The sequence below is a fragment of the Panthera pardus genome, unplaced genomic scaffold (genome assembly GCF_024362965.1).
Source record: "Panthera pardus isolate Hobbes unplaced genomic scaffold, ASM2436296v1 HiC_scaffold_14, whole genome shotgun sequence".
Taxonomy (NCBI): Eukaryota; Metazoa; Chordata; class Mammalia; order Carnivora; family Felidae; genus Panthera; species Panthera pardus.
In genome coordinates this window covers 544,835-682,698 of record NW_026526699.1, presented here as the reverse complement: position 1 = coordinate 682,698, position 137,864 = coordinate 544,835, and the positions used below count along the sequence as shown (strand labels likewise).

Below are 137,864 nucleotides of genomic sequence, written 5' to 3'. Positions count from 1 at the left end.
CCGCACAGGACAGCGCGAGGGACGCAGAAGACCCGCCGGGAGGTGGCCGCCTCGGCCCCGCGGTCACAGGCTGCAAGGACTCCGACCACCCAGCTGGTGTGGGTGTCCAGGTGCCACGGTGTCCGGCCCCCTCCTTCCTTCCGGTTCCTCCCCGGGACGTCATGGGAACAGAAACACGCAGGGTAGGCCTGTGGATTAAGTTTCCTCCAATATGCTCAGAATTTCGAACCCCCGTCTGCATCCCGTAGGACACGGAGACTGAACCCAATAGATACGTGTGCGGGCGCCTTGGGTGGCTCGGTTGGTTGAGCGTCCTACTCTTGATTTAGGCTCAGGTCGTGTCCCAGGGTCGTGGGTTCGAGCCCTGCATCAGGCTCTGTGCTGACAGCAGAGATTTTCTCTCTCTCTCTCTCCTTCTCCCTCTCTCTTTCTTTCTCTCAAGATAAAAAATGAATGCATGTGGAACACCCGATGTCAGCTGAGCCCCAGAAGTTGGTTTCTGCTGGGCTGACTGGATTCAGCCTCTGTCTCCCTGTTCATTCAACAGACATTTACTGAGCGTCTGCTGACCCTGGTCGGGTGCAGCCGCGGGGGGACTGGGCACGCACGGAGAACCGCCTGCCATCCCGGCACAGGGCAGGGAGGCAGAAGGCAGTGCGGGTGCCAACGGATGCCATGGGGACCGATACGCAGGGGAAGGAAGGCGGTGATGGCCCGGAGGGGGAGAGGGAGCCAGCTACTCGCACATCTCGAGGGAAAAGCATCCCAGGCAGAGGGAACAGCCAGTGCCAAGGCCCTGAGACAGAAGCACTTGGAAGGTCGAAAAACCAGAAGGCATGGCGTGGCTGGAGGAGAAGGGGCACCGGGGGGCAAGCAAGCCAGACACGGCGGCAGGAAGGACTTTGCTGGGGTGTGAACGGGCACTGGGCTGTGTGAGAAGTGAGTAGTTGTGTCTGGAAGCTGTCCATTGCTGTGTAGCAAGCGACCCCAGACCAGCAGCTCCCGTGCCTGTATCTGCTGGGACTACCGGGTCCTCTGGCTCAGGGTCCCTCACGGGCCGCAGCTGGCGTCGGCGGGGCCGAGGCCCGTCTGAAGACTCCACCGGGGAGGGACCCCCATGCGAGCTTACGCACAAGCCTCGAAGCAGGATTCAGCCGGACACCATCCTCGGTCCCCTGTCTGAGGGCCTCTCCCGGGGGCCTCTGTCAAGGCGGCGGCTGCTGGCTCCATCAGACGGAGGAAGCAGAGCAGGAGGGACAGACAGACAGGAGCCAGAGTCTTTATACCCTAACGTGACTCCCATGGCGTTTGCCTTCTGGTCATCGGAGGCGAGTCCCAGCCCCACTCAGGGACCAGCACCAGCCAGGCCCAGGCAGCAGGAGCATGGGGGCCGGTGGGTGTCCTGGGAAGAGGCTGGATTTGCACACTTTTTTTTTTTTTTTAATATGTATTCATTTTTTGAGAGAGAGAGAGACAGAGTGTGAGCGGGGGAGCAGCAGAGAGAGGGAGACACAGAATCCGAAGCAGCTCTAGGCTCCGAGGTGTGGGCACAGAGCCAAACGCGGGGCTGGGACTCACGGACTGTGAGATCACGACCTGAGCTGAAGTCAGACGCTCAACCGACTAAGCCACGCAGGCGCCCCTGCCCCCTTTTTTTCTTTTTAATGTTTATTTATTTTTGACAGAGACGGAGAGAGAATCCCAAGCAGACTGTGCTGACAGTGCAGGGCCTGGTGCGGGGCTCAAACCCACGCACGAACTGAGAGATCATGACCTGAGCCCAAACCAAGAGTGTGGATGCTTAACCGACTGAACCACCCAGGTGCCCCTGGATTTGCACCCTTTTTGAAAATGCTGGAAAAAACAGGATCTTCGGGCCAAGGGACCAAGAGAGACGCCTTGGTTTTCGGCCTAGTGATGGGGCCGTGCCGACCTCAGATGGGGCTGACCAGCCCCACCCACATGGGCCCCTCAGCAGAAGAGGGAGGTGAGGAGGGAGGGGGGTAAAAACCCAAGACCCAGAGCCCCCAGCGCAGACACCTCAGGGCAGACGCCCACCCAACGCCTGTTAACTGCAAGCCGTCCCTGACCTGTCCCTGACCTCCAGGCCACAGTCCCCGCAACTAAACTAGCCAATCGCTGCATGATTGCAGCCGCTTTGCCTCGGAGGCGCCCGGGTCCCTGAACCCGCCAACCCTCCCATTTAATCCTCTTTAAGACTGGAGGCAGTGGCAGGGCCAGTAATCAGGTTAGGGACAATATCCCACTGCTCAGGGCAATGGTGGGGGTGGGGTGCCAGAGACTAGGTCCCTGCCCTCTGTTCACCCGGACACGGCGGCTATCCTGCTCTGCCCGTGACCGTGACCGTGACCGAGAGGGGATCTGGGGCCGACAACTGGCTTCCTTCCGTACCTTCCTTGCAAAATAGTCCCGGACTGAGCGCCAAGTAGAGTCACAAACACCTCGAAGACGAGATTGCAGGGAAACTGAGGCACCACAGCACCCTCTCTGTTCTCCGGAGGCCCAGAAAAGCAGAAGCAGCCCTCGGCCGGAGCAGCAGTCCCTGAGGGCCGTCACCCAGGAGGAAAGCCTTTTGTCCTTGGCGCCTGTGGGCCCGCTGGCTCCTCCCCACCTCCCTGTTCTGCACGCCTGCTCTCCCTCACTGGTCACCTCCTTCCTGGACCGCCCGCCCAAAGCCTCCCGGTCACGTCTCAGGGCACTTGCCCCCCAGACTGACTTGTAATGAGCCTCCCCCTCCCCAGAGTGAAAGTCCCGGGGGGAGACTGGCCTGTGTGCCAGTCACGTCCTGACTCCCAGGATGGGAGTGAATGGGGGCATGTGGGGTCATGACAGGAGGAGGTTGAGGAGGTCGAGCGTGGCAGGAAACTCCCGCTGGGCAAGGTTGGAAACGCATCCTGAAGCCATTAGCACCTGTTCATGGACGCATGCCCAGCCGCCCACCCGGCCCGGCCCCTCCGTCTGTCCTGTTGGCAAGCGGCTGCTGACCTCTGCACCCTGCGTGAAGAGTCGGCCCATCCACCGCCCGTCAGGAAGGGAAAGGTGGCCCGGAGAGGCGGGGGGCCCCCGAGCTGTGGCAGCTCTTCCTCTGTGGGGCTTCTTCCCTGTTTGGGGGTCTGGGTGCCTACAGAGGCTCCCGAATTCTTCCCTACAGCTCCTGGGTGACAGTGCCCAGCACAGGGGGAAACGGAAAGTGAAGGAGCCTGGGGGGTCCTGAGACCCCCAGAGCAGGGTTTGTCCCATCCACACCCTGGGCCTGGAGAAGCCACAGGCGTGCTATGGACCGGGGACCCAGAAACCCCCTGTGCTGGGGCGGCGACCACCAGGTGGCAGTGTGGGACCGTCCTGCCCACCCCCGCCTCTGAGCCCTGGCTCTGGGCTGGATGCCAAGGGTTTGGAGGGTCCTCCGCGCTCCGTGTGGGCGCTTGGTTAGAGACCTCCCACACCAGACTTCGGGCAGCAGGGGCCCGAGGCAAGCCAGGCTGACGTCCACGTACTCCTGGGCCTGGCACCCAGCACACCTGCTCACACCTGGGCACACCTGGAACGACGGCCAGTGTCCACCTGCTTTTCTCTCTGCGCCACAGACGCTTGTGCTGGGAACCGCGTCTCCACGGGGAGAGGCCAGCGCTCTGACAGCCAGCTGCCCCCGAGAGAGGAGCTTGACCCCAGCACGCAGCAGCTCCCCGCCCCCCGCCGGCCCGGCCCAAGTTCCTGACACAAGTCAGCGTGCTCGAGGTACTGCGCCACCCCCTCGGTGGTTGGTGGTGCAGCCGGGGGTAACGGGAGAGTGTCTGCCCCGAGGGGCCTTGGGCAAGTCGCTGCTCCTGTGCGCACATCTTCCACGTCTGCGCCCGTCCCACGGAGCGCCGCGCGGGTAAGTATGGATGTGTGTCCTGAGTCGGGTCGGACGGTGTCTCCCCAACGTGCGTGTCCCCTGGGGTCCCAGACCGTGACATTATCTGGGAGATTTTGCAGACGCGATTGGTTAAGATGAGGTCATCCGGATGAGGGTGGGCCCTGAATGCGATGAGCGAGCGAGCGAGCGGCGTCTTACCGGAGGAGGAAACAGAAGCACAGAGGAGTCACCGCACGAAGCCAGAGGCAGAGGTGGAGGGAGGCGTCTACACACGGGGGACAGCAAGGCCACCGCAGCACCGGGAGCCGGGAGGGACGGGAACAAATGTCCCGGAGCCTCCAGAGAGAGCGAGCCCTTGATTTGGGGCTCTGGCTCCATAGCGGCGGCCGGGATGCGCCCACCAGTAAGAGGGGCCTCGTGAGCCTGCTCTGCCACTCGTCCCGTGCCCACGAGGACCCTGCCACTCGACTCCGGCAAGACGAAAACGTGGACTTTGAAGCAGCAACGATAGACAGTCCCACCTGCTGCTGTGAAAGCACCTTCGTCCTCGGGTGGGGGGGGGGTGGATGGAGCTGTTCTCGTGCCGGTGGGCACAGCGCCTGGGTCCTGCCACCAGTGGGGGAGCCACGCCCCGGACCAGCGCGTGGGGCGCAGGCTGCCCGGTTTCCCGATGCCCTACACGAGCCCGTATCCCAGCGGGGAGGCTCGGCCCCTCGGGCAGGCGGCCCCTGGGGCCTCCGCTTCCCGGGCGCACGGAGGGCCCTCGGCCGCCACCTGCGTCTCCAGAGCCAGCAGCTCAGAGGCCACCCCCCACCCGCCGGGAGACGTTGCCAAGTGGGGCCCAGGGGGCTGGGCTGCAGCTGTTTGGGGGCTTTTCTTCCAGAGCAAGGCCTCAGAGCCTCAGAGCCTCACTTCCTCCCTGCTGTTGGGCGCCTCGCCAAAGGCATTTAAGAGGAGGCCCCGCCTCGCGACCTGCCCCCACCTCCACCGAACAGAGTACGGTTGTTCAGTCTGGGCCCAGACAGAGCCCCGCGGCAGCCGGGGGCCGGGCCCCGCGTGTGTGCAGCCGTGCGCTCGGGCACATTACCCACACATGGGCACGCTCGTATGCACAAGAGGAAGGCCTGCCTGGGGCGGGTCTTCCGAGGTCCAGGGTCGGGGCAGGTCCCGTCCTGCGGGCTCCCAGAGTCCAGGGCAGAGGCTTCTCCCGGGGTGGGGGAGGGGTGGCTGATCTGTGCTGCCCCCGGGGCCTGCCAGAACCCACAAGTCCCCCTGCACAGGTCTCCCCCGGCTTCCCTGGCCTCCCCGCCTCCAGAGGCATCTGCCTCTCTGGGGAAGCTCTGGCTGGAGGAGAGAAGGAGAGGAAATAGAGAACCCTCCGGAGCACGTGCGGGTTACAGCATCTTCCAGAGGGCTCCCTTGTCCTGTCCGCAGCCTCCAGATCCCTGCGTCCTGCCCCAGCCCCCGGATGGCGGTGACAGCAGCCCTGTTCACCAGCAAACACTCCCCACTATGTGCTGCCCTTCGGAGTAACTTGATAACCTGCACCGTCACTGCCGGGATGGGTTAACCATTGTGAACAATAGTGATTTGCCACATTTTTCGTGTTACACTGCGGAGCTGCGGTCCTGGCTTGAGGAGGGGCTGGCAGAGCCGGGGGAACCCTGAGGGCTGAGTCATTAACGGAGTGATTAACAGTCCTCAGCCTGGTGGCACGAGACCCCAGCCGGGAGGGGGGGGGTGGCTTCCTGAGGTCTGAGGGTGGGGGCCCAGCTCCAAGCTGGCAAGGCATCGGGCGGGGGACTCCCGGAAGCTGACCTGAGGTCATGGGGCACCTCTGTGTGCCCTCCTCCCAAGCAGTGAGCCCAACTCCCCCAAAGGCAGATAGGATCCAGTGCTGTGCTTGGGGTATTCGGAGAGCACTTTCTGAGGGTATCTTCCCCAGACGTGTTCCAGGTTTTGCCCCCAAAGCTGCAGGCTGTGGAGAGATGCTGGGATGGGTCCTTCCTGGATGGGCTGGCGTGTGGCTGGTCAACATGGGACCCACCCTACTGCCCAAGCCCTTCTCCACCTTAGGCCACCTTGCTGTTCGGGAAACGCTTTACGGCCGCATCTCCCGGCCCCCCTGCCCACCGGCTCCTGTGCTGACCGCCCAGTCTTGGTGGGCGTCCCCTCCCGGGTCCCCAGCCCACAGGGGGCTGGAGGAAAGAGTGCTCCCTGCCTGTCGCTTCAGGAGAGGTGAGGCTCCCGGCTCTTGCCTGTCTCTGGGGGTCCCTCAGCCTTGCCCGCACGTCTGCAAATTTTCGTGTATGACATTCCTTTATGTGAAGCCTGTTTCCTGCTGGTAGCCTGGGAGATACAGCGGCAGGAAGCGAGAGGGACCTCGCCACGGCCCCCGAAGACAGCCGTGAGCCCAGACGCACACGGGCCAGAGGCGAGAGGTGCTCCCGAGTCCTTTCCCTGAAAACCTCTCAGACGCCGGCTCTGCTCAGCACCGCCCACGCCGTGCCGTTGGCAACAGCACCCAGCGCCCACACGGAAGCCGCACCATCACCACGGCAACGCCCACCGGGCACCGAACGCAGTGCCGTGGACCGGCCGTGTAATCTGTGGGGCCCGGTGCAAAACTCAAAACGTGGAAACGGTGCCGTTACAGGCACCAAATGAGAGGGGTTTTTTTCTTCCACAGCCTTCCTCCCTCCGTCCCTTTCTGCTCACAGAGGGTTTTCCACTCGGTATTTGATGCCGTTCTCACTAAATAAAAAATCGAAATTATAAGCACGAACTGTGCTGTTCCGTTACCCCCTGTGACGCCAGTTTCAAACGCACGCGACAGAGCCTGTGATTCACAGCCAGCGTCGCCGAAACCGCGTGCTTCGCGTCGTGCGGCTGGTCCCCGAGGGTGCCTCGACCTGCCACAGGGAAAGCACACACCCGTCCAGGGAAAGTCACAGGAGGAACGGGTCCCCCAAAGGTTGGAGCCTATTGTCAGGCTGCTCTCTGGGGGCTGTTGCCAAACAGCGAGATTTGATAGGAAATGTGAGGTTGGGCCGGGCCGGCAGGTCAGGGCCCGGCTGCCTCTGAGGAGAGGGTGTTCCTCGGGGGCCCAGAGGTGGGGCAGCCAGGCCACGGGGGGCATTCGGGGCCAGGAGGCCAGGGTGGAGGAGGCTGGGCCGGAGGCTGTCCTGGGCCGGGTGGTTTGCACGCCAAGGGAGCCCCTCGGGCAGGCCGTCTGCTGCCCCTGGGAATCGGCTAGTCCAGGAGGACGGTCCCTCCACCCTGAGGACAGCGAGGCCCAGGAGTCACGTCATCAGACACAGAAAACCAGCAGGCGAGGTTCACACACAGGCCTGGCTTTTCCCTCCGCAGCAGCGGAATCAGGGACGGTCACTCCACCCTCAGGACAGCGAGGCCCCCGGTGCCCAGCTGACGAGAGGGAGAGCCCCAGGCCTGGGGGTTTCTGTGGGACCCGCGTGGCCCCTCCCGGGCGCCCAGAGCCCAGCCCCTTCAACGTGGGCCAGCCCTGGGACCGGACAATCGCCAGGTGCCCCGAGAGTCTGATGGCTGGGGCAGGAATAGGGGGAGTCGGATTAGGCATCTCCCCACAGACCCACACCACCACCCAGAACGGGTGGGCGACCCTTAAGGAATTAAATCTCCGCACCGGGCCACGTGTGGTTCCCGGATCCGGCACTAAGACAACCTCCTGCTGACACCCTGCCCTGCAGGGGGAGCCCCCAGTCCTGACCCTGACCCTCGCCCTGACCCCTCCGCCCTCGCCCAGGCCCCCGTTGGGGCGGCCAGCCAGGGTCTGGCAGGGGAGATGGTGGTGGAGAGCCTGTGCCGGGGAGGCTGGGCCCACACTCCCTTGTCCCATCGACCTCGTCACAAAACAAACCCCGGGACAACATCACTGCAATGGTCACGACTTCGGCCAGGGAGCATTCAAGTACGGCGAGGTCCCCTTCCGGACAGGCTGGTGCCGGTGCAGGGCTCTCGGGCCGTGGCTTCGGAGACGGGGTTTGGATCAAGGATGGAGCCAAGGAACAGCAGTGCAAAGACCCTGTGGTTGCAGGGGAGTGAGCGAGGGGAGGCTGTGCCCTGAGAGGCCGCGGCAGGAGACCACAGGTGCACCTCGACCTGGAAATGCGCGGCAGCTGGAGGGGGTGTGGGTAGGCCAGGGCCTCCCGGAGCTGCTGCCAGCCCATCCCCCCAAAGGGCTGGGGTTCACGGGCACAAGTCACAAGGCCGTTGGCTGCAGGGCTGGGAAAGCCCTCTTTCAGCAGCTTCTGCTCTTGTGAAACAGGAAGCGAGGTCTCAAGTCGGCGGGGGCGGGGAGGGGGGGGTGTTCAGGGGAGAGGAGAGCCGGCCTCCAACACAGCCCGCAGCCCAGAGAGCTGCCTGGAGCTCTGTGGCCGTGAGCCTAAAGCGAGACCAGTTGGCACATCGCTCCTGTTTCCCTGCAGTGACTCAGCCGAAAGAGGCCAAGAACAGAAAGAGACCTGGATTTAACCAGAGTCGCCGATTTTCAGCAAAGCAGACGCAGGGTGTCAGGACACAGGAGCGGCAGCAAGCCAGAGTAGGAGCCCCGAGGCCAGGCCGATGGGGTGCAGCCTGGGGACAGGAGGCGAGGGTCATTCGTGGTAGCGGGACCCGTGATCCAGGCGGGTGCTTGAAACAGGTGTCGAGGGACCCAGAGGATGCCGGAGGGTCACCACCGTCGACCCTGAAATAGGGCCAATGGGGGCTGCCCCTGCACACGGGGGAGTGGGGACCCGGGAGCTGTGCCCCGTGGGACGTGCCCAGGCCAGCGCGAGCCCAGCTCGGGGAGGCTGCTCCAGGCCCCGTCTGGCCGCACCTCGTGACACTAATCATTGTTGGGGACACAGGGGCTGCCCTGCTCCTGCCCATTCTACCAGGGAGGTCCCGTCTCCTGGCCCGTAAGGGTCTGCGGGACAGGCTGCTGCTGCCCGCGCTGACGGTGGAGAAACGGTGGGGGTAGGGCGTCCTCAGAGCCCAGACACTCCCCAGGCCCTCCTGGGGTCAGAACAGGGCAAGCGCAGACCCCATACCCGCGACCTCGGTGCCTCCACTGACCTGATCCTGGTGCACATGCGGAGGAGATGGCATAATTCCTTCCCTGTCACCTGCAAAGTTGGGGGGGTCACCAGGACCACTCCATTTCTGACCCGTGTGAAATATGCATTCACTTCGCTGTCTGTCTCGGGTGCGAAATCGGCTGCCTCCGTGGCCGGGGATCCCCCAGGCTCTGTGCTGCTGTCCAGTCTGCAGAGGGCCGTTTGTGGGCTTTGTGGGGGGCATGTGAGGAGCTGGAGAGGTGGAGGGCTCAGCAGGTGACAAGCCCGCACCCCATCACCGGGGGTCTGCAGAAGTCCTGGCTGGCATCCCGGCTCAGTCTTGTCGTCTGGGCACCCCTTGGCCACTGACCCATACCGGGCCGGGCACTGACGTGTGAGCCACGCACGGGACTTCGGGCTGTCCCAGGGGCTGGCCCGTGTCTGGTGGGTCAGGATCTGAGGCCGTAGACAGCTGCTCCTAGGGAGGGAGGCGGGTCGGGAGAAGACAGCAAGATATGGCCCCCCAGCCCATGAGGGCCCCGGTCAAAGCTGCTGCGCTGTTGTCCCCAGCGGACCCCGGAGCCTGCTGGGTGGCTGTCAGGATGGCCCTGCACACTGGGAGGCACAGCAGGGGGTGGTGAGTCCTGTCACTGAACCGTGCCCCCTGAATGCCCACCAACACCCTCAATGCCCCCCCGTGCCCTGCCAGTCCCCCCCTGCGTGCCCACCAACATGCTCAGTGCCCCCCATCCCCTGCCCATCCCCAGACAGGGTGCCCTCTGCCTGTGGTACCAGGTCCCTCTGAACCCCAGAGGCTCCAGACTGACGTGGGATCCCAGCGGTGGCTCCCACACAGGGTCCTCGAACGCTCACCGAGTCCCCAGCCATCACACTCCTGTCTCACAGCCACAGTGCACAGAAGGGCACAGACTGGGTCTCCCTGCAGGTGCCCATGCAGCCGGCCCACCCACCACCCAGAGCCACAGGCCCTAGAAACAGCCAATAAACGCTCCTCTTGTCCTAAACCCCCCAGGACAAGTACGGTCCGCCAGAGCCCCAGAGGGACTGATCTCCTCCTGGAGACGCCTGAACCCGCTGGCCCAGCTGCTCAGGGGCCCCGCTGGACGTGGGGTGCCCCATCTGCCCTGGCGATGTTCCGGCACCCTGGCATCCACCACACGCTGCTGGCCCCAGAGGGCAGGGGTGGCCAGGAAGGCAGACCGGCCTGTGTGGGAGCAGCGGAGCCTGGCGTCAGAGGCCACGAGGCTCCCTCGCGGCGTCCGCTGCTGAGCACGCATCGATCAAACACCGGGCAAGACGCCCAAAGTACACACGACCTGCGTCTACCCAGCTTGGAGCAGCACCAGTACCCCCCAGGAGGGACAACTAGCCACCAGGAAGGCTGGGTTTTCAAAGCAGGCCACCTGAATGGGCTGATGTAAGAGGTTCTGAGCCCCCACCCCACTGCGCGGACACCTCCTGGCAGGGAGGGTACCGAAGGCCTGCAGTGCAGGGGTAATCAGACCACCCCGGGGGGAGGCCCCCAGGAGCTGGGCCAGGCCTCATTGCCCCTGGGAGCCCAGCCCCCAAGGCCTGTGTCCCCCCCACCCCCCAGAGGCCAGTGGGGAGGAGAGTGAGACTGGGAGGGGCAGGGGCGGGGGCATCCTGACCTCGCCCTGGGGCCAGAGGGGAGGAGGGTGAACCTGGGGGGTGGGCAGCCGGGGCAGGGAGGCATCCTGACCTCGCCCTGGGGCCAGCCTGCAGGGCCATGGCCACCCCTCCCCGGGAGGCTCTGGGGCCTGCCCCTACCCCTCCTGGCCCCAGGACCACATCCGCTCCCTGGTCTCCAAGTGTCTGAATAGAGAGCATTTCCCAGTGTGTGGTCTCTGGGGGTTTCTCCAGGATTTCATTGATTTTCTACAGCACGCAGCCTGAACATGCTCTTAAATGGGAGGGACTGAGAAAGCCAGGGGCCAGGGTAGTGGGAGGGGAACGAACGTGGCAGGGGGAGCCTAGGGGCCGCTGCACACACGCCCCTCCCCCACCAGGTGACCCTGTGACATCAGTGAAGGCAGGGAGCAGGGTGGGATCATCCACGGGGCGCTCGGCCACTGAGCACGCTGGCCCCCAGGGACAGGCGGAGGCCGGGCAGGGCCACCTGGGCAGCCCAAGGCACACGGAGGACAGATGGACGGCTTCGGAGGTCAGGCCCGGGGGTCCCCAGACAAGATGTCCACGGCCACCGGTCCCTCCATCCCCTCCCCGAGACCCTCGGGTCCCTGGAAAAGGTTTCCAGGGCTGCAGCCCCCCAGCTACTGAGGCCCTCGGGGAGCAGGTACGGAGCATGGAGGGAGGGACCGAGGCCCGGGCTCGGGGTCCCCAGCGCCGCCTCTGAGGGGTCACCCCCAGCCACTCCCTCCACGAGAGCTACACGGCACACTCTTCCACGGCACGGACACCCGCTTGTTGTCTCCACGGAAGGCGCCCTGACTCACTTAAGTTTTCACCTGTGGGCTCGTTAACCGTCTGGGGACTCCAGAGGGCCCTCTTCTCGCAGCCTCGTTGTGTCCCTCCTCCCCTTACAAAGACCCCGGTGCCTGGATTCAGGGCCCACCCTGATCCCATATGACCTCATCTTAATGGGCATCTGCGAAGACCCACTTCCGGCCCCTGGCCTCGGGCTGCTCCTCAGCCCCCAGTCCTAACACGGCCCCTCCCCCAGGAATCCTTCCCGGGTCACCTCCCCTGCTCACCCCTGAAGCCTCGCAGGCCAGTCCTCCTGGCTCTCCTCAGGCCCCTAAGGAGGCACGAGCCACCACACAGCTTGGCTCCCCCGGGCCACGAGGCCCCGTCTTGCTCATCTCTTGTGGGCCCAGATCCTGGCACGGCGGGGCCAGCCGTGTGCCCCACCGACGTCTCGGGGTCCCGTGTGGAGGGCTGGGGGCTCCAGGGAGGGCTGGCCCCAGCAGCCAGGTTCCCGACCGACCGGCCTCTCACCAGCCAGCAGCAAGAGGTCGGGCAGGGAACTGAGTCCCGGAATCCCCGCGCTGACTCAGGAAGTGCGTTCATCTGCAGTGAGTGGGGCTGAGCCGAGCAGGCCCTGTTACTCCCCCAAAGGGGGATTTGGTGAAGCCAGGGAGACCCGGGGCCGGTTCACCACGGGCCCTGGACGGCCAGGCGTGGGGGCGCCCCACCCGGCCTGGCCCTGCCCCCAGCCTGCAGGCAGCGGCCCCGGTGAGGGCGAGCGGGCGCCCAGCCCCGGTGGTCAGGGGCCCCCATCCTTGGCCTGCGTGGGAAGGGTTAAGGAGACGTCCGGCCCACAGCGTGGGGGCCTGGGGCCCGGGGGCGGGCCTCCAGAGACGTTCCTGAGGACTGCGGCTTTTCTTCTGGAGACGGTGTGTGGTGTGAAGGGGTCCCCAGAGCTGCCTGCTCCTTGGACCCCCCCGCTTGGCCGGGCCCGCAGATCCGCACGGGACCCACGACCCACCTCCGATCTCTGCTTCCTTCCCACTGCCCGGGAGCCCCCTCCTCATCCCTGCCTGCCCCTGAAGGCATTTGCCCTTCTCTGAGGGACAGGGGTGAGGAGCCCGAGGCGGAAGCAGGTCTGGAAAGCCCAGCTTCACAGAGACAGTGGGAGAGGGCTGAGGCTACCCAGGGCTCCTCCCCGCAGATACAGGTGTCCGTGGGGCCAGGAGAGCACTGGCTGCAGATGGGCGGCCAGCGTCCCGGGAGGGTCCCCGGGGAAGCCGGAGACCCTGGCCCCTTCGTGACATCAGAGGCCGGTGGTGGGAGACAGGGGTCTGGGCAGCGCTGCCTCGGGGAGCAGGTGGGGCAGGGGTCTCCAGAGGCCTGGCCTCCAGGGTCCTCCAGGGGCAGGGGTCTCCAGCTCAGACAGGAGAGCTGCTGACTGGTGTAGGGCCCTGCTTTCTCTCTGCTCCAAGGCCACAGGGAAGAGACCAGGGGTGCCCAGGGGCCCCGGCAGAGACCCGGGATGCCCAGGGGTCCCCGGCGGAGACCAGGGGTGTCCAGGGGCCCCCGGCGGAGACCAGGGGTGTCCAGGGGCCCCCGGCGGAGACCAGGGGTGTCCAGGGGCCCCCGGCGGAGACCCGGGATGCCCAGGGGCCCCCGGCGGAGACCAGGGGTGTCCAGGGGCCCCCGGCAGAGACCCGGGATACCCAGGGGCCCCCGGCGGAGACCAGAGGTGTCCAGGGGGCTCCGGCAGAGACCCGGGATGCCCAGGGCCCCCCGGCGGAGACGAGGGGTGTCCAGGGGCCCCCAGCAGAGACCCGGGATGCCCAGGGGCCCCCGGCGGAGACGAGGGGTGTCCAGGGGACCCCTGAGAAGACCAGGGATGCCCAGGGGCCCTATGCAGAGACCAGGGATCCCCAGGGGCCAGGCATGAAGGGGGCACCAGGAGGGTTGCTGAAGACTTGCTGCCCTGAGCATCACACCAGCATGCAGGCAGATGGCCTGGGCAGGAGAGCCCTGTATTTGGAATAAACATGGGTGTTTGAAGTCTTAGGGTTACAGCTTTATAAGGAAAATCCTGGGTCTGTGTGTGAGTGCGTGAGCACGCGTGTGCAGGTGCACACCCAGCAGACGGGGTGGGCTATGAGGTCAGCCAGGAGCACAGCTTCCTGAAGTTCAGAGCAAGGGCCCACACGCATGCCCTGCTGGGTGTGGGGCGAGGCGAGGCCCGCCAGGCCCCGCTGTCCCCTGCGCTCAGGCCCCTCCCGGTGCAACTTTGCCGTCTCCCCGTCAGCTGGGGTCCACGTGCCCCAGCCCAGATCAGGGCCCGCCTTGTGTCCGGCCTTGACCATTAGGACGTGGGGAGGGATGCCACACGAGCTCCTGGCCCAGATCTCAGGGGCCTCAACAACCCTCCTGTCCTTGGGGAGCCCAGAGGCGGCTGCCGCAGAAGCCATCGGGTCAGCGGGCTGGAGAGCAAGAGACGGCGGGGGCAGGAGGGGCCCCTCGACGGCTGTGAGCTGGCAGCCAGGTCAGGCTTACAGCTGTCATGCTGGGAGGCTTCCTTCCAGGTCCGTGCAGAGACACCAGAGACAGGTGAGGTGGCTCTCGGAGGGTGAGGAGGCTGGCCCCAGGCCCCTGCGCGTGCCCCGCCGCGCCACCCAGCGCACAGAGCTCACGGCGTGTCACACGCTCACCTAAGCTCTCGTCGGGGGGCGGACAGCCCCCAAAACAATGTGCCCAAGCCCTCACCCCCAGCACCTGAATGCAACCTTATTTGGAAGAAGTCTCTGCTGACGTGATCAGGTTAAGCCGAGGCCTGGCTGCCACACTGATCCCAGAATTTATGAATATATTAGGTTACACGGCAGGGGGATTAAGGCTGCAGATGGAATTAAAGCCGATAATCAGCTGACCTTAAAATAGGATTATCCCGGATGAGCGGGTGGGCCCACTGTCTTCGCGAGAGGCCTCTCGGGGAGGCAGAGGAGCCCAGAGGGGGAGAAAGACGCCTGACGTGAAAACCAAAGTGTCCCTGGCGGCACGGTCACCCCCGGAGAGACCCCTGCACCGATCTGACATGCCGGCCGGTGTCCACGCCGTCCCCAGGCCCAGGGCCGTGCGGGGCTCTGCTGCAGAGGCGGGGGCCACAGGAAGCCCTTCTCCCCTCCATCCGAGGGCCCTGGGGGACGGGGGGCCCGGGAGAGTGGACCGTCGCAGAAGGGAGACACGGCGCCCCAAGGAAGTCGGACACGAGGCGCCAGGAAGACAACGTCCCTGGAACCCCCCCCCCCCCGGTTCCGCGTGTTGGAGGCGCCTCTGCACGCCTTCGCCCAGTCCAGGACCCCCAGGACGCTGGCGGCCGGTGGCGCTTGCTCCCGCCTCCAGGAAGCGTCGCGTGGTGTCACGGGACCCCTGGGACGGCAGTGACCCCGGGCCTCCCGACCAGAGCGGCCAACGTTTGCGAGCACTGACCTCGTGCTCACACCGTGCTCGGTGCGTCGTGGTGCGTCGCTTTTCTGCCGCCGCTAGACCAGCCACCCCGAAACTCGGCGGCTCAGTCCGCCACACTCATTTCTTTCGCTCCTGAACCCGCACGTCTCTGCCCGGGACTCGGTCACCAGAGGAGCTTGGCCAGGCTGAGGGTGCACGTCCGCGGTGAGTGGCCGGGGGCCGAGGGCTTGGTTCCTCCCCCACCCCCGTGGCCTCTCCCCACGTGGGCTGCCGGGGCTTCCTCTCAGCAGGGTGGCTGGCCCTGAGCAGGTTCCACTGCACGCGGACGGGAGGAGAGCACACGGGTGGGGGAGCTCTGTCGGCGTGTCTGGAGGTGCACCTGCCGTGCCGGTGTCACCCTGCCTCAGCCCTCGCTCCCCTTCCCAGCCAGACTGTTCCTGGTGAGGAATCGGGGACACAGCGCGGTCCGTAACTCATCCGAGGCCACGCGCAGCACGGCGCCACCTGTCCTCAAGGTGGGACACGACGTTGTTGGCACGGCCCTTGGGTCTCTCTCTGGGGGACCCCCCCCCCCACCGCCTTCATGATTGGCACAGGGCGGGGCCACGCCTCCCTCCCGCCGGCCTCAGCGGCTGCTCACCCCAGAACACGTCGAAAGTCTGCCAAACATACTGCTAAAATGCACGTGGTCTTTTTTCTTTTTTTTTAAATGGCTTTATTTACTTTTGAGACAGAGAAAGACAGAGCATGAGCAGGGGAGGGGCAGAGAGAGAGGGAGACACAGAATCGGAAGCAGGCTCCAGGCTCTGAGCTGTCAGCACAGAGCCCGACGCGGGGCTCGAACTCACAAACCACGAGATCATGGCCTGAGCCGAAGTTGGACGCTCAACTGACCGAACCACCCAGGCACCCCTAAAATGCACGTGTTTCAATATCCAGTGAGGCTCTGTGTCACTCAGGTGTGGTGGGCAGAAGAGTCTCAGGGACACCAGGTCCTGCTCTGTGTGCTTATAATGTGAATACGTCAGATTGTCAGGCAAAGGGCCTTTGAAGAGATTGTTAAACTAAGGTTCCTCAGTGGGAGACTGTCCTGGATGACCGGGGAAGGGGCCCAGTCACCCAAAGGGCCCTTACCGTCAGAGGTGGGAGGGTGAGGCCCGGAAGGGGTCGAGGCCGCAGCAGAGGCTGGGGTGACGCAGAGCCGAGGATGAGGGCAGCATCCAGAAAGCACACGGGGCGGGGGGTGCGCTCCCCCCAGAGCCTCCAGAGGGACCAGCCCGGCCCACGCGTGGGCCTCGGACGTCTGACCCCAGACGTGCCGCTCTGAGCCACAAGTCCGTGCAGATTAGGTAGGCAGCAGGGACGGTGACTGCTCCCTCTCTCTGAGCCCTGGAGCATCATTTCAGGTGAGAACGTCGCCTGAGGCCCGTGTCCCAGTGGTCCGTGGGCTCCATGCCCTGTGCCCTCGTGGACACGGGAACCTCCCTTGGTTTTCTCTGTGTCCCCAGCCTTGTCTCCCCAGCCAAGAGCCCTGCTGGCTCTGCTGGGGTGGGGGTGGGGGGCACGTGGACAGCCCGGGCCCAAGGTTCGCCCTCACCGTTCGGGGACATACAAGGCCGTGTCTGTTCAGAGAGCTGGGGAGCCGCCTGGCACCCCCTGGTCAGAGGTAGCGGCTGGGACGAGAAGGAATCGGGGAGGCAAAGGCAGAGCCAGCCCTCAATCCCGGCTCTCCTGGGGCCCAGCGCCCCACACGGCAAACCCGGGGAGCCCCACCACAGGGAACCGCCTCCTCAGCGCCTCCTGCACCTGCCCCCAGCCGCCCCCCAGGACTGACTTTCGGGGACACCAGGCCTCTCTTGTTTGTAGGTCAGGCTTTAAGTTAAATTCTCATCTCGTTTAATTACCTTCATCGTCCGCGTATGTGTGTGCTCGGAAATGAGCGGTGCCGAGGAGCAAGGCGAGCACCGGGTCGCCCCGACATCCACAGCCCTCAGCCTACCCCCCGCACTTCCTAAGACCCACGTCTTGATTTGCAGCGGTGGCCAGCGTGCACCTAAAGCCCGGCATGCACCAGCACCCCCCGGCAGGCTCGGTGTTTAGTGAGTCATTACTCGTGGGTAAGGGCCCCGCCCCCCGGGCCCAGCCCTTGCTGGCCGTTTGGTGGCCCCAAAAGAGGTGTCCATGGGGCGCATGGACTTCATCTGGAAAAAGGGTCTTTGTGATGCAATTATGTTATGAGCCCAGATTAGGGTGGGCCCCAAATCGAGGGACACAGAGGCGGAGGGCACCTGACGTCGAGGCAGAGGTGGGCCACAGCCATGGGACAAGGACGCCAGCGGCTGGGGGGGGGGGGGCAGCGGCCTGTTACACCAGGATCTCAGCTTCCGGCCCCGGAACAAGGAGGGGAAACTCCTGGGCTCTTCGCCCCCGGGGCTGTGGACACTTGTCTGGGCCGCCTGTCCCGGCTGCCCGGAGGGAGGGGGGGTGGGTGGCGGTCACGCCGATCTGCCCCAGACGTTCCTTCAGCTTCTGTGTTTGAAAGCTTTCATGACGAAGTGTTGGGAAAAAATAAAACTCTCCCGCCCCCCCGCCGTTCAGTGGAACCGGAACGGATGTTGAAAGTCTGCAGCGTGAGGGCAGCTAAGTTCTTGCCCGGCCGGCCGGGGCCCCACCAGCGGGCAGAATCCAGGCCACCGGACTGTCCCCTGCAGCCTGTGCTCCCCAGCCCCTCCCGTCTGCCCTCAGCCTCGCCTTCCTCTCTCACTCCCAGCCCCCGGGTGCCCAGGTGAAGGATCTCCTGGGGGCCCGCACCCCAGCCCCGCCTGGCCCCATCGCGTCTCCCACAGAGGCTGCAGTGTCCCTGGCCTTGCGAACCCTCAGCAGGGGGCCCTGTGTCTCCCTCTGATGTGTCCGGTTGGACATTCTTGGAGACAGTCGCTCCAGAGGCCGCCTGTGAAAGCCCCACGCCGGGCAGGGCCCCTCACGTCTTGGCCTCTGCTGGTTACCAGCGCCCAGAACGGGGCCTGACCCACAGCACACGCACCGTCACCCTCGCTCATGAGCGGATGCAGGGATGAGCAGGTGACCTGGCCTCAGGCGGCTGTGGTGCCCAGGCCTCCTCACGGCCGTGTAGACAAGCCCCGTCGCGGGCAGAGCAAGTGCCGCTGCCCTCTCCTCACGCCACAGCTGGTGTGGCTGGAAGCCACAGTCGATGCGACCCAGGGCGGCTGGCCTCCTGCCCCCGCCCTCAGAGCCCGCGGCCTCTGCCAAGTGCCGCTCTGGCTGCTGTTCTGTCTTCGTGCAGAATGGCCTGGAAGGGGGAGCACGGGCCGCTGAACCTCAGCAGCATGACTTCCAGCTGAGTGATCCGGGCTCCGACCATCCACCGGGCACGGTGACGCCTCCTCGGTGGTCTCGCGCCCCAGGGAGGCAACTGGATAAGGCGCCCAGAGTGCACGAGCCGCAGAGGTTGTCATTGTTACTCCAGTGACCACGTGGTGTTAGACATTTCCTCCTGAACAAAGTCCATGTGGGGGCGGAGGTGGCCTTCACCCTCCTATTCAAACCTGAGGACGGCCACACCACAGACACACTCCAGAGCCTGTGATCCCTCGGGAGGTGGGGGTGGGGGGCCACAGGGCTGCATGGAAGAGGAAGCTGAGCTGGGCGCAGGTCAGAGACCCGGGGATACGACAGAAGTTGGACGGGGCAAGAAGGGCCCTCCCCGGGGCTCTCCGGAGGGAGCCCGGCCCTGAGGACACATTGATCTCGGACGTCTGGCCTCCAGAACTGAGACACAACATGTCTCTTGTTTGAAGCCACGCGGCTGGTGGCGCTTTGTTACTGTGGCCCCAGGACACAAACGTAGCACCCCAAACCCGCCTCTCCCCCGGCGCCCCGGCTTGAGAACTGGCCAGTCCTTCCGGGTGGCTTAGGCCAATGGGAAACCCTTAAGGCCTTCCCGCGCGTCTGTCCTCTGGTCCACAGCCAGCTCGGCGGCAAAGGCCAGAGCCTCGCCTGGAGGGGGGTGCCGATGCGCGCAGCAGGTCAAGGACGGGTCTCCGACCACGCCTCTCCTCTGGCCGGGCACCGGCTTCCCCCCGGGCCTCTTGCCTTTGCTTGTTTATAGGAGTTGGTTCCCTCCACGCTGGAGACTCAGCAGCCCCCGGCCGGCCGGCCGTCTGCGCGTGGGAGGCCTGGGCAAGTCTGTGCCGCAGTGCAGGCTGAGTTCTAGGACCGCCGGGGTAACCACGGTCCCGGCGCAGAGCAGCAGACACGAGGCGCCCCAGCTCACCGCCTCACCTGCTCCAGGCGAGGTGCCTCCCAGCGGGCCCTTCCCTGCACGCTGGCCCCCTACCCCTCCCGCCTTATTTCTCTCCGTGGCACCTGACGTGGCACCCAGCAGGCCAGCTGGTGCAGCTGCGTCCCGGGCCCAGAACGCGGGCCTTCGGCAGGGGCTCCAGCCACGTCTGGGCAACCAGTGAGCATGCAGCACAGCCCTGGGGCATCAGGAGGCCCCACACTGTGTGCTCGCCATGTGAGTCCCCGGTCCCCACCCTGGCCCGGAGCACAGACTGATCAGTGAGTGGCCTGGTTGGATGTGAGCGTAGGAGAGAAACTGGGGGGGCCTTCCAGATTCTAGGAAAGCCGTCAGGTCTCAGCAACAGAGAGCAAGGCTGGAGCTGGGCTGAACGCGCTATGCCCGTGCCCAACCCCCTCCCCCCCCCCCGCAGAAAAGCTTTTGTCACGGGTGTGAGCCAGATGTCACGTTCCGTCAGGTCTGTGCAGACATTGGGTCCCCCCCAGGCCGCAGGGACACCCTGCTTCTGCTTCGTCTGGATCCCGAGCACGTGGCAGGGGGCCTCTGAGGGGCTGAGGGCCCCATCACACGTGGGTCTGACCTTGACTCAGATCACACGGGGCGCTGGGCTGTCCACCCATACCTTCCACGTCTGCCATACCCTCCCCCCCACATACCATCCACTCATGCTCTCTACTCGCCTCACCTCGCACGGTCCATTCCCTCAGCTCCCAACACCGTGCCCTGCACTTCAGAGCTCTGCCCCCTACGGTCCAGCCTGATCCCACCATGCGCCCATCCCCCCGCGGCCACCCTGCATGGAGCCGCACGGCACTTGCTCTACAAGCCCCTCCGCGAGCCGACCGATGTCCCTCTCTGGCCACAGCGCCCCCCCCCCCCCAGAGCGCCTGGAAGGACACAGCCTGTGGAGCCCTTAAGCAGCCCAGGCCACCCATGTAAACTGTGAGGGTACACAACCCCCCGGGGCCCCCAGGGCCATTCCAAAACCGCTCTTGCTGGAGCAGCAGGCAGGTGCTCCCTGGATTCACCCTCTGACAGCCTCCGAGGGGCACCTGGGACCGGGAATCGGCGCAGGCCCTTGGGCCCGACTGCCGTAGCCACTGGTGCCAGGAGTCGCCCCAGCACCGCCCACAGCCCCCGGAGGGGCCCAGGGCAGCGGGCCTGCCGTCTGTCGGCCCAAGGCCGTCGTGGATGGAGAGCGATCGGAGTTTTCAGGTGAGTAACATCGGTTCGTAAATTTTATTAACTTTTCGGGGCTGGCTGTTTGCTCACCACTGTTCCCAGGGCGGGGTCGGGGTGGGGGGGGACGGGACAGAGCACACCATCGTTCCCCCCGGGGGTAGGGGTGGGAGACAGAGCACAACGCTGCTGGTGGGGGTGGGGGGGCGGGCAGACAATCTGTCCAAGGCGGTTACAAGGGCGGTAACTGAACACCCCAGGGGCTAGACCCAGACCCACAGAGAACAGCCTCCAAGGACAGGTCCAGCCTCCCTGAGGCCCACAGGCTGCAGAGTCCAGCCTCCCCGAGGGCTCAGGACAGGCGCAGGCCACTCGCCTGTACTTGTCCTGGAACTTCCGTCTGGGCGCCCCAGCCTCCAGCCTCACCGTCCTGCTCGGCCCCAGAGCTGACGAGCTGAGTCGGGGGCCCCTGCCCTGGTGGCAGTGCTGGCAGGACAGAGACAGAAGGTGCTTGTTCCCTGGACCGGCCGCAGCCCCCTCCCCCCGGCCTTCCCTCCCTGCTCCCGTGTCTCTGCTCCAGCGTCCACGGCCCTGTCCCTCGTGTGCCGGCCCCAGGGTGGCGCCACCCTGGGGCCCCCGGCACCCCAAACACACCCATATCCATTTCAAGCGTATCAACAACATCTCTTGGAAAACATTTTTGGTGGTCAGCCTAGAGTTTGCCACGTGCCTTTACAACGAATCCGGGCCCACTGCCGGTAACCTGTAGGGGTCCCACCGGCAGTGCCACACCTTCGACAACCGTCAGGAGTCCCTCCCTGCCCCCGGCCCGTGACCTGGTGTCGCTCACGCACCCACGGCTGCACTCACCCGGGTCGGTGCTCCCGGCTCCGTCCCGAGGAGACCGAGATCTGTTGGATCAATTAGGAGGAAGGGAGGACTCTGGTTTGCTTCTCCCCAACATGCCTCCTCTCTTAGACCCGAGTCCCTGACTTCAGTCGTCTCTGGGAGCCCGCATCTTCCTGCCTGTCCTCAAGGCGCCCAGTGGAGGAGCCCGACGACGTTTCCATCGCCACACCTGGCCGTGTCCCTCACCCTCGGGCGTGGGCGTCATTCTTTGTGTTCTACAGATGAGGAGCCCAACACCCAGACCGCTAGTGCTCGAGGTCATCCACCCGCAAAACGTCAGGCCTGACCTCAGCCGTGCTCGGCCGCCCGGGAGAACCTAGGTGTCCGCGAGGAACAAGCTTCAGCCTGTCCCAGCCCTGCCCGGCCCTCCGTGGAGTCACCGTGGACGCGCCCCCGGCCTGGCGCCCGCTGTCCTCTCCGGGACATGGGGTGTGGCCTCCTCCGAGAGGCTCATAAAGTGACTGCTGAACCCGGTGGTCGGCTGGTGCAGCCGTTGCCGTGGAAAAGCTCGGGGCGCGGGGGCTGTCTGGCAGCCTGACCCCCCCTGCGGCCGGGCCGGGCTGCTGGCCCAGCCCCCAGGGCGTGCGTGCGGCAGGGAACCCGCTCCGGCCAGGAGCCTCCCCTGGGAGGGGCAGACGGGGCTCCGTCCCTGCATTTGTTGGGGGCACGGTAGCCTCTTTGTGGGGGACAGGGGCTCTTTCTGCCTGCTGCCTCCCTCCCGCATTTGCTAAAGGCCCCTCAGCCTGCTTTGAGGAGCACCCCCACCCCCCGTAAGTACAGTCTCAGGGGCCCTACCCTCACCATGGCCAAAGCCAGGTCTGGTAAGTCAGTGGGGGCCTGTGTCTCCCCCATTCATGACCTGGATGGCCCAGGTACGGGCAGGTAACCTTAGTCAAGCCAGCAATGCCCCCGGGTCGGTGCAAACGATCAGGAAGGAACAGCTGAGCACAGAGCCAGGGAGATCCAGACATGTTGGCCCGGGCTGACCTCTGGATTAAGCCATACCTGAAGCCAGCCTCCCTGACATTCCCATTTGCCTGTGCTAACTAACATCGTTCCGTTTTCACTCACATCTGATGGGCTTGGGTTTTTCGCTGAGTCCTTACGAATGCCCTTTGGCTCCAAAAAGATCCGTGCAGGTGAGCTGTATCCTGGATCCACGCCCCCCCCCCCCCCCGCCGCCCTGTGAGACTCTGAATAAGTCCCCCCCCGGGGGCCTTGGTCTCCTCTGCCATGGGGACTGATGCCGCAACGCCCCTACTCTGAGTGTTCTCCACTTCCGGGCTGTCAGGGCCTCGAAAGTCCTTCCTTGTGACGCCAGCCTCTCTCCGCCTTAGAAAAGTGTCAGGACGCACAGATGACCAAGGAGGGCCGAACACCTACCTGTTCAGCAGAAGTCTGAGCCTCCGGCCCCGCCGGGGCGAGAACGGCGCCGTCTCCGTACGTAACCCGCCGGGAAGTTCTTCGTGGTGACCACCCTCACGCTCCATCCTGGCCCAGCTGTCTGCCCCGGAATTCAGTCCTCACCTCGTCCTGACCCTGCCGTGGAGTTTCCCGGGCTGGCTTCTGCCTGGGCCCAGCCTGTGGGAGTCTCAGGTGGGAGGCGGTCTGGGAGCCTGGCTAGGGGCTCTCCCACACCTCAGCACTTCCTCCTCTGGCGCGGGCATCCGGAGGGGGGGGCTCAAGGGACGGGGAAGGGGCTGCTCCGTATCCAGTTTGCCCTGTTGGAGGAAAATTCTACCACCGCCCCCAACTGCCTTATGTGAGCCAAGTCCCCCGGTCTCCACATCACGTGACATCAAGAGAAGTGATACTCTAGAGTAGGTGAGCCTGCAGCCAACATACGGATCCCCCAGCAAGGGCTCGTCCTAGCTTTCCTGTTTCCAACGTGCTCCTCTGACTCTCCCCCCGGGCGGTACAGCACTCTTACCTGACATCTGGGCTGGAGGCCCGTGTGCAGGAGGAATCAAGTTATTCGAACTCATTCGCTCCAGTTTCTTCATTTAGAAAATGAGGATTAAAAAAATTGATGTAATTGGGCTGTTGTGACAAACGTCTAGATAGAAAGATGGTTCCTTTGCACTTGATAAACACTAAAAACTGCTTACCGTCATCATCTCCCTATCAGTGTTTGATCAAGGATGGGCACGTAGCCCAAGTGAGTCCAATCAGAGTGAACCCTGGGATTTTAGCAGGACTGTCTTGCTGGAGTCACTACCCTGAGAGAGTGTGATCCTGGAGCTTCGGGTGAGGGCCGTGTTGCCACCCCAGGTGTGAGCCTGGCTAAGAACAGGGCCGACACGGAGGACAGTAGGACGGATGGAGGCGGGCGGGGTCCTGCTGGCACCATTTGAACCCCTGGGTCAGGCTGGGTTTACGCTCTACGGCCACATGAATCAAGTCTCTCCCTGTTACCTGAGCTGGTTGAGTTGGGTTTATGTCCTTCCCAACAGGAAGGGCCCTATGCAATTGCCACGAGCCCCTGCAGAGGGCAGGTAAGACTGGGAAAGCTGAGCCAGGCAAGGTCTGAAGAGTGAGGTAAACTGGGGGGGCTGGCACCGGGTGGTCACACGGTGGCCAGGCTCCTGAGCGGGGCCAGCACTGCGCCCACGCCGGTGGTGCTCTGCACAGCTCCGGGCATGCCGAGCACTCAGGCTCCAGCCTGTATCCGGAGTGACGATCCTCAGCCTGAATCTCTAAAGGTCATCTCGGAGCAGGCTAAGTCGTGGTTTGGGGAACTCTCTGGAAATACCTGAAACGAGGCCTGGAGAGTAAACTGACCAGGCAGGTAAGGGATCCAGCACCACAGACGCCTGTGCAGACGGACGGGAGACAGGCAGGCCAGGCACACGGGTGGAAGGGAAGAGGGAGGGGTGGGGACCGCGGCAGAGGAGGGTCCCATCTGCCCGCGGGTGTTCAAGCACCTTGGCGAGCGACCCCCTCCTACCAAACAGGCGAGCCTGCAGCAGAAATGAGATCAGGTTCGGAAGCTTTGAAACGGAGACTCCGTGTCGCAGGCAGGGACGGTGTCTGGTGTCTCCCCCGGAGGGCCCAGCGCAGAGGGGGTGCTCCGGGGGAACGCTGACCTGAACCACCCTGAAACTCAGACCTTGCCTGATCTCCGAGGGCCCAGAAAACAGCCTCCGAGTGTGAGTGTGGCAATTTACAAAGACAGGAGCAGCAGCCGGTGTGCCTCGGGGCCGTCCACACACCAGCACCGTTACCCGCTGCTGCAGAGGTAGCCGCTGGCCCCCCAGTGCCCGGCTTCCTCTTGTATCTGGGGGGCTCCGGTGGCTGCTCTGTCACGTGTCGCCTCGGGGACCAGGCATCGCACATCGGGGGGCTCCCTCTGGGCTCCCTTTCACAGCCGGGGCCGTGGCAGACGCTCCACGCGCCCGGACCCCTGAGTCACCGCGTGGAGCAGAGCCCCATCGCCTCCCCCCCCCCGCCCCCGCCAGGCGAGGGGTACACTGTTACCCAGGCAACCAGAGCAGGTGGCCACGGCGCAGCCCGGCCCCTCGCAGCTGCATTAGGTGAGCCGCGAAGCAGGAAACAGCTAGCAAGGAGCACTGACGCCCGGCGGCCCGAGGTGCCCTCACACCCACGTCCCTCACCCACGCCGAGGCTGGGCGTCTGGGAAAAAAAGAGCTGGCGGATACAAATGCTGTCCTGCCGGACCTCAGAAGCCCCACAGAGCTCAGGAAGCATTTGCCGGATAAACAAAGAAACAAAAGCCAGCCTGGTGCCTGACAGCTGCAGGTGCCCACTCCCTGGGGCCACTGCCCGCCAGAGCAGCAGCCCTGCCTGAGGGCAGTCAGGGGCCTGGGGAGGAGCATCACGCCTCAAGGCACAGGAACTAGAAAGCCCGGGCTCCACCCCCCACCGGGCCCTGTGGCTTGCAGGGGCTTCTGACGGGTAACAGGGTCATCTCAGACAGCACTCTGCTGTGCTTGTGGCGGAAAACTCAACCTAAACTGGCCTGAACAAAAAGGGAACGTATTGAATCGTGTGTCTGTAAAGTCCACGGGAAGTTCTGGCCTCAGGCACAGCGGGATCCAGAAGTTAAAAGCGTCTTCAGGACGTAGTTCCCTCCGTCTCCTCGCTCAGCCGTGCTCCGTGTGGGATCCATTCCGGAGTAGGCACTCCTCCCCTTGTGATGGCCACGTGGCAGCCAGAAGCCCCAGCTGACACCCACCTGCCTCCAAACCCTGACGGAAAGAGTGATCGTCCCTTCCGAGGATGGCCACCCGTGCCTGGACCCATCGCTGGGGACAAGGAAATGGGATTTTTCCATTGGCAAAACTGAGTGATGAGCTTACACCTGGAGCCAGAGATGGAATTAACACCCCCCTAATTTCACCAAATGGCTATAGGAGAGAGTGACGCCAGAGGAAAATGAGGGTGCTGTTGCCAAATCAGCATGATGGGGCAGTGCGCCCTGTCCCCAAACAGCCATACACACCCTGCTCCCCTGCTCACATAGCCCCACGTGTTCCCTAAGAGGCAGAAACCCCTTGACCACAGGAAAGATGGCCGTCTTCCTTCGGCCTTATGACGAATCACACTTGGTTTAAGGCAGACATAGTAAAGTCCTCCCCCACCCCGCCCCTTGCCGGATTTTCATTTTCCCAGCCCCCTTTACAACAATTAATGTCCACGAGACTACGTTCTGATCCATGAGAACTCCTGGGACTGGCACCCAGTTTGCTTTCCTCTCTGCGTAGGCCTTTGGAGTACGGACATGATGACTGGTGCTGCAGCAGCCATGCTGTATCCGTAAAGCAGCAAGTAAGAAAAGCAAAGCCAGTGCCGGGAGCAATGTTCTGTTTCTTGCTTGTTGCATGGGTAACATGCAACACTTTTCTGGTAGGAGACTATGAAGAATTGCTATTAAGAATCAGTTAACACCACGACCTACCAACTAAAAGTCTCGTAAAGGTTAAAAGAGTTAACATAAGGAAGTGTTTGGAATCATATCTGGTAATAATAAGTTCCCAGCAACTGATAGCCGTCAGTATCATCAGCGTCATTATCGTCACACGGCCACACGGCCCCACAGTCCCGCCCAGCTACCGTCCAGGTCATGTTCTCCCTCACGGTCACACTCCCTGGAAGAGGGGTTTGTGCTTCCTCGCTCACTTCCACAAAGTCAAAGGTGGCTTTGTCACCTCTGCCCTGCGGAAACTGAAAGATGAAAGGAATCGGTAACTTGGAGTGCAATGAACTGCTAAGTACTTGCCTCGGCCAGTCGCGGGCCCTGGGGGGCCAGGTCTGCCTCTCTTGAGATCGCCACTCCCTCCCCGGCACAACATAGATGTTCTGAAAGTCACCCATGGCTTGCTTGTCCCTATAGCCTAGGCTGGCAGAGCAGAAACGTTTCAGTCCCCGAGAGGTAGGCTCAGCAGTCTATGCCCAAAGGCACCCGGCCACCTTGGAGGAGCTACGCAAGGTCTTTCCCCACATGGCTGCCTGGCCCCTCCATGCCTCACCCCCACCTGCACCTGTCAGCAAGCCCACAAAAGTGCTGAGTAACAAGCACCCCAGGATCCTGGCAGCTTTGGACAACCCATGTCTATGGTTCATATTTCTTTTTTTTTTTTTTTAATTTTTTTAACGTTTATTTATTTTTTTGAGACAGAGAGAGACAGAGGAGCATGAACAGGGGAGGGTCAGAGAGAAGGAGACACAGAATCTGAAACAGGCTCCAGGCTCTGAGCTGTCAGCACAGAGCCCGACGCGGGGCTCAAACTCATGGACCGCGAGATCATGACCTGAGCCGAAGTCGGCCACCCAACCGACTGAGCCACCCAGGCACCCCAATGGTTCATATTTCTGAATGTGGGCTGTGCCCATTCATGTCAACTGGACTCACTCCAGGATGAGGCCTGGGCACCGTGACCACAGCATTAGTCCCTGGTGTCTGGGACCAGCGGGCCAGCCTGGTCACACCCTCCTCAAGGCCGTGGCAGAGGCACAGGACAACAGGCAGAAACACAGGGTCTCTCAAGTCTGGGCTCAGAGTGGGCACACAGCTGCTTCTATCCCTGCCACGGACCAAGGCAAGGCGTGGCCAGGCCCAGGTGGGGGCGCCAGGCAGGTACAGGCCTGTGGTCATCTCCCGTGGCCACAGACTGGCTGGCTTAGAACGAGAGACACCTGCTCTGTCATCGTTCTGGAGACGGAGGTCCTAGATCAAGGTGTCAGCCAGGCCGGGCTCCCTCTGAAGGGTCTGAAAAAACTGTGACCATTGACCTTGAACTTGGCAGGCCGACGCCACGGCAGCCCTCACCTCCCCAGGCAAAGCCAGTCTCTTGAGCCGGTCCTACTTATGGCCCAGGTAGACTCTGAAGCGCCACTGTGGACTCAGCCAGTTCGGGTTTGGGCTTTCTGTCGACTTCCACGGTCAGAGCCCGGAGAGTCCAGGGCGTCTGTCCCTCTCCTGCCTCTCACAGGCCCAGCCTGCTGTCAGCACCACTCAGACCACGCAGGCCGGGACCTCCCTGCCCTGCAAACACCCTGCAGACACTGCTTCCTCGCAGGAACCTCCCTCTCCCGGCCCGGGGCAAGGCCGGCTGGAGAGCACCGTCCGAGGACGGCCAGAGAGCCGCGATGACCGCTCAAAGCACACCTTGCTTACGGCCCCCGCTGTGCGCTGGCACCGAGTCGGGCCCGAGGCTGCTCTTCTGGAACAGACGCGCTCACAGAGGAGAGCAGGAGAGGGCACTCGTGCTGGAGAGGACTCGGGGGCACCGTCTGTGGGACTGGGTTCCTGGCCTGCTATGACAGAGGGACCAGGCGGTGGGGACAGGAGGCTGGGTGTGGGCCTGTCTCCAGGGTGGCCGGCAGCCGCTGTGAAAATACTCCAGACAAACCCAAGCCGCCTCCACCCACATGACAACTACCCCGCGGAGCCCTCGCCTCACGGGGACCAAGAGGTGGCAGGAGGTGGACGGGAGCCCTCTGGCTGCAGGCCTGGAGCTGCCCTGGCCAGCTTGGGGGCAGGGCACCGTGGATCCCAGCTCTGTGTGCGACAGGGGCAAACCTGCGTGCCTTGCCCGCCCTCTGGGGTGAATCGGCCCCGCTTTCACTTCTGCCTGCCAGGACATGCCGGTGGTTTCTCATGCGGGGCTCCCTGCTCAGCAGGAAGCCAGCCACTGGCCTCCGGGAGGGAACGCGGTGTCAGGACCGGTGACGGTGACGGTGACGGAGGGTGTGGATGGGGGGGAGGGGCAGGATGTGGGGAGCCCCCAGGGCAGGAGCAGCCTCAGAAACTGACCACAGAGCAGGTCCTGAGGAGCAGGAATTAGGGGAAGGGGCGCATTTGGGATGGGTGCACCCCAAAGTTCAGTCTCTTGAACACAGGGCTCAAGACAGATTGGGATTCCAGGAACAGGCTGTCACAAATGGGAAAATAGTCCCCAGATGTTTACTTCCTCTGTCACAGAGCCACACCCATTCCCTGCCACGTGACTCTGCACTACCAGCCCCCCCGCCCCCCCCTCAGTGGCAGGCACGGGCTTCCGACCGACCGTGTGGGACGGTCTCGGCCACCTGACTTGCTTGGCATCATATATGAACAGACAAGATGCCAGGCTTAGAGAAGAGGCTTTCAGGGTGTCTGTGTGGTTTGCTTGGCCCTGCGGGTTTGGCAAAGAGAATGCCCCACGTAGCTCATCTCTTGCCACCTGGGTCCCAGAGAGAGAGAGAGAGAGACAGAGAGAGAGAGAGGAGAGAGACCCTTGGGGGTCTGAACCTGACCCACGGCCTGGAGCAGAGCCCCTCAGGTCAACCTACAGCCCTGGGAGCAAGAAAAACATGATGTTTTCAAGTCCTAGGGCTTTCTGAGCAGTGTGTGTTCTAAGCTTTTCTCACAGGAGCTGTCGTATCTGCCCACTCTTGGCTAGGGGACGGCTAGGGGACAGAGGGGAATGGCTAGGGGACGAGGGGCATCTCAATGAGCTAACTCCCCCCCCCCAACCGAGACTGCAGCCACAGAAATGGTCTCAAATACACTGACGTGCCATGACCTGAAGGAGGTGGGACGCATACCGCCGGGAAGGCTCTGCAGGGTGGACCAAACCTCTGGTTCACAGATGAGGCACCAGGGGCCAGCCTGTTAGCCAGAACACGTTTTCCAGCTGTCACCCTGCAAGCAAAAAGCATGTCTGAACCCCAAAGGAGCAGCTGGCTCTGGTGATTTATAGGGCCTGAATCGGATCTGTGAGAGCAAATTGAATTTTGAATACAATTTCATGTCAATTAACTTTGCTCCCAGCCTTACAGAGGAGCAGTGACTCTGAAGCAAAACCCAACCACGAAGATTGATGGGGCTGACGCGGCCGGGCTGTCCTGGAAGGAGCTACTTGTCGGCAATGTCTCCTGGAGCTCTGCTGGGGAGGGCGCAGTGCCACGTGCAGTGACCAGGTGAGGGCTGGGCTTCGGGGCCGCAGTGCTGGGCCGGCGCTCCTAGGGCAGAGGGGGTGGAGGGGTGGAGGGGTGGTGGCGGTGGAGACAGCGTTCCTGCCTGTGGGGAGGGGAGGACCCCTCTGCCCTTATTGCACCGGGAAGGACGGTCCTCAGGGATGCGACGAAGGGACGGCAGGGACCTGGGCTGGCAGTAGGGCAGAAGCCAAGCCCCAGGGGCCTGGGAGGGAGCCAGGGAGATGCCCAGAACTAGGGCAGAAAGATGCAGGCTATCACGGTCATCAAGAGCCCGGCCCTGGTGGGGATGGCCTGGGGGAGGTGGGGGCAGGGGGTGAGTGAGGACGCTGGTGGCTTCACATGAACAAGGGGCGGCACTCATGTGCAAGCCCTACTATGTGCCAGGTGCTGCGGTGGTGCGGAAACCTGTGTTTCCCCAAACCTGCCCACTGCAGATTCTCAAGACCGGATGACCCCGGAACTCCGGGGCCCTGAGATGTATGCTGGTGAGTCTCCCAGGCCCACGTGGCTGACAGCTTCAGAGCTGGGGAGCTCTCTGAACCCGCAGACAACCCGCTGCAGGGAGCAGGGTCATCACCGCCCGCCCTGTTCAGAGCAGGGACTCCAGGCCAGAGGAGTGAGATTATTCACCCAGTCTGCTTCTAGGCCTGCCCTGCCCAGCGCAGCCTCATTCTAGGAGGGTGGGGAAGGGGAGACGGGAGAGGTCCCATAGAAAGCGCCAGGCTGGGTGTGGGTGGGTCTCTGTACCCTCCAGAGCAGGTATGGAGCCCTTGGAACAGGCCATGGACCCAAAGGCCTGTATCCAAATGAAATCCTGAAGCGCTATCCTGGGACACCCTCCCACACCCACATTTTCTGGTCTTCTGTCTTCGGGGGTAACTAAGGAAGAAGAAACAGAGACGTTCGGGTTCCATTTCTGTCTTCCTGATGAGGTTCTGACAAATCACTAGGGATGATGCTGATGGAGTCAGAGTTTTCATAACAAAACCCGGAATGCGAAGAAGGGAAGGGGAGCCCTGCCCCCACCCTAGGAAGGTTAGGAGGGGGGAGGGGAGGGGCCGGGGTGGATTGGAGGCTGGCAGTTCAGGGGCCCGAGAGCCCTGACCCTGCACCCAGAGTATGTGGAGCTGCCTTCCCAACTGCCCCCAGGGACAGCCCGGCCAACAGGGCCCCCAGACCACACACCTCCCTGCCCCTCCCCCCCACGTCGGAATCATACAGACTGAAAGCCCAAGCTCCTGAACGGGAGGACAGAACATCCCTCCAGCCTTGCCCAGGGCAGTGCTTCCTCATCAAGCAAAGGGGCACCTGCCAGAGCTCATCCATTGTGTTTCCTTCACTCTCCACGCACACCAGCAGATGCTTCCCCGCCTCAGTGCCTTTGCAGAGGCTGTGCTCTCTGCAGGGAAACATGGTTCCCCAGTTCCGTGCACGGCCAGTCAGCTCCTTCCCATCTTGCAGGTCTCAGCTCAGATCCTCACTCGGAGGCATTCTGGGACCACCCAACACTCACTTCCTATGACAGATCCCTATTCAGTTTTCTTCACGTTATCATTAGATATTATCTTATTTGGCTCTGTGCTCATGTTCCCTCCCACTTCTGAAAGGGCCATCTGTCTCCTCCGTCACAGCATCACAGACGGTGCTGGTGCCTGGACGGGACGTAGTGCATTTGGTAAATATGTGCTGAATGAATTAATGAGCTTACGATTGAAGAAAACGGACGGCCTCTCCCCACCTGCGTGTCCCTCCTTACCCCAGGCGGTCTCTTGTTGGGGAAAGAGGAAGCTCACGGTTCTATGTAGCTTTCAACTCTTCAGCCGCCCCTTCCCGTCAGTTCCTGCTCCGCTGTAGCACTCAACCCCTGCGGCCCAAACTGCTATCTCTATGCAAACCAGGCAGCCCTGTGGCATCAGTGAGGCAGTCTCTACGGGTACATTCTGGGTTCCTCTGGCCTTGGGAGAGCCGCCTTACTGTAAAGTCTGAGCAGCCTGACCTAGAACCGCAACAGGAAGTCAGGGCTCCACCTGGGCGGGGAGCACTGGAGGCTACCTGGAGCTGAGAGCCTGCAGGAGACCCCCAGGGAGAGGGGCAGGGGGCACACGGAGAGACGGCTTAGACTGGGGGACGGAGTAGTGGAAGGCTGGGAAACGTGCACTGGGCCTTCACACACTCGCTCTCTGGGCCGCGGCGGTCCGTTCCCCTTCCACGCACATCCCTACACACGTGGGCAGGACTTCTAGGGTCTGCGAGAACTCCTCCAGTAACACCCCACCCCCGCCCCCATATCAGCAGTGGCGTTGATGATGCCCTCCCCATCGGGAGCGGGGACTAAGAAGCCCCATGCTTCGCACCCCACCACAGCCCCCAGCCCGGGTGTGACGGTGAGCTTCCCCATCGGCCCACGTGTCTGGTTTGGCTGGAGAGGCCCCACTTTTCCGGCATGAGACCCAGCCTGGAAAGGCGCAGAGACCCCCTGGACCCGGCACCTCCCACGTGAAGACGCGCCAGTCCAGGTGCAGGCATAGGGGTGGGAAGAGGCGGGGCCTCCCAGCTCCCTCCCCGAGAGGCGGAGCCTGAAAGGGCGGGGCGGAGCATGGAGGGGCGGGGCCTCGGGCGAAGGAGGCGGGGCGGGGCCGGCCTGGGCGGGGCGGACGGCGCCTGGGGCGGAGCCTTGGCGCGGTCGGGCCCGCGGCGCGCCGAGGGGGGGCGGGGCCGGGGCGCGGTCGGGGCGGGGCCTGGGCGGGGCCGGCTCTGGGCTCCGCCGGAGCGCCCACTTCCTCTGGCGCTGGCTGCCGGGCGGAAGTACGTCAGTTGTTATCTGCTCCAGGCTCCGCCGCCGCTGCCGCTGCCGCCGCCGCCGCCGCCGCCGCCGCCGCCGCCTCAGCCTCACGAGCCACGGCGCCTCAGCTCGGGACCCGCCCCGCCCGCGCTCCGCCCGCCGCCGTCGCCGCCCGCCGCGCATGAGGCGCGCCCCCGGGGCCGCGGCCGAGGGCCGCTGAGCGCCGGCCGCCCCGCCGATGCGCGCGGCCGCCCGCGCCGGGGCTCCCAGGCCGCGCCGGGCCCGGGGCTGAGGAACCCCGCGCGGCATGCCCGGCCCGGCCCGCCGCCCGCCGCCGCCCAGGGCCCGAGCCCGCGCGGCCCGCACCGAGCCCGGCGGCGCCGCGTAGCGCAGCGGCAGCGGCAGCGGGAGCGCGGGAGCCCGACGGCGCGGCCGCAAGGTCACCGCGCACCATGGAGGCCAAGGTCCGCCAGAGCCGGCGCTCGCGCGCGCAGCGGGACCGCGGCCGGCGCCGGGAGGCGGCCCGCGACGCCCGTGACCAGAGCGCGTCGTCGGGCGACGAGACCGAGCCCGGGCCTGGCAAGGAGAACGCGGGCCTGCCCCGCGCGCCCCCGCCCCGCGCCGCCGCCGTGCGCCCCCCGCGCCGCCGCCGCCGCGAGTCCAGCTCGCAGGAGGAGGAGGTCATCGACGGCTTCGCCATCGCCAGCTTCAGCACGCTGGAGGCCTTGGAGGTAGGTGGGGCGGCGGGCGGGGCGCGCCTGGGGCGGCGGCACACCCACCCCGCGGGGCCGCCCGGGGCCCGCGCGCCTCGCAGGTGGCTCCGGGAGGGCCCGGCCGCCTGCGGTGGATGCAGCGGGTGTTCGTGTCTGGAGCTGCGAGCGAGAAGAGTGTCTAAATTACACTGTCCAAACCGAAGGCCGTCTGGTTGCACACTCGCCTGTTTTCAGCTGTTTCTTTTAACAAAATCTCACTTCATCCGGCCCAGGACGTGCCGGGGAGGGGAGCGCTGCTGGCGGTGGTGAAGGCAGTCGTGGAATGGATACTTTGAGATTCTTCCTGTTCCTTTCGTCCTCCTGGAGGTTTTTGTTTAGACGGAGGGGGAGGGGTAGTATCTAAGACCTCCCTCCCGGTTGTGTCTTCACCGGCTGGTAAATAGGGTGGCAAAAAATAGTGCTTGTATGGCCGAGTTATCCTCCGGCTTATTTGCTCAGCAAATACTGCCCTTCTTGCATGGACCCAGGTGAGTGGAGAAGGACAGGAATGCTGACTGTCAGAGATCTGGCGAGTGGGGCGAGTGGGGAGCCCCTGTCTCCTAGAGCGATGTAGGCGTGCTGGCCAGCCCCACACCCTGCAGGGGCCCCATGCAGCTCTTATTTGGGAAGGCCGGCATCTGCTGCGTTTGGGGTCCCAGAGATGGCTCAGTTCACAGCCCGCTTCCTTTTCCTGGGCCTCGGGGCCAGTGGCCTGGGATCCCCAGTCAGAGGCTGAGCTTTGGGAGAGGGGACAGGCCTACCTTGCAGGCCCCTGCAGCGCACCCTGTCCCTAAGGTCCTCCAGGTCTGTGGACAGTCTGAGTGTCAGACGCTGGCCGCCAAGGAGAGGTGGCCCAGGGACAGGTTTGCTGCTTTCTGTCTGGGCAGGCGGATGCACAGAGGCGGGGCATTTACACCCACCACGCAGCCCCCCCCACCCCCACCCCTGCATCCCTAGGGGGCCTGACATCATTCCCGGATCAAGGGGTCCCCAGCTAAGACGCTTTTTGGGGGGGTGGCACATGCCACAGCTCCGAACTGAGAAGGGGTGGCCAAGTTGTGTCCTGTGGTTTCTGAGAGTGCTCACGCCAGCCACCTTCTGCACGTGTACCTGCCCCGCCAGGTGGGGAACAAGCAAAACCCTAACTGGTCCCCAAGGCTCCGCAACCACCCGGTTGGCCTCTCCCACCCGACGTCCTCTCGAACCAGCTTGTTAGCCCCTGTGAGGTTCTGCTGCCTCGGGGCCCCCGTTCCTGCTGTCCCCTCTGCCGAGGTCTTCAGGAGCCTTCGTGTCTCAGCATAGATGTCACCTAGAGAGACACCCCCCCCCCCCCCACCGACCTTCTGAAGGGGCGTCCCTCCTTCCCCACCTCTGCCCTGTCGATCTCCCACTTTCCTTCCTTCAGTGGCCACTCTCTGTCTGAAGCCATCTGGTGATTTACTCGCTCTCCGTGTTGGCTCTCTCCCCACCAGAACTTGTAGGCTGGAAGGGAGCAGGCAGCGCGTGTGTCTTGTGTGTCGTTCGTGAGTTCCCCTGCCCCGTGCGTGTTGCGGAGTGAAGGAGCGAGAGCAGACCCCGCTGTTCAGGAAGGCTGCGCCAGGGGCCCCGCTGCGCCCCACTGACATAAGCCCGCCAGTTGCACGCGCTGCCCGCGGCGGCCTTGGCTGTAACTGCCCCTCTGGCATCAGGAACACTGGAAGTGCAGCTGTGGGTTTGGGGGCTCGGACCAGTCCCGGTCAGGTCACAGAGGGCCGGGGCCTGCTTTCGGCTTGGCGTTCATACAGCCACGTCAGCAGGCCCCTTTCTCTGCCCTGCTGAGCCCGGGAGGGATCCGCCTGCCTTGGAAAGTACGGGGCTTCTGCACAAGTCACAACTTCTAGCTGGGCTCTGTTGTTCGGGCTCTTTTCTTGCTAAAGCGTAATGGTTTTCCCCAGAATTCAGATAACTCATAAGGGCATCGAGTGACTAGCACACAGCGAACACGTATCTGAGCGGACACCGTGCTGAGTCTGTCCCCGAACTCCGTGGTACAGCTGGGGACACTGAGGCCCTGTGCCGTGAGTGTCAAGCTGCCAACCCCGGGGCACGAACGGCCAAATGTCGGGTAGACCTGCCCAGGACATTTGGAGAGTGCCAATGTCCAGGAGTCCTCCTTTCCTTTGTCCTGAGGGTGCGGCCTACCCTGCCCCCGCAAGCCCCAGGCAAGCCCCTGGCCCCACCCTTCCAGCACCCCCGCCCCGTACGCACCCGTGTTTGCCCCTAAGGGAGTACAAGTCCTTGCCCCGTGTGGCTGAGGATGTAAGCCACTTCTGTGAGATGCCGTGGCCACACGCGTGGGGCAGTAGTGTTGTTGGCTGAGGAGAGGGCTCCCAGGTCCCGTCTGGCTCGTGGTGTTGTCCCCACAGGAGTCCGGGGCTGGATGGCCGGAGCTCGGCGTCCGAGGCCAGGGTGTGCCCTCCTGAGCCCTCGTCTTTCGTCAACTTTCTGATTCTCCGTTTAACAGGGTGGGAGCAGGAAGCAGGTGGTGGTGGAACAGGGGTCTTGTGGTTTGGTAGCGGGACAGAAGCTGTCTTTGCTCTCACCAGCCGGGAACATTGGGGACAGATAGATGTTTCCTGCCATCCTGGTTCCTGTGACATCTCTGTCTCCAGAGGTGATGGGAAGGCCCTTGGAGGACAGACAGGCCAGGGCAGAATTGAAATGCTCTGCCTGGGTCTTCCTCCCTAATGCAAAAGGCAACCCTTGGGCCACAGGTCAGGTGGTACCAGCCCCTAGGTCCCCTGGGAGATTCACTTTGCAGACCTGCCGTGCGCCTGCCAGCACCTTCCTCGGGGTCCCTGTGCGCCGGCCCTTCCCTCCACACCCTGTCGGTGCCCAGCTCTTGAGAAAGCCGTGTACCGCTGGCACCCGGCGGAAACCACCCTTCTGGTTCGGCACCTGTGTAATTCTCTGTTAATTTGATTTCAGACAGCAAGACACTTGCCCCTGGTTCAAAGGTCGGTATCAGCGAAAAGGGGTTGTCCTGAGAAAATTCTCAGCCCCGGCCCAGACGTCCGCAGTAACTTTTCTCACCAGCTCCTGGCCTTTCCAGAGCGTGTTGTGTAGATGTACACACACAGATGTGTACTCTTACGTCTCTCCCTTTTTGCTAGAGAGAGAGGGTTATTCACCACTCCTGCGTGTGTGTCTAAGAGGTACGTACCCGAGAGTAAAGATGAAAAGGAAAACACCCAAAGTTCTAGCTGTGGTTAACAGGTGACTTCCTTTCTCTAATTCTGTTTCCCCCACCGATCACTGCGCCTTGTCTAGGTAACCCAACCAGCCGTACACAGAGCTGTGCTGAGAAACCCTGCCCCGGCCTCCCTGTGGCAAATCAGCACGTGAATGGCTGTGTGGGCAGGTGGTCCTGGCCTGGTTGCCCGGGTCCCAGTGCTGTCCAGGGGTGTGTGTGCATTTCTGCCAGAAATAACCAAGTTCTCCCAGCCTTGGGATGCTGGGGCCACTGGCTTCGAGGCAGGCGGGGGAGGCTGCCTCAGTCCTGATGGGCGGTGGCCCCGTGGGAGGGGTGTGCGGTGTGCCAGAACTCCCCTAGGCCACGTGCAGGGGGCTCCGTGGTAGTGATCTCTCTGCAAGCTGGGTTCAGTGTCCCCCGGGGCGAGGGGCACACAGTCATGCTAGGTCTGGTTGCTAAGGGCCAGGAGTGCGGGGGGTCAGGATGTGGCCCCGCTGTCCATGTGCAAAAGCCCACGCTGTTGGTCCCGCAGGTGGGGGCCTTGATCTAGGGGGCCGTGTGCCGCACCCGGCCCATCCCTCCAATAAGGGGGACAAAGGCGAGTTGGTGCTGAGAGGAGTGTCCATGCCCACCAGCCAGAGCACCTCCTCCAGGCTGCCTCCTACTCTCCAGATGGGGAAACCGAGGCCCAGAGAGAGGGAGCATTTTGCCTGCAGTCATGGGACACAGGCACAGCCCCAAGCCTGGGACCTGCTTGGGCCAGCATTGGGTCGCTCCCCCGTCCTCCTGAGGGCCACTGCTGTTGGGGAGGGGCTGCTCCCGCCAAGGTGGGGACCCCTCCCCCTCCCCCCACCCAGCTGGGTGGAAGTAGAGCCGTGGCGTGGCCTGCTCTGCCCGCGTGGACACCCGCTGCCTTGCCTGGACAGCAGCAGTGTGCTGGGTGTGGGGTGGGAGCGTGGACTGGGCTCTCCTGTCCTGTGGGTCAGCGCCCTGTTGTGGGAAGGTGTGTCACGGGAGCGGTGGTGACGCGGACGGCCGAGGGCGCTGTCCTCACACAGCCCTCCGTAGATGCGGAGACTAAAGCCCAGGGTGGCCGAGCTCTCATCTGGGATCTGCCCAGCATAGCACCAGACCACAGACACCTCCTGAGTCTCGACCGAAACTTGTGTTGCGTCTTCTAGACGTTCTTTGGGATGAATCTGAGCTCGAGCAGAGAGGGCAGTGGTCTGCGTGACTTCTAAAGGGATGGCCTTTCCGGGCTGCAGGAGTGGCAGTAGGTGCCCACGCCGCCCTGGGTCCGCTGCCTGACCTCTGGGGAAGGGCCGCCCCGTCTGAGCTCCGTGGGCATCGACGGTCTGCAGAGCCTTTGACTACGCACAGGCTGGGAGGGGTCCACTCCTCGCCGCACGCCTGTCGTGGGCGGTGAGGCCATAGGGTGAACGCTCACGCACGGTGGCATGGCGCGGTGGAGGTGGCCGTGGTCCTCCTGATACGTGGTGGCCCTGTGTATCTGGTGGCCAGCTTGCTGTCCCTGCCACCCCTGGGCACAGGTGAGGGTCTTGGGCCTCAGTTTGCCTGTCCTGCCCACACCGTGGCCCCGCACGGGACCGACGGCGGCAGAGGCAGCTGCCCTCGAGTGCCCGGAAGAAGCCGCGCTACACCGGGAGGTGGAGCCTCCCCTTCCGGCCAGTGGGCTTGGCCGGGAGGGGCAGCACGGGCCGTGGGGGCACCCCTGCGGCAGGCCACAGCCCACTTTCCCTCTGCCCTCGCTCTGAGCTTCCAGACAGAGTTTCAGGTCCACGGCAGGTGCGTGTGTGTAGCGTGTCCACGTCCGAGGTATATTCGTGTGTGTGCGCGCGCACATGTGGATACACACGTCTATGGTGTGTCCTTGGCCTGGGCACATGTGTAAATCCCTGTGTACGTCTGTGTGCCGCAGACCCCGTCTGGGGCAGCAGCTCTGTGGCGTGGACAGAGCAGAGGACAGGCCTACACGTAGGGAAACCCCGTCCTGGAGCTCCAGGACAGGGCCTCACCCCCTCCCTCTATTGTCCTGGGCCTGCTGCAAGATGGTCACCCCCACCCCCGCCCCAGCGGGCAGCAGATGCTCATGAGCTCACAGAGCTGGCCCCTGTCCCCACTGCCCCCCTGGCCTCTTGGGCCCATCAGCTTCTCTGCTCCAAACTTCTAATTCAGTAACCTTGCCCCTACTGGGGCCCCTCCACACCCCACCCCAGCCAGCCCCTCACTCCTGACACCCCCCCCCCCCCGAGAATCCTCAGACACACACATTGGCACACTTCTGGCCTTTGTTGTCTGCTCTGTCCCCTGCCCAGAAGATTCTTTCCCCAATTGTCAGGGTGACTCACTGTCCGATCACATACCCCCTTCCCTGGCAGGGAGTCTTCAACTCCTGTGTCCAGGCCGCCCCAGCCCCTCCCGGCTTACCGTCTGTTCCCCGCCCCGCCCTGCAGACTCAGGTGTCCCCCACCCAGAACCTCCTGTGTGCTTGTTTCCCGAGAGAAGCTCCTAGACCTGGGGCGGGGCTGTGGCGGTGCTCTGTTCATTTTGATACGTGGGAGGCCGTTGTCCTTGACCGTGGTACGGGTCTCTTCCTGCGGAGGGTCTGTGCATTTGCTGACTTGTCCTGCCTCGGGCCTGGGTTGTTCTGCTTTCTGATTGGCTGCTTCAGTGTTTGTACCCGGGCACTTTGTAGAATTTCCTTCTCGGTTCTGAGAGTTTCCCGGCAGAGTGTCTAGGTTTCCCGTTGGCCACTGAGGCAGCCATCCCTGCTACCTCCCTTCCTGCCCTGTGGCGTCTGTCAGCACCTCCACGGCACCGCGTGGGGGTCCCGTCCTTTCCGGCGGGGCTCCTGCTTCCCCTGGACTCCGTGTGGCTGCTGTGTCCTGCCTGGGAGGGGTCTGCGCTCACACCAGAAGTGATCCGTGTGCTGTACTCACCCTCCTGTGTGATGATTGTCTTCCTTCTCTGGACCCAGTGACAGCAGGCTGTCCCTGAGTGCCTTGCCATGTGGTCTCGTGCCCGCTGCATCTTTCCTTGTGCCCTGGAACAGAGTGGCATGAGAATCATCAACTCCTCCCACACCTGGAAAGAACACTTGGGGTCCCAGCTTTCCAGCCTCATTTGCTGGTGGCTGGTTCAAGACCCGTGTCAGCTCCCTTTGGGATGGGGAAGCAGGTGATGGGTAAGGGCTCTGTGGGACCAGCTTGCCGGAAACAGGGTCAGCAGGGCACTCCACCCCCAACCCCCGGAGCAGGCTGGCATGGGACAGGAGCTCCTGAGAAGGGCTGCCTGTGAGCTGGCAGGTGTGAGACCTCAGGCCCTGTCCCCCTGCATTCTGTTCGGGAGGGCAGTGGCTGCTTTCTGGAGGAAGGACACCAGAGTCCGGAAACTGCTCCCACCGTGGGCTTGGGCATTGGCATGTTCTCTGGGCAGCCCGAGAGGCAGCAGCTGCACAGTGACTGGGCAGGGCGTACACGGGAGCCACCATCATCCCGGCCTTGACCGCTGTGGTTCGCATGCCCTTCACGGAGCTCCCAGAGGCGGGGGCCATGGTCGGCCATTTAGGGAAACTGAGGGGGAAACTGAGGCACCAGGCTTGTGTTTATAGCCCCTGGTGGAAGAGTAGCTGGGTCGGGCACAGACCTGACCAGGGTGCCCTGACGTAGTCACAACCAGTTTGGGATGCCTAGAGAAGGTTGATGGGGTGGCCGGGCTGGGGCCCCAAGGGCACCCGAGGCACTTTCTCCCTTGGGATCCGGAATCTGAAACCCACATGGAATGAGTGCTCCGGGGACTCTGGGCAGGTGTGGCATCTGGTTCCACGTGGAGCCTGTTCTGGTGCCCTGGTTCACCCAAGCAGCTAAAGAAAGGAAACTGACCAGCGAGTTCCCGGCCTTGTTCAGCCCCCCAGGACTGTGTACCAGGACCCTGCTGTCCAGCCCAGCACATGAGTGGTGTGTGCGTGGGGAGAAGGACCCCCCTGCAGAAAGGCCGGGGGGGCACATCCACGTCCCTCCCCACACCCTCCCGGCAGCCCAGCGTAGACTCCAGCCGAGTGAGGCCCTGCAGGGGCCCCGGCTCTGCTGTTTTCTCGGAGCAGCTGTTCGGGGCGGGCCGCTCCCTGGACTCCACGCGGCTGGCCGGAGCCGCATACACTCTGACCGAGCTGCAGGTGCCCGTGGGCCCTGGACGAAGGCGGGCACTCTGGTGAGAGCAGGGTGTCAGCAGGTGGTCGTAGAGGCAGGGCAGCCATTGTGTGGGCACGGGGGTGGCCCTGCCGGAAGGCTGCCGCCTGTACCCCGTTGCCAGGGAGGAGCAGGAGGCCAGAGCCCAGCCCGAGGTGCAGCCGTGCTGAAAGTCACGAGGGTCAGGAGGACGGTGACCAGGGCCGAGGTCAGGGCAGAGTGCCGTGTCTCCTCTGCACCAGATGAGGCGTTCGCTCATTTCACCTCCCTGCAGCTCCTCCAGCGGGAGCCGTGCTGTCGCCGCTGTATAGACAAAGACGCTGAGGCAAGGGGAGTCAGTCTGCAGCCGGCATGGGATTGAAACCAGGCATGGGGCACGAGTGTGTGCACCTCAGGGGGGCTGGGGTTGGAGGCCACGGGTTGCATGGCCACGCCGGGTGCCATGCTGCCTTGAGTGGCCAGCACCTGCCGTGCGCCCCCCACCCCCCGCAAACACTCTCCAGCCTTGGGGAAGGCTGTTCATGTGGCCCTAGGGCTCCCACCCCTCAGACCTAGAGCCCCCACAGGGACCCTCGGGATCTGCCATGACCCATCAGCTCTCTGACCTTACCCATTGCAGCTGTCCCCTCTGGCCCCTTGCCCCAAACCCATGTACTGGTTGTCAGACCCTGACAGGCCTCTGGCTAGCCCTCAGCCAGTGCTGTTCCACACGCTGCATGCCTCCCCCTCAGCACCTGGTTCCATCTGTAGCCCCAGTGGGGATTTGTCAGGAATTCATGTAGATCGTCTCCTGGATAAAGCCGGGGGCCCCTGCCTCCTGAGGTCATCTCTCTGCCTGTCCCAGATCCTCTAAGGGCAGGCCCCTGTCTGTCATCCATGCATTCCATCCCACATTCTCCGTGAGGCTCGGCCCTGCCCACCCCCTCACCTGGGGCCCCACACACTTCCGCCTCAGGGCCTTTGCACATGCTATGCTCGGGCCCATCTCCCAGGAGCAAGTTCAGGATGCTTCCTCTGACTCCTTCCCTGTCCCCCACCCACTGAGTGAGCCCAGTCCAGATGCCCGGTTTAAATTCAGTTCTCTTTCTCGCCATGTGGCCCCTAGGTAGCCCCCTGCCTGCTCTGGGCCTTGTTTTCCTCATCTGGAAAGTGGGGGTGATGAGCTAAAAGTTTTTGCCATATGGTCCTGAGCCCCTCCCTGTCCCCTCTCCGGAGCCCTTCTCTGAGCTGCCCCTGAGGTCTGTTCTCTTTGTCCCCCACCACAGGACAAAACAGAGGCAGGAGACACTTTAGCAACAGTGGCCCTGGCTTTGGCCTCCCTGGGCAGCCCCCACCGTGTGTGACAGCTGAGCAGGTCCCAGAGACTGAGGGGGGCTCGCAGGGCGGAGAGCCTGGGGCCGGCTCCGGCAGTCGTGGGCTGGTGCACCGCGTGCTGTCTGTGTGCGGAGGGCTGGGGAGGAACTTGGCCGGAGACTGACCTCCAAACCCAGTTGCCGGGACAGCGGTTGTGAACACAAAAATCCGTCGAATGTGGGTTAGATGGCGGCCTGGGGGGTCGGCACAGGGTCACAGAGTGGGGTTGCAGCGGGGTGTGCGTGCGGGGACGTGGGAGGGTGCGTCTGTGGTGTTCAGGTGCAGACCTGGGCGGGTGGCCCGGAGCGGGGTCTGCCTGTCCCTTATCCGGGTCCCTCTTTGCTCCGGGCTCTGTGCCCGCCGCCCTCCTCCACCTCCATGCCTTGATCAGAGTGCCTGTCGCCGTCAGCATCTGTTCCACTTGTCCCTGGCCACGGGGTGGGTCTCCTCTGCCCCGGCAACCACGCAGTGTGTGATGGCTGATGGGCGCTGCACAGACATGGGAAGGATGGAGTGTTTTCACAGAGCCTGAGGTGGGGGGTCCCCGCTAGAGCGCAGGGCAGGCTGCGGTGGTTCTGCGGGCAGCTGTCCTGCCCCTGCTGGCCCGCCTCCCAGCTCCCGGCTCTCTGCCTCGCCGGGTGTCCCAGCGTGTAGGACACCCTGTGAGCGGCGCCTGGAAGCAGGGGTGCCGAGGAGGAGTGCTGTGAGCTAGCAGGCGACTGGCCCAGAGGGACCAAGGCTCACGAGGCAGGCTCTGGAAGGTTCTGGAGCAGCCGAGGTGTCTGTGAGGCCTTTAGGGGACGGTCCTCGAGGGCAGGGTTACGCTCGAGTAGCCACGGCACCGGGGGGTTGAGGGGCCTCTCAGGCAGGGAGCGCTGTCCGTCTGGTGTGGGTGTGCACCGAGGAGGGGACGGGTCAGGGAGGAGTGCCGTCCCAGCATCAGAGCCCGAGGTCCCCATGCCAGGGTGGAGGCCGCTGCCCGCAGGGACTTCCAGGCCATCTCCGTCGGCCTTTGAGTCTGGACGGTGGTCAGCGGCGGGTGTCAGCGGTGCCCCAGGCCTTGCTGCACCTGGACGCGGGGGGCCCGGGGGGGGAAGGTGGGCCCGGCAGAGGGACGCTGTCACCCCCACCTGTCTTCCAGTTTTTTCGTGACTCTGCTGAAGGTGGTCTGTAATAGGAGGGTGCTGCTGTTCTGGTTCACGGGGCCTCCCGTTTCTTTGGGACCTCCCCGGTTTTAGCACTGTGAGTCCCACATCCAGGGAACCCTCTCGGTCCCAGACAACAGGGATGGTTGGTCAACGCGGGGCGGGGGCAGTTGCTGGTGGGCAGTAGACAAGCTGCCTCCTTGGTAGCTGAGGTGGGGGAGGAAGGTGGTCCTTCTTGGGTAGAGACCCTGCACGGAACCATGCGCTCTCTTGACCACACGGAAGGAGACACCTGTACTGTGGTCTGTGTCCTGGGGCCAGAGAGAGGGACTCATGGCGCGGAAAGCAGGCAGGGCATGGGTTTTACTTGCGGGCGGGTGGAGAAGTTTGATTCAGAACTTAACAGGTGAAGGAGAGTGAGCCACATAGATGCCAGGGTGGAGGGAACAGCTGTGCCAAGGCCCTGGGGCGCATGTGTGCCGAAGGGCTTCCAGGTTAGGGATGACGGCCTGCCAGGTGAGCAGTGGGTGGAATTCGGCCTGAGCTTTTGGAACAACGAAGAGCTGCTGACAGAACTGAGAGCCAGCAAGGTCTGCTGGAGGCCCTGAGTCCCCGAGGTTCTGGGAGACCAGCAGCCTCGGCCAGGCAGGGCGGGGAGGTGGGGAGGTGGGCCGGGGAGGGGGAGTCCCAGGTGGGCCAGGCCTTCCACTCCACCGAGGGGGTGCCCGTGCTTGGCAATGAAGGGTGGGTTCTCTGTGACCCTGGGGGCTCAGACCCAGGTGCCGGGGGAGAGGCCCCAGCGCAGCTCCGGAAGCGGAGGGGGCGCCCACCTGGCTGCGGCACCATGCCTTTGCCTGCTGGGTCTGGGAGCTGGAGGGGCCCGGCCCACGTAGGAACTGGCAGCCTCAGCCCTCGGTGAGAGAGACTCTGGGTCTGTGTTTGCCGGCTATAATGACTCGTGTCTGTGCGCGGTCGGTTTACCGAAGCGCAGTCAGAGATCTTACTGGTACTGCATAGTGAGAACGGTTAGGGGAGCTAAAAACAGTCCCATAAAATTGCTACACGAAAATCTAATCACTGGTCTCACGCCGCCGAGTACCCCTACCCCCCTCGTGGCCCGGGGGGGACCAGGGGCCTCGCTGCTGCTGGGGGCGCTGGGAGCGTCGCCGTGGGGCCGTTGCCCCAGGCCTCGAGGGTGGGGGACCGCCGTGCTTGGCCTCGTCTGCCCTTCTGTCCGTGCGGCTCACAGACGGGTCCGTGGGCGGAAGGCAGCCCGTGAACACATGACCCGGCCCTGACCCCGACCGCTGGAGGTGGTCCCAGCTCTCCCCAAACCATCGCTGCGGCCTCGGCAGGGCGCGCGCTCCGCTCCTCCGGGTGCGTGGCGTGGGTCCCCGAGCAGCGCACCGCGTGTCCCGTGGCTCAGACGCCAGCCCGCTGCTCGCCTTGGCCTCCCTCCCTGCGGATCTCTCCAGAGGGTCTCTCTGCTTGGCGGACGTGCCCTGGCCCTTGGTGGGGCCGTCGTCGCTGTGACGGCTAGGCCCCGCCCGGGGCGGTCGGCACAGTCTGTGCACAGCTGCCCCAGTCGGGTGATGAGGGGGCCCCCGCGATTGGGACCGGGGGCAGCACTACCGCCAGAGCAGGCTCAGAGGGCGCAGAACTCTGGCAGCGTGCACCTGGGCTTGGGCGAGCCTCCAGAACTGGCCCAGCCTCGCGCGGGGTCGGGGTCAGCATAGCGAGGGAGGGCCAGCCCCGGCCTTGCGGTGCCAGGAAAGGGCCAGCCAGACGTCGCAGCAGTGCCCCGAGGCAGGGTCTATTGAGTCCTGTGGCTGGGAGCCCCCAGGACGCACAGCTCAGAGATGCCTGGGGCCACTCTCAGGGCAGTGGCTGCGTGGGGGGGCGGCCGCCTCTGGATCCCGGTGCGGCACCAGGCCTCTTGCCTGCTGGAGCCAGGAGGGAGCCTGTGGTGTCGCCGGGGCCCGCCGCCTGCCGGCTCGCCCTCTGCGGGGCCCCGGCCAGGCGCCTTCCGGGCTCCCGTGCTCTTCCAGACACGGGAGCTCCTGCCCGAGGGCCTCACCTGCCCCCACTGGCCCGTGGCCTCCAGCCCAGGAAAGCGAGGGTGTCTGGCTGTGGGCGGGATGGAGCTGGACCAAGTCCAGGCGTGGGGGAGGCCCCGTCACTGATACTTCAAGGGTTGTGACAGTTTAGTTTCCCGGTTTGTTGTTCAGAAGACACAAGCAGTGTCATAGCGGGTTTACAGAAGGTGTGAGGCGTTGAACGGCTTGTGAAAGATGTGGTGACCGGGTGTGTCTGGAGAGGTGGCCTGGAGTTGCCCCGAGGCCATTCCGGAGCCCACAGAGGGGCGGAGGCAGGGCCTGGGCGGAGGCCTTCGTGGAGCCCACGGCCGCTCTGCGGTTGACGGTTCACCACACGTGCTCTGCAGCGCGTCTGCCCTTCCGTCCATCTATCCTGCTGTGTCTGTTTTGATGACAAGTGCTCCTTAGAAAGACGGATCCCAGCCCAGCCCAGGGTCCCCGAGGGGCAGGCCGTTCCCACGGGTTCCGCGTGCCGGGCTCTGCTCGTGCCGATGGCGTGCCCCGCGGCCGGCCTGTTCTCCGCCCAGGGCTCCAATGGGGTGGGGGGGGCTTCAGAGGCTGGCCCCCGGGCCAGAAACCGTGTCTGTGGGCTTACCTGGTGGGAAGGTCCTAGAAGCCGTTCCTGCTCCTTCCGTCAGAACGAGCGGCTGCGGGGGACTCACCTCACCGTGACTCAGGAGCGCGCCGTGTGGCCGTGTGGAGTCACGCAGTGGCAGGATGCCCACTTCTCGCAGGAGGAGGCGGCCCCCAGGAATCTGGGGTGGGGGGGGTGGGGGGGGACTGGCTGCTCTCTGCGGCGGTACGGAGGTGTGGGTGGCCCATGGCGGGCGCGCGGTGTGCGCACACCCGGGCATGGAGAGCCGGGTGGGGCCCCGGAGCCCATCCAGTGGGGCTACGGCACAGGGCGGGCCTGGCAGAGACACCCCCCCACCCCACCCCCCGCGTCCTGCTCGGAGACTCCCCCGGGCTGTGCGAGTGTGTACCTGTGTGAGCATTGTGCGTGTGCGTGCGTGGTGGGATGCCTCCGACTCCCGCCCTCCTCGTCGTGTCCACACACACTTGGGGTTGTGTCCGCACCTGCCCTGACACGGTCGGCGTCCCCCAGGGGCCCGGACGTTCGGTGAGGGTGTCTCTGGACGAGGCTAGCATGTACATCTGTGAACCCTGCCCCGTGTGTGTGCGTCCCATCTGATCGACCGAGGGCCTGAACAGAACAGAAAGGCCCGGCTTTTCCTGCTGCCTCGAGCCGGGACAGGGGTTTTCTCCGGCCCCGGGGAGGGAATCCACACCAGACCTCGGGGCATCCGGGCCCCCACAGTTGTGTGGCCGGCTCCCCCTAGCGAGGCTCCCCACATACACGTGCCCTGCCGCTCGGTTTCTCCGGAAAGCCCTGGCCGATACGCCCCTACAGCACTGTGGGCTCTGACACAGCCTGCTGGGCCCACCCTCTGTCCCGCGATGGGAGGCTGGGGCCGGGCAGGGTGTCCGAGGCAGGGGCGGTGAGGTTCTGAGGCTCTGGCGCCCTGCAGTTGACTGGCAGCATCCGGTCGGGGCCTTGCTGTTCTCTAGGGCCTGTGTGGGAGGGAACGGCCTGTTAGCAGCAACGGCGACCCGGGGCAGGAGGCTGAAAGCTACGAGTTGGAGCGAGACTATCTGGAAGGAGGCACGGCACTCGTGTGTTGTGGGGGCACCAGGAGCCCATGACTATTCAGAGCCTTGCACGTGGAGAGCGGGCTGCGGTCTTTACCGAGACCTTCCCGTCCCTGGAGGGACTGCCTCGGTTTTCTTCCCCAGGGACGCCTGTGGCTGTATGAGCCAGGGAGGCAGGCACGAGAGAGGGAGCATGGAGCTCCTTGCCACCTCAGGGCCTTTGCACTGGCTGCTCCTCTCTGGGCGGCTCCCACGGGTCCTCCCTAAGCAGCTCTCAAGTGGGCCCTTCCCTTCAGCTCCCCTGCTTGGGTTGCCCTCCTGTCCCTTTGGGCCAACTCCCTTCTGAGCTGGTCACTGGTGCCTGGACTGGCATAGTCAGTGCTGAGCACCGGCTTTGTGTATGCAGATGTGGGGGGGGGGGGGGTGCCACGGAGTCCAGAGTCCGCCTGATACCCACGGGTAGGGAGGGAGCGCGGAGGTCTCGGTGTGAGCAGGGCCGCCATGTCAGGGTGTGGGGCCCCTGTGTGCTGAGATAAGCAGGGGCGCCAAGAGCTTCAGAGGGGCACGAGGACTTGTGCCCAGGACTCCAGGACAGGCTATAGACACGCCAGCGACCCGCGGTGTCCCTGGGGTCTGAGATTCCAGAGGGCGGGCGTGGGAAAGGGTCTGTCCCGTCCGGGAAGTGAGGGTCCACTCGCTGCTGTGGCACAAGCCCGCGGAGCTCTGGGCAGAGCCCTATAGCCTGGGTGAAGGTGGGCATCAGACTTAGGGCAGAGCTTCAGCGAGGGACAGTCCCTGACCGAGAGGTGTCCCAGGACGGGTGCCAGCTTGGTCTCCCTCTCCCTTCCCCGTTGCCCCTTGGCCCTAGGGAGCGGGGAGGGGCGCAGGAGGGTGCACGCTCGGCCTTTAGCGTCAGTTCAGACGTGAGAGGCTTTGAGGGGCTGTCCTCCGTCCGTGTGACTGTGATTTCGGGCCCCTCAGGAGAGTCCTGGGGGCGTGGGGTGTCCCACCCTACGTGAGGGGGGTCTGCCGCCCCCACATGTGCGTGGTTGCTCCCGGCCCAGGCTGTGGAGTCACATGGGGCGGGACAGTCACGGGAGCTTCCGTGCCCGGACAGACGGTTCTAGTCCGGCCAGCCTGGTGGGGGCCGCTGGTGCTGGGTCGGAGGACCTCGCCGGACGAGGACCAGCGTGTCCCTGTCTCCGTCGCCAGGCCAGGGCACCGCAACAGACTGGGAATTTGGTTCTTGCTGCCACCTGCCCGGGTGGGCTGAGGCCTCTGAGGCCTGGCGGTGGCCGGGTGCCCACCCGAGAGCAGAGGCCTCGGGAAGCATTTCCTGTGGGGACGTGAGGGTGTCACCTGGGACGTGGGGGAGCCTCTCCGCCATGGGCATCACTTTCATCCGGGCCCTCTTCCCCTCCCCCTGGGGTGAATGCTTTCAGAACCCTCCGGGTCCCTTTCTGCGGTTCCCTCCCTCTTCTTCGGCAGCCCAGTGGGGACGGTGCCTCCCACCCCACCCCACGGACCCAAGCGGGGAGGGTGGCGGGTGACACTCTACCTGCCCACCACCGAGCAATGCCAGGCCCTCCTGGGCTCTGGGCTCACCGGCCGGACTGCAGGTGTGCTGGGTGCGGGGACCCCGCGGGGGGCACGAGAGAGAGCCGGCTGCTGTTGTTGGCATCTGCACGGCACATGCTCAGTAAATACCCGCTGCGTGCCGGGCCCTGCCTTGGGCACCAGGCGCAGCTACGAACGAGATGGGCACAAGTCCCCGTTCTAGGGAGGGGCCTGGGGTCCCCGGAGGTCTGCACACCCGGCCGAGTCTGGGACTGATTTCCTAAGACGGGCCTCCGTGATATCAGGGTGCCAGGCTGCGTGCAGCTGGGCGGGCAGGTAGATCCCCGGGTTGCCCCAGGGGCCGGTCGTCATGTGCTGTGGCCACGGCCTGCAGTTCCAAACCCAGGGCACCCTAGGCGGGGGCTGCGCCTCACCAGGGCCGGTGCAGCCATTGGTCCCGGCACCCGCCCAGTTCTGGGCCAAGGATCAGGGCCCCCCGTGACCAGGTGGTGCCCCTTGGGAAGCCTGCTCCCTTATGCAGCTTTGTTGCAGCTCCCCCTGCCCCCCACCTGTCCTGACAGGCCCACCCAAGTTTTCCCCGCCCCGTCCCCCCCTCCTCCTGAGCTGTGATCCCAGCAGGGGGGCCTGGCGCCTTCAGGCGGGTGCGGTCACACACCCGGGGCCCGCCCTCAGCACGGCATGGCCTGACACGGTGTCACTGGAGGGATGACACTGCCAATTAACCGGCCTTGTCCTTCTTCACTCGCAGAAGGACATGGCCCTGAAGCCACACGAGCGGAAGGAGAAATGGGAGCGTCGCCTTGCCAAGAAGCCCCGTGAGTCAGAAAACTGCCCGTCTGCAGAACCAAGCGAGAACGGGCGGCCCCTGGAGATGGGCAGCCCTGAGCAGGACCTGGAGCCTGCCTGCGACCGGGGGAAGAAGAAGGTCCCCCTGCAGCCCACCAAGCAGGTGAGCCCCGGGCCCCGCCCCCACTCAGAACCGCGGTCTCCGTGCCCTCGGGGCCACACCAGCACCTGGACACCACCGTCGGCATCCGGGCCCGCCTGGCAACGTGCTCCATCGTTGTTGGGCAGGGGGTGCAGGGCACACGTGGACTGGGGCCCCAGGCAGCTGCTCACCGTGAGCCCGGGGCCCGAGCAGACGGAAGACCCGCCCCCGGTGGGTCCCAGCCGGAGAGGCCGGGCCGGGAGCGCAGGCACTGGGGGTGGGGGAGCGTGCTCTCGGGGCAGGAGGGCGCACCCGCTGCTAGGCCGGCCCCGTTTCCCCATCGCGTCTGTCAGGCTCCGCCGACCACGGGGTGTCCGGCGTGTCTGTAATGCGCGGGGGGCCAGGTTCAGTGCTGGGTGCTCTCCGCCTGCTGGACGTCTGTGGAGCGCAGCGTACCTGTGGGGGGCGGGGGGGGCACGTGACTTCGCGGTCAGGGGTCCAGGTGCGGGGAGCAGCCCCTCCGCAGCCCCTCCCCGCCCAGGGGCCTCCCCCCGTGGCGGGAGGGGCCGTCCTCGCTGTCCCCAGAGCCCAGCCGGGATGGGACGGGGAGCCTGGGACCAAGGGGCTGTGTCCCGGGTGCCGGCTCGGTCCTGCAGCTGCTCTCCTCCTCGGGGACTCGCTGGTTCGCGCCTTCTTTTCAGAGAGGGGTTCTTCTCGCTGTTCCACACTCCCCTTCAGCTCCCTTGGGGATTGGGCTGCTGGTCAGGGGCAGCATGTCTCCGGGCCCCGGGCTGGTCGGGGGGTGTGCAGGCACGCCTGCCCGGGTGGACACGTGCTCTTTCTTCCAGCAGGTGTGCTCCCCAGAAGGGGGGCCGCTCCCAGCCAGCCACTGGGACCAGAACGGCCCGGCCCAGCTCCAGCGGCAGCTCCAGCCCAGCCAGCCCCAGGGGTCACCCCCAGCCCCGTGTCAGCGCTGCCAGCCCCGTCGGGCTCTCCCGGACCCCGGGCAGCCCTGCCGGCCCCAGCCGCCAGTCCCGGGTCAGCGCAGCTGGCCCCAGCGGTCACTTCTGGGCCCAAGACAGCCCTGCCGGCCCCGGCGGTCACTTCTGGGCCCGGGTCAGCCCTGCCGGCCCCAGCGGCTGCTTCCAGCCCCAGATGAGCACTGCCGGCCCCAGCGGTCACTCCTGGCTCAGCCCTGCCGGCCGCGCTGGGGGCTCCTAGGCCCCAGGCAACGCTGCCGGCCCCTGCGGTCCCTGCTGGCCCCGTGCCACCTCTGCCGGCCCCTGCGGTCCCTGCTGGCCCCGTGCCACCTCTGCCGGCCGTTGCGGTCCCTCCTGGCCCTCTGGCACCGCTGCCGGCCCCTGCGGTCATGGGTGGCTCCCTGTCTCCGCGGCCAGCCCAGCCGGGCGTCCTCAGGACAGCGGGGCCGGCCCCTACAGTCACTCCTCCTGCTGCGTCCACGCCGCCGGCCCGCTGCCTCACTTGCGGGCCAGTGCTGCTGCCCCCGGCGGGTGCTCTTAGCCCCGTGCCAGCCCCGGAGGTCCCTCCTGGGCCAGCCCAGCCACCCCCAGGGGTCACTGCTGGGCCTCAGTCAGCCCCAGCAGTTAGTTGAGGCCCCAGAGCACCCTGGCCCCCCGAAACCTTCGCTGCTGGGCCCCGGACAGCCGTGCCAACAAAAGCGGCCACTCATGGGCCCAGAACAGCCTCGTCCGCCCAAGCGGCCACTCCTGGGCCCAGAACAGCCCTGCCGACGAAAGCGGCCACTCCTGGGCCCAAAGCAGCCGTGCCAGCCCCTGCAGTCACTTCTGGGCCCCGGCCAGCCCTGCAAACCCCAGCCTTTACTCCCCATCCCTGAGCGCCCGTCACTCCTGGGCCGGCCTGCTCCGCCCCGCCGGCCCCTCCTGGGGCCCCTGAGCCAGCCGCGGCGCTCCCTGCTGGACCTGGTGCGGGCCCATCAGCCCCAGCTCTCACTCCTGGCAGCGGGCCGGCCCTGCAGGCCCCTGAGGTCACGACGGACTCGGTCCTCCACCCCTGCGGTGGCCCGCCAGGCCCCATCCGTGAGCCCTGGAGCCTGATGCCCGGTTTCTGTACCACCCTGGGTGTGGCTGTGCTGGGCACCTGTGTCGCCAAGACTGGCCAGAGGCCTTCGCCAGACAGGCCGGGCCGTTCGTGGTTGCAAACTGAGGTTTCAGCAGAGGCAGCCCCCTGCAGAGCCGCCACCGGGCTGAGGCCCACCTGCACCAGGAGGAGGGGAGAGGACCCCCAGCATCTTCCCCCCCGCTCCCCCCCCCCCGCCACACCCGCCCCCATCGTGCCCGCTACCCTGTGATGTACACGCCCCTAAGAGAGCGAACACGGCTGCCCCCGAGGGCTCAGGCTTCTCGCAGGGGGTCTCGGTGCCTCTGTGCCTCCGAAGTGCCCACGTGTCCTTGTGTCGGAGTCTTTGTGCACACCCGCCCCAGGTGTGTGCTGCCCCTCAAGTGTTTGTGTGCAGCGTGTGCGTGCATGTACGTGGTGTGTGTGCATACGTGCCGTGGGGCTTGCCAGCTGCAGGCCTGGCGCTCCTTGGGCCCCAACCCAGCCAGCCAGCGCGCATCCCCCACCCCTAGGCCGGAAGCGGGCTCCGCTGGGGCCTGGCCACAGGTCCCACTTGCCTCCCCTCTAGCCCAGGGTGGGGATGTGTGTCCACCTCCCGGGTTCTGTGAATGCAGGGAGGGGACGGACGCAAGGGCGCTCAGGCTGTCTGTGGCCACTTAGGAACTGGTGGTGACAAGGAGGGCCCCCCACCCCCACCCCGCCTCCACTGAAGGAGGCCAAGCACTGAAGCAGAGGCAGAGTGTCCCATCCCCCCAGCTCTGGACCAGGAGGGCCCCGGGCTGTTCTCGGAGCGCCTCCTCCCGGCCTCCCACTCAGCCTGTGCAGCCGTCAGCTGCCAGCCCCCCAGGGTCTTCCCTCTTGGGACAGACCTCACACTACAGGGCTTTGCCTGCCCTCCGCCCACCCCACACCTGTGCTCAGGGGTCGCCCGTTCCTCACCCCAGACCCCTGGCTCGGGGCAGTCCCACACTGGTGCTCCCGGAGTCCTGGGCGTGAGGCGAGGGCTCAGCTCTGACTCTCCGGGATTTGAGGGTCTCTGGGAGAGGGGACCGCAGCCCTCTCTGGAGAGCATCAGCCCCCTGAGGGTGGCCCGGCTGTGCTCCCGCCAGCCTTCTGTGCGCCCAGTCTCACGGGGCTGCGACGGCCACTCGCGTGCTGATCCTGTTTGCGAAGGCCCCGGAGGTGCCCCACCCCACCCCTCTTGCCCTTTGGGGTCCTGGCTGGCTGGGTGTGGGGTCCGCCCAGAGCAGGGCCCTCAGGCATCTGGTCCTCACCCGGGTCTCCCTCCCAGAAACGCGGGGCTTATTTTTCTGATTAAAGAAAATAAAAAGTGCCGTGCCATTATTTTTATAACAGCATCAGTGAGTGTGTGTCATACGTGAACTGACTTATTCCCACAAGTGGTTTTCTGCACATCTGGACTTGCCTCCCTTTACTGCACACCTGCTGAGCACCAGGAGAGCAGCCCGGGGAGGGGCTGCCCGGGGAGGGGTGCAGGGCCTGGACACGGCTCGCCATGCTGTGTGATGTGTGTTTGGGGGGTGGGGGGAGCCGCGCTCGCCTTAATTGCCGTCCAGGCCTCCGTGGCCGGCCCGGCCCTCACACCATTTCGTGTTCCTTGGAGTCCCTGCTCTAGAAGGGGTCTCTCTCTGGGGGCTGCAGAAGGGGCCTCGGAGGCTTGTCGTGGACTGTACCGCCCCTCCCTCGCCCCGCCCCGGAGCCCTGCTGACCTGAGGGCTGCAGTGCTGGAATCTTCCCTGTCGGTTCTGCGCAGGCTCGTGGGTGGGGTCAGGCAGGTGTGAACCGTGCCGCCACCACCTTCTAGGCCTTTCCGCTCTGGGATTGTTGGCCCTGGCACTTGAGTGCCTATGTGGGGGAAACGGTGCTGGTCCACAGGAGAGGGCAGGCGACCGCAGCCCCCCTAGGCTGGGCCCACTTCTTCCCCTCTGGAGCGACGCCGCCATGGGTGACCCACGGCGCCCTCGGACCCCTGCTCTTCCTTGCCTGAGGACGTGCTGAGGAAGCAGCTCTTGTCCCATGAGAACCCAGAGGGGCCCCCACAAGGCCCTAAGGGACCCCACCCCACACCGTGGCCGCAGCCGGCTTTGGGTTCAAAGTGACGGGTCCCCGAGGGGAGTGCACTCTGGGGAGACGACCACGTGCTGGGGGGGAGGGGCTGTACCACGTGGGCTGTGTCCTGGGGCGGGGGGCTGTTGGCGCCCTCGTCGCCCTGAGGAAATGAGGGTCCTGTGTGGCCACACCTTGGACGTGTCTGGCAGCTGGTAATCTGGGTCTTTCTGTGGGTTTGGAGATCGTGAACTGGCAGCTCATTCTAATGTTACGAATCACTCGTTGGCCAAAGGACACACCTGCACGGGCCCCTGCGTGGCCTGGGGTAGAGAGAGGCTTGGGCTCCAGCGGAATGTGGCCCCAGGGCCAGAAGTGTGGCCCGCCCTGTTGTGGGGAGAGTGGGGCAGCTCTGCCTGGCGTTTGGGGGGTGGAACGAGTCCTCGGGTGCCGTGGGTCCCAGGGGACCCCTCGGATGGGGACCGGAGCTGGGCGCCGTGCTTCGCGGGGGTCTTCCTCCAAGCCCCGCAGCCCGCCTCTTGCAAGCCCGCACCTCCCCGTCAGCCCCAGCGGATGGGGCCCTGGGGAGGAGACCATGCCCCATCCCCGCTGTGCCCCGAGGGGCAAGGGCAGCGGTGGTGGGGCTGGGGTGGTGGTTCGCAGGGAGGGGAGGGCCCTCCTGAGCCCTGGTGGGCCTCATCCAGCGCTTGCCCGGGCCGCCCCGGTCCAGGGCCCCCTGGAAGAGCTCGTCTGCCCCACGCGCACATCTGTGCGTGTGTGTGTGTGTGTCCGTCCGTGTCCCCGTCTGAGTGTGGCGGTGCTCTCCGAGCGGGCTCCCAGCTCAGGTGGATGCCCGAGCCCTCCCGACACGTCCTGCCCCCGTCACGCAGACGCCCAGGGAGGAGGAGCCCCGGGCCGGCCCGCCGCTCGATGAGTGAGGATTGCGCCAGCACCTCCATTACCAGGCGCTGCTCCGGGCCCTGAAGAGGCGTCCGTCCGACGCAGACCAGCCCTGCCCCCTGGAGCTCAGATCTAGCCGGGCGGCCTGTGGGTCAGTCACTCACTGGGTTAGAAGGGGCCGGCGTGCATCCAGGCTGCCCCTGCCCCGGCCTGAGGCTGTGGGGACCACCACCCATCCGGGCAGCTTGCCGAACCCAGGGAGCTTGAGGAAGGTGGCGTCCGTGTCCCGCCGCCCACTTGGCCTGGGGGGATTCGGCAAGAAGCCTGCCCCAGGCCTGGGTTGGGGCCCCCACACTTGAGGGGGCCCCGGGCCTTGTTCAAAGGCAAGTCTGGTCCTGCGGGTGGAGCCTGCCGGCAGCGTTGCGTGACGGGGTCCTGGCCGGAGCACGCAGCCGGTGAACACTCTGGTGGCCACGTCAAAATTCGAGAAGGGACAAAATCCATCTGAATAACGTATTTTAACTTGGTGTGTTCTCAGTGGTATCTTTTCAACGTGCAATCAACGAAACTATCAGCGGGATGTTTCTCTCTCTCTGTAGCAAGTCTCCGGAAGGGGGTGTGGGTCTTGCCGGTATAGACCTCCGTGGGTCAGACGGGTGCGTTCACACGCTCCGTAACCGTGCGGCTTCCGGCCTGGGGGGAGTGGAGGGCGGCACGGCCTGGGAGGGTCCCCAGGGACCTGTCTCCCTGAGTCTCTCTCCTCACCCTCGTGACTCTTGCTGGATCGCTCACGCTCAGCCAGCCCATGGTTTGAATCCCCGGCACTGGGCCGCAAGGCTGAGCGCGGCAGCCCAGAGCCTCCCCGCGAGCTCTGAACCTCCCCCCGTCCCAGGGGTGAGCTGGCGTCTGCGCGAGAGCCGTCTTGTGCCGCTCACCCCCACCCAAGGCCGGTCCTTGCTTCTACCTTCCGAATGTCCGTCGATGAGATTTCATTAGAAGGGGCGCCTGGGTGGCTCAGTCGGTTAAGCGTCCGACTTCGGCTCAGGTCATGATCTCACGGTTCGTGGGTTCGAGCCCCGCGTCGGGCTCTGTGCTGACAGCTCAGAGCCTGGAGCCTGTTTCGGATTCTGTGTCTCCCTCTCTCTCTGACCCTCCCCCGTTTATGCTCTGTCTCTCTCTGTCTCAAAAATAAATAAATGTTAAAAAAAAAAAATTTTTAAATAAAAAAAGGAAAGAATTCAAAGCGAACGGCTGTCAGGACGCATCATCAGCCGGGGAGCGTGCACTAAGCGGTGTCGGAGCGACCCGGTGCTTGTGCTGGAGGACGAGATGGGCCCGAGACCGGTGGCCACGAGGAGCTGGAGAGGGTGGGTGTGAGGAGGGGAGTGACGCAGCGAACAACAGAGAGAATGACCAGGCCGCAAGCGCCACCGAAGTGACCCCGATCTGGACTGACGAGGAATGAAGAACCCCAGACTCATCCAGGATCGGGCCTGAGACAGGAGACCCCGACACGCCAGGGACGCACAGGGACCGCTCATCCTAGGGAGTCGTCAGCAGGGGGGAGGTGCGCGCTTCCCGAAACGTACGGCTTCCCCAGCGGACCCACGGCGAAGCCGACGAGCTGAATGCTCTCGTGTCCGTAACACGGGTGTCACCGCACCCCGCCCGCCACCACGGTCCCCGGGCACCTGACAGAAGCTGGCCTCCCCGCCGTCCAGGCCCAACACCGCTGACCCGCTGACGTAGCTGGCCACACCTAGGAGGTAGCGGGCGTTGCTCTCCCCGCGTCTCAGACGAATATGCTGAGGCCAGACCCCAGAAGCAGCAGCTAACGCGCCCAGGACGAACAGGACAGCAGGCAGCCGGGGTTGGAGCCCAGGCAACTCCCTCCCTGGAGTCTGTGTCCTTGACCTTGACCCTCCTCTGCAAGACCGTGGCGGTGGCACCTGCTGGCTTCCCGGGCTCCTGTCGCCCTGCCGTCTGCAGCCCATCTGAGCATGTCCTTCCCCTGCCGAGAGTGTTCTGGAAGGTTCCCTCTACTCCTGGTGACCTGAGTCACCCTCCTCCCCTGACTTGCCTAGTTTCTGACTGACTGCCGTCCACATTCAGCTCATGCACTGTCCACCCTCCGAGCCCTCCCTGCCGCTCCAGGCCCCTCCAGGCCCCTCGTGCCCTGTGCACCTGTCCTCGGCTCACAGCCAGGCCCCGTGACCCCGAGCCTGGCAGAGGCAGGCGCTCAGGGAGGCGGGTTCTGGATGCCCCACGTTGGCTGTCTTTGCTGTTCCCCATGTCCGTGTCATGTCAGTACTGCATGCCAGGGGACTGGAGTCCTGGCGGGGGCCTCCTTGGCACTCTGGGCAGCTGACTCCACCCCTCGGTGCCTGGGTCTCCTTGCCCGTGCGGTGGGGGTAAGGACACTGCTTCCTCAGGGTGGTCGGGAGCGGAGCCTTAATTCAGTGAAGTCTCAGAACAGCGCCGGGTCCCGAGCCGATGGGAACGGCTGATTCCTACTCGGGGAAATAGTTCCCACCCGACTCATTCTCACAGCTGGCTTGCGGCTCAGGGACGCTCGCGGTCCCCAGGCTGGGCTGTGCCGCCGTCGGCACGTCAGCGCACAGGTGCGGCCCCCCGGCGGGGGCTCAGCGCTCCCCTCCCCCCCCCGTCACCCTTCTCAACCCCCCAGCCCCGCCTGCCCCTGCCTCTGGGCCCGTTTCCTCCTCTCTAAGGTGAGGTGCCAGCAACCCTACGCGCCTCACATGCACGCGAGACGGCAAGCAAGTCTGTACGCCTGCCGCGTGCTGGGTCTGTCTTTGCTGCTGGCCTGGTTTTCTTACAGAAGGCTCCTGTGGCCTCCTTGCTGGACCCTCTCGGGTCCTTCCCCAGGAGCAGCAGGCTGGGGCGGGGCTGCCACAAGCCCTGGGCTCCTGTGAGCTCAGAGGAGGGGACACGGGGGGCCCGGGGTGGCAGGCACCCGGCCCGCCCGGCCCCACCTGGCCCTGCATCAGAGGGAAGGGCTCAGCATCCGGCGTGAGCTCCCTTGTCACTCCCTGTGTGGGGGGTGGATCGGGGGTAGCAGTGAACGTGACAGAAGACGGTCCCTACCTTCATGAAGCTTACATTCCAGTTGGGAAGACAGGTGTGGAACAGGTGGAGGGACTCCGATGTGCCGACGGGTCTGCCCGCAAAGGGAGAAGGGGCCCCTGTAGAGCAGGGATCAGGGAGCCTCTCCCAGCCCGCCCGGGGAGGGCCCAAGTGCCCGGCTGTCCTGCAGAGGGGCTCCGGGGGTTGTGAGCAGCTCAGGGCACGAGCTGATGTACTGCCCCCAGTGGGCAGTGGATGGGTAGGAGGTTTCTGCAGGTGCAGGAAGCTCTGGGTGGCTTGAATCAAGTCCTTAGTCTTTCAGGTGATGGGGACAACATCCGAGTGGCTCAGTGGCCCAGCCAAAAAGAGCCCAGAGAACCCCACTCCAGCTTGGGGGCACCACTCCTGAGCCCACTCTGATACATTCTGGGGGCCAGACATGGCTGCCCATCTTGTCCCTCTGGCAAGGGAGACCACGCCCAGGCACAGACGGGGCTCACAGGCACCTTGTGTCCCCCAGGGCCTCCTGGCCACACGTCACCTGGGAGTTGGCCTCAACAGCATCCCTTATAATCTGTTGTGCATCTTACCCGTCTGTCCATCTGTTGGCCCATCCATCCCCCACCCATCTACCCACCCAAGTCTCAGTGGAAGAACCTGGCACAGCGGAAGGGGTGACTAGCCTCAGACAGCGGCAGCCTGCTCCCTGGCACTGGGCATGGGGACACTTGCACTGCCCGAGCCCCCTTCCCTGCGCCGGACCCCGGGCCTGGTCATCGGGGACAGAGGACAACCTTTCCCACTGAACACTCACAGCATGATGCAGGGAGACAGACAGGGCAGCCGTGGTCCTGCTTCACTTTCAGAGGGACACTTGGGGCCTTTACGGTCGCTCACCCAGCCTGGTTGATGCAGGAGCGGACAGAGTATTGGGAAGGATTTCTGGAAGAAGCAGGGCCCAAGCTTATCACCCGAGTAGGTGACAGGCAGCGGGGGCACCAGGTTGCAGCTGGGAGGGCACAAGATGGGGTGGCAGCCTGGGAGGTGTCTTGGAAGGGTGAGTTGCCATGGCCTTGTTGTTACTGCCAGAAAGCTCAGGATCCCAGGTGCCCCTGGTACGCCCCAGTCTGAGAGTAGTGTCCCTCACCCCACTAGTCTGATGGCAGTGACCTAAACATGCTAGTTTAAGGGAATTGTCCTCTCCCCACCCTTCTGAGAGCCGTGACCTGGCCCTGCCAGGCTGAGGGCAGTGCCTTATTTCTACGTGTCCCTCAGCCTGAAGGCAGAGTCCCAGCCCCACCAGTCCGAGGGCACGCTCTGGTGGCACACCACCGTGTAGGAGCGGGCTGTTAGATTTGCAAGCCAGTTTCCAGACTGTTGGCAGCCGAGCCAGCCACGGTGTGTTTACACACAGAAGCTGCGGGTGCCCCGTGTCGGGGCTCTCCCCTCCCCCAGGAGGTGCCGTCCCGTAGTTTTCCTATCAGCCTTCTGACTCAGCTGCACGCCTTTACAGGTGCCACCTCCCCGGCTACCCTGTCCTTTTTCAGAATGCTGTGTTTTTGGTACTTGTGGCTGTTTGCCAGCCATGTGCCAGCCTCTACTTTGTAGGCTTCAGGAGGTGGGGGTGTGCCTGATGTGTTCACTGCCCAGAACAGAGCCAGCTCCTAGGCATCCAGTAAGCATCGGGTGGGTGGGTGGATGGATGAGTGGATCAATGGGTAGATGGATGGATGAGTAGTGGGCGGGTGGATGGACGGATGGATGGACGGGTGGACAGACGGACATACAGGTGGACGGACGGATGGACAGACAGGTGGACGGATGGATGGGTGGACGGACGGACGATGGATGGATGGGTGGACGGATGGATGGACGGACAGATGGATTGATGGACGGACAGACGGACAGATGGATGGGTGGACAGATGAGTGGATGGATGGATGGATGAATGGATGGATGGATGAGTAAATGGAGAATGGATGGGTAGACGGGTGGTGCATTGATGGCTAGATGGGAGATGGACTGATGGGTGGATGGATGGATGGGTGGACGGACAGATGGATAGATGGGTGGATGGACAGATGGATTGACAGACGGACGGACAGATGGATGGACAGATGGATAGGTGGATGGATGGATGGATGAGTGAATGGAGAATGGATGGGTAGATGGGTGGTGCATTGATGGGTAGATGGGGGATGGACTGATGGATGGATGGATGGATGGATGGATGGACGGACGGATGGGTGGATGGACGGACGGACGGATGGGTGGATGGACGGATGGATGGGTGGACGGACAGATGGATGGGTGGATGGATGGGTGGACGGATGAGTGAATGGACAAGTGGATGGATGGACAGACATATGGATGGACGGGTGGATGGGCGGGTGGATGGGTGGGTGGATGGATGGATGGACGGATGGGTGGAGGACGGACGGACGGATAGGTGGATGGATGGATGGATGAGTGAATGGAGAATGGATGGGTAGATGGGTGGTGCATTGATGGGTAGATGGGGGATGGACTGATGGATGGATGGATGGATGGATGGATGGATGGACGGACGGATGGGTGGATGGACGGACGGACGGATAGGTGGATGGGTGGATGGACGGATGGATGGGTGGACGGACAGATGGATGGGTGGATGGATGGGTGGACGGATGAGTGAATGGACAAGTGGATGGATGGACAGACATATGGATGGATGGGTGGATGGGCGGGTGGATGGGTGGGTGGATGGATGGATGGACGGATGGGTGGAGGACGGACGGACGGATAGGTGGATGGATGGATGGACGGATGGATGGGTGGACGGACAGATGGGTGGATGGATGGGTGGACGGATGAGTGGATGGACAGGTGGATGGATGGACGGACAGATGGATGGACGGGTGGATGGATGGATGGACGGGTGGATGGGTGGGTGGATGGGTGGGTGGATGGATGGATGGATGGATAGATGGATAAGTGAATGGAGAATGGATGGGTAGATGGGTGGTGCATTGATGGTTAGGTGGGGGATGGGCTGATGGGCGGATGGATGGATGAGTGGATGGACCACAAGGCCCAGTGGTGGGCACAGGCACAGGGGCTCTCACCTACTCTCCCAGGGCAATCAGGGCACCCTCTGGCCCTGGACATGGACTTGGAGGCCCAGGGACTCTGATCTCATCTCTCCAGCTCCAGCTGGAAACAGGTGTGCCAACCCTGACCCCCTAACATGATTGGCCAGTGGTGTTTCTGAGCAGCTAGGGAAGCGGACAGGGCTACAAGACAGCCAGACTGCAGCTTGGGCTATTTGGGGTCCTGACCTGGGGACACAAGTAGGTGACCAGCCATCCCAATGTGTCTGGGATTGGGGTGGTTCCCAGGATGCAGGACTCAGTTTTACAGGATTTTCTCGGAAATGGGGCTTTCAGAACTAAAACTGGCCACCTGAGGAAGGGTGACAGACCCAGCCTGCCCCTCCTGCAGGGTACCACTGAGGAGTCTGGTTGAGGCACCCTTTCTAGGGCCCAGCTGAGAGAGGAGACAGTCTGTATGAGTGTATGAAGTAGAATTCAGGATCCTCCTTCCTGAAATTTCAGCTGCGTATGGGTTGTAACGTAGGCCCTCCTTCCCTTTTCCCCTAACCAGTTGTACTTGTGCAGTGAACGGCCTTCACAACTGTACGTGGCAGCCCTGTGTTGGTCCTTTCCTGTCCCTGTAGTGTCTTAGGGTTCAGCTCTTCTCTTCTGGGGCAGGGACCCTGACCCGAGCTAACCTGAACTGCTATCCTCTAGCAGTGAGTGTCGGGCTCATGGGGGTGATTACTAATGATCAGGGCCATGAGTCTCAGCTGGATCCACACCAGAGTCTCCCACAGGGCCTGGTGACACACGGTTTGCGTTTCAGATTCAGTAAGTCTGGGGTGGGACCTGGAAATGTGTATTTGCGTTCCCGACAAGTTCCCGGGTGTTGCTGATGCTGCAGGCCCAGGGACCCCACTTTGGGAAGCACTGGACTATGGCTCTTGGCTTCTTAGAGAGGCTCCCCCGAACAAGGCAGAAAGGAGGGTCCCCTGTCAGTCCTGGGGTCCAGGGCAGTTAGAGCCCTGCAGGTGACGACAGTGACACCTGGTGGCTTCTCAGGGCTGGCCCTGGGCCCAGGCTGACAGATCCCTCCACCTCCCACACCCTCCACCCCCACCCTCCCCCGCATGTGTGAGGGACTCCGTTGGCTTCCCCATTTCACAGGTGAGGAAACTGAGGCTTGCCGACAGTCAGAAGAAGCCATTCTGGCCCAGGGTCTGTACGTTCACTGCCCAGCTGAGCAGCATGGAGCAGGGGAGGTGGGGGCTCGTGCCTGGGGTGGGGCCAGGACCCTGCCCTCGGCCTGGCTCGGGGAAGGAGGGTGGGAGGGTGCTGGCGAGGCTGGGCCTCCCCTGGGCCTGGGCCCCGGGCTGCGGATTGTGGATACTAGTTCTGTCTTGTCATTTACGCCCTGTTGGCCAACAGCATGGGGCCTGTGGCTTTGAGGGGCTGTACCCCCATCGTGGGACCTGGGGTGGCCCTGGGGAGCCAGGGCTCTGAGGAGAAGCCTTGAGAGAGGCTGAGCCTGGCGTGGGGTCTGCAGGAGGAGGGGCCCAGGCCTGAGGGAGCTTCCCTGGGACTCAGGAATATTTCAGAGCATAGACAGTGCACCTTGCAGTCCCGTCCTGACCTTTGGCCCAGTCGGGGTCTCCAGGCTGGAGGGTGCTTGAGACGAGAGGGCTGGCTGTAGAGGACTGGCTGCGGGCTCTGGATCCTGGCCAGGGCCCCCTGACCCTGGTCGTGAGGCAGGTTCTGAGGGCTCCTGGAGGGCGCCGGTACTGGGCTGGGAGGCCTGGAGGCAAAGAGGAGGGTGGGACATTCACATGCCCTGCGGTGTCCCCACACTGTCCCACGGGGTCTTGAACAGCACCAGGGGGAGGGGTCGGCTGGATGGTGAACCACCAGCTGAGTCTCCAAGGAGACACCAGGCATGCAGACGAGGTGCGGTCAGCGTGTGTCCCACACACTGACACAGGACAGGGCTGCCGGGATGTTCCAGAACCGGGAGGCTGGAGGGGTAGGGAGGTCGTGGGACGGCAGACCCCAGCTGGCGAGTCAGGGAGGCTGAGAGGGCAGTCAGGAGCCCAGGAAAGCTGGGCCAGGTGGTTCGGGGCTGTAGGAGGTCAGGGTCGGGGCTGCGATGTCTTCATTGCCACGGCTCTGTGAGGTTTGACGTTATTTCCAAGCAAAAAAAAAATAGGAGCGAAAATTCCGGGTCTCCTTAACCTCTCGGGGCTTGGTTCGGTCCTCTGTAAAGTGGGCACAAACGTCTCATCAGGGCTTCTGGGGGAGAAGCAGAGAGCTGAGCACCACAGGCCGGGGGGGACGCTGGACAGCGTATGACAAAGCAGCCGTCCCGCCACGGGGTGCTGTCTGCCTGAGGCGCAGGGAGGTCTAGGGCCGGCCGGGGTCCCACGGTGGGGCGTGGCCCGCACACACCCAGCTGGTGGTGCCCTGGGGCCGCCGTGGTGGGCCCGGACGCAGAGAGGGTGGGTGAGCTGCCCTGGCCCGTCCTGGAGGCCCGGTGACCAGCTCCCTGGTGTAGTGAGATGGGGCGGGATGGCCCGCGGTTTCCGGGAAAGGGGACGGGGCTGGAGCTTGCTCTTCTGGGTGTTTCTCTCCATTCTGAGTAGTAAATGGTTAGCTCTGTCCCCGCTGCCCTCGCCCTGGGTGGTGGCCGGGGACCCTGTGTGGGTGAGCAGGGCAGGACAGGGGTGAGGAGCCCACAGGCAGAGGGTGGGTCTGTGTTTGCTGAGCCTGCCTCTCCCTGTCCCCAGATGAAGGCCACAGCGTCCAGAGGGGGCGACCGCCACAGTGGGGATGACAGCTTCCACGAAGCCACCAGCTCCCGGAGGAGCAGTTCTCGGGACCAGCTCAGTGACGTGAGTGCCCCAGCCACTTGCTCAGCCGCTCGCTCCCGAGTCTCTCGGGTGCCCCCCACCTCCAGCAGACGCTGCAGGCTGCGTGCTTAGGACCCCGAGAGGCTCACGAGAGGGCTTTGCCTTTGCAATTAGCATTTTGCCTTCATTAAAACGTGATTTCTCACTAATTAGGACTTCCCCACCAGGAGGGGTTTAAATGAGGAACGCCGATTAGGCCCCAGCAGGAGCCGCAGGGGAGGCCCCTCTTCCGCGGGGCCGCCCTCTCCCGCGGGTGCTGCTGGGCAGGTGGTGGGCAGGGAGGCGGGTCTGTGGGGGGACAGCAGTGGGTGATGCTTCCGGTGCTGAGGCAGCCTCGGGCCCCCTGGGAGCACGGTGCCCCGCGGAGGCACACTCAGTGCCTGATCTGGGGGACAGACTGTCCCAGAGGACAGGTCCCCGGGCCTCAGGCATAGTATGGGGGCGACCCTGGCCACACGCAGAGATTGCACTTGGGACTTGGCAGGCAGTAGCGGTCTGGGCACCCTCCTGGGTCTCCCTGGCTCCCTGGCCACAGCCACCTGGAGGAGGGGGTGGGTGGGCACAGCAGGAACTGGGACGGGGACAGGGGGATGGGGGTCCCTGGAGGAAGCCCCTCCCCCTCCCAGAGGCCTTTGTCTTCCTGGACCCTCAGCTGCAGATGCGGTGGGGGGGGTGGGCAGGGCCTGGTTTCTGGGTGACTGAATGGAGTTCGCCTCTCTCATTATCATCTCAAAAGGGGCGGGGGTGGGGGGGCGCGGCCAGCAGGGGGAGGCCTGGAGGAGGGCCTAATTGCCCAGCTCTGAGAAGCTTGTCGCCACAAGATGGGAAAATAGGCTGGTAATTGTCTGGGGCCCAGGGCTGCCCTACTTCGGACTCTAATTGCTGGCGGGACCAGTGAAGACGGATTCTGAGCACAGTAGGGGCGGCCCTGAGGGCACGGGCTCCAGGGCAGTCAACAGCACCCCGCCCGCCCCCGTTAGCGGGGCTTGGGGGTGGCCCTCCCCCAGGACCTGGCAAGGGCCTGCCTGGGCTAGGAAGGGTCCCAGAGCCCCAGGCGAGGCTGCTTTGTGCAAAGCGGTGCAGGCTGGGCTGCGCTAGGAGGGGACCTCGCTTCCCCCGTGTTCACCCACCCTCCCCGAGGAATCTGCAGCCAGATCCCCCCGCCCCCCCGTCCCCCGCAGCGCGCTCTGGACCCTGGTGTGCGGGTTCCAGCCAGCCTGCCTGGCCTGCCGCGCACGCGCCCCCTCGCGCACGCGCTACACCTACCCCCACGTCCGCCCGGCCCGCCCTCTCCTGTGCCCTGTCCCCCATCCTGCCAGCCTGTGTACTCGTGGAACGCGCCTCCCCACGCGGCTGCCCCACGCTCCGTCAAGTGCTGTTGGGGTCACCCTCGGGGATCTCCCTGCGTGGCCGCTGGCCTCCAGGCACAGCTGGTCCTGAACTCTCACTTCCCTGACCCCGAGGCTATCGGTCCAGCTCCCTTGCCAGGACCCTGGGAGGCTGGGGATGGTAAGGACCAGGCCAGCCTGGACACAGGGTCGTGGGGCTGCAGACCGGGCCCCAGGAGGGGCCTGCCTCCCTGCATTCCCGAGGCTACAAGCTGTGAAAGGGGGTGGGGGGCCTCTTGGACATGGGCCGGAGGGCGGAGACCATCACTGAGGGCACGCGGGGAATCCGAGTCTCCTGAGGACAGTTCGGTGCTCAGGCACAGCGCCAGGCTCCTGGGGCTCCGTGATGCTCTGCTCTACCCTCCCCTGCAGCTTGGAGTCACAGCATCTGCACCCAGGGATGGGGGCTCCGAAGGCTCAGGTCCTGGGTGGAGGGAGTGGTCCTGGGGGGGGGGGGCGGCGGGTGGGCAGCGGTTCTGGGGCCCTGACCCTCTCACTGACTGTCCTTCCTTCCGCACAGAGCTCTGCGCAGGCGGTCTCCGGCCGGGGCTACTCGGTAAGTCCGTCGCCTCTCCTCTGCCGTCTGTGCCCTGCATGCCACATCTCCCTGGAGCCCCCGACTGTCCCGAATGCTTCCCCCGGGGCTGGAGAGATGTCAGGATGGTCCTGGCCCTGCAGCGGGGCTGGGGGTAACTTGGTACCGGGCTGGGGTGGGGCCAGAGCCGCCAAGATGGGGAGGGAACATCACGCCCGCTCAGGGCCCTGCCCTGGAGAGACCTCCTCAGGGAGTAGGGGTGGGGGAGACCCTGCCTCTGGAGGCCTGCCAGGAAGCAGTTGGAGTGAAGGGCCCTGGGGCCTGAGTGACTGGTCCCCCCTCCCCCGGGGACTCGACTCCCCGCACCACAGCCGTGCTGGCAGGCAGCCCTCTGGCCTTAGCTCTGCTCGGGGCCAAGGGCAGGAGGGGCTGGCCTTGCCGAATGGCTCCAGCTGTGTGGGGACCCCCACTCTGCCCCTGGTCCGGGGGAGCAGCCCCTGCCCGGTCCTCACGACTTCATTTCATTTCCCCTTAAGTGTCAGGAGGAACGTTAATGACACCATAAAACCCAGAGCTCCGTAAAAGCCATTTCTGCAGATTTACGGCCATTTGGGCTCACTGGAGGGCGGGGCCGGGGCTCCGCCCGCCTCATCGCTGCAGCCCCTGATTTACTGCGAGTTCCAGAGTTCCAGGGCCTGCTGGGCTGGTTACATAAATCACAGTGGCTTTTTATAGGGTGTCATCAACCCGCTGACTCGCTGTGTGGCAGGGCCACCCCGCACCCCTGGCCCTCCCTTGACCCCCGGCCATCCAACTCAGGGTCTGCTGCCTGGGCGGCTGTGCCTTCGGGTTCCGACCCGGATCAGGTGTGGTGCTTTCCAGCTTTGCCCATGAGGGCCGTACGCTTCTGGGTGGTGGTCGCATCCAGACGCCAGAGGGGCGTCTCTCTGGGGGAACCCTGCCCTCCTCAGGCAGCCGTGACTCCCTTGCCCCCAGTCACAGCCACGGGTGACAACCTCCTCCTCCCACGGGCCTGGGCAGTCCCCACGTCCCGGCCACTCTCAGAGGTGACCACGCTGAGCACTCAGCCTCAGCCTCTGAGCTGTGCAGGCACTGGGCTCCGGTGAGGGACAGGGCCGGTGGGCCTCTGGTACGGGGGCAGCTGGCAGTAACGTGCTGTGGTCGGGATGAGAGAGAGTGAGGGGCCAGAACCCCCACCAGCAGGTGAGGTGAGGGACGTGGGCTGGTCCCACAGGGCCCCCTAGAGAGGCCAGGCCCAGGGATGCCCCATTTGGAGCCTCCTTCTATGTCCAAGTCCCCCTGGGCTGCTGGGGTCTCCCTGCCCGGAGCTTCCTTGCCAAGCCACTGGACAGCCCTTCTGCTCCCAGATTGCGTGCGTCATTCACGGTCTTCTCCCCAAAGAGCTTTTTTGAATGTTTCCTGGAGAAGAACCCATAATTAAGGTGCCAGCTGCTTGCAACTTAACCCCGCACAGCTGTTGCACGGGAGTGACAGGTGGCGGCAGGGACAGGCTCCGCCTGCTGCTGGGGCCGTGGGGGTTCCTATGTGTGCACGCCAGGCCCTGGCACTTGCAGATGTGTGCACTAGGCCCTGGTGTGAGTGGGTGTGTGTGTTGGTCCCTGGCACGTGCCTGTGGGCCCTGCAGGGTGTGGGTGGTTGGCCCCACCCTCCCCGAAGCAGAGGTGTCTCTGGCCCCGGGGAGCCGGAACTGACCCAGGTGACCCTCGTCCAGTAGGAGCAGGCAGAGTGGGGCGGGTGGGTGGCCAGGCCCAGGCCTGGAAAACACAGTGAGCTCAGCACCCAGATCTCTGCGTGCCTCGGGCCCCCAGGGCTGTCTGTGGTGCTGGCAATGCCCGCCAGGGGTTTGAGGCCTGGGCCAGCTGGGCTGGGCAGAGGGGTTGCAGCCCTGCCTCTAGACCTGGGCATCACCATGGGAGCCTGGACACTTAGGCGTGTGCGTGTGTGGGCGTGTGCCATGGGACCCTGGACACTTGAGTGTGTGCGTGTGTGGCATGAGCATCATGGGACCCCGGACACGTGTGCGTGTGCGGGCGTGTGCCATGGGACCCTGGACTCTTGAGCTTGTGTGTGTGCATCATGGGACCCTGGGCACTTGAGCGCGTACGTGTGAGGGTGTGTGCATCATGGGACGACCCTGGACCCTTGAGCGTGTGTGTGTGCGGGCGTGTGCGTGGCGTTTCAGTGGGTAGGTCGCGTGGCTTCTGCGTGCCCTTGCCTCGTGTGCAGCTCCGTGTGGCTCTCGGTGAGAGGAGGGTGTGTGCCACGTCCCCCTGTGCGTTGACATGTGTCTGGCAGGTGGTCTCTCCGTGTGGCCGTGGTGGGGCTGTGCACACCAGCACCTGGAGGTGCCTCGTGTTTCTCCGTGGGCCGTGTGTAAGTGCCAGGTGTGGCACAGGTGCGTCTCGTTTGTGTGTGGCTGACTGCAGGCGGGCCACACGTGCCTGTGTGTGACCCGTGGCCCCTGCCGCTCGGGTGTGTCTGCAGTTGGGGCCTCAGCAGGGCTCGTGCCCGTCTTTGCCCGTCCCTGACAGCGTCCCTGCGCTAGGTGCTTATAGACTGGACTTAAAGGGGCTTAATTCTGTGAGGTTCTTACCCCAGCGAATCCCCAATTATTGCCCATCCTCAACAGCTGCTGTCCCGGAAGCTTGGTGCAGCCTCCCCGGCTCACCATCAGATGCTAGTGCCATGAAATTAGTTGGAAAGGAATTCTCTCAATTTGGCTGCTTGCAACTGAGAGCATGATGACCCATCTCCCTCCCCAGCAGGGACTTGGGGTTTCCTTTATTAGAGAGAAGCGAGGGTCCAGGTGGCTACTGAGGCCGGGAGGCCGGCCCTGCCCTCTGCATCCCGAGTGAGTGTGGTGGTCGGTGCTCACAGAGGTATGGGGGCCTGGCAGAGCCCCGACAGGTGGGGCCATCAGCCAGGCAGGTCTCAGGTCTCTCCGTGGTGGACATTGTTGCCATGGCGATGACCCCCCCCCCCAACCTCCAGGTGAGGACACTCAGGCGCGGGGGGTCAGAGAGGCCCCCCAGGTACCCACTGAGGGGCCCAGCCGAGACGCGGAGCGCAGCCGGCGGGCCAGTCCTGCTCTGGTCTGTCACCGTCAAGAGGGAGCCGCCTTCCCGGCACCTTGTCCCGCCCCTCGCTCGCCGGCCCCGCCCCTCGCCCGCTGGGGCTCGCAAACCTGTTCGGCCCTCGGGCTCGGGCGATTCTCCCGGCCCACAAGGTGCTTGCGCGTTGTCCCCCCTCGATGAGCGCTTATAGTCTGTTCTGCACCCGTCACTGGTGCTGGGAAGGAACCGAATGGCCAATGTCCCTGTCCCGCGGGCCTCACGGTGCCACGGAGAAGACAGTCAATAGAGCAGATAAGTAGCACTCCCAGGTGGAGGCGGTGAGCGCAGCGGTGGGAAGGCGGTAGGAAGGTGAACGTGGTGCGGCAGGGGAGGTGTCTGCACCACGCCAGTGGCACCGGGAGCCCCCAGGGCCACGGCCCTGCCGTGGGAGGGGCCCACCTCCGTGTGTGAAGAGGCGCGGGGCTGCCGCTGCTGCGGGAGGGGTCCCCACCTGCAGGAGGGTCCAGGCGAGGCTCTAATTGGACTCCGGGCAGGATGGGGAGGAAGGGGTGTCTGCCCGGCCAGGCAGCCGGGAGGGGAGGGGTGCGTGTGGGAGAGCCGGCTGGTCGGGGTTGAGCAGCGCCCCACCTGCTAGACCTGCCAGGGCAGTAGCCCCTCACGCAGGGCAGGGTGGAACGAGCCGCTTGGCCTGATCGCCTTGGGGGCATTTCTGGAAATTGACTGTAAGACTTTGGTTGGGCTACCGGACCGGCCGGTCTCAGCACCTCCTGCCACGGGCGGGGCGGTGGGGGGAGGCTGCCTGGGACTGTGCTGTGCCCCAGGCTGTCCCCTTCACCTCAGTGCCTGGGCAGCCGGGCAGACCTGAGAGCACCTGGCAGGGCCCCAGCTGGTGCCGGGCCGGTGCCCGTCAGTTGCTGAGGAAGCCCGGAGGGGCTCAGTGTGGAAAGACCACTCCCTCGCCTGGGCCTCCGCTCCCCCGCTGTGGGCTTCCCTGTGTGGCCCCTGCGTGGGCCGGTTCGGCCTCCTCACAGCATTAGGGCGCCTTAGCGAGAGCCGGGAGGAGGCCGCGTCGGCGGTGTGGCTTCCACACCCTCTCTCGTCACCAGAGAGCCACTTGGACTCAAGGGGCAGGTCCGAGGCCCTCTTCCTCGGCAGGAGGGTGCCCACACTTTGTGAGCGGACACAGGCTGATGGGCACACACACCCCTCACCCGTTCCGACCCGGCCTCTCCTTCCCCGGGGGGCGGGGGCGCAGCAGGTCTGTGCCGGCGAAGACAGGCGCGTGCGTGCACAAGGCAGCTGGCGCCTGCAGCCGACGTCTGGCGAGTGCCTGCAGCGTGCCGGGCCCCGTGTGGCTGTGAATGAGGCTGACCTGAGCCCGGCCAAAACAGCAGCAGCTGCAGCCACGGAGGGCCACGTGTGTGTGATTCAGCACACGCGTGGGGTCCCCCTGTGGCCTTGGGCCACCACTTCCTCCCGGGACAGTGGTGGTAGCTCCTGGCTCCGTGCGTGGTGTCCCGCCCTCCGTCGTGCCTTCCGGGTGCTGAGTCCAGGTGGGCCCTGTGCTTGCTGGGGCCAAGCAGGTGGCCCCCCCGGGGACCAGGGACAGAGCTCGAGGTAACTGACGGGTGCATGCAGGCCGCTTGCCGGCTCTGCCTCCTCGAGCCAGGGCCATCTGTGGTTAAAGGTGGGGTGTAGCATGAGATGGGGTGGACCTGGGTCCCGGTGAGGTGTCAGATGGCTGGAGGGTGGGTGGACACGTGCAGCGGAACCCCGGCCGGCTGTCCTCTTTGGGGGAGCTGGCGGAGAGGTGCCCGGGGTGTCCCAAGCCGTCCTGAGACCTGCTTGCTCCCCAGGAGTGGCCGCCCCCGAACAGCGTGGGCTGTGTCTTTACGAGGCAGGTTTACGACATCCATTACCCTGCTCCTTGGGCCACTTCTGAGCGGCCGTAATTTGTACAAAAGCAATAAAAACCAGTCAGCCTGTCCCTGGAGTCAGGGAGCTGCATTCTCCTAACGACCTCTGAGCACAGGGCAGTCCTTGAGCCGCTGCTCGGGGGACAGCGGGGACGGTGGGGGTGTGCACTGAGCACGGTGTCCTTCCCTGTGACGCAGCCCCAGCCAGTGCCTGGTGTCTCTTTTCAGAGGATCCACTGTCTACCCACCCTTCATTCACTCAGCCCCCCGCCTAGGGCCCTGGGGTGCAGCCGTGGCCCACGTGTGTCCAGCTGGTAGAACACGGAGGCCCCTCCCTGTGGGTGGGTGAAGAGCCCCTGTGTCCCGGGCGCCTGTCACCCAGCGCTTCAGCCCGGCTGGGTCAGGGGGTATCAGCCCCAGCTGGGCAGGGCCACTTTCTCAGGCTGGTTGTGAGATTCCGAACGTGGCCCTAGGGTACCTCCAAGATTGTGTTCCCAGGGAAGCCGATCCTGATGTGGAGGCTGATGAGGGTTTGACCCAGAACAGCCAGGCTGGCCCTTTATTGCTGTGCGGTCTGTGGATGGGGCACCGGGAGGGGCGTGGCCTTAGGGGCCTGTGCTCCCGAGCTCCCTTCCTGTGGCCCAGGGCTGCAGGCCCCACTCCCCGGAGCCAGGTAGCAGGATGTTCCTGGAAGGGGGCAGGGCAATGAAGTGCTGTGCACTCCCAGGTAGGGCAAGGACAGGACAGAGGATGAAATGATGAACAGGCGACCTACCCAGTACTTTAGTTGCTGGCGAATGGTCTTAGGAAAGATACAGGCGGAGGGGGTGCCGGGGTAGAGGGGGAGGGGTGCCCGGGTAGGGGGGAGGGTCCTCAATCTCTGACTTTATCTTGTGTGAGCAGGTTCTGAAGGTAACTGTGTGTGTCTGACAGGTTCTACCTGCCTGGACAGTCACGTGGGCACATTTCTGTACCTTGTCTCTCTGTGGCCATTTTCTGCAGGTAGCCTGGGCCTTGTCCCCTTGCTCTGCTGTCCCAGGTGAGGTCAGCCTAGCCAGGGCAGGGTGTGCCCCAGGCACACCAGGGTTGCATGCCCTCCCCTTCCCGGGTTTCTGGGGACTCACCCTGCTGGACAGAGAAACTTCCTACCCCCACTCCTTTGTCCTGCCAGATGCTGGAGGTGGGAAGGAACAGTCCCCCTGGAGGGTCCACCCCCCCACCACCAGTGTTCTGCCCGCCACCCCCACTCACAGAGCAGTGCTGCGTGTGTGCTGAGCTGGTCGGTCACCGTCGGGTCAGGGCAGCACAGCCCAGGACAGCCATGAGCGCCTCCGCCCCCAGCCCTGGGACCTGGTGCCGTGGGCAGCACCTGCCATCAGCACCTGCCGTCCTGCTGGGGCCTTGCCAGAGCTGCCTGCAAGGGTCACGTGTGGCTCCTGCGCGCCGGGATGGGGGACAGGGACGGCCCCTGCTCGCATTCCTTCCCGCGCTCCACAGCGCCACAGAGCCCTGTCCTAGAGGGAAGGGCCAGCTGGGTAAGGTCAGGCCAGGGTCTGCGCTGCAGGGGAGGAGCGTGACGCTGCCCTGGGGCTGGGGGCCTCAGTGTTCTCTGGAAGAGGGCCAGGGCGGTAGCCCTACAGGGCCACAGAGACAGAGTGAAAGTGTTTGCTGTTCCTGTGCCATCTCCGAGGGCACATGGTTCTGGAGCTCTGCGCGTCCGTGACGGTGGCCCCGGGAGCTCCCCCGCACCGAGGGTGCAAGCAGAGCGTATCTCTGGTGCCTGCCCTTCTGGGCAGACGGCAGGAGAAAGCAGACCCGACAGGTGCTTTCACACAGTGTTGGCCACCGGTAGGAGACCCTCACTCAGAGAGGGGCAAGCACGGGGTGCCAGGCGGGGGGCAAGGTCAAGGTCCGGACAGAGTGCTAGAAGGAAAGGGCCACGTGGAGGCTGAGGGGGCCTAGCCGGCTCATGGGGCCAAAAGGGATGCCAGCTTCAGGCAAGGCTTGTCCCGGCAGCCCAAACACATGCAGCCCGTTGGCACTTCTCTGGGCAGATGGCTCCATGAGGGGTGGGGCGCTGTCGGCAAGAGGGGACTGGGTTCTGGGAGGCATCAGGGCCCTCCAGCTGGGGGCCTGGAACCGTGAGCACAGTTGTGGGTGCCTCAGGGGTCACACAGTTGTGTCACGGCCCTCGTGCTTCTCTCAGAGCAAGGGCCGGATTTAGTGTCAGGAGAGCGTACGTTTGTGAGAAACTGGCTTGTCTCTGCGACGTTTTCTTTTCTTTTTTTTTTTTTTCTTTTTTTTTTTTTATTTTTGGGACAGAGAGAGACAGAGCATGAATGGGGGAGGGGTAGAGAGAGAGGGAGACACAGAATCGGAAACAGGCTCCAGGCTCCGAGCCATCAACCCAGAGCCTGACGCGGGGCTCGAACTCACAAACCACGAGATCATGGCCTGAGCCAAAGTTGGACGCTCAACTGACCGAGCCACCCAGGCACCCCTAAAATGCACGTGTTTCAATATCCAGTGAGGCTCTGTGTCACTCAGGTGTGGTGGGCAGAAGAGTCTCAGGGACACCAGGTCCTGCTCTGTGTGCTTATAATGTGAATACGTCAGATTGTCAGGCAAAGGGCCTTTGAAGAGATTGTTAAACTAAGGTTCCTCAGTGGGAGGCTGTCCTGGATGACCGGGGAAGGGGCCCAGTCACCCAAAGGGCCCTTACCGTCGGAGGTGGGAGGGTGAGGCCCGGAAGGGGTCGAGGCCGCAGCAGAGGCTGGGGTGACGCAGAGCCGAGGATGAGGGCAGCATCCAGAAAGCACACGGGGCGGGGGGTGCGCTCCCCCCAGAGCCTCCAGAGGGACCAGCCCGGCCCACGCGTGGGCCTCGGACGTCTGACCCCAGACGTGCTGCTCTGAGCCACAAGTCCGTGCAGATTAGGTAGGCAGCAGGGACGGTGACTGCTCCTTCTCTCTGAGCCCTGGAGCATCATTTCAGGTGAGAACGTCGCCTGAGGCCTGTGACCCAGTGGTCCGTGGGCTCCATGCCCTGTGCCCTCGTGGACACGGGAACCTCCCTTGGTTTTCTCTGTGTCCCCAGCCTTGTCTCCCCAGCCAAGAGCCCTGCTGGCTCTGCTGGGGTGGGGGTGGGGGGCACGTGGACAGCCCGGGCCCAAGGTTCACCCTCACCGTTCGGGGACATACAAGGCCGTGTCTGTTCAGAGAGCTGGGGAGCCGCCTGGCACCCCCTGGTCAGAGGTAGCGGCTGGGACGAGAAGGAATCGGGGAGGCAAAGGCAGAGCCAGCCCTCAATCCCGGCCCTTCTGGGGCCCAGCGCCCCACACGGCAAACCCGGGGAGCCCCACCACAGGGAACCGCCTCCTCAGCGAGATCATGACCTGGCTGAAGTCGGACGCTTAACTGACTGCGCCACCCAGGCGCCCCTCTGCGACGTTTTCCAACCGTCTTTAAAATTTCCTCCCCCATTGTCGTATTTCAAACTTTTTGTGCAACAGGCGCACAAAAGAGGCTTCAGCCCCACTACAGGGGGAGCGCCTGAGGGCAGGTGCCCAGCCCTCCGGCCTCGGGGAGCAGCTGACAGAACGCCCCTAACTGGGCAGGTGGGGGTCTGGCACACGGGTGGGCCACGGATTGGGGCCTGCCCCGGTCAGTTTGCAGGGACTGCCAGGAGAAGCCATCCCGTGTGTCCCCTGCACCCCGTCCCCAAAAACTCCAGGCCTCACAGAGTCTATCTTCCTACCTGCTCTCTGTAGGAAAGGCCCCACCACGGGCCACACATGTTCCAGCTGTCCCCTCGCTGCCTTGTGGACTCCAGGGCACCCCCTTGGGGACATTTGGCCGGGGGAGTGTCAGCCTCGGACACTATGGTCACTCTGTAGTGTCCTCTTGGCTGGGACTACACATGGTGTGGACTCCAGGAAGGCTTGTGGGGGCCATTGCAGCCCCCGTGCCTGTGCCCTGCCTACGTCGCCCCCCCCCCCCCCCAGCACGCGGGACACCTCAGAGGGGCAGGGAGGCTGGCACACTCCCTGCCTGCCTGGCCTGGGGTGCGGGGCAGCCCCTGCCCTCCCTTCGGCTGTAGGTCACCGTGGCTTCCCACCTCTGCCAGGCCCCGCGCTTCGGTTCCCCGTTCCTGCGTCCGGCCTCCAGGCGGGTGCCCGGGAGGGTCCCCCTTCTGCCCGGGACCCTGCTCGGAGCCACTGAGCGCGTAACTGCCCCGGGGCAGTTTGGTGCCGAGTCCTGGGACTCCCGTCCGCCCCCGTGACCAGGCCCCAGCCCTGCCCCCAGAGGCCAGACACAGACTCTCTGCGCAGGCCCGCAAGGACGCCTCCGGGCGGCGGCCACACGCGCGGGAGCCGTGGCTGGAGGGAGGGCGACAGGCCGGGCCGCTGGGAGATTCAATTATGTGGGACACGCGGGGCTGTGAGGGCACAGGAGGTTAGGAATTAATGTTAACGCTGTTCTGGTTGAGACTTTTTGTGTTGATAAATAATTCATGAGGCAGTTAGCGCTTTGAGTCTGACAACACGGGAATATATTAATACAGTCGACGCCGCGAAAGGTCAGCCGTGTGCGGCGGGGCTGCGGCCCGTCTTTTGTTCTCCTCTGACACGGGCTCGTTAATGATGCCAGCCCCGCGAGGGCTGGCGGGGGAGCCGCTAACGAGGGACAGGAAGAGGGGGTTTGTGCCGGCCGTGGGCACGGAGGAAGACACGGACCTGAGGGACTGGCGAGGCCCCTGAGGCGGGAGCAGAGGGTCCCCGCCGTCCCCTTGAGGCTCGGGAGAGGCGAGCAGGGACCTGATCGTGAGGTGGGGCTGTTTGCCGTCCCAGGTGTTTGTTGAGCGCTTAGTGCAGGCGGGGGGCGGCCCCAGGCCCTGTGGTCAGGGGATTGGAGGAAGCCCAGGAACCCCCGCTCTCACTGGGGCCATGGGACAGCGGGACGGGGAGAGAACGTGGAGGGGCTGTCGGGCCGGGGTCCAGAGGTGCCACTGAGCACACTGGGGGCGGGCGTTCCACGGGGACACGTGTGTGTGTGTGTGTCAGCGTGAGTGTGCAGGCATGCGCGTACGTGCGTTATTACACTCACAGCGTGGCCTGCAGGTAGGGGAGGCAGGGTTAGCAAGGGGCCCTCGACACCTGTGGGGAGAAGGAGCTGCCGGTGGGAACAGAGGGGCCCAGTGCGGGGCGCAGCGGGGTGCACAGGCAGGCAGGTTTGGCCCTGTTGGGGCTCGGACTCCCGAGAGGGACGGGGCCACCCCGGCTATGACGGGAGATGGCGTCCAAGAGCAGGCAGCAGCCGGGGCGCCAGGCCTCGGTCCGTCCAGGCAGCAGTGTCCCCCATGCCGCCACCACCCTGGGGCACCACCCGAGCATCCTCTGCCCTGGTAGGCGATCTCAGACAAGCTGTCCCACGAAACAACACCCAGCTCTCCTCGAGATCTTAGGGAACTGCAACGAGGGAATATTAAAAGTAATTCGTGTTTTTCACAGTGGTGTTGTAGGTTGGCTCCCACTGGGAAACCCAGAATCCCTCGGGAGTGCCATCCCCCTGAGCCCCTGCATCAGGAGCGGGAGGAGGACAGGACAGTTCAGACATCAGCGGTCAGAGCCCAGGTCATGCCTCCGTTCAGTCATCCGTCCATCCGGGCATCCGTCCCCTGCCTGCTCCACGTGGGTACTGTGTGCACCACGCTGAGTTTTCCATCCGTCCATCCAGGCATCCGTCCATCCAGGCATTTGTTCCAGGCCTGCGCTGTCTGGGTTCTGTCCAGGGGCAGCAGGTGGGTCATGGGCCAAGCAGTGGAAGAATCAGAATGTTGCCCCGGGTCCTCTCGAGACTCAGAGGCTTGGGGTCGGGCCTCCCCTCTGACCGGGTGCTGGATCTGCCCGGCGCCCCGTGGCCCGGACTGTCCTCGCTGATGTGGGCTCGTGCAGTTGGCTACTCAGAAGCTGCCGCGTTTCCCGCCTCAGCTCAGACTTGGGGCTCAGGGATGGTCCCAGGCTGCCACCAGGCCCCACGCTTGTCACCTTGGTGACTGCTCCCAGCCAGGTCTCCAAGGAGGCCTGGGAGCAGGAGACAGAACGCCAGCCCACTTGTCTCTCAGGGCCCCAAAGAGCCCACTGCCCGCCGCTGCCCATGAGGAGGCCTCCAGATGGGAGGCCGCCCGGAGCTCCCCATCGCACCCGAGACGCAGACTCCCTGGGCGGGAACAGCCTGGGGCCCCCTCCCACCGCTCCTGGCTGTGAGGGGCCGCGGGGCTGCCTAGGGGTGCGGCCTAGGGGAAGCAGCCCCGCCCTCGATGACCCCCCTGCTCAGGGAACGTGGCCCCGCCTCCCTCCTCCCATGCGCGCCTGCGCAGCTCCAGCTGCGCGTCTCGGCTAAGTGGGTCTCGCTCACCATCAGCCCGTGGAGGCCGTCCGCGCTCGGGCTATTAGGCTGCAGTAACTTAATTGCTCGTTAATTGGGTAATTAGTGCTTTGTTTTGCTTTAAAGCCTAAATACTCATAAAAGTGAATTAGCTGAGTAAACAAGAATGGGATTTTCAGGGTCCCCATCCAGCTATCGTGCATAATTAATCAGGCTCGCTGTGACTTTCTGGGCCAGAGTGGCCCGGAGCCCTTTGCAGGGTGATACTGCGTGATACCCAGCCCTGTCCCAGCTGCCATGAGGGCGTCCCCGGCTTGGGGTCCTGACCAGAGGGGTCAGATGGAGACCATGGGTTCCAGAGCCCCCTCACCCACTCGCCTACTCTGCCTCAGTTTCCCCATCTGTACGCAGGTGGGTCTGTGGTGGCGCCTGAGTTGTACAGAAGTGACCCCAGTGAGCAAATGTGCCGTCAGCCTCACCCCCCACACCGTCCCAGGCCTCCCGCTGCTGGGATGCAGGGACGCCTCTGTCCTGCCTGCCCTGCCGGCCCAGCGGACCCCCGGGTCCTAGTGCTTGGCTCCTGCCTCTGGGCCACACGACTGCAAGCAAGTCCCTTTAGCTCCTGAGCCTCCACTTTCTTGTCCGTGTAATGGGCTAATACCACGGCGAGCACTGGTTGGACAGCTCCCGCCTTGTGTCGTGTGACCCACACTTGCGGTGCCGTTCAGCACTTGAGACGGTCACCCAGCTGGTCCTGTGGCCGCCCCGGAGGAGACTGCGGCCCCCACCCCACTCCTGGCACCCTTGCCTGCCCATGGGGTCCCGAGGCATGGCCCTGCATTGGTGGTGCTCACTCACGTGACCGGGGCGCCCCAGCCCCAGCGCCCAGCCTGTCCACGGCCCCTTGTTTAGCTTGCCCTGCTTACTGGGCGTGCTTTCTGAACCCCCGTGGAGTGCGTGCAGCACGATGGAAGGGAGCACCCTCGTGTCCTTCTCCAGGAGGAGGGACACCCACGCAGGCGGAAAGGCAGCTGCTCCCTCCCCCAGGTTCTTCAGAAGCAGTGCCAGCAGGCACGGTGAGACCCGCGAGGGGCTACGGGAGGGTGAGAGCCCTAAGCACAGACGAGCTGTCGGCACGGCCACACGCACGGGGACAGGTGGCTCTGTCAGGTCCCCTGGGTGCACACGTGGCGTGCGGTGGGACACCCGTTGGACAGGATGCCCAGGCGCTCACTTGACAGAGGCCCAGAGCACACCCTGACACGCGTCGCAACATGCACACGCACGCGTGAGCCATGATGGCACGCCCAGGGAAAACGACCACAGCAAGGATTCCTCGGGTGTCCCCAGGGCACACGGAAAGTGCATGGACACACCTCAGGGCGCATGGGTCCGGTCCAGGTGGGGTCAGCACTAACTGTCCAGCAGCTCAGACAGTCTGAGTTTCTGCCTCCACGCTCAAGTGAGCGGCATAGAATGTTCCGTTGCCTTCCACCCCCACGTAGACCATGGACCCTGCTGATTTTTCTGGTTTGCAGCTGCTTGGGCCTTTGTGAGCAACAGTGCCCTTCCGGAGTGAGTCCCAGACTGGTGAGAAGTAAGGTTCTCCTTTGCCCCCGGGGCAGTTCTGCCAGCTGGACCTCCAGAGGCGGTACCCCAGACTGTGGACCACACCACACGCCTCCTGCTTCGCAGGGTAGAGTGGGGCACCGAGTGGGAAGCTGGAGCGGGGAGGACTTCCAGCATTCTCATCCAGGACAGGGCCCAGGACAGCCTCTGGGCCCCACGTGAGCAGGAGGGACCCTGCCCCGGCTCCCTGCCTCTCTCCTCTCCACTCCCCGTGGGCACCTCTGGGCCAGGCCCAGGTGCTGCAGCAGCTGATGGGAGCCGTGGGCTCAGCGTCAAGTTTCCCCGCCCATGAATTTTTCATGCCTTTGTTTGAGAAATGGAAGGCCAGCGGCCTTCCCCTAAGCTCCGCCGTGAAGCGGTAATTACGTTCGCACTGAGATGAGAAAAAGGCACATTTCTGTTGCTGTCGAATGACCGTGTTGAGTGTTGATTTGCGTCTCCCAATACTGGAGGGTGACAAGCAGCCCCACCCGAGCAAGCGGCTGCCCGGGTTTCTGGAAGAAAGGCCTGGTGATGGAGGCCAAGTTCTCCAGACCTCCTGAGCGGGTGCTCGTAGGGGAGCAGGGCACTGTCAGGTGAGAGGTGTCTGTGCCCAGACCCTCTGGGGGGCTAGACGCATCCAAGGGCTGTTCGGGTGATGTGAGGGAAGAGGCTGACGCGGATGATAGCGATGGCAAAGACGGTGACGGTGACGGTGGTGACGATGCGACGGTGGTGATGGTGATGAAGATACCATCGTGCTGTATGTCCTGCTGGCCTCGTACCCAGGACTGTTCTAGTGCTTTGCGCGGATTCACTCACGCAACCTGCGCAACAGCCCTGTAGGTGCGCTGTTGTCTGTGTTTTGCAGAAGCACAGACTGAGGCACAGAGAGGTCAAGGGACTTGCCCAGGCCTGCACAGCATGGGTGGTGGCACAGCGTCCCAGGGGGCGTCTGCTCCGGAGCCCGTGTTGTGGCCTCCCGGCCATAGCCGGCACGTCTCCTCGGGGCCTGGAGTCTGTCCTGTGCTCCGTGGACTCCCCGCCTGGACCCCCACCCACGCCGGGGCCACCCGGCCCAACCCTGTGAAGGTCACCTCGTTCAGGCGGCCCCTGTAAGACGGATGTGGCTCTTTTTCCCTCCTTGCCCTGATTAATTGCCTCATTCAGTTCCGACTCTATTGCAGTTAAACATTAATTCAGTAGGACTTAATAGCGCGAATTCATCTACGACGTGGCCTGTGCTGGCTGACAGGGGTGTGCGTGCTGTTTGGTTAATCACAGGATCCGTGCACTCGCCACAACGCACCCTCACCCCGCCTTGATTGTCGGGCCATTAAGCTCTCATCGCGACACCTGAAGCCGTGGGGAGAGGTGTGAGGCAGCCCGGCCTGGGGGGTTCCGGGCGCCCCAGCGCGGTCTGGCCGCACACGAGGCCCAGCCCTCCAGGCAGGGTGAAGGGACCGCGGTGTCCAGCCCAAGGGCTTGGTGCCACTAACGGAGCAGGAAGAGGCCCGGCGGGGGGCCTCCCACAGCTCTGCCGGCAGCTTGGCTCTTCTGCGCCAGCTGTGCACGGGCCCCCTTCCAGGGCCCCCTCCCACAGGCCACGACCCTCTGGCCCCCACCCCTTCTCTGCCAGCACAGAGACCCTGGCCTTCCCTGTCTCTAGGCCAGGGCTCCCACAGCAGAGTTCAGTCCCAGCTCACTGGGAGTGCACAGTGACACGCCACGTGTTCTGGAATGTTCCAGCCCCTCCTCGCCTTCCCATATGCCTCCTGAGTTTCAGCCCCTCTCCCCACCCCCGGACCCGGCCACGCAGGATTGCCCTGGCCTCTAGTAGCCATGCGGCCAGCACACTGTGGGCCCACCGGTCCCTTCTGTGAAAGGACCTCCCCCCGATTCTGGGGGTCGGGGGGCCTCTGTCCAGGCCCTGCGGGTGGGGGGGGGGGTCCGTGGGGCTGAGGGTGGGAAGCTCGTGGCCTCAGAAGATCCCCCCCAACGTGCCCAGCCCCCAGGGTCACTTTCGGCTGCAGCGAGTGGCACACGTGCGCAACTCTGTGAGCTTTGTCGTGGAGCGCACCCCTGCCCTCACCCCGGCCCCCTCCCTGCACTAACCAAGTGGAGGGCACCGCGCGAGCAGTGCGTACCCCTGACTCCCTCCCACCCTCCTGCGTGGGCCCCGGAGATTTCTCTTCAGCGGGATAATTCATCCGACGGGACGTGTCGTAATTGCAGTTGCTGGAAAGGGATTATTTTTCTTTATGTTCTTGCAGGGGGGCATTGCTGTGGTTTCTAGAGGAGCAGTCTTTCTTTTTAAAGCTCTGCGCACTGAAAACGGAAAACAAAGATTTGTTCGCATGATTGCCAGCCTTCCTTTAAAGCAGCCGAGCTGACACGTGGCGTGGTTTATGCCCAGTCTGTGGCGGCTCTCCCGCAGGCGGTGCTGTGGCCACGGCCTGTCCTGACCCCCTTGTCTGTCCCAGGGGTCCGGGCCCGCTAGCCCCTCGCCCTCCCTGCCGCCCCTTCAAGCCGGGCCAGGCTCCCGTGTCCTTGCCCAGAGGGCACCCTCGATCCCTTCCCCGGGCCCCCACCCCCACCCGTGGGCCTCGTGAAGCGTGTGGGGTGTGGCCTGTGCCTGCCGCCCAGGAGACCAAGCTCTTCCCGCCTGGAGACCAGCATGTGGGAGGAGGCCTGAGGGGGTCGCAGGGTAGCAGCTCTGTCCCAGGACGGGGGTGATGCTGCTCCAGGTGTGGCCGGGGTGAGGAGGGGGCTGCACGGCTCACTCTGGGCCCCAGGGTCTGCCTGGCCGGCCCCACAGAGCCCTTGACCGAGGCCCCCTCTCCCCACAAGCCCCCCCCCCCCCGCCCTGCCCAGGGGTGCTGCGGGGCTCTGACTCTCCTCTGTCTCTCTCCCCGCAGTGTGACAGCGAGAGTGAAGGGGACGACAAGGTAAGCCCCCCCCCCACCTCCTCCTGAGACCTCCACCCACAGGGGTGCAGAGGACAAGGGGCCCCGCCACAGGCTCCACCAGGGCTCCCTGGGATGGAGACCGCCAGGGGCAGAGCAGGGTGGGAGGGCAGCTTTCCAGGCTGGGGGCTGTAAACGTCACCAGAAAATAGAGACTTCCGTTAATAGCAGCGTGCTAGCACCTCATAATTACCCTCCTTTTCAGGAACAATGAAATTCCCATTAACTCAGGATTTATGCAGCTGGAGAAACCACAGCGCAGGCCTCCTTAGGGCCCTCGGTCCTGGTCATCTACCGGCCCTGGGGTGTTTTGTGGGGAGCAGGGAAAGAGGTCGCCCAGAGCCCTGAGCTCAGCAGCTGGGCGCCTTATGGGCAGAGATGCCCCCCCGGCCCCCGCCGGCCCAGGCTCCTACGCTCACTGTGGGCCTCTCCCCCAGCCCAGGGAGAGGGGGAGGGCACCGAGCCTCCCTGACGGATACCCGGGGACACCGAGGCAGAGGGAGGGTAAGGGTCACACGCCTGGACCCCAGGCAGGCCGGGTGCATAGTCCTCTCGGACACGTGAACGGCCCACCTGGGAAGAGTCGTAGCTGGTGATGAGGCTGCAGGCGATGGCCGTGCACCAGGCTGCAGCAAGGGGCTGAGCGGGTAAGGGGGACGAACGTCCAGGCCACGGGGACGGTGCGATCAAGCGCTCTTTTCGGGAGATGGGCCGAAGGGTCCCCCTGAACACCGGCTCTGAGGCAAGTTTTATGACACGGGGTAAAGTCCCACGGGACATCTGTGTGCTGTGTGACCTTGGTTCCCGCTTACCTGGTGTGTCCCCGCCTGTCCTGGGGGGACAGCCAGACGGCCCCTCTCGGGAGACAAATACGTGAGCAAGTGTGCAAAGGACTGGAAAGCCGCACATCCGAGGCAAGTCAGCCTGGAGGTCTCACGTGGGCTTGTCCCTGCGGTCTGGATGGTTTGGGGAAGGTGGCCGGAGGCCGGGTGGCTGGGAAAGAACTCCATCGCTGTCGGGGTCCCCTGAGGCACTTCCGTGGCTGTCATGGGCCCCGGGATGGGCGTGCGTCCACGGGAACAGTCGTTCCGAGATCTCCTGAGTGAGTTAGATTACGCGCCTGGGCCACCGCGTCGCCCTCGGCCTGTCCTTGATCTAAAAACACCTTGCAGGCAGCTCTCTCTGAGGCCAGGGCCTGCTCGAGGGGGTTCCAGAGGCCGCCAGCCGCCGCCATTAGGACCCCGGCCTGTTTCCACAGGAGAAACTGAACCGCTACCCCCACGCTGGTTCCTTCCATCTGTCCAAGCCCTGACGCTGCTGCGGTTGGTACCCCGCCACCTAGAACCGCTGCCTCCTTCCCTCCGGCAGCACAGGGCCGACCCTGGCCCCCTAGGGGCCTCCAGAGCTCGGCCTGGCCCCTTGGCCGCGCCCGGTCCTGCCTGTTCTCTGCTTGTGAGTCCAGCCCTGCTACAAGAGGTGGAGACCGCGCCCCAGGAACGAGAGGTCACTGCTGACGTGGCCGTCAGTGCCCTGGAGCGGGTGGCAGGCCACGGCCGAGGGTAGCAGGAGGCCGGAGCTTTGGCCTCCTCCGCACTCACATCCAGCAGGGAGCCCACAGGCCGGTCCCGGCTGGGGAACGGGGGAGAGCAGGTGCGGGGTGGGCAGTGGGGTGCACCGCGGACGGGTGCGGGGCAGGGCCTGGAGCTGAGGGTTCTCGTCTTCCTGCGGATCCCCTCGTAAACTGCTGCCCTAGAGGGTGTTAGGACGGCCAGAGTCTGGGTTCCAGGGCCCCCTGCCTGGAGGGGCTGGCTGGGGTCTGTGTTGGGGCCCATGTCTCTGCCGTGTGAGGTGTGGTCGCTTGGCCCAGACCCGCCTCGGGCTGTGACTGGGGCCCGTAGCTGCGGGTCCTGGGAAGGAAGGGGGATGGTGGCCATGGGCAGGGCCAGCCTCCCCCACCGCTGTGTGCTGGGCCCCAGCCATGGCCGTGGTCCGCACGGGTGATGTGACCACACATCCCGCCCTAGCATGTGACGGCCTCTGGCTCCATCGCAGGTCAGGTGGCAGGCCATGCCTCCCCTTGTCCCCAGCTTCGGGGAGGCTGGGGCCAGAGGAGGAAGCAGGGCCGCCCCCTCCCCCCCTTCCCCACCCCCGTCTCCCGCCCCGGCATCCCTGCCCGCACCAGGGTCATAGAGACACCTGTCTTGGGCCACGGCAAGCTCTGAGTCAGTTAACTCAGAGTGAGCGAGCCACCGTGTTTCAGCAAGCCCTCGGCTGGAGGGCCCGGGAAAGGGCTCAGGTTGGTCCCTGGTCACCCGGGTTCGCCGCTCCCATGAGTGTCTGCATCGTCTGTGACAGTAGGCCGCGTCCCTGCGCAGCTTGGGAGGGAGGCCCAAGCCGGGGCCGAGACTCCACGCAGCCGACCCTGGTTCTGCACAGGCTGGGTGGGTGAGGGCCCGGACGGGGCCCTAAAGCTTCAGGATTGCTTCCCAGAGAGGCTGCCTGGAGCGAGGCCTCCCCGAGGAACGGTTCGCCACCCACCGCCGATGCGTGTCTGCATCTCTGCCTCTCTGCCCCTGGGTGGGCCGTGCCTGGTGGACCGGCACCGGTCGGGCCACCGTACCTGTGCTGCAGAGGTCCAGCCCCGCCTCCCCCCACCCTCACTGCCTCGCATCTGGACAGAGCACAGGCCCTTTGGTCCCCTCCCAAGTCTGCCCTCATCCGACGCAGAGACCCATACTGCCCGCACACTGGGACCTCCCGGCCCTCAGTCCTGGCGCTCAAGGAGCACATGCCAGCTCAGCCACACGGCCCACGTTGGTTAGGGCCTGCGTGTGGCTGCCGTAGTGGAAACGGGAGTGAACAGTGATTTGATAGAGGACTTGGTCTCTCTCAGCTGAAAGTGCAGGCTGGGCTGTCCGTGCTCAGCAGGCTGCTGCCTGTCGGCCCGGCCAGACTTCACATACGGCTTTCCCCCCTCACAGTGACCCCTTGCCCGTGAAGGCCGCGGTGCCACGTCTCCCGCAGCTCACCTCCCACCGCACCGATCGCCTCCTGCGTGGTGAGGCGGGGAATGTTGGTGCAGAATGTCCGGTGGGGCTGGAGCAGAGGGAGAGAGAGAGGGAGAGTGCGTGAGTTCACACGGGCCCCTTGTGTAGATCATAGTGGGAAGCTGAGGGGGAACCACTGTCCCAAGAGGTCCCTGTCCCTCCGGGCTGCACGGGGATACCGTGCCCGGTGGGTGTTGCCTGTGGCACAGACCCCTTAGTTTCCCCCACGGCAAGGACACCCCCTTACTCAAAACCGCTTGGTTCTGGAGTTTAGGGGGGTGAGTAGTGAGTTCGGATAGCAAGAGAGACCCGACTTCCTTCTGCCTTCCTTTGCTGACCCAGGCTGGGTTTCTGGGTGATGGGTAACTTCCTCCCAGCCCATCAAGAGGCAGGTGCAGCTCAGAGGGTGTGGTGCACTCTCCTCCCCCCACCCACCCCCTGGTCCAGCTCACCTGCACACTCAGCTCCTCCCCCCCCCCACCACCCCCGCCCCCCCCCCGCCCCCCATCCAGCTCACCTGCCAGAGGAGCCAGAGAAGGGCCTCTGCCCTCTGCAGCCCCGACCTGTCTCCAGGCGCACGGCAGGGTGAGGTCATTCGCCCCTTCCAGGAGGAGCTGGTCAGGGGAGGAAGGTCAGGTGTCCCCACAGTATTTCTGGAAGGGCAGAGCCCTGATCTTATAGGACTGTAAGAGCACGGGAGTGAGAGACAGAGCCATCCACCTGGGGCCTGGCCGCGGGGTGCCTCCCAGACACTCGCTCAGCCCCGGGGCACTCGTGTACCACACAGCGTTGGAACGGGCTCCACTTGTCACTCTGCTTGCTGTGTGGCGGGCAGAAGACGCCGACGCGGCTCTGGGGCTGGGGCGGGGGGGGTGGTGGTGGTGCTGCATGTGCAGTCTGGGCAGGAGGGCGACAGTGTGCGGCTCGGGCCCTGGATCTGTCCGCGCTGGCAGGATGCGCGCACTGGGCCCGGGAAAGCATGGCCGGTGGGCAGCACCCAGGGAGGTCACCCCCCGGACGGGGCAGCGAGCGGGCCAGCCTCCCTCTCTGCCAGCCTGTTTGCTCCTCCTAGACCTGCCAGGGTCTGAGGTCAGATGCACCCGCGCCTTCTGTCGGCCCCGCCGCCCCTCCCTCACTGGTCCCCTGGGCTGCTGCCAACCCATCCCCCGCTTCACCCCTGGCCTTGGGCTGTGTCCGCCCAACAGCATCCCTGGAGGAAGGCCTCCCCGTCGCCTCCCCCTGTGGGTGGCCACCCCCAACCCTCCCCGTCGCCTCCCCCTGCGGGTGGCCACCCCCACCCCTCCTGACAGGCCAGGCTCTGCCCCTGAGCACCCCATCCCGGCCCTACTGCGGGCGCTGGCTGCTGGCAGGGAAGGCAGCCTGGGCTGCCAGATGGCCCCTCCGCAAGGCTGTGGGTGGTGTCTAACCGCTTTTTTATTGGAAAAGTATGGGGTGAAAAATTGCGTGGGGCTCACTAGGCAGCCTCCTGGGCCTGGACTGGCTGCCGTCTGCCCAAGTGGCCCCACCAGGTGGCCGAGGCCGCGCGCTCCCTCGTAGGCAGGCTGTCTGTCTGGCCTGCCAGATCCCCTGTGAGGACACACCCCCAGTGCCAGGCTCTGCCTGCTCCTGAGCAGCTGGCCAGCCGGTGGGGGCAGGGGTCGTCTGTGGCCACCGGCACCTGTACGGCCGGCCCGCACCCTCCGGGCTTCACTTCCTCTCTGCTAAGCGGGGGTCACAGGGGTGCCTGTGGTCTGGGGTGGAGGCAAGCGTTCCAGGCATAGGTGCGAGCATCTGGCCCGTACACAGCACGTTGGGGGCTGCCCCAAATGAGCCAAGCGGGCATCTGTGCCCCTGGGTCAGCCTCGCTCCTTGTGTGCTGTCTGCAGGGAGCACACGCTCTGGACCAGGCTCCTCTGTGCCTGACTGGGGTCCTCTCTGAACCTCTGCTTTATCTCTGCAATGAGGCTCGCAGAGTCCACCTCCCGGGCCCCCGTGAACTGCAAGGAGAGGGCGCCGTGGACCAAAAACGGAGCCCCTGCCCTCCGGCCCGTAACCCGAAGGATCCTGGGAGGAGGAGGGCCCGTGCTCAGAGCAGCACCCGCTTGTGTCCTGGGATCATCCCCCTCTGGTGGGGGCGGGGGCGGGGGCGCTTGTACTTGCCCCCCAGGCCAGCTGCCTCCCGAATTAGCACCTGCAGCCCCTCCTGCAGGAAGCCTCCTGGCCCTCGGAGCTCCCTGCTTCCCCACGTGGCTCTCCTAGACCCGCTCCCGCGAACACCTGCCCAGGAGTCCGTAGGAGGCCTTCCTGTCCCCCTCACCTGCCGTCCTGCCTCCCGGCCAGCTGCCGTGGGGATGACGGTGCAGGGAGCCTGTGCTCCCCTGCACCCCATGTGGGTGCTGGGAATGGCGTGGTGGTGGGGGCGGGGGCAGCGAAGCCAACCCCCACTCTGAGCTGTGCCCACAGTGTCTTTCCTGGGTCTGTCCAAGGCAGGGTCTTGGGCTGTTTGCTTACTGAGGGTCCAGGCAGGCACTGGGTGTGGCATGTAGGTCCCAGCAAGGACCATCAGCTCACCTGGCCCCAGATAACTCTCTGTTACCCGTTGTGAGTAGGGCATCTGAGGGACAGAAAACCTCAGTGATATGCCCCGGGTCCCCCAGAGTGAGGATCCACCAGGACTGGAGGCCCCCCCGGGATGGTCAGGCCGTGGTGTCCTGGCAGAGGTGGTGTGGCCTGGGCTCTGGCTGCAGGGGTGGGGGTCACCTTAGCACCTGCTGTGACAACTTGTCACAAACTCAGTGGCTTCAGACAGCTCAAGCTTTATAGTTGTGGAGGTGGCGAGTGTGAAATGGGTTTCACAAGGCCAGAACGGAAGCGTCAGCCTAGGCGGCTCCTTCTGGAGGCTCCAGGGAGCACACGATTCCTTTCCAGCCGTGTGGCCTCCCCGCCGGCTCCTCACATCAGGTCTCCACCTCTGTTGTCACGTCTTCTCGGATCTGACCCTCCTCCCCCTCCTCCTCTTCCTCCCTCTTGTAAGGACCCTTGTGACCAGGTTGGGTTCGCCAGGGTCCTCCAGGCTTGCGTCCTCCTTAACCCAGTGTGTAAAGCCCTGTGGCCTTGTAGGGTGACCGACGACATGTTCACAGGCTCCGAGGATTAGGACACGGGTGTCATAGAGACCGCCGTTCTCCTACTGCTGGGGTACGATGCCCAGGTCTCAGGCCATAGCACAGGGTGGACAGTGCTTTTACGACCAGGGGCCCAGAAGAAGCAGGGCAGGGTGAGGGGGGTGAGGGAGACCAGGATGCCTTGGGTTGCGAGTGACAAACACTCACCTCACGGGAGCCTGAGTGACACAGGGTCTGGGGGAAACAGGCTGGGGAAGAGGACGGGTTTCCCCTGCAGCCAGATGATGCCTCAGGGCCCCGCTGGTCTGGGACAGCTGCCCTGGGCCGCCCCACCGGGGCCAGCCTGGCCCCAGCGCTAGGGAGCATGCCCCCACAGCCCCGCTGGGCCCCTCCGTGGGTGCACACACGGCCCCGGCTGGAGCCGGCAGGACACAGCAGATGTGGAGCCACTCTCCGGGGACAGAAAGTGGGGGCGAGCACTGACCCCGGGACCCACGGCGTTCAGCAGAGAGCAGAGGTACTGAGGTCACGCAGCTTGCGTGCAGAGCCGGCCTGGAACCTGTCCCCTTCCAACTCAGTGGAGTGACAGGCCCAGATGGTGGGGGCTGTGTGTCCCTCTGTCCCTTCCAGAACTAGCTAAGCAGGACGTGGAGGTGTGGGGCCTGGGGCACGCCCCCACGTCCCCCCACCCCGGGAGTCATACCGGGTCTGCCTGGGGTGGGGGGCCGAGAGAGGGGCCATCTGTCTGTTTGGCCGCTGCCCCTGTGGGTCTGCTCCCCTCTGTGCCCAGAGGGATCATAGTCCCTCCACACCCCACCTGCCCCACTGACCTCACGGGCCTGGTGAAGGCTTTAGGGTGGGTGGTGCTCACCTCCAGGACAGGTGGGGGCACGGTGGGAACCCCAGGGTCTTTCCGAGCCAGGTGTGGCTGGGCGCAAGTCAGCCGGCCGGGCGCTGGAAGAGGCAGTGAGAGCTTGCAGACCAAGGGGTAGATGAGGCAGGGGTTAGCGGGGGGCCAAGCCCCGCGCCTGCTGGGGCCTCGGGTGGTCGGAGCTCCCACGCCCACCCTGGCCCCACCACAGTCCTCTGCCCCTTGGGGGTCCCCCAGCCCCACCCCCCCGGGGCCTGTAGCCCCCTAACCCCAGAGGGGAAGGCCTGAAGAGCCAAGCCTCCCTGCCATCTGGTGACAAGGGCAGTGGCCAGTGCAGGGGGCGGGGGGGGGGGGGGGGGGGACAGTGAACAGCCCCTCTCCCACGGGTCTGGGGCCAGAAGTCCAGAATCCAGGTGTGGGCAGGGCATGTACGCCCTCGGGGCTCCAGGGGAGGGTCCCTCCTGCCTCCTCCGGCCTGGGTGGGGGTCTCCGCTCCACCCTCCCGTCTCTGCCTCCGTCGTCACATGGCTTCTCCTTGTCTCTCCTCTTGGAGGGACAGAGTCCTTGGATTTAGGGCCGCCCTGATCCAGATTTCATCTCGATACCCTTATGTTAATCACCCCTGCAGAGACCCTGATGCCACCGTGGTCACATTCTGAGGCTCTGGGTGGGCGTATCGTATGGGGCCACTGTCCAGCCAGTGCAGCGGGCTGCCCCGTCCCTCGCATCCACCTCCTGAACAGCACAAGCCACAGAGCTGCCACGGCCACGGTGTTTGGACGGTGCACGGCCCAGGCCCCCCTGCGCCCAGGCCGGGCACCTTCAGAGCCTTGTGGCTCCGGGCAGCGTCCCGGAGGCCGTTCTCCCGGTGCTGGCAGGCCCTCCGTGGCCTTCCGAGGGGGTTGTCTCGGTTCTTTGAAACGCCGTGTTGCTGGCACCGTCTGGACTCCCCCATGGCTGTAGGCACTGGACTGGTAGCTCCCGGTCAGTAAGGAGGCAGAGCTCGCTGTTTGAGCGGGGTCTGATTTCAGCCTCTGTCAGCCCGTCGGTGAGATTTGTGGGCCTTTCTCTCCCAACGCCGGACGCCACCCCCGCCCCCAGCGGGGTCTGCCGGTCCTCCCCCAGGGGTTCTCCCGTGCTAGGCCACACTCCCAACGTGGCCAGGACGACCAGGGAGGGAGGAGAGGGCACTCAGGCCTGGCCAGCCTGTCCCCCTCCCTGAGACCCCCCCGGCCAGGGCCCTGTCCTTGGTCTCCCTGTCACGGGCCCCATGCCTTTTTATCTGCAGCCTCAGCAGCCACTTACCCCCAGGACGTGGCCTGGGGGGGGGGGAGGGGTGGTGGTGGCTGTCACCTGCACGGGGCTGATGTGGCTCCCAGTGCCCCCTCCAGGAACTCCCGTGACGACTCCTATCCTGGAGCTGCCTTGGAGCTGCCTGTGACGACAGCTGCTGGTGTGATGCTGCTTGTTGAACCCCGGGTGAGCCCTGAGGGGGTTACGTCTGATTAGGTCTGGCCGCCGCCTCCCTGTCACCTGCCGCTCTGTTTCCTTCTAGGTTTCCCCCCCCCCGTCAGACCTTTCATGTCGCAGCTGCCTTCCTTCCTAAACCCAGACCTGCCCTGGGTTCTCGGGCCACTTGTACCTCCAGACTGGAGGGGGGGGGGGTGGGGGCTCTCAAGAATAACCAGTGCCCGAGGCGGCCTGGGGGGCGATGTTTGAAACGAAGACCACATTTTATAGGAAGACAGGCTTCTCCTGGGGCCTGGTGCCTGGGGCTGTGCTGGGCAGGCCGGACAGAGGAGCAGGGGCCTTGTTGAGACCTCAGCAGCGGCCGGATGGCCAGACCCCGGGGCTCCCCCTCAGACAGCGCATCTCCCGGCTCTCCTGCCAGTGCCTGAACTGGCTCCACAGTGCCACGTGGTCCCCACCTGCCCTCTGCACCCCCACTGACTCCACCAGCGGTAAGGTGTCCAGCCACCTGGGTCCCTCCGCTGTAGGAGGCACAAGGGTAGAACACACCTCTGGGGGCCCCGAGGGTTCGTGCTCAGACTGCGAGGAGTACCCGACTTGGCGTATGTCTGCCCCCAGGAGGGTGGGGCCTGTCCAGGGTCCCGAGGAAATGACGGAGCCGGGACTCCACGCAGGCCTGTGTGCGCTGTCGTCCCCTCCCCCTCCTGCTTCCACGCAGGCCTCTCTGGGCCTCGGCAGCAAGCCCCTGGTGGACAAGAGTGACGGCAGGGCAGGGCCCCATGCAGGCCCCTGGCCAACCTCGCCCCACGGAGGTCCACGCTTCTGTCACCACTGCCACCTGTCACCTCTGATGGAACAGCCCCGTCACCACCCACTCCCTTTGGCCGCCATACCACCTGGCTTGTCACAGCAGCTCCCAGCTGGGCTCCTTGCTCCCCCCGTCCCCCTCTCCCCCGCTAAAACCTGGAACCACTTCTCTTGCTCCCTCAAGGCCCTGCCAGGTTGTTCCTGCCTCAGGACCTTAGTACTGGCTGTTAGCTGCCCTAGAAGAGCTCTTCCCCAGGGTTCCCCTCAGCTTGGTCCCCCGCATCTCTGCTCAGAGGCCCCTGATTGCAGGGGCTTCCCTGACAGCCACTCGGAGGAGGACACCCATCTATCTCCCCGCCCCATTTGCCCTTCCTGCCCACCCTGCGTGCATCGTCTTGCCTGTTTCCCTGAGCGTTGCCGGCTGCTCCCACTAGGCTGTAAGCAGGACCCAGGCCTGCCGATGGGCATTTGCAGGCAGACTTACGGGGGGCACCAGCTCTCTGTGGCCCAAGGGCCCGTCTTTCTGCATTCCATCCCCTCATCGGGGTCTCGGTCGCAAACCTAAGGGTTTCCTGTGGCTGCAGGGACAAGCTACCTGCACTTGGGGGCTGAGCTCCCCACAGACTGGTTATCTCACACTTCTGGAAACCAGAACTCCAACACACATCACGGGGTTAAGTCAAGGTGTGTCTGTGCTTGTCCCTCAGGCTCCAGGGGAGGATCCCTTCCCTGCCTCTTCTGGCCGCAGATGGCACCCACACTCCCGGCTCCTGGCCCTGCCTCAGTCTTCACAGCTACTGGGGTGGCATCTTCCCATCTCCCTCCACTTGTAAGGACCCTGTGATTACACTACCACCCCCAAATCATCTGCCCATCTCAAGGTCAGCTGGTTAGCAACCTTAATTCCACCCTGTCACGTGGGTACCTATTCACAGATTCATGGGGTTAGGGCATGACATCTCTCAGGGCTCTTTAGCTGCTGAACACGGAGAGGCAAATTGGGACACTCCACTGCCAGAGGCCTTGGAGCCAGGGCCGAGTGGGAGCCCATAACCCTCTGGGGCACGGTGTGGCAGGTGAGAGGCACACGAGCCCACAGACACCCACCTCGGAGGCAGAGCCCCGCCCCTGACTCTCCCACCGGGTCTGGCCTCTGCTGCCTTCCCAGAGGAAAAGAATGTCTTGGCTACACCCATGGAAAGCAGACTGCTGGGGTCCAAACCCCAGCTCTGCCCCCGAACAGCAGCATGACTTCAGGTGGGTCACCTCACGTCTCTACCCCAGTTTTCTCATCAGTAAAATGGGGATGACGGGGTGTCCTTAACAGGTATAGGCATGAGGGCCTGGCGATTTCGTAGTTGCAAGGCATTTAGCAGGATGTCTGACCCGCAGCAGCGTTTGCTGTTTTTATGGCAGGAAACAGCAGGACTCTGGGGGAATGGCGTTAATTTTCAGGGAGAAGGGAATACATGTATTTGGTAAATAATTCAAACAGAACAAAAGGACTTAAGGCCCCCACCTGAGTGTCACTGTTAGTCATTTGTTCTGTACCCTTGGAGCTTTCCCGCGCCCTATTTAAATGTGTACGCTGTGGGTATTTAGCCGCTTTCTGAAAAGAAAGCTCGGGCCCAGCGCATAGGATCCTGGAGCTGGTGACCGAGGGTGTCTCCCAGTGGCTACGCGACACTCCCCCTCAATGGACTCAGACGCTGATTCTCACAGCCTGGGCCGGGTGTTTGCGAGTTCTGAGCCGGGGGTCCTCGGACGCCCCACCAGAGCTGATAGCCTGGTGCCCCGGAGCGTGTGGGTTTGCGTGGATTCCCTTACAGCGCGCTTTTCGCTCTGGGAAGCTGTACCCCGCCGGTGCGCCCGGGTCAGGGCCCGCACCTACTGGGCGTCGCCAGGGGCGGTGGTTCTGCCTTGATCACAAGGTGGGCTTCCTCCCACCGAGCGGCCAGGCGGCTCCGGCGGCGCGTGCTGCGCAGCAGGCGTTTGCACGTAAAGTAACTGCTTGGATCCTTCCCCACGGTGCATCCCCGTTTCGCAGGATGGTGAAACCGAGCCCCAGGGACGGCGGGGCTCACGTGAGCGGCCGTGCGAGTTGTGTCCTCTTTCCTCGCGGCTCAGTGACTCAGTTTCCCCCTTTGTAAACTGAGCTTAGAAGCCGTGCAGAACTTGCCGCGGGTGGCAGGGGTCGGGCCCATAAAGCGCGCAGCAGAGCGGGCGCGGCGCGCGCCGACCCAGAAGCGGAGAGGGAGCGGCGAGGCTCCGACGGGTCTACGGCCCGGCGCGGGCAGATCCGCGCCTCGGGGCTGGATTAGTCGGGCCTGCCCGCGCCCCGCCCCCGCCCCGCCCCGCCCGCCCGCCCGCGCTCTCGCCGCCGCCTGCGCGCCCGCCAGCAGTGCGCCCGCCGCCGCCGCCAACGCCGCCTTCTCCGGCCCGCGCCGCTGCCGACGGCGCCGGGGGCCCAGCGCGCCCCGAGAGCCGGCCGGAGCGCGCCGAGGCGGCGCGGCGGACATGCGCGTCCCCGGCGCGGGCTCCGGCTAGGCAGGGCGCGCCGGGAGAGGGGCCACCTCGACGGGCAGAGGCGGCGGGGGCCCGCGCTCCGCCGCCCGCGTCCATGCCGCCCGGCTCCGGTTCCGGCTCCGGCTCCGGCCTGAGGACTAGCGGCAACTGCCAGCAGAGCGCTTCTGACCCGGGGCGCCCGCGCGGTGAGTGCGCGCTGGTGGCTCGGGGGAGGGATTCTGGACTTCGGGGGCCAGGGACAGGAGAGCGACCGCCCCCTCTAGAGGCGCGGGGGCCCAGGAGAGGCCCTCGGCGCTCTGCCCACCCCGTCTCTCCCGCGAGCCAGGCGCGCGGAGACCCCGTGTCTCTCCGGCGGCGGCCCACGTGGCGGCAGGCGGGCAGGGGGTGCATCCCCGCAGAGGGTCCTGGGCCTTGGCCGGCGGGGGGCTGGTGGGGCCCGCGGCGGAGGCGGGGCCGGGCGTCGTGGGGGACGCGCGCTTTTGTCTGCGCTCCGGCGGGGTCCCGGCCACCCCGGTTCCCGGCGCCCTCCGCGCTCACCTGCCCGGAGTTGGAGTTCTTTGTCTGGGGCGGGGCGCGGCCGGCGGAGGCTGTGCCGCGTGTCTGAGCCGAGGCTGCCCCGCGGGGTCGGGTCCTCGCAGACAAAGCGCGCCGTGACCTCCGCCTGCGGCCGGGATTGTGCACCCAGGGGGAGTTAGTGCCGGGTTTTGACACTCACCCTGACGGGCGTGCCCCCTCCCCCGAGACCCTGAACCTGCAACCCGGAGACCTCCCACCTGTATTGTGGCCCTGAGTGACCCCTTCCTTCCACCCCCACACTGGCTCAGTGCCAGGTTTGGAGAAGATGTGGCTGCCTGGGTCACGTCCCAGTAGATAATCCTTGGGAAGTTATTTGCACGGCTCTGGGGGCTGCCCACCCGCCTTGGGTCGGCTGGCCAGCTCCAGACCCCTCCTCCTGGAAGGGAAGGAACAGAGGGAGTGCGTGCCGGGTGGGATCCGGCAGGAGCGCGCGCCTGTTTGCCTGCCCTGGGAAGGGGGCTGGAACCTGGGCCACGGCCCTGCCGAGGTTGTGAGCGCCCAGCGTGCCTGCCATGTCTGTTTAGAGCCTTCCCAGATGGGCATGGCTGTGCCTGGCCAGATGTCCAGCCCCCTTCCCAGGATCCCTGCAGGGACTCAGTTCCCTCAACTTCCCCAAGCAAACTTTGACTTGGGTCCGTTGTGGCCGTTGGGGGTGTGGGGACCGGATGGACCTAGGACAGTGGCCTCCCTTCCTGCCTCTGCCAGGCTGGCATCCAGGGTTGGGAGTGGTGGGGAAGGCCCTCCCCCCTCCCCCTCTCCTCTACTCCCCTTGAATTTCCCAGAGCCTGTGCGCCACCTCCTGGCCCTGGGAGTGGGTACTCGAGCCCCAGGCCTTGAACTGAACCTGTGGGGCCTTAAGTGAACTTGCTCCCCCCCACCCCCCCCACCCCCACCCCCACCCCAGGCTGGGACCCCTGGTCAGCCGGGCCTGTGCTGGCTCTGGGCACCGCGGAGGGGGCGCCGCTGGAGCCTGAAGAGAGCAGGCGGTGCGGCCAGTTGGGTCCCAGATCGGGGAGGGGGCCCGGGGTGAGGTCTCCCACAGCCCTGCAGGGTGTGGTCGGGTGTTGAAGTCTGGGAGTGACTTGTGCTGGCTGACTTGATGATAGAAGGTGCTCTTAGCTTTGTGAGGAATCGGCTTGTGAGCACGTTCCCAAGCCTTGGTGAGGGCCACAGCGGGACGGCTGTCGCTCCAGCACTGCTGTGTGGCCCTACGGGACCTCCTCCTTGGGTCGTGGTGAGGTCCGGCTCAGGACAAATGGGGGTCTTTGGGCAGGCCCTGCATCAGGCACCTGGCCTCACACCTGCACGTGCAGAGGTGGGGCCACACCTGCCATAAAGCGGCCTGGCATGAGCCGCCCTCGCCCTGGTCCCGGGATCCAGGTGGGCTGGGGGCCGGCGCCGCTGGTCTCCTGGGCTGCACTGCCCCCTCCCCACCAGGGCTGACGGCCTGCAGCATCTTGCCCCTGCAGCCCCCCAGCTCTGGTGGACTCCGCACCTCCATGGGGACGCCTCACTAGGTAGAATGTGCTGGAAAAAGCACACTGGCAAGGAAACAAACTTGGAAGGAGGTCACGGCTGTGGTGCCCCCGTGCGTGAGCGCGGCGCGTCCTGCCGGGCTGGCAGTGGGTCAGGAGGTCGCACGCGGCCTCCGTGGTCTGGCGGGCCGGGCAGGAAGGACCCTTCCCAGCACTGCTGGCCGCACCCACCTTCCTCGTCTGGGACTCTGCTGCCTCGGGGGCCCACCTGGCCACCGCGAGCTCCGTGACAGTGCATGGTGTGAGGCGTCCTGGTGCAGGGGCCCAGCTCCTGGCGCCCCAGCCTGTGTTGTGGGGGCTGCACTCACCGCTCTCTTTTCTTCCTGGTACCGGGACACGATTATAAAGGGCTAACCTCCTTCCGGTGTGCTCGTGAAGTGTCGCGCCGACACGTTTCCTCTCGCATCTGTGGTTCCGTGTTTCACGTTTACATCCCTGATCAGTCTGGGCGGGGGGCGAAACGGGGGTCTCGGCTTCCCCTTTTCCCAAGCAGCAAGCTCCCGTCACACGCCGTTCGTTTGAACGACGTGCCCTTTCCCCACAGACTAGCAGCGTCCGGCCTGGGTCCCACATGGGCCTGGGTCTGTTTTGGATTCTCGTCTCTGTTCTGTCCACCAGTGGGCCTGTTGTCGGGTCAGTGCCACATCTTGTGACTGTCCGGCACCATAATTTACCTGCCATGAGGGGCTCTTATTTTTTTGAAAAGTTTATTTCTCTTTGGGCGCCCGGGGGGCTCAGTCGGTTGAGCATCCGACTCTTGATTTTGGCTCAGGTCGTGATCTCGCGGTTCGTGAGGTCAGGCCCCGTGTGGGGCTCCAGCAGCACAGAGCCAGCTTGGGATCCTTTCTCTCCCCTGTCTTCCCCTTCCCCACTTGCGCTCTGTCTCTCTCAAAAGAAAAAGAAAAAGAAAGAGGGGCACCTGGGTGGCTCAGTCGGCTGAGCGTCCAACTTTGGCTTGCGGTCCGTGAGTTCAAGCCCCACGTCGGGATCTGTACTGACAGCTCAGAGTCTGGAACCTGCTTCGGATTCTGTGTCTCCCCCTTTCTCTGCCCCTCCCCTGCTCATGCTCTGTCTCTCTCTCAAAAATAAACATTATAAAAAAATTTTTAAAGTTTATTGCTCTTTAAGAGAGCACGAGTTGGGGAGGGGGCAGAGAGAGAGGGACGCACAAACCGAAGCAGGCTCCAGGCTCTGAGCTGTCAGCACAGGGCCTGTTGCGGGGCTCAAACCCACACACCGTGAGATCGTGATCTGAGCTGAAGTTGGGTGCGTAACTGATTGAGCCCCGCATGCGCCCCAGAGCACTCCTATTTTAAATGTACAGCTTAATGCACTTTGACAGATACACGTGTTTATGTTTCCACCACCACAGTGAGATAGAGAACGTTTTCATCGGTCCAGAAAGCTCCCTTAGTGGGTTTTTTAATTTTGTGTTTATTACACATAACAAAATTTGGCATCTTCACCATTTTTAAGTGCACAGTTCAGAGGCATTAAAAGCACATTCACACTGCTGCGCGGCCTCCGCCACCGTCCACCTCAGGACTCTCGTCACCTTTAAAGCGGACACTGTCTCTCCTAAACGTTAACTCCCCGGCCCGCCCGGCAACCCCGTTACTCCGTGCGGCTCTGACCCCTCGGATAAGCGGGATCTGACGTCCTCTGAGCAGATCCCACGGTGTTCGTGCTGGACTAGCCTGTCTCAGCATCGTGTCGTCAGGGTCCATCCATGTTGCTGCACGTGTCAGAACTGCCTGCCTTTGTAGGGCTGGTTGCACAAATGGAGCACATTCTGTGTGTCCATATATCTGCTGATGGACGCCGGGCCGTTTGTCGGCTGCCGTGAATACTCGTGTGCAAGTATTTGTGAAAGACTCTGCTCTCGGTTTGGGGGAGTACGTATCCAGAAGTGGGATCGCGGTATCCTGTGCTGATTCCGTGTTCCATCTCCCGAGGAGCCTCTGTCCCGTCCTCTACGGTGGCTGCACCTTTTCCTGTCCCCCCCCCTCCCCCCCCCCAGCAGTGTGCAGGGGTCCTGGTTTCTCTACATGCTCCCCAGCACCAGGTGTTCTCTGGTTGTCATAGCGGCTGGCCTCGTGCCCTCCGGTGTCACCGACGCCTGGCCACACCCACCAACAGCAGCCGGTGGGAGTGCGGCCCAGGGCCTCTGCGCACGCTGGAGAGGCAGTGGTCCTGCAGCCAGGGGGCACGCGGGTTGGGGCGATGGCTGAAGACCTCAAGGTTTCCTTTTGGGCTGATGAAAATGTCCTAAGCCTCACCGAGGGGACAGTGCTGTGAATACACTAAAACCGCTGAATTGTCACCTTTGACAGGTAAATTGTATGGCATGTGAGTTTTAGCTCAGTGAAGCTGTTTTTATCTTAATTTTTAACTCTGAAATCGACACTCGAGATGAGATCAAGAGGCGGACGTTTAAGCAACTGAGCCACCCAGATGCACCACCGGTGAAGCTTTTTTTTAAAAAAGTCAACTAGTGGGGTGCCTGGCTGGCTTGGTTGAAAGAGCGTGCGACTCTTGGTGATCTCGGGGTTGTGAATTCGAGTCCCACGTTGGGTGTAGAGATTACTTAAAAATAAAATCGTTAGGGGCGCCTGGGTGGCTCAGTCAGTTAAGCATCTGACTCTTGATTTCGACTCGGGTCACGACCTCACGGTTCGGGAGTTCGAGCCCCACGTCAGGCTCTGTGCTGAATCCTCTTTGGGATTCTTTCTCTCTCCCCTCCCCCACTCGCTCTCTCTCAAAATAAATAAATCCGTGATTTAAAAAAATAAAATCTGTAAAAAAAATCAAGTAGCAAAAAAAGGTCTAGTCAGGGCAGTCTTAACGGAGCTCCTTCCCATGAGCCGTGGCAAAGGTCTCCACCCAGGACCACGTCCTCACCCCAATATCCTGCAACCCTGCGTGCACGTGGGTGTCTCCCCAGGAGGAGAAGCTCATAGGTGGGGTCCATCAGAAACCACTTGGAGTGGAACGCTCCTCCCTGGACAGCCGATACCTCGTCACAGCCGTGGTCCCCAGACCTGTGACTTGGGCCAAACCGTGACAGCATTTTGTCCCGCGGCCCATTCGGTCCCAGGCTCTGCTCCCTCCTCCAGGCCCAGGCCCGGCGGAGTCATCGGGTCCCTGGGTCTAACACTGCCAAGAGACACCCAAGTCCCAGGTCCCAGCCCCCCACTGGCAGGGCCACCCTGAGCCCCCACATCTCTGCTGAGCAGGGCGTCCTTGGTTCACAGGCTGAGTGGCCTATGTGCCCACTTGCTCAAAGCTGGGCCTGGGCATACTCGCCCTCCTCTGTGGAGGCTGTGGGCACAGGAGGACACATTCTTCCCAGCCCTCGCAGGCACAAAACCTGCCCAGACCTGTTTCCTGGGGGCCGGGGTAAGAGCCTAGTTCACCCCAGGCCCTCAGCTCCCTCTAGTTTCTGATCCTCCTCTCTGTCTTCCAGGCATCTGTGGGCTCCGAGAAGCTCTTTGCCCCAGCAGCCGATAAAGGTAAGCACGTTCCTTAGCTTCACCTCCTGGCCTCTAGGAAGGGACAGGACACACTCCTGAAGTCATCATCGGAGGGAGCAGTGGGCCTCTCAGGGCAAGAGAGTGGGCTCCAGGTTAGGCGCTATTGTGGGTCGGATTCTGGATGCGGAGCCTGAGGCAGGAGTTAGGTGCTATGATTTACAGCCCCCCCAGCGAAAGCCACAAGGAAAGCAGAAGTCAGGATCAGGGCCAGCACTGGAAGAGTGGTTCCCAAAGTGGGGTTCCTGCCCTTTCCCCGGGACTGTTAATAGTGCATGTTCCCAGACCCTCCCCCAGGCTCATGGGGTCAGGTGTTCTGGGGACAACTGGCAGGTCATGGTTTGGGGCCTGCTGAGGCACCCCTGCCACGGTGTAGGCTGGCCACCAGTGCCACCACTGCAAACATGACTCACACTGACATGAAGTGACTAGACTCCCTGCACAGCAGCCCTTCCTCTGGCCGGTAGCCCCCATGCGGGTGGCACAGGTGCACAGCATTTCATGGTGCCCCAAAGCTGTCCTGGGCAGCACTGCTCCAGAGAGCGAACGCCCCAGCATCCAGCCATTCAAGGCCAGGAGGGGCCTTTGTAATCCAGCCTGCCAGTACCAGCTGTGGCCCAGGGGGAGATCACTGGACCCAGCACGGAGAGGGGGCCCTTTTGCTCGGAAGACTGCATCCAGATATGGCTGCACAGGACGGGCTTTGCGGCACATGCAGACGGGCATCTGCAGCAACAGGTCCCGTGCAGCAGGGTACAGCCTCCACGTGCTTTCAAGTGGAGAAGGCTCGTCCTCGCTCGAGTCAGAGCATTTCAGCCAAGCATCCAGGGTTGGGGATGCCAGACAGGTCCAGGGAGAGAAAGGCACTCTGCTGGCATTTCACACGGGGGGTAACACAGAACTGTCTCCTTTTCGACAAACGATCACGAGCTGGGCGGCTCAAGATGGACAGACACTTACCCTCTCAACAGGTTTGGAGACCAGAAGTCTGAGGTGAAGGTGTTGGCAAGGCCACACTCTGAAAACTCTGAGGTTCCTTCCTGCCTCTTCGACTTCTGGGGGTCTCTGGGCTTGTGGCCGTATCCCTCCCACCTCCCTGGCTGCCGCCTCCTTTTCTCTTACAAGGGCACTCATCCCTGGATCTAGGGCCCACCCCATTCCAGACTGATGTCATCTCAGAATTCTTAGCTTGGTGACATCTGCAAAGACCCTTTTTCCAAATTCAGTCACATCAACAGGTAGTAGGGATTACAGCTTGGACACAGCTTTTTGGCACAGTTCAGCCCACTACCGGTCCCTCACTGCTGCAGGCAGAGCTCAGGAAACCAGTCGAGGCTTTGAGGGGCCTTGGCAGGTGCACACCAGGGGTGATCAAGAGTTGCTCGTGCTTTCCCAGTGAGGGGAGAGGCTCCAGGAGGGCCAGAGGGTTGGGGCCACCGGTCTGCATGGCCCACACCTGCCTCTTAGGTGGCTGCTCTCACTGTGCAAGGGGCCGGCCGGCCCCAGCAGGCTGTTGTGCGTGGGCAGAGGCCGTGCCGTGACCCATGGGGCTGAAGCCAGCAGTGCTCGCTCCCCGTTCTCATGGCAGTGCTAGCGGCGGTGGCCTCCCCCTGCTTCTGCCCCTGAGCAAACCGATGAGGTGGTGGCTCAGGAGGGAGATGTCACTGTAGAGGACGCAGGAGGAGCCATTTCCTGCTGCCGCCTGTTTCTGCCAGGGAAGAGACTCCCCAGCAGTTCCAGCAGAGTCCTCGGGTCTCGCTGCTGGCCTGGGTCCCACAGCCATGTGGCTGCAGGGGGGATGGGCCCCTGGAGGACGTGAGGTCCGCCAGCAGCCCAAACAGGGTGACCACACTCAGCGACCTGATTTCCACTCCTGGGAAACTGGGCTGCCATCCCCTCGAGGCAAAGCCTCCTCTGGCCTGGACACATGCCCTCTGCCTAGCCTGCTTAGGGTATTTCTTAACCTACTGGGCCCCAGGGGCATGTAACCTGAGACACTGCCTGGAAAGGAGGGTTTGGAGTGAGTAGGTGGCAGTTCAAGGTCATGAGCACACCTGAGCACAAACGCTGGGTTCCCAGGGAGCGGCCTCAGGTGGACCTGCCGGGGTAGGTGATGAGGGACAGCGGATGTTGGGGGGGGGGGGGGGTGCAGCAGCTTCCTCCCCCCAGGTCATGGGCCTAGAGAGGGCTCAGGCTATGGGTCACCCGGGTGGTTCCAGAAAAAAGGTCACTAGCATGCGTGTCGCTCGGTCGCAAGGGCAACAAGTGGAGGTGCAGCCGAGGCGGGAAGCACAGGTTCGGGGCCGGAGCTCTGCTGGGGCCGATCCTGTGCTGCCGTTCGTCTCCCTTCCGTGAAGTGGGGTCGTGAGGCCCGCGCAGGGATTGCTGCGGGCCCTCTGCGCGGGCAGCCCTCCTCCTCCCCAGCTCCCCAGCCGCAGCCCCAGCCCTGCGCGCTGGGGCGAGGGCAGGACCTCGCCGCGTGGGCCCAGCTCACTCCGCCCTCTCTCTCTCCCGCAGGCCCCGCGCTGGGCGACGAGGCCGAGGCCAAGGCCGGGGCACCGCCCAAGGTCTCGGGCCTGGAGCGCAGCCGTGAGCTGAGCGCGGAGCCGCCGCCCTTCCTGCCTGCCGTGCGCAGCCCCGCACCCCCCGCCGGCCCCGCGCCGGACGCCCCGGCCAGCCCGCCGGTCAAGAAGGAAGCCCCCGCCCTGCCCCGCCTCACCCCGCAGCCGCCGCCAGCGCCCCCGCAGCCCCGTGCCCCGCTCCCGACGCACGTGCCTCTGCCCCTGGGCGCCTTCGCGGGCCCCGGCCAGGCCGCGCACAACGGCCTGCACAGCCTCAGGTGGGCGGGGGCGGGGCGGGCCGGGGGGCGGGGCCGCGCGGTCCCCGCGCGCAGCCACTGAGCCCCCGCGTCCCCGCAGCAGGAGCAGCAGCGCCAGCAGCAGCGCCAGCCTCGGGCTCGCGAAGCACGCGTCCCTGTCGCCTCTCGGGCCGGGCCCCCACCTGTCTACCTCACACTTGGCGCTCCGCTCGCAGGCCCAGCACCAGCACCACGCGGCGGCCATGTTCGCCGCCCCCCCGACACTGCCCCCGCCCCCGGCGCTGCCGGCCAACAGCCTGGTCATCCCAGGACACCCTGCCGGTAGGTGCTGGCTGGGGCCGGGGTCGCTGTCCCCCTCCGCTCTGATCCTGGCCTCTGGGCAGGTGGGGAGGCCTCGCCCCGGGGAAGGGGTGCCGGCTCCTGAGGCCCCCACCCCGCACCTGCCGAAGGACCCCATGGACAGATGGCGGGGCTCTGGGCCCCGCAGGCTGCCTTTCCCAAGGGCGCCCCACCGCCCAGTACAGACGCGGCGTCCTGCCTGCACCTGGGTCGTGCACGCGGCCACACCGAGCCCTCGGCTCCGCCCCGAGCCCTGGCCAGGCCCGGTCAAGGGGAGGGGCGCCTGGAGCTGCTCCACTGCCAATAGGGACTTCCAGGACCTGCTCGTCCCTCGTGTGGCAGGGTCTGTGGGGGGCGTGTAGAGCGCGTCCTGGAGTAGGAGGGTCTCCAGGTGAACCGCGGCCGTCTGGCCTCTCTCCCCGTTTGGTTCCGGCAGGGCGCCCCCTTCAAAGCCGAACCTCGGGTCATTGAAGACTTCTTTTCCCGTGGGTCTTGTTTCCAAGTTCTTTTTATGATTCTGAGCGGCCCAACTCAGGTCTGGGGCAGCTCCGTGCCCCGGAATGGGACCAGGATGCGGGGCGGCGGGGCGGGGGTGGGGGTGGGGGGGCGGCGGGGCAGGGCTCCCCTGTGGCCGGCTCTGGGGGCCCCCCGGCGGCTCACGGTGTTCTTTCTTGCCTTTAGATGCCAGCCTGTTGATCTCATTCAGCCAGCCAATCATGTATTGCCAGCCTCATTCGGGGATTCTGATTGGTACTTGGTCACAGGCACCTCTCTTACCTCCACCCTGGGGCCCGCACCTAGCGAGCGGCCACCACGGCTTGGCCTGCCGAAACCGGGAGTGCCAGGTGACTATCCGCCTCGCCCCGCCGGGAGCCCGCGGCCGACGTGCCTCTCCGTCTCTCTCTCTTTTTCTCTTGTAGATCACGAGCTGCTCAGGCAAGAGCTGAACGCGCGTTTTCTGGTCCAGAGCGCTGAGCGGCCCGGCGCCCCCCTGGGCCCGGGGGCTCTGCTGCGGGCGGAGTTCCACCAGCACCAACACACACACCAGCACACACACCAGCACCAACACACATTTGCCCCCTTCCCCGCGGGGCTGCCCCCGACGCCGCTCCTGCAGCCCGCCGCACCCCCGCCGGTGCGTAGGCCCCACCCCCCGCGCGCGCGGGCGGGCGGGCGGGGGCGGCCCGGGCGGCGGGACACACAGCAGGCACACGCAGACGCTCTCCGCACGCACGCAGGCCGACGCCGGCCCTTGCCGTCCGTCTGTCCCTCTGGCCCCCCTCTGGGTGACGTCATGTCATGAGGTTCCCTGTCCGGGGCTTGGGCGGGTGCCCCCACATCCACACAGGTGACGTGGCCTTGGGGCCAGTTGTGCCCACACAGGGTCTGCAAGTCTCAGTTTGCAGCAGGTCCGGAGACTGAGGGCTGAGGGGCCGGGGAACCAGGATGCCCTCCCGTGGGGCCTGGGGCCTCGTCTCTTGAGCCAGCTGCTGCCTGGGGCAGAGTCTACCCCCACTAGGCTTTGCTGGGCGCTGGGCCAGTTTGCTGGGGGCATCTCTCTGCTTGACCACTGGCCCTGGGCGCCCAACCCCCCGTCATGGCTGCAGCACCTCCTGGGCCTCAGGAATAGGTTCAGACTGCCCAGACCGGCCAGTTTGCAACTCCCACAGTGGGACCATTAGAACAGGGGCCCCTTAGATCCACCCAGTTTGAGAACCTGAGCCCAAGAGGCCAGTTCAAGGCCATTGGAAATGCCCTCAGGGAGACAGCTGGCCGCAGACTACCAGCTGCAGAAGGCAGGACAGCCATCCGGGCCACTGGCTGACCAACGGGGACGCGGGTGCTGGGCCCCGTGGAGGGTGTGGGCAGGCTCGGGAGGCCTCACGTCCACCTCTTTCCCTTCCAGTTTGACAAATACGCACCCAAGCTGGACAGCCCCTACTTCCGACATTCCAACGTGAGTGTCCTTCGTGGTCACTGCACTGGTCCATGGGCTGGAGGGGGCGGGTGAAGGGTGGAGCCACGCCTACCCAGAGGCCTTGTCAGGGCACCTTCTGCCGAGTGCAGGGGGCCGGGCCCCACGGCCCCCACCCGGGATGTCCGTGCTCCTAGCGGGGCCCCCGGAACGCTCCCCTCTTTCTCTTGCAGTTTTTCCCATCCTTCTCTTCTGCCATCCCCGGACTGCCCACCCTGCTCCCACACCCAGGCCCCTTTGGGTCCCTACAGGGTGCTTTTCAGCCCAAGGTACCAGCTGCTCCTGGGGTGGGACAGGGTTCAGGGCACAGCGGGAGGCCCCACCACGCAGTCACGTGCTGCGATCCTAGTGTGGGGGTGAGCCAGCGTTCCGGGTGGGATGCGTCTGTGCAGCCCCGCGGCGGGACCCCCCGGTCTAGACGGCAGCAGGGTGGGGCACCAGGGGACGGCGGGAGCCATGCTTCATGCATGCTTACTCCTCACCCGGGCATGCTCAAGGTCAGGGTGAGGAGCACCGGGGCAGAGGTGAGGTCGTGTGGGGTGGCCGCTACGGGGCTGTCTGTGCCACAGGAGGCCCCGGGCAGGACTGGGCTTGCTTCTCTGACCCTCCCTGAAGCCGGGCTGTTTCAGCCCCCCAACCCAGGCATGGCTGTGTCGGGAGCCCCTTCCCACCTTTGCAGAAACCCTTGGGCTGAGGATGTAGGAACCCAGGCCTCCCCTTGTGGGGTGGGGGGGGCAGTGTGGAAGGTGGACTTGGGCACCTGGGGTCTGCAGCTGTCTCACACCCCGTTCTCTCCCTTCAGACTTCAAACCCAATCGAGGTAACGGGTCGAGCCAGTGCTGTTCACACCCTCCTCCAGAAAGCCCCCGGGGTAGGTGCGACAGTGCCCGTCCCTCCCTGCGGTCACCCCAGCCAGCCCAGTGCCCCTCGCTGGGGGAGGGGGTGGCCGCTGTGGGGCATGTCCGTCCCCCACCGCCAGCCCTGGGACCCGGCCACCCCCAGAGCCTGGACCTAACTCTTTGTTCTCCCTCAACGGTAGGTGTCTGACCCGTACCGGACGGCAGTCAGGGTGAGTGTGTGGCACGCGTCTGCGTGGACGTGCACGCCTCCTTGGGAGGAAGGGGTCTCGGGGAGGCCCGCAGCTGGGGAGGATCCTGGGTTCCGCCTGGATGGCCACAGGGGTGCCTGTGCCGGCAGGACTCTGGGGGTGGGGGGAGCAGGGTGAAGAGGTCCCCGCTGTGCAGCTGAGTGTGTGGCCCGCCCCGTCACAGAAACCCGGCAAGTGGTGTGCCATGCACGTGCAGATCGCCTGGCAGATCTTTCGGCATCAGCAGAAGACGAAGGTGAGCGCCAGCTGCTCCTGCTGCCGACGGGCAGAGCGCCAGGGCGTCCCTGATGCGCCCTTGTCTGGCTGGGGACCACGCAGGAGGACCCCGGGCTGCGGTTAGGGAGGGGTGGGTGGTGCCAGCTGGGGGACCCGCCCCCACCCAGACCGGGGCGGGGGCAGCCAAGGGCCTCGCCCCATCCCCACCCCGCCTCCACACATCTCTGGTCACACACGCCACCTCCCTGCCCGGCTTTCAAATACCATCACGTCCCCGGGGCTACGAGAAGTCGGCAGGGGCTTGCCACGAGACGCTGGGTGCTGCCCTCCGCAGGTGTCCTGGCGTAACCCTGGGGGTGGGGAAGGGGCGGGGCGGCCTCCACACGCAGCAGCACTGTGGGGGTGCCCCCGCCTGGGCTGGGGCTCCCTCCCCCGTCACACCGAGCGTGCCCCCGCCGCCCCGATGGGGAGCCGGGGGCTGGCGGGGCCGCAGGGGCTGCGGGACCACAGTGGAACCAGGAAGCGCTCGCCCGGCCCCTGTGCCCGGTGTGGCCTTCAGCACTGAGGCGCGGGCTTTCTCGGTTTAACTTAGATAAATTTAAATGTTACTAGTGATGCCAAATTCAGTCACGGGGGAGCTTTCAAACACATTTAAGACAACGTAGGTACGTTTCAGCTCAGCTTTGCAAAATCTTAACCCAGGTAAAGTATTTCCAACGAAAAGGCAACATCCAAACCGACATCTGCTTTAGCGTAAAACACACAGCTTTCAAAGAGCAGTTCGCGAAACACCTCCTGCGCCCAGCACGCGTTGTCACGGCCGCACTCCGTGCTGAGTCACGAGGCCTCACTGGGACCAGTGCCCAAGTGGCGTCACGCGCTTGGTGGTGGTCAGGGGCCGACCAGGCCGCAGGCCCAGCGCACGCTCTGTCCCTTTCAGCAGGTGCAGCTGGAGCCCCACAAGCCGGAGGTGGGCGCCAAGCTGGACTTGTCCAGCAGACCCCCCGCCCCGGGCATGTTTGCCGGATTGCAGTACCCGCAGGAGCTGGCCCGGCCCCTCTTCTCCGGCTCGGGTAAGGCGCCCCGTCCAGAGCACGAGGAAAGGGGGTGTCCGGCGGGCGGGGGCGTTTTTGCCTGGTCCCTCTGGCCGGTCTTAGAGCAGGACCCCTCTAGACGCTTCGGCAAAGTTTGTTTTGCTCACGCTGCAAGTCTGCCCCACCCTGCCCTCCGGCGGTCTCTGCCGCTTGCCCAGGCTCTCCCTCGTCCCTGCTGAGGCCAGGAGGGCCAGGGGTCCTCCCGGCACCCAGACTGCCCCTCCCCCAGCCCCACCTCCCTCTCAGGAAGGGCTACCGCCTTCCTCAGAACGGCAGGACCCTGCCCCGAGAATTCCCGCGTCCGCCCTGCACTGCTGGGTGCCTGCTGTGCTGGGGCCCCAGGAGCACCCCTGGGTTCGAGGGTCACGAACAGCCCTTCCACCTCAGTAGAGGTCACCCCCACAGCTAGCACGTGTCACAGGGGAGGGACGCAGCACGTGGGCGAAGGGGAGAGGCATGTGGGGCGAGATCAGCGGAAGCCAGGCACAGGGCTCGCCGTCCTATGGGGTCCCGGGACAACACGTGCTTCACAGGGTTGCTCACGGACCCAGAGCCCAGGGTGTTTGTGGGCACCTTGGCCCGCACACACCCAAACCACAGGCTCCCAGGAGGGCGGTGTTCCGTGTGAACAAGTGTCTGCACGAGTGAGCGAGGTTCAGGAGGGACTCCTGTCCGAGAAAGGAGAGAAACCTCCCTCCTGAGACCCGAGCTCCCGGCCTCACGAGCAGGCCTTTCTGAGGTCGGCTGCCTCGGCCCAGGCTGTGTGCGCTCCCACGCGCTTCTCGTACCTCCTCAGGGACGGGCAGCCGGTCCAGAGAGCCCGCCCTGACCACCCTCCTCCACTCCCCCTCCCCGTCTTCACGCAGGCCCACGTCCACCCGCAGCCAGGTCACACGGACACACGTGGACAGTGAGGGTGGGCCTGTCAGCAGGCTGGGTGGATGGGCGCGGCAGGGTCCCCCGGGACCTGCACAAGCGTGGTGGCTCGTCTCGGCCCCTGGCTCCAACGCCCTGGCGTTCTGCAGACCCCGTCTGGGCTTCAGTCCCTGGAGCCCCCGGGGACACGAGCTGGGTGTGCTCAGGAGCCTGGGCTCCCCACTTGGCCCCGCCGCAGCCCTGCTGTGCGGTCCACACGCCCAGGACACGCCCCCCACAAGGGGCGCTGTCCCGAGGCTATGGCTGGGGGATTCCCTCTCTGCCTCCGCCCGCCCCCCGCCCCCCGCCAAACAGCATGAGCTGGAAGCTGGCCCGTTGACTCGTTGGCCTTTTCTCGCTGCCTGTGCTCTTTCCAGGCGACGGTTCACCCCCACGCTGGTGTTCGCCTTCGTTAGCACTGGGCCAGCCACTTCTCGTTTCCTGATTTCCTGTTTGATTTCTTTGGCCCGGGGGTCATTCAGGACTGGGTTTAGCTTTCTGGTGGGGGAGCTCTGTGCCTGCGGCAGCCCAGCAAAAACATAAACGCTCCCCTGTGGGGATCTCCCAAGATGGGGGACGCCGGAGAGACCGGTGGCCTCATCACTGGTCTTCACCGGAAACCCACCCTCGAGAAAGAGGCCGTGTGTCCCACCCTAGCGGCAAGGCCGGGCCCCTTGACCCAGTGCCCCTTCTCCACTTGCTGCCCTTGGGGTGGGGTCAGGGGGTCTCAGGAGAGCCAGGGCAGGGCCACGGATGAGTGGCAGAGCAGACACCTGTGGGCTGTGGCGGGGGACCCCACGGGAGGAGCTGCTGTCTTCAGCCACAGTCCTGGCGGCTGTGCACCAGGACACTTGCGTGGCTACGATGACACATTAGCTTCTAGTTGGAGGTTCCCCGTCTGCGTTTTCAGGGCAGCCTTGAAGGCTCTCTGTGCCCCTTTCCCCAGGGGCTCCACCACCACCTGCCCCCCTTCGGCGTGCTTCCGGTGGGAGGTGTGGACATCCCCAGAGGAAGCTGGGGTGGCCCCGCCTTGGGAACGAGCCACAAACAAGAGGCCCCGGTACATCAGGCTTCCACCACCCCGCCCCACAGGTGCAGCCCACCCCGCCACCAACCCGTTCGGACCCTCGGCCCATCCCGGCAGCTTCCTGACCTCTGGTCATCTGACAGGTAGGTGCTCTCGGGTCCCTGAAGTCGGCCTGGGTCTTTGCAGACCTCAGGGCTGGGGCAGGGGATGTCGGTAGGTGGGGAGGTGACCCTCAGATTGTATAGGTAGCAGTTGCTGGAGTCACAGCACAGGTCCTGGTGCACATGAGTCACATGGGAGCTCTGGCATGAGCCACGCAGAAGCCTGAGCCCCGCTGTCCCCACAGACCCGTTCGGCAGGTCAGGCACCTTCGGGGGCCTGGGGAGCCTGGGCAGCAACGCCTTCGGAGGCCTGGGGAGCCACGCACTGAGTGAGTGACCCCTGTGCTTGCTTCCCATTCACTTGCGTGCACACCGGAGCTCCTCGTGGGTTTGGGCCACACCCTGACCCCTGGCTGACTGGTCCCCTCTGGCTGTCCCCCTGGGGTACACCTTCAGCACGTGGGAATGGAGTGCTTCCCCCCACCCCCCCCCCAGCAGCCCTGAGGTTCCACGGGGTGCCCTGGGCAGGGATGGGGCTCCTTGGGCAGAGGTGCAGTGGTATCCTGGCCTCATACCCCGCCCCCCTCCAGCTCAGGGCAGCGGCATCTTCGCCCCCAAGGAGAGCTCCGCACTGCACGGCCTGCCCAGCCCCCACGAGGCCTGGAACCGGCTGCACCGGGCGCCTCCCTCCTTCCCCACACCGCCCCCGTGGCCTAAGCCTGTGGACCCCGATCGGGTCTCAGCCCTGACCAACCACGACCGGGAGCCAGACAAGGGCAGGGAGGAGCGGGAGCGGTGAGTGGCACCCAGCCGGCTCCTGTGGCCTCCTGCCGGCTTTGCAGGGCTCTGCCCTGATGACCCCCCCTCGCAGCACCCTGAGGGCTGGGCAAGGCCAGGGGAGAGTCCCAGATGGGTCAGGATGTGGGCAGGGGCCATCCAGAGGGGGGAGGGTCCACCCCTGGAAGGAGCGGCCGGGACACTTGGCTTGTTGACCACAGCAGGCCCTCTGCAGGGAGCTCGGGTTAGCAGGGCCACGGAACCACCTGCATCTTCCAGGTGGGGGCCAGGTCTGGGAGGAGCGCCCGTGGGGGAGTCCTCTGGCCGGGAGGGCGCCCCTGGGCAGCAGGACTAGGCTGGGGCAGGGGAGGCGGGAGTCCTAGTCCAGAGTCAGCAGCAGAGTCTGGAATCTGAGGGTTTTTGAGCTGTGGCCGGCTGGCCGAGGGGACAAGAGCAGAGAAGCGTCCCCAGCCAAGGCCACGGTTCATACACCAGTCCTGAGAGCCGTGACCTCTTCCCTGACCCCGGACTCGGCCTCGTGAAGGAGAACTAGGGTCAGCCATGGCCAAGACGGGACTCCAGGGTCCTACCCTTCCAGTGACTTTGGTTGGGCCCGACTTCCTCACTGAGGGTCTACCTGCCGGCCTAGCCGCCTGGGTATGCGGGAAGAGCTCTGCAAAGCTGGCTTCCAGCAGTTTATCGAGGGGAGGGAGGCGTGGGGTGTTGGGGGTCCTTCGTGAGGGTGTGGGTTTGTTACCATGTGTTGACAGACAGGGTGCTAAAGGGACCTCCCACCCCCACACACTCACCCCGAGGGATCTTGAGGTCCTGGAGGGTGGGAACTTGGCAGCAAACAGCTTGAAGGCGCCTCCTGGGCGGAGCCTGAGTGAGGTGTCTGTCTCCTCACTCCCAGGGACCTCCTGGACAAGACGCGCCTGCTGAGCCGGGCCTCGCCCGCAGCTCCCGTGGGCTACCCGGTCAGCAGCTTCCTGCTCCGCGGCCAGGGCGAGCCGTGCCGGCCCGGGGTCCCTGCCGAGCGCGAGGCCGAGCCCCGCGTCAAGGAGAGCCGCTCGCCGGCCAGGGACGACGGCGCCAAGCCGGCCGCGCGCCCGCCGTCTCCCTACAGCAAGGCGGCCCTGGGCGACAGCCTGCGCCTGGCCGGCCTCCTGGGCCGAGAGCCGGGGAAGCCGCCCGAGGCGCCGGCCGAGCGGCCCCCAGGGCGACGTGAAAGTCAAGGAGGAACGCAGGGAAGAAGGCGACGCGCCCGAGCCCCCCGGGGCCGGCCCGCACCCCGCGCCCGAGCGCGCGCGCGCCGCCCCCGCGCCCCTGCAGCTCGGCCCCGGCCCCGCGGGCCGCGAGCGCCTGGGCTTCGCGTGGGAGCCCCTGCGCGACGCCTACCGCGGCCTGGAGCTGCCCCGGCGCGCCCTGCCCGCCGCCGCCGCCGCCGCCGCCGCCCCCGCCCCGGCCCCCACCGCCCTGTTCGAGCCCCCCGAGCGCCCCTACCGCGACCGCGAGCCGCACGACTACAGCCCCGAGCGCCTGCGGGAGGCGCGCCGCGAGGAGCTGGAGCGCGCGCGGGCCGCGCACCTGGGCGCCGCCCCGCACCTGCCCGACGGCGCCGCGCTGCTGCCCGCGCTGGGCGCCCTGCACTACCCGCGCCTCGGGCCCGCCGCCGCCGCCGCGCTGCACAACGGGCTCCTGGCGCGGACCCCGCCCGCCGCCGCCGCCGCGCTCGGCGCGCCGCCCCCGCTGGTGGCCGCGGGCGGGCCCCCCCACGCCCCCGGGGCCGCCGCCGCGGAGCAGGACTACGCCGCTGGGGGGCCACGGGCCCGAGGCGCGCGACTACTCCCCGTCCCGCAACCCCCAGGAGGTGGAGGCGCGGTAGTCCCCGCGGGACCCCGCGCCGCCTGTACAGAGAGCCTCCCACAAATGCACTGCTGTTAACTTTTCTACGTGGACGTTTCTAGAACCTAAGCACAGCGCCGTCAGTCCTGGGGTGACACTCGCTTTCCGCTCGAAGCCCGCGGAGTCGGGGAGTCTCATCCACAGCCTTGCTGGGGGTGATCTTTCGTTTTCCGAGCTTGAGGTTAGACCACTGGAAGAGAATTCGAGTTTGTACATCTTTTCCCACAGGTGAGAAGCGTTTTTAATAGATTTGTATTTTTTTCAATTTTGTGCTCTTTAGACACTTAAAACAAGAAACTTTTGCTTTTTTACCTTCAGTTCGGATTTGCAATGTAAAGGCCTCAGATCCTCTCTAGAGCCCCAGGATCTTGTCTTATTTATGGAGAAAACACGGTCATTTTGTCCAGCGCACTGTGAGGCCCCCACTCAGGGCCGGCCCTGGCCCTCCCTTGGTACTGGGAACCGAAGTTACAGATATATATTAAAATAATAATAATAATGTACAAAACTTTTTTTGCCTTATTATGCAGAAGCGTAAGAGGATTTTTTTCGGTTTTTAAAAAAAAATGAAATATGTAAATAGTCTGTTAATATAAATATATGGCGTTATTAAATTCTTAACCTGGGTAGACTTTATAAAAAGTTTCTAGAAACCTCTCTGGTGATTTGTTTAACACGGTCACAAAAAGAAACCCTCGCTGTCGGTTGGAAACGCGCGCAAGTTTAACTGCAGCACCGACCCTTCAACTATGCAAGCGCTCGGAGGTGGGGCTGGGCCGCCGTCCGGGGAACGAGGCTCGGAGCGGCCACGCCGGCCTCCCCGGTCCCCAGCCCCGGGGCCCTGCCCTCCCTGGGACTGGCCGGCTCTGGCCGCAGGACACTTCTGTGGATCCTGGTTTCGTTTGCGCAGCGTTTTCGGAATCTGTACCTGACAAGCAGACTTTCAGGAGTGAAGAGTAAAGGTTCATCACAAAACGAAACGGTAACTGGTGTTTTCTCTCCTGTGCGAAGGCCGTCAGCAAACGTTTCTCAGCGTGGCCCTGCCCCGACCGAGGCCTTGGCATGATTTCCTTTTGCTTTCGGGTTTGCTCTCATAACCTCTCGAACGCCGCCTCGCCCTGCCCTCAGCGCCCTTTTCCGTTCCCCGGCGGGCCACACGTGTGTCCGCCGCACTTTTGAGCCTTGTCGGTTCGACGTCCGCAGCCGTTTGCTCCGTTCTGTACTTTCAACCCGTTTCCACCGTGGACTGTGGTTGCTTTAAACATTCAGTTCTCGTGTCAATCGATGAAGATAAATACAGTCTTGATTTCGATCACGAGGTGGTTGGGTGTTTTGTGTGGCATTGGAGAAGGTAGGGGGTCTCTGCCGGGTGCGTTGGGCGGAGCCCCGGGGTTGCCGGTCACCCCCGCCTAGGGGCGGAGCGCCTCGTGGGCTTCTAGACCTTCCCATCTCCGGCTTCACCTGGACTGGCTCCCCCGGGGCCGCTCCTGCTGCGGGATGCCCTCGGCCTTTGCCTGGGACCTGTCCCTTGTCCCGTCCCGCCCCTTCTGCCTGCTCAGTCTTCTCTGCGCACCGGGTGGCGGCTCACCTCCGTGGAGGGCCGGCCTTGTTCCCGCTGCCCCAGCACCATTCAGAGCCGGGTGACCCGTCTGTGGAGAAACGAGGGCTCAGGGAGGGAGGGGGCAGAGGCAGAACTGGCCACCTCCACCCCCTGGGGGAGAAGGGCAGGGGGCCATTTCCCCTGCTCTGTCCATGGTCCGGAAGCGGGGGCCCCAACGGAGCCCCTGCGTGGATTTGCCTGTTAGGTGAGCAGCCAGGACCGGAAGTGCCCTGAGCCTAAGAGGCGCCCCCCCCCCCCCCACCATGGAGAGTCGGGGGTGCCTCCCACGGAGCCCGCTGTGCCCAGCGGCCCGGGCTAAACCGCACCACCGCCAAGGCCGAGCAGCGCAGTGAGAAGATGCACAGGGCTGCCGGCCCCCCGGCCCCCAGGGCTCTGGGGACGTGCTCATGGGTGGGTCTGAGCAGAGATGCATTTCAGGCTCTTCCCTCGACCAGGACCACCTGCGGGTCCAGGGACGGCACGTAAATGCAGCATTTGCGTGAGAAGCCAAAACACAGTCTGCACTGAACCGCAGGGTGAGGGGAGCAGGCCGGTGCTCACCCCGTCCCAGGTAAGGTCCCTGGTGCAATGGCACCCGCGGGAGAGAGTTGGTATCTGCACCGGGGCAGGACGTAACAGCCCTGAGGGATGTCATCGTCAAGGGGTCAGTTTCTCTAACGGTGTGTTATCCTTGAGGAGGGTGGCTCATGATGGAGCAAAATCCATAGTGAGGTTCTGCTCCCTAGGGAGCACTGTGGTGGATATACTCCGGGAGCACTCTGGTGGAGCACCCCCCTGGGAGCACTGTGGTGGGTACCTCCTGGGAGCACTCTGATGAAGCACCCCCTGGGAGCACTATGGTGGGTACCTCCTGGGAGCACTGTGGTGGATACCTCCTGGGAGCACTCTGATGAAGCACCCCCTGGGAGCACTCTGATGAAGCACCCCCTGGGAGCACTATGGTGGGTACCTCCTGGGAGCACTGTGGTGGATACCTCCTGGGAACACTCTGGTGAAGCACCCCCTGGGAGCACTCTGATTAAGCATCCCATTGAGAGCACTCTGGTGAAGCATCCCCCTGGAGCACTGGTGGGTATTTCCTGGGAGCACTCTGATGAAGCACCCCCCGGGAGCACTGTGGTGGGTACCTCCTGGGAACACTCTGGTGAAGCATCCCCCTGGGAGCACTGTAGTGGGTACTTCCTGGGAGCACTCTGGTGAAGCATCCCCCTGGGAGTGTGGTGGGTACTTCCTGGGAGCACTCTGATGAAGCACCCCCTGGGAGCACTGTGGTGGGTACCTCCTGGGAGCACTGTGGTGAAGCATCCCCCTGGGAGCTCTGTGGTAGGTACTTCCTGGCGAGCACTCTAATGAAGCATCCCATTGGGAGCACTCTGGTGGGCACCTCCTGGGGAGCACTATGATGAAGCATCCCCCTGGGAGCTCTGTGGTAGGTACCTCCTGGGAACACTCTGGTGAAGCATCCCCCTGGGAGCATTGTGGTGGGTACTTCCTGGCGAGCACTCTGATGAAGCATCCCCCTGGGGGCACTGTGGTGGGTACTTCCTGGGAGCACTCTGGTGAAGCATCCCCCTGGGAGCACTATGGTGGGTACTTCCTGGGAGCACTGTGGTGGATACCTCCTGGGAGCACTCTGGTGAAGCATCCCCCTGGGAGCATTGTGGTGGGTACTTCCTGGGAGCACTCTGATGAAGCACCCCCTGGGAGCACTGTGGTAGGTACCTCCTGGGAGCACTCTAGTGAAGCATCCCCCTGGGAGCATTGTGGTGGGTACTTCCTGGCGAGCACTCTGATGAAGCATCCCATTGGGAGCACTCTGGTGGGCACCTCTTGGGGAGCACTCTGGTGGGTACCTCCTGGGGAGCACTCCCCACCAAAGGCCGTAATCCTTTGAGTGACCCACAAGGGACTGTCCTCTAACGCAGCACCAGACTCCAGGGACCCAGGGTCCACACTGGAGCATCACTCCCTAGGAAGTGTGTTTAAAATAAAAATAAATGTTTGTCAGATAAACATTCTCTATAAAAGAGTTAAAAGAGTTTATAAAATTTGTAAAATCTCCGAGAAGGTAAAACGAAAAGACAGTGAGTTGAAAAATTGAGGAAAAATAAGACAGATGCTTTCCCAGGATGCCCATCCCCGACTCCTAGAATGTTCAGGACAAAAGGCCTAACGACTTGGGGCATTTAAAAGAAGTGGCAGGAAGAACACCGCAGCCAAATGCCAGTCAAGAATAAAGGCATCTTCAGACATGCTGTTTATTCCCGTGCTGTTTATTCCCTTTGGAAGCTACTAGAGGAAAACTCAGGTGGGAGAAAGGCCGTAAACCGACAGAAAGGCCGCAGGTCAGGAGGGCCGCGGGGGGGGGGGGGGGAGACCCAGGATGACACCTGCATGGCAGGTGCGGGAGCACTCTGGCCCGGACGGTCTTGGGGGAACCTGCGTGCCGCGAGCACTTCGTCCTCCTTGCTGGCCCTTCTCCGCGTGAACTCTAGGGTTAGCTTCTCGGGGTTTTGTTCGTTTTTTTCCCTGTGAACTTTATTTTGGAATAGCACTGGATTCGTAGATTAATTTGGGGGGAGAACAGACATCTTTAAATATCGATTCCTCCCAAGCCACCACGCAACTCACTAATTTATCCGGGTTTCCTTTTCTGTTGTTCGGTAAAGGTTTTAAATCCCCAAGTTTTGCAGCTTCTTGCCACATGTAGTCCTGTGTTCTTTAGGCTTCTAATAAAGTTGTGGGTTTGCACTGGCTTTCACGATTGCACCGAACCGCTCCTGGCCACGTATATTTGTGGTACGCCTTGCTGTGGCGGATCAGCACCAGCTCCCCGGTCTTTGGGGTGCACGGTAGACAGTACTCCTGGCCCTTCGCAGCCAGGGGGGGGACTCACCCCGGTCAGTGCATCTGCCGTGGAAGTAGGCATCGACCCACCGGCGTGGGTCCCCCGCCTCCGCAGCCAGGGCCGTAAGGGCGGCCGCTCTGGGCGAGGGGAGCACAGCCCAGCGTTGGCTGAGCCACGCTGGACGTGCAGCGTGGCCGGGAAGTGACCTTGGCCGTCAGGAGCCCCTGTGGCTGGGGTTTCCATCGGGGCGGCACAGCTGACCTCTCCTGACCTTTCCTGTTTACTAACCCTCCTACCGGTTCCTTACTTCCCGGGAAGAGGTCACCTTCGGACAGGGATGGCCCCGCGCCTGCTTCTCGCTGTGCTCGCCGTGCTGCCGTGTGAGCCGGGGCCTCCGGGACAGCCCTGGCAGCGGGCAGTGACCTTCCTGTCCCTCGCCGGGGACCAGCTCCACGGTCAAGGGTGGTATTCGCTGTTCAGATGTGGCCGGAGCTTGATATCCAATTACTAGCTTTTCTTTTCTTTTGGCTTCCTTTTAAAGGTTGAAATCGGTCACGGGCGTGTAGCCTCACGGCATTTTTGACGTCCGGGGCTGGAGCACGTTCCTCCTTCAGTCTGGGAGCACCTGAGACCCCACACGTGGGCCTTCTAACGCGGTCCATCTTGGATTCACTGGTCCACGTTTTTATGAAATGACCCACACCGGTCACAGTGACCTCAGGTGCACTCGGGCACCACGTCACTGCCTTGATGCAGGCACTCTTACTTTAGAAATGGTTTTAAGGGGCGCCTGGGTGGCTCAGTCGGTTGAGTGTCTGACTTCGGCTCAGGTCACGATCTCGCGGTCCGTGGGTTCAAGCCCCGCGTCGGGCTCTGTGCTGACCGCTCGGAGCCTGGAGCCTGTTTCGGATTCTGTGTCTCCCTCTCTCTCTGCCCCTCCCCCGTTCATGCTCTCTCTCTGTCTCAAAAATAAATAAACGTTAAAAAAAAAAAAATGGTTTTAAAAGTTGTGCGCGTGACCGCTTTAAGCAAACAAGTTGTTCCACGTCTCTGAATCCAGAGGGGGAAACTGGGACTCAGTTCCCCCGTGTCGCCATGGCTACTTAACACGATGCCTGTTTGGCGACATTTCTGAGGACTGCGCACTTTTGCCCCCGACACTGGCGGCCAGCCTGTCTGTGCTGTTCTCCCCTGGCCTGGCCTTGACACGCGGGGACGCCCCCTGCTTGCCGTGTGCTCTGGCGAAAGCCCAGGAGGCCGAGAGCCGAGAGCAGGGCAGGGCGAGTGTGGCCGGGCACTGGCCCTGGTGTCGACGGGAACCAGTCTCCTGGGGGTCAGGTCCCGGTCCTAGGCTCCTCTGTCGTCGCCCCGTGTTCACCGCCCAGCGTCCCCTCTGCTCCGTCAGGAGCCCGGGCTGCCGAGGGAGGGGGGTCACTGGCGAGGGCCGGTGAGGGTCCCGCAGGACCAGGGGGTTCCGCTGAGCTCTGGTTCCCTCCTCTTTCCTGATGTTGACACCCCGTGTCCGGAGCGTCCGGGCCCCCCACCACGTCATACCAAGCTGGTCCAGAGCGGACGCCTCGGGATAGCGCGCTGGGGGACGCGAACCAGGGGGCTGATGCCTCTCGTTAATTCTTAGTGGTTTATTCTGGGGGAGAGACCGTGTGGAGTAAGTTCCCGGAAGCGCCCGCGCCCCCAACCCCGCCCCGCCCATCCTGCGCTCGCAGAGGAGGGGACACCCTGTGCCCCCCTAGCGCCAGCTTCCCAGAAGCCGGACGTCTTCCCCAAGCCGGGATCTCGGTCTCAGCGGAGCGGTCCCTTCCTGCCCGCCCCCCCACGACCGTTTCTTCCATCCTGGCCTCACATCCTGCAGGAATGTCTGTTGTGGGATCCGCTTGGCTCAAGCCGGAGCTGTTGAGCACAGAAACGTGAACGTGCCAGCGCGACCTCTGTCAACAGCACTGTGCGGCGGGCGGCCGGCTTTCCCCTTCCCCTTCTCCTCACGGGGGCTGGGGGCCGCGCCCCACCTTCCCCGCAAAGCCCCTCGCTCACACCCACACGTCCCACCCGGCGCCGCCTCCCGCTCGCGGCCGGGCCCGGGGGGCCGGTGGATCCTGGCGGGTCCCCTCCTCCGAGGGGCTCTCGGTCTAAACCGAATAGGGCAGCCGGGTCCGGAGGCCAGAGTGGGGTGGCCTCGGTACTCGTGGAGCTGGCTGACGTGGCCTCGGTCCCTGTGGTGGCGGCTCGTGGCCTCGGTCCGTGTTTTCAAGGTCGACGTGGCTTCGCCAGACGTGGCACGTGCTCGCGTGGCTTGGCCGGTGTGGTCTATGGCCGTGCAGGCGTTTGGGTTAAGGCCTGTTTCCACGGGCGTGCGGGGTTTCCTAAGGCCACGCCAGATGACGGGGTGTGGACGGTCTGGGCAGCCGGGAGCTGGGAGAGGACGGTGTGGGGCCGGGGTCGGGAGCCAGACCCAAGCAGGTGAGGGGGGACCAGCCTCTGCCTTCTTCCGGGGCCTTGGTAGCACGGCCAGGCCCGTCACCCCCGAGGGCAGAGCAAGGACTTGAGTGTCCTGCTGGCTCAGCGCCTGGGCGGCCAGCCCCAGGAGACACAGGAAGTCTCGAGCTCGGTAACAGACGTCCACCCCTTCGGGCAGCCTGTGCAAATGGGCGGTGACGGTCGTCGGTGGAGAGCTGCCCCCCCCCCCCAAAAGATGCCAGCTGCGTGTGGTCACTGCACACTTGAGGCTCTGCGGGGTGTGGGGCCGGGCCCTAGCTCCACAGGCCCGGACCGCCCAGGCTCCCCAGGCTGCCCGACAGAGCCCCGCAGGGACCAGCAGACCCAGATACCCGCGCGGGGGCGGCTGTAGGGGCGCCGGACCCAGGAGGGGGCAGGTGGGTGCCGCCGGCTTCTGCCCAGCTCGCCTCCAACTCCACAAACGTGTGTGTCGGCCCTTAAGGCACGCCTGGAGGAATCCGGACGGCCGCGGCATGGCCCCATGGGAGGTGGGGGATCCCCTCCGAGAAGAGACTCCCGGAGGCCTCGACCGCTGAAGAAGCGCCCAGTCCCCACAGGGACCGACGGTCCTTGGTGTCCAAGGAAGCCCAGAAGGCCGTTGGGAGTGTGGCCCCTGCACCCTGGAGGTCAAGCCAGACCCCCCCCCCCCCCCCCGGGCCTGGGGCCAGCTCCCAGGGTGCTGACTGTGCGGCGGCGGGCCCGGGGAGGGGGGTCAGGGGAGCCGGGCCCCAGAACAGGGCGTGTCCCGCCAGGCTGGGGGACAGTGGGAGCGGCTGGGGGGTTCGTGGCAGCATCCGCCTGTTTCCGAGCCTGGGCCTGCACCAAGGGATGGCAGACTCAGTGAGGACAGCTGCGTGAGTGGGCACGTGGGCGGGGAGCCGGGCCTGGGGCAGGGCTGAGGAGGCCCGCAGCGGGGGGAGGGGGGGTGAGGGGGGGCGGGGGGAGGGGCTGGCGGGAGGAACCTGGATCCTCAGCTCCCAGCGCTCAGCCCGCGGGAGGACTCGGATTGCCCTGCAGACCAGGCCCGGCTGCTGCGGGCAGGCGGCGAACGGACACCCGGGAGCCCATCGGGCCTCCCGAGGAAAGGGTGAGGGCGCGCGGGCAGCTGAGGGCTGCTGCCTCAGAAAGGGGGTGCGCAGTGGGCTCCCTCCAACCCGAATTCTGCCCGAGACGACAGGCCGGGAGGGAGCTGGCAGACAGAGGCCTGCAGGGGCCGTGACACCGAGGGGCCGGCTGTGTGTGCGCGGACCGCCGGCCACGGGGGAGGCGTGGACCCGAACCGGGGGACTCGCAGGGAGAGCCCGGGCCACCCCAACTCAGGCGGGAGAGCGCTCCAGTGATCTGGGAGGCCCCGGGGCCCACCGGGCATCCAACGTAAAGGGGACTGGCTGTCCCCAGCTTCCAGCTCTGCCTCAGACAGGATTTGGGGGTGTGACTTCTCTACAACCTGGGGATCGACCTGAGCCCGACAGGCCGGGAGGCGGGCGGGGGACACAGGAGGAGAGAGAGGGGCCCCTGGGCACGCTCAGCCGAAGGCCCACTGGGGACCCGCTACATTTGTTCCGGCTGCCGGGAGGCGCGGGAGGCGCGGGGGTCCCGGGCCCCAAAGCAGGGGCAGGAGGTGGAGCCTGGGCCCCTTCAGGCAGGCAGCCGCCACCGTGGGGGCTCAGTGCCCCCTCAGAAACATGTTGTGGGGGCAGGGCTCCGGCCCTGGAAGGCCGTCCAGGTGGTTCTGGTGTGGACGGAGCTCCACGGGCAGAGGGCCCCGGCTCCACACACGGGAGGGGGGGGGGGGGCTGGTGCGCATGTGCGCGCCCCGCGGGTGCCTAGAATGGAGCGAATGTGCGGAGAGGTCTGGGGAGGGGAGCGGGCGCCCGGCTGTCCCAGGCCTCTGCCTGATTCCCCGCCCTCCGCTCCACAGTTGTGCCTATTTCACCCCAAAGGTAAAGGCGGGGGGGGGGGGGGGGAGCGCGCTGCCTCGGTCGGAGGGGCCGGGGTGGCTGGTTTCCAGCCAGAGACGCCCGGGAGCCTCGGTTCCTGGTAACCCCGGGACCCCTCAGGCAGGCAGCCAGGCGCAGGGGGCACGGACTGCAGCGTTTCGTCACCTGAGAAAGTGTTTGGGTGGAGGGGGTGCCTGTTTTCATCGTGGAGGCTGCTGGGTGATTCCGGCTCTTCCGGATTTCCACCGGGGTCCAGGGCTCCGCTGGCTGCCGGGGTGTGTATCCCGCTTGTACGAGCTGCCGGGTCAGGGGAGCCCAGGACAGCGGGCGCGGCGAGGCTCGGCTGTAGGGGGTCCACGTGCCCTACATACTTGCGCCCCAGGTGGGTGCAACCTGCCTAGCTGGGGGTGCTACCCTTTCAGCCGGAGCTGGAGGAACTGGGACTGTCTGGCCCGGGTGGCCCTGAGCCCCCGGACGGTGCTGTCCCGTGATAAGAGACACCTGGGAGCCTTGAGGAGGGTAAGCCCGGAGCCTCAGGCGGCCGTTCCAAGCTGGGACTGCGCTTGGCCGCTCGAGAGGGGCGTCCAAGAGAGAGGTGTGGGTGGTGGCCCCTCCAGCCTGCAGGCGGTGCATGTGGCCCCAGACCCCCCCGCGCTCCACAGGCTGATACCCCCCAGCTGCCCTCCGCGGGCCGACGGGGCGCCTACTGAGCAGGCTCCAGCCGCACAGGCGAGGGTCTGGAGAGGGTCTGGAGAGGCCGGTTCGCAGGCGCGGCCCGGTGGGGGACGTGGCACCTGCCTATTTGCAAGCGCCAGTCCGCACGAAGGCGTGGATCCCTTCTGCCGGAGGGCAGAGCGGAGGGATCTGGAAGCCTCGCAAGCACCGAGCCCAGCACGCGCACCGTGGTACCCCTCCACGACAGGCACCTGGGAGCCTTGTTTGCCGCGGAGACCCGGGACTTCCGAACAGCGAGCTCACCTGGGGACTGCCTCCCACCACTTCCGGGCCGCCTGCAAAGCGATTTCAGAGGTGGGCGGGCTCCCTCCGTGTTTGACGCAATTGACGCAATGCAGAGGTGGGGGGAGGTGGGCCCTGGCTCCCAAGGCGGCGGACGGACGGGGTGAGTACCGTGCGTGTGTGAGCCTCACGGGTGGCGGTGGGGGGGGAGAGGGCAGGGCCTGGAGCAGGGCCGCGTGGGGCGAGGTCGGGACACGGTAGCGGGCTTGCGTGGACCCGAATCTACCTAAAGCCAAGCCCTGACCTGCACCAGTGTCACGTGCCCCCTGAAGTCTGGTGGGTTTTGGGACAAACAGTGCTGAGACTGATTGTCTTCGCCACCAGTGTCTTTTTGTTGTTGCTGTTGTTTGATACATTTAAAATATTTTTAAATTCCAGGGGCGCCTGGGTGTCTCAGTCGGTTAAGCCTCCCACTTCGGCTCAGGTCATGATCTCACGGTCTGTGAGTTCGAGCCCCGCGTGGGGCTCTGTGCTGACAGCTCAAGCCTGGAGCCTGCTTCGGAGTCTCCCTCTCTCTCTCTGGCCCTCTCCCCTCATGCTCTGTCTCCCTCTCGCCTTCAAAAATAAACACCAAAAATTTTTTTAAAAATTTTTTTTAATCCAGCGTAGTTAACGTAGTGTTGTATTAGTTTCCGGTGTGCAATGCGGAGATTCACCTGTTCATCCATCACCCGCTGCTCATCGTAAGTACTGTCAGTTCCATTCACCCAGTTCACTCATCCCCCACCCACCTCCCGCCCGTAACCAGGAGTGTTCTCCACGGTTGAGTCTGTTTCTTGGTTTCTCTTTTTTTTCCTTTAGGTTGTTTCTTAAATTCCACATGGGAGTGAAATCGTATGGTATCTGTCTGTCTCTGACTTGTCTTGCTTAGCATAATACACTCTAGCTCCACCCATGTCCTTGCAAGTGGCCAGACTTCGTTTTTGATTGCCGAGTAATATTCCGTTGCCTATATCCGTCTTCCTCTCCGTTCATCAGCTGATGGACACTTGGGCTGTCGCCGTATCTCGGCTGTTGTAGGTAATGCGCCTATAAAGGGCGCACGTATCCCCTTGAATTAGTGTTTTTGTATTTTGGGGGTAAATACCCAGTAGTGCGGTTACTGAATTATAGGGGACTTCTATTTTTAACTTTTGCAGGAAGCTCCACTCTCTTTTCCAGAGCGGCCGCACCTGTTTGCATTCCCAGCAACAGTGCACGAGGGTCCCCTTTCTCCGCATCCTCGCCAGCACCTGTGTTTCTCGTGTTGTTACCGTTAGCCGTTCTGGCAGGTGTGAGGCGGTATCTCGTCGTGGTTTTCATCTGTGTGTCCCCGATGAGTGATATCGAGCATCTCACGTGTCTGTTGGCCATCTGTGTGTCTTCTTTGGAGACGTGTCTATTCATGTCTTCTGCCCGTTTTTTAAAATGTCATTCATTTTTGGGGTGTTGGGCTTGAGAAGTTCTTTATAGATTTTGGATACTAACCCTTTATCCAATGTCATTTGCAAATATCTTCTCCAATTCCTATGCTGCCTTTTACATTTGTTGATTGTTTCTTTGCTGTGCAGAAAGTTTTTATTTTGATGTAGTCCTAGTCGTCTATTTTTGCTTTGTTTCCCTTGCCTCTGGAGACGTGTTGAGTAAGAAGTTGCTGCAGCCCATGTTACAGAAGTTCCTGCCTCTGTTCTCCTGTAGGATTTTTATGGTTTCAGGTCTTACGTTTAAGTCTTTCAGAGTTTATTTTTGTGTCTGGTGTAAGAAAGTGGTCCAGGCTCATTTTTCTGCCTGTCGCTGTCCAGTTTTCAAGGCACCACTTGCTGAAGAGACCGTCTTTATTCCATTGGATATTCTTTCCTGCTTTGTCAAAGATGAGTTGGTCATACGTTTGTGGGTCCATTTCTGGGTTCTCTATTCTGTCCCATTGATTGGAGTGTCTCTTCTTGTGCCAGTCCCATACTGTCTTGATGATGACAGCTTTGTAGTATAGCTTGAAGTCCGGGATTGTGATGCCTCCTCCTTCGGTTTTCTTTTTCAGGATTGCTTTGGCTATTCAGGCTCTTTTCTGGTTCCATACAAATTTTAAGATTGTTTGTTCTAGCTCTGTGAAGAATGCTGGTGGCATTTTGATGGGGATTGCATTAAATGTGTAGATGGCCTTGGGTAGTAGTGACATTTTAACAATATTTTTTTCCTGCAACTCACGAGCATGGAATGTCTTTCCTTGTGTTTCCATCATATTGAATTTCTTTCATCGGTGTTTCACAGTTTTCAAAGTACAGATCCTTCACTACTTTGGTTAAATTTATTCCTAGATCATTTATTGTTTTTGGTGCAATTGCAAATGATATCGTTTAATTAATTTCATTTTCTGCTTCATTATTAGCGTATAGGAAACGAACGCGTGTCTGCATATTGATTTTTATCCTGTGACTTTATTTTTTTAAATTTTTCAATGTTTATTTGGGTGGGGGGAGGGACAGAGAAAGAGGGAGACACAGAATCTGAAGCAGGCTCCAGGCTCTGAGCTGTCAGCACAGAGCCTGACGCGGGGCTCGAACTCACAGACCGCGAGATCGTGACCTGAGCCGAAGTCGGCCGCTGAACCGACTGAGCCACCCAGGCGCCCCCCCATCCTGCGACTGAATTCATTTGTATCAGTTCTGGAGATTTTCGGTGGAGTCTAGGGTGTCTGCTTTCTGTCAAAGTCCGGACGTAGTGTCCATGGATGGGTGGCTAACGACCTAATCGGGGACTATTGTTTTCTAAGCTCCTTGGGGGCTTCCCGCATCTCATCTGAACCCGGCCGCTGTTCTGAGGGCAGGGAGAGACCAAGGGTGGGGGCGGCCCACTCTGGGTGGGGAGGTGGCAGGTTTAAGGAGCGTGGCTTGTCTGGGGCGGCAGCAAAAGGAGTGGATCTCCACACCCGCCTGCCTCCTCTCAGAGGTTCGTACAGAGGCCGTGACTGAGTTGAGTCACAGATACCATCCGGGTGGTCTGAACGCCACATGGCTGTCTCCAGGCCACATGCCTGGAGCAGCCCCTGGGAGTGGGGAAGGCAGGGGAGGCCCACGTTCCGAGGGCGGGGAGGGTGAGGGCCCCCCACCGCCCGGGGCCGGGTCTCAGCCAGTGGTGGTCACGGCCTCTCGCCGACCTTCTCCGACACCCCGGCCGCGCGCCCGGTGCTCGTGGGCCTCTGTTCTGCGGTGGCCCGAGCGGCCGGGAGGGGGCGGCACCGGCACGGGCGCGCCTCCTGGGGCAGCTGTGTGGCTGCGGCGGACGCGGAAGCCACAGCAGTGACGCGGCCACGTGTGACGGGGACGGTGATTCCCAAAATGAGCCACAAGTTCTCCCAAGAGGCCCGCGATCCGAGCCGCTGGCTTGTGAGATCCCCAAGGCTGGGCTCAGATCGCCCAGGGCGCTCACGGTGTCCTCGTGAGCCTCGTCAGGTCCGAACACGCAGCGCTCTGTTCGGAGCGGGGCACGGGTGCCTCCTTGGAGGAAGCGCAGATGTCTGCGGCCATCGTGGTTTGCAGGACGGCTGTTCTCATCGGAGACGCTTGGGTGTTCAGTGACGACAGACTTCCCGGCCGTCCCTCAGGGCTCGCTGAGGGACTGCAGCCCGGGCTACAGGAAGCCGAGGGAGCGAAGGGCAGCCCATCCAAGACAGAGGGCGCCCATCCGGCCTCCGGAGACGGAGCCTGTGCCCCGTAGTTCCCCGGGGCGGTTCTCCCGGGGCAGACCCAGGGGAAGGCCACGGCCAAACGTGTGCCAGGGAACGACGGAGGCCCATTAGAGGCACCCAGTAAACACCCAGTGGGGGGACCGGTCTCTGCCCTTCATGTGACAGGACGGCCGTGGCCCCAGTGGTATCCATTCCGTGTTCCTAATACGGTTGGGTTGATTTTGTTGAGGGTGATTTTTCTGTTTCCAACATAGGGGTGACAGGACACCAAAATGTCCTTAATCCGGAGTCGGCCACATCAACGCACTCCAATTCTGAGCATAGCCACCCGTGACCGTGATGGTGGTTCTAGAGCCTTCCAGGGAGCGGTTTGATGGGCTGCATTTATAGTTTGCTGGACGGAAAAGCAATACCCGTGCCCAGTGCTCCGGACGTGCTCCGGGTGGTGCCGGATGAGAGTGCTGGTCCTCGCTCGCCCTCGAGGCCTCCCGACTTCTCCCCCGGAGGGGCGATACCCACCACTTTGGCCCAGGGAGGTGGGGCGTGGGCGGGACGTGGCAGACCGGGACCCCCGCCCCCCCCCCCATGCTGTGTGTCATGCCAGGTGTGGTGCGTTTCAGTAGGTCTGACTGCGGTGGGACAGCGGGGCCCCAGCAGAGACGGAGTCGTTTCCCGCCACCCGGGGTGTGAAGTGACTCCTCTGTCTGGGAACTTCTCGGTGCGAATTCCAGCCCGTCCCTCCCCTCCCAGGTGTGATGGGGCAGCCGAGCTCGCCGATCCTCGGTGGAGGCCAGGCGTCGGCTATGTCCTACGGCTTCCGTGGTTATGACGCTGGGGCCCCGGTGGGGTTCTGTCTCGCTATGGACGACCGGCCATACAGGCTGACCCTGCGGAAGCGTTAGAGCCTGGACGGTGTTAGTACCCGGCCAAGGCCCCGTTCCCTGTAACTCAACCTGCTGCTTTCCTGTTCGTTGCTCCTTTCTACCAGCCCCGCTCTGTGGCTCTGGGCAAGGTGGACCCCCGCTCACTGCCGCGCGCCCCCCAGTCCTGCACATTGTGATCTTCGAAGTGTGGCCCCCTCACCCCCGCCGATCACTGTTCAGTGAGGCCCCCGCACGTGCCACTCAGCCTCTCTCTGACCGTAGCGGTGGCAGCCTGCTTTGCACGGTGGCAGGGAAGGCTTGGGTTAGGCCGGGCGCGGTGTCCACGCAAACCAGGCATATTTAGAACCCTCACCTGGAGGGGCCGGTGTGACCAGTCCCACCCTGGGTGGGGACTCCACGGATGGTCCTGGAACCATGTGGCAGCTGCCTTGGGTCCCGCTGAGAACACACAGGACGTGGTGGCGTGGCATTGATGCAACCACTGGCGCCCAGCGCGGTCGGCATGTGTGGCAACGCCCCCCCCCCCCCCCCCCCCCCCCGCCGGGCACCGAGCGGCCGGATCTCCTGGGGGGTCGCTCGCCGGGGCGTCTGCAGCCCGACTGCCAGGCCTTTGCGAGCCGGGGCAGCAACCAGGGACGGCCACGCCAGGCTCTCGCGGACGGGCCGGTCCTCCCCCGTTCCCGACCCCACGAGGGCTCCCCCCTCCGGAACAGCCCACGGCTGGTGCGGTGACCACGGCCCAGCTCCGAGTCCGGCGCCGGCTGCCCGGCTGCCGCGGGTGTTCCTGCTTCTAACCAGACGGAGTCCCCGTTGGCCGCGTGGGGACCGCTGTCCGGGTCGTACACTGCACCGACGAGACCCACTGTGCGCCAGGAGTCAGCTGGCAGCTCCCCACTTCCGGTCCGCGGACCCAGGGATGCCCCAGGCAGAGGGGCTGGGATATCCGGAGGGTCTCCTCGTGCCCACCGTTCTAGAGGCCGCGGGCTGGGGGGCAGAGTGCCCCTCCCCAGCGCTGGGCGTGACCCTTCATCCCACGGGGGTTTCAGCCCCAGCAGAGGCGAGTCGAGGGGACGTACGCTCACCCCAGCCCTGACATGCGGCGCAGCTGGCCACAACTGGGGGATGCGGCCGAGTCGTCACCTTGACCGTGTGACCTGGGGCCGGAGGTGTCCTGGGAACGGCACTGCAGATCCGGCCGAGCACGGTCCTGGGGCCGCGGCAGAGCGGCTACCACGGTGTCACTGTTGGGCGTGGCCTCGTGGATGGGGCGCTCGCTCCCCGCCCACCGTCACCCCCACCAGCGGTCAGGCTCTAGCGGCCACGCCGGGCTGTTGAAACCACTGCGGGGACGTGTGCGGCGGCCCCGCGGTCAGTTTCAGGGCAGCTTCCCCGGTCCCCTCGTGGCCCCGAGCAGCTTCTGCCGTTTGAGGGTGACCGGCCTTCAGGGAACGCAGGCCTCCCAGTTCCCGGTTCCCACGTCCCCCCCTGCACGGCTTCGAGGACGCCACCCGGAGGTGGAATCCGGACAGAAACACGGTGGGTCCTCAGGGTCGGGGGAGCCCACGGCGTCCGTGTCAGGGCCCCCCCCCCTCCGACCATAACTGCTTGTGCCCCGTGACCCTCGGAGCTCTGTGGGGGCGACCCTGTGTTCTGGTCCATCCGGCTGCCGGACCCACCGACGGCCCCCGTGAGCATCTCCAGAGGACTGACGAGCAGCGAGCCCACTGTGAGGCCTCTGCCGGAGCCCCGTGGCCCTCACCTGGCGGCAACCTGGGCCGGCGTCCCGCACCCGGAAAGGGAGGCCCTCAGCCTGTGGAGGACGGTGTCCCTGAGGCCATTTCTGGAGGAGGTGAGGCACCCGGGATGGCAGGGCTGATGGGGCGAATCTGAACCGCTCGCCTCCAGCGAGCGCCGGGGCTGCCTGCCGACCTCCGCTGTCCCCGTGCTCACGCGGTGGACGCCGCCTACCTGACGTGTGGGCCAACTGTCCCCCACGGGGCTCCTCCCCAGGCCTGTCCCTCCCGTCCCATCCGTGGCTTCCCGGGTGTCAAGTGTCCAGCAGCCCGAGAGCTTCTAGGGCTCATGTGAGGCCCGTCCCTGTGCCAAGAACGGGCAGGGACTGAAGACAGGTGCAGGCCGGCCCAGAATGGCGGGGGGGTGGGGGTCGTCAGCAAGGGACCCCACCTACCAGGTCTGGGGCAGCAGGAAGATGAGCGCGTGTCTGGCTGCCACATCTGGAAGGTTGGACAGACGCCTCAGGTGGGTTCAGCACGTCAGTGTCTGTCGGCCGTGGCCTGGGCACAGCATCTGGGAGCAGGGAGGCGAGCAGACCCCGCAGTGGGGGAAGGGAGTGGGCGGGAGGGGCCCGTGATCACCGGGTCCAGCTCACGGTGAAGCAGTCGTCACACCGCGTGGACAGCGTCCTCCATGGTGACTTTGCGTTAAACAGTGTGATGGGGAATCTAGAAAATCATCAATGTAAGTCTGAGATTAAACTGGTTATTTTTACAAATTTCTGCTGTGTCCAGACCGCCCTTGTCGGAAGCTACGGGAGCAGCACAGAGGTGAGGACAAGGCTGTCCCGGTGTATTTGCTGGGTTATCCTGCCAAGATCCAGTGAGGAGCTCAGACCAGAATCCATCACCCAAGTCCGTGAGCAGGACGTACGTGGTGTCCCTCAGCAGCCCCCCGACCCTCGTGCCGAGAGACCTGGGGTTTCCACTCGGGATCAGCCTCCCTGCACCTCCCGGCGAGCAGGCGGGGCCGACAGCGGAGGGTGGAGGGGGTGGGCTCACCACGCCGGACGGTGGGGCCGCTGGTGCGTCCTCAGGGCGACAAGGGGTCTGGGATGGCGACCGACCGCGGAGCGGGCAGAGGCTGTCGCAGACAGCGGGGTTGTACCCAGACCCGGAGGCCGCCTTCCAGCCCCGGACGGCGGGGGGGGGCGCCAGGCCTCTCGCTGGGGCCGAGGGAAGGGTGTCGGCGGGGCGGAGAGGATGCCGTCCCACAGTGAGCAGGGACGGACGTGCGGGCCGCGGCCGCGTCTGCACCCGCCCGCTTCGGGGTCTCGGTGGAGGCTGGAGATGCGAAGCCGTCCTGCCCGTGGTCGTGAGGACCGCGTCCTGCGAACGTTCCGCCCTTCTCGTTCTCGCCCCTCGAGGGACGCCGGACTCCTGGGGGCCGTCGGTGCGGGTCCCGCCCCAGGCACAACCGCCCCGCATCACCTGAGCCTGAATATTCGGCATCGGAGGTGGTCCTCCTACCTGACGTGTTTATAGACCCGTCACACGATGGCCTTAATTGCATGGGCTGTGCCTTTTGCTCAGTCCCCTGCCTTTGCTTCTCCCCTGTCTTTATCCGAGGGTGGAGAGTGGCGGCGCTCGGTCGGTCGGGCCGCACCTGTTCCCGTCCTCGCCGCGTTCTGCTGCCCTGCGTGTCTGCGTGAGCTGTGGCGGAGGTGCCCGTGCCGTGTTCCGGGTTGTCGTCCGCGTGCGTGGGGACGCGTGCGACGAAGCTGGAGACGGCGGCAGCCCGCGCCGGTGCCCGCGCCGTGTTCCGTGCGGGGAGCTCCGCCATCAGCTCCCGCCCGCGAGTCTGAGAGCGCACCCACGGCCTCGTCGTCCCCCCGGACGGGCTCTCCCCGGGGCAGCGGCCCGGTCACCGGTGCGGCCGGCGTCGCGGAGGCCGATCTGTGTGGAGAGCGCGCGCTGTGCTCGGGGCCGGGGGCGGAAGCGCTCGCTGCGGGGAGGTTGCGGCCGGTCTGCCGTGGCCACGGTGGGGCTGCCCCGGCTGGTGCGGGGGCCCGGCCTCCCGCGTGCGCGCCCTGCTGGGAGACGGTCCGCTTCCCGGTCGGGACCCGTGGTGGGGGTCGCTGCCCTCTGTTCGCCGGGGTCCGCTTTGCCGGCTCCGGAACGGACGCTGCGGTTGACCCGCCGTCGCTTTAGTCTGTGTCAGTGGCTCTGCCGTCCGTAGGGCCTTTCAGCCGCTGGTCCCTGTCCTCAGATCGCGGGGACTCGTTCGCACCAAAACCCACTCGGGTGGAACCGGGGCCTGCGGCGTTTCGGTCCCCGGCGACCGTGCCGCAAACCCTTGGGAGTGACGTGGCTCGGGTGTGCGCTCAGAGTCCTCCTCAGCCGGCGCCAGGGTCTTCCGGGTCCTGACTGTGCTTCTCCAGTCAAGGCTGCGTCTTGAGTCTGTGTCCACGTACGTTCCCTACTCTCCTAGTTATTTCGTAAATGAGTTGCTCTGTTCTCCCCACACCCGGTCCGTGCTGTCTCCCATCAGTCCTGTGTCTCCTTTGTAGTCGGGGCTGGCCTGTAACCTATGCTGTGTGCGAGGTGGGCGATGTGGTATTTTTCTGCCTTCGGAGGAAATGCCTAGAAATTTTACTGTAGTGTGAGACACGTGGCTCTTGGTTGGGTCGATTGTCCACCCCCCCGAAGGTAGGAATTCGATTAACTCCATACGGACGTTAGTCTCTTCTCCAAGTTGTCACCAGAAGTAAGAATGTCAGCAGTATAGGAAGCAACGGTGTGTTTCTACCAAAGGCCCGGATGTCTGTGGGCTTCTAGTCCACATCCCAAGTCACAGGTAAGTGTTCTAACTTTGTTATTCTATTAGAGCTTCCCTGTTTTCCACGGAGATGCTTGAGAGGATGACCTGTTAGTTGTGGGCCAGGTTGCTGCTACCCAGGCAAACGGAGATGTTGGTAAGTCGAGCACGTGGAGAACATGATTCTAAGGCTTGATGAAGTTCAAGCCACACCATCTCTGCTCCTGGAGGGTTGGACATTGTCCCCCTTTGGTCCATGACTCTAATTGCCGTTGGATTTCTGTGTTCAGATCAGTTTGCTGGAATTCTAATTTTTGTCATTTGTTGTGTGTGTTTTTTTTTTAATGTTTTATGTTTGCTTATTTTTGAGAGAGAACATCAGCAGGAGAGGGGCAGAGAGAGGGAGACACGGAATCCAAAGCAGGCTCCAGGCTCTGAGCTGTCAGCACAGAGCCAATATGGGGCTCGATCCCACGAACTGTGAGATCATGACCTGAGCCGAAGTCGGACGCTTAACTGACTGAACCACCCAGGCACCCCCCCCATTCCTTTTTTTTTTTTTTTTAATGTTTATTTTTGAGGGAGAGAGAGAGAGCAGGGGAGGGGCAGAGAGAGAGGGAGACACAGAATCCGAAGCAGGCTCCAGGCTCGGAGCCATTAGCACAGAGCCCGATGCGGGGCTCGAACCCACAAACTGAGATCGTGACCTGAGCCAAAGTCGGACGCTTAACTGACAAAGCCACCCAGGAGCCCCTGTTCGTATTTTAATTTAAAAATATTTCACTGCTGGAGCACCTGGGTGACTCAGTCCATTGAATGTCTGACTTTTGATTTCGGTGCAGGTCACCATCCTACGGTCATGGGATTGAGCTCCACGTTGGGCTCTGCATGAAGTATGGAGCCTGCTTGGGAGTCTCTAAAAGTTAAAAAAATACTCCATCATTAAAACACGCTCTGGGGTGCCTCGGTGGCTCAGCCTTGGCTGGCTTCAGCTCAGGTCATGATCTCACGGTTCGTGGGTTCGAGCCCCACATGGGGCTCTGTGCTGATAGCTCGGAGCCTGGAACCTGCTTCGGATTCTGCGTCTCCCTCTCTCTCTGCCCCTCCTCGCTCCCACTCTCTCAAAAAAAAAAAAAATGCTAAGCATCATCCAAGTTTTCATTGGCTGTAACGTGTTTCTGGCGGAGGGTCGTCCCTCGATGCCCATGTCTGCCGGCCTGTCAGGGTGGTGCCCATGGCAGGCCAGGGTGGCCGTGGCAATTTCTTCAAACGAGAATGAAGTTGGCCGCGTCGATGGACTCTCCTCCTTTCACAAATGATTTCTCTGCGGCAGGTGGTGCTGTTTGCTGGCCTCTCACCCACAGGAGAAGCTTCTTTCCAAACGCATGCTCTCCAACCTGCCACGAGGTCTCTGATATCCTGTCCTTGTCACGTCCGCAGTCGTCCCAGCACCCTCACCAGGAGGAGACTCCTCAAGGAACCGGGCTCTTCGCACCTCCCCAGGAAGCGCCTCCTCGTCCATTCCCGTTTGGTCCTGGGACGGCAGCGATTCAGTCCTACCTGCACGCTCCACTCCTCACTCTGGTTCTCCTGTTTCCACCCCACCTGTGGGGACGGCCTCCCCCGGTCTCGACCCCTCACAGTCATCCATCGGGGTTGGAATCAACTCCTTCCAATTCCTGCTAGTGTTGACGTTCTGACTTCTTCCCACGATTCACGACCGTTCTGTGGCATCTAGGAGGGTGACTCCTTTCCGGTTCACTCTGCCCCAGTCCCTCAGAGGAATCACCGTCTATGGCAGCTGTAGCTTCACGAAATGTATTTCCTAAAAAGACGTGAAAGTTGAAGACTTACCGCGCCACGGGCTGCAGAACAGGCGGACGCTGTGTTGGCTGCCGTGGAAACACTCATCTCGTTGTTCGTCGTCAGAGCTCATGGGTGACCCGGTGAGGGGTCAATGAGCAGTAACAGTTTGAATCTTTTTTTTCTGAGCGGTAGTCCCAACCGTGGGCTTAAAACATTCAGTCACGTTGTAAAGACACGGGCTGCCATCCAGGCTTTGTCGTTCCACTGACAGAGCACAGGCAGAGGGCAGGGGGCATAATTCTCCAGGGCCCCAAGTTTTTCAGGATGGCCATTGAGCACTGGCTGCCCCGTGAAGTCACTAGCTGCATCAGCCCCTAACAAGAGAGTCAGCCCGTGCCTAGAAGCTTTGAGGCCGGGCACTGACTTCTCTCTGGCCACGAAAGTCCTAAATGGCCTCTTCTTCCAACAGAAGGCTGTGCATTTACACTGAAAATCTGTTCAGTGGGGCCACCTCCAGTCACCTCAGCTACATCTTCTGACACCTGCTGCGTCACCTGCACTTGATGTTACGGAGATGCCTTCTTTCCTCAGACCTCATGACCCAACCTCGGCTGGCTTCAGACTTGTCAGCTTCCTCGCCTCCCTCGGCCTTTGCGGAACTGAAGAGAGCCAAGGCCTCGCTCTGGGTGAGGCTTGGGCTTAAGGGAAGATCTGTGGCTGGTCTGACCTTTCCGTCCCGACCGCTCAAACTTTCTCCACATCGGATGTAAATCTGCTTCGCCTTCGATTCATCTGCTCACCGGAGTAGCCCTTTTCAGTTCCTTCTAGAACATTACTCTCTATTCACAGCTGGTCTGCTTGGCACAAGAGACCTAGCTTTTGCCCTCTCTCGGTGTTCAACACGCCTTCCTCACGGAGCTTAACCATTTCTACCTTTTGATTTGCAGTGAGAGACGTGTGACTCTCTCACTTGTACCCTAGAGACCATCGTAGGGTTATTAGTTGCCCTGGTTTTAATACTGTTTTGTCTCCAGGACAAGGGACACGGCACAGTGGGTCCACGAAGCAGGCACAGCTTCGTATGCACGTGCGTATTGATGAAGTTCGCCATCGTACGTCCTGGTTTCCCAGTTACAACGGTAACATCAAGGGTCCCCACGACAACGAGAGAAACAATGGAAACATCTGGAGTATTTCGAGCGGGACACACAAACGTGAAGTGAGCAGATGCTGTAGGAAAATGGCGCCTGTAGCCTTGGCACCACAAACCTTCACTGTGTAGAAAACACAGTATCTGCAAAGCACAAGGCAGTGAGGTATGCCTGCCATTTTGTGTTTTGTATTGAGGTCTATGTTGCGGTTTGAATTAATTCTGTCACGGGTGTAAGGTCTCTGTCTCCATGGGTCGTTTCCTGCACATGGATGTCCTGTTGTCCCGGCACGATTTACAGGAGACCCTCTCTGTTCTATTGTCTTTACTCCTTTGTCAGCATCACTGGATTGTGTTGATGTGGGCCACCTTCCAGACTCTCTATTCTGTCCTGTTGATCTGCTCTTTCAGCAGGACCACCCTGTCCCCATCACCGTGGCTCCCCAGTGAGTCGTGACATTGGGTAGCATCATAGGGTCAGCTCTCCAACCTCATTCTTCAGAATTGAGCTGACTAGTCTGGATCTCTTGCCTCTTCATATACACTTTAGAATACATTTGTTGATATCTGCACAATAACTGGCTGAGAATGTGGAATTTTTTTCATCTGGTTGGATTAGCTAGGGCTTTCTCTCTAGTTGTCATCACCTACCCCCTTTCCCTCTCCTGAAATGTCGTTGTCTCTCATTATGATGTTGAAAAGCAGTGGTGAGGGGACCTCTTTGCCTTGTTCCTGATCGTAGGGAGAAAATGTTGAGCTTCTCACCATTAAGTATGTTAGCTGCATGTTTCTGGTAGATGTTCTTTATTAAGTTGAGGGAACTCCCCTCATTCCTAGATTGCTGAGGAATCTACAAGTTAGTTAACATAGAGTGTAATACAACTTAATACAAGTTAGTTAACATAGAGTGTAATAGTGATTTCAGGAATAGAATTTAGTGATTCATCACTTACATAGAACACCCAGTGCTCATCCCATGTGTCTTCCTTGATGCCCTTCGCCCATCTAGCCCATCCCCCCACCCAACACCCCTACAGCAACCCTCAGCTTGTTCTGTACTTAAGAGTCTCTTATGGTTGGTCTCCCTCTCTGTTTTGTATTATTTTTGCTTCCCTTCCCTTATGTTCATCTGTTTTGTATCTTAAATTCCACACGAGTGAAGTCATGTGATACATGTCTTTCTCGGACTAATTTCGCTTAGCATAATACCCTCTAGTTCCATCCACGTAGTTGCGAGTGTCAAGATTTCATCCTTTTTGATCACTGAGTAATATTCCATTGGGTATATATATCACACCTTTATCCATTCATCCACCGATGGACATTTGGGCTCTTTCCATAACTTGGCTATTGTCAATAGCTATACACGTTTAGCTATAAACATTGGGGTGCATGTCCCTATGCATCACCACACCTGTATCCTCTGGATGAATACCTAGTAGTGCAATTGTCAGGTCGTGGGGTAGTTCTATTTGTAACTTTTTGAGGAACCTCCACACTGTTTTCCAGAGCGGCTGCACCAGTTTGCATTCCCACCAGCAGTGCATCTTCGCCAACATCTGTTGTTGCCTGAGTTGTTAACGTTAGCCATTCTGACAGGTATAAGGTGGTATTTCATGGTGGTTTTGATTTGTGTTTCCCTGATGATGAGTGAAGTAGAGCATTTTTTCATGTGTCGGTTGGCCATCTGGATGTCTTCTCTGGAGAAGTGTCTATTCATGTCTTTTGCCCATTTCTTCACTAGATTATTTGGTTTTTGGGTGTTGAGTTTGATAAGTTCTTTATAGAGATTTTGGATACTAACCCTTTAATATGTCACTTGCAAATATCTTCTCCCATTCTGTCGGTTGCCCTTTAGTTTTGCTGATTGTTTCCTTTGCTGTGCAGAAGCTTTTTATCTTGATGAGGTCCCAGTAGTTCATTTGTGCTTTTATTTCCCTTGCCTCTGGAGACATGTTGAGTAAGAAGTTGCTGCAGCTGAGGTGAAAGAGGTTTTTGCCTGCTTTCTTCTCTAGGATTTTTGATGGCTTCCTGTCTTACATTGAGGTCTTTCAACCATTTTGAGTTTATTTTTGTGTCTGGTATAAGAAAGTGGTCCAGGTTCATTCTTGTGGATGTCGCTGTCCAGTTTTCCCAGCACCACTTGCTGAAGAGACTGTCTTTATTCCATCGGACGTTCTTTCCTGCTTTGTCAGAGATTAGTTGGCCATACGTTTGTGGGTCCATTTCTGGGTTCTCTACTCTGTTCCATTGATCTGAGCATCTCTTCTTGTGCCCGTACCATACTGTCTTGATGATGACAGCTCTGTAATACAGCTTGAAGTCTGGGATTGTGATGCCTCCTGCTGTGGTTTTCTTTTTCAAGATTGCTTTGGCTATTCGGGGTCTTTTCTGGTTCCATACAAATTTTGGGATTGTCTGTTCTAGCTCTGTGAAGAATGCTGGTGTTCTTTTGATAGGGATTGCTATACTGCTTAGTTTTTATCATGAATTGGTGTTGAATTTTGTTGCATGTTTTATCTGTCTCTACTACCCTGGAACAGGGCCAGGGTCTGGCTGCTGGGGTTCCCCTCATGAAGAGACACCTGCAGCCTTAATGTGAAGCCCAAGACCTCATCGAACAGCGTCTCGAAAGGGTGACTGACCTTTCCTAGTTGAAAGCGAACAACCCAGAAAGATCTGAGGGGCCGTGTTCCCTCCACCCTGGAGCCATGCAGGTAGGTGAGGACTAGTCTGAGCGGTGCATTGTCGGCCTTGTCCCGGTCGCCTGAGACTGGCTGACTGGGTACGTTTTTCACTCACTTGCATCGATACTCCGGGTGGCCAGGGACCCTGCTGCAGAAGCCACCTGGCCTCGGGAGCAGACAGCTCACGGCACATGCCTACTCCTGGCCCTCAGCTACACAAATGTGCTTACTCCCTGTGAAGGCCAAGCTGAAGACCCGGTTCTGCCAGGCTGGCCTCCAAAAACACACCTGGGGACCTTGTTCGCTGGAGAAGCTGGGACCCCATCAGGCAGCAGGTCCAAATGGGGAAGGCGCGTTGCCAGTTTAAAGCTGACATTTCAGAAAGATTTTCCAGGTGTTTCCCTCCACCTTTGGAGGCTGTGCAGTTGATGGGAATGGGCCTGAGCTCCACGGGCCTGGGGTGTAACAGGCCCCCAGGGTTGAAGCTGGAGTGTGCCCGGCCCCAGTGCAGGCCTCTCCCGATTCACTTATCCCGGGCCCGAGAGAGGGCCCCTGCCAGGAGGGACTGGGAATGGAAGGGGAAATTGTGGGTCCGAGGAATCTGGAAAATTCCAAGCCCTAGCCTACACAAGTGCCTGTGAGGGGACAGGACACCCTAAAATGCGCCACGCTGGCAGGCTGATGACTTTGAAGTAAGCGGCCAGCACACGAGCCCTTCCCACGTCAGCGTCCGGGTCAAGTAGAGACAAGAGTGGGAGAACCCCTTCCCACAGCTGGAGAAAATACTTGCAGAACTCGTTCCTGGTAAGTGGTGCTAACCCTTCTGAGACTGTGTCTGTAGAAATCTATGTGAAATTTAGCATTGTGGAAGCCGTGCAAAACTCCTAAAGATCTGATCGGTCCTGGTGTGTTATCACCTGTAATTCTGTCATTTGAAGTGCCCTGAACCACAGAAGTCCCCAAATCTCCTTGTCAGCTGCGTGACAGGAACTAAGCAGGTATTTAAACAGGGCCCTTTTAAGTCCTTCCTCGTTTACAGCAGTTGTGGTCTGACTCCGATGCTTCTGCAAGGGTGCTTCCTTCTCACACAGACCCAGGTGCTAGAGTGAGCTGTTAATTTCAGACGGTACCACTGACCCAGGGTCAGAGTTGCAGAACTCTGCAGGGGGACCCGACAGCCCCGCGAAACCATAACAAAGATCGATGATTCATTACGTGGAAGTGAATACTGGGAGGATATTTGTAACCGTCAGGACCTCGTTCACGATCATCTGTCGTGTTCCCGATAGAAGAACATCTACTTACAGCAGGTCCGTAAATGAGACCTTTGTAAACAGGATGGAGGCTTGTGCCCAACATGATGCCCCGAGATCAGCAACCTCTGTTACGTTCCCGTTTTCACATCCATCCTGGCGTACGCTCAGTGGGAAGCTGATCTCGGAACGGGGCGCAGTTGGGAACACTGCCGAGATTACCAAGGTTTGACCAGAACCGTATTTGAGAAAGACCTTGTTGACTCCAAACCGGCCAGCTCTTAGGAATGGAGGTTGACTTTATGGAGCCACTAACGCCCCTTGGAAATGTCCCCTTGATGCTTTGCTTACAGGGCCCCTGCAGCCTTCCCAGGGGATCAAAGGTCACTTCCTCACAGGAGCAAGAACTTCCGGAGATTTGGGGGCCTCGAGAAGAGAGGAAGTAACCCCAGCTACAGGCATTACAAAGACGGTGAGGTAGCAGGACCCTGATTCACCTCCTCCCTGGTCGGTAGCTCCTCCTGCAGCACTGAGGGAATGACTGGACAGACCACGCAGGGAAGGGCAGGAGAGTAACACTGTGACCTGCGGGGGGTGGAGGGACCAGGAACCGATTCATCCAGCCAGGATACACAGAGCCACGGTGTAAAAGGGGCAACTAGAATACAAAGGAAATAA

At 63.5% G+C, this 137,864-nt stretch overlaps 2 protein-coding genes across 2 annotated transcripts; both read left to right on the top strand.

The window, feature by feature from the left end:
* Positions 1-11,142: 11,142 nt before the first annotated feature.
* On the top strand, positions 11,143-19,361 carry LOC109260068 (collagen alpha-1(I) chain-like). Its single transcript, XM_053901825.1, has 9 exons — positions 11,143-11,158; positions 11,832-11,968; positions 12,171-12,350; positions 12,626-12,781; positions 12,904-13,416; positions 13,779-13,954; positions 14,812-14,919; positions 18,064-18,285; positions 19,007-19,361. Exons 1-9 carry the CDS (start codon positions 11,143-11,145, stop codon positions 19,359-19,361), a joined length of 1,863 nt encoding a protein of 620 aa, XP_053757800.1.
* Positions 19,362-32,835: 13,474 nt separating this feature from the next.
* On the top strand, positions 32,836-112,569 carry FBRSL1 (fibrosin like 1). Its single transcript, XM_053901866.1, is given in 21 exon segments — positions 32,836-33,241; positions 49,273-49,473; positions 63,455-63,559; positions 65,486-65,521; positions 81,445-81,474; positions 98,916-98,961; positions 101,497-101,818; positions 101,898-102,118; positions 103,057-103,271; positions 104,043-104,093; positions 104,285-104,380; positions 104,914-104,982; positions 105,151-105,180; positions 105,383-105,454; positions 106,376-106,508; positions 108,537-108,614; positions 108,818-108,901; positions 109,163-109,367; positions 110,263-110,483; positions 110,563-111,110; positions 111,112-112,569. Coding segments are annotated over 21 exon segments (3,165 nt in total). The 5' UTR covers positions 32,836-32,962; the 3' UTR covers positions 111,235-112,569.
* The last annotated feature ends 25,295 nt before the right edge of the window (positions 112,570-137,864 follow it).

Excerpts from the sequence above, each read along its gene's own strand:
- LOC109260068 (XM_053901825.1), top strand. Across the intron at positions 11,969-12,170 it reads TCACCAGCCAGCAGCAAGAG|CCTGCAGGCAGCGGCCCCGG; the intron begins GTCGGGCAGGGA and ends CCCTGCCCCCAG. Across the intron at positions 12,351-12,625 it reads CGGCTTTTCTTCTGGAGACG|ATACAGGTGTCCGTGGGGCC; the intron begins GTGTGTGGTGTG and ends TCCTCCCCGCAG.